Below are 144,179 nucleotides of genomic sequence, written 5' to 3' on the forward strand. Positions count from 1 at the left end.
ATCGCAAAAATAATGCCCGTATAATTTGGTGATCCATTCTAGTGAGTGACCCACCTCGAGTGCAATGCTGTAGTGACTGACACTGGGTACGCATTCAGTCGGCGACAAACACTGAGTAAACTTTTACAATGATAGTCTCGGTCAGTAATGCAGGGTAACTGATGAGATACATTGCAGTTAGCAACCATCAAACAGTTTAATATAAATGTGGCAGATTCACCATTTAAAACACTGCAAGTCTGTCACGTTTTCCATTCTAGTCAATTTGTGACCATCACTGAATTTCTATAATGGAAAGTCTCGAGTAATACCTTCCCAAAAGCTTCCCGCCATGATTTCTGGCGCAACAACATATCAAAGGCAAGAGTGTTATTGCCATAGCTTGCAGATGATTATGTTCGGTTGACTGCATGCAAAAATGCAGTATTGATTCCGATTACATAACATCTGAAATTGATGACTAATCGCAATTTCTGCAGCATCTTCATGAGAAGCGAAGCGGATCATAGAAACGTGGAATCAGAGAGCAAGAGAAATCTGATTCCTAAACTATTTAACGCTTTAATGAAGCTATGACTTCCATCCAAGGGAAATGTCCTCTCTACATCAAGCCTGTCGAGCCCTGTCTGAACTTTACCAGAAGCACTGAGATTTCTTCTCATTCCAGCCCGTCCGAGTGGACCGACGTTCTCCGATGATGGTCCGGTCATCCAAAGAGAACCTTTGTTTCACTTTCTTCTTTGTAACTATATCCTTTCCCTCGTATTGAGAAGACAACTGCACTCAAAATTACAGATATGGTCTCATCGATATATTATTTATTTGTAAATTTACAAATATGGTCTCATCGATATCTTATTTATTTGTAAATGCACCAAAACTTTGCAAAATTCACCTGATTATATCCTTCATTGCCTTCCGAGCTGTTTGGTGTACTTGTATGATTGCTTTCAATGCCTGTTGTGCTAGGTCAGACAATTTCCCAGCTCAATATTTCCTAATCTAGCAGCAGTGTTTAAATGGTAGCCGTCATTACTGCATTTCCTGCAGGACTGGATAATTTCTCAGTTTGCCACGTGATATTCCATGAGGCTTGGTTTGCCACCTCACACATCTTGTCGAAATCGCATGGGTCCCTCTTTACACCCTTCACAAACTCTCAAATCCACATTTTTTGTCGTCGACAGACTTAGATATATCACAATTGATTCCCTCATCCACAGATAAAGACTATGAATAGTGGGCGCACAACTACTGATTTCGGTTGTGCTATGCCAATCACCAACTTACATCTGTAAACGTCCCATTGTTCCTACTCTCAATTTCCTGTTCTGCTTGTCAACCATTTCAGTCCATGACAAGACATCTGCCCTGTGCAATGAGCTTTAATTTGCACGCTTACCTCTTTATGTTGGATTTTATTAAACACTTTTTGAAAATTCGAATTAATCAGTTTCAGTGGTTCACCTTTACATATTTCAGTAGTTGAAACATTGAAAAAAAACTCAGGTGGATTTGTCAAATATGTGTTCTATTTTGTAAGTCTACGTTGAATTTGTTCATACTTCCTTAATGTCTTGTTATCCAAATCCTGGGCAGTGGGCTGCACATTTTTTCTGCAGTGCTGACAATCGAGCAGTGGACATCTGTTGCTTCTGAGTCCCATACACGTAACCAACATAACTTGTTTATAATTTACACTAAGCTCTTTCAGCAACATCTTTTCTTAGGACGCTTAGCGAATCAGTAGTTTGAGGATGGCAATCTTCCTGGTTTTTTTTTTGCAGACTGGAATGAGCATTTGTTCAATTGCACTGCTGTTGTTTGTTTCACTGTATAAATTCACGCATCGATTCACACAACTATTTTTTTCTAAATACTGCTGTACTTTTCCAGCATTTGCTACGTTACCATTTGTGGTTTGTAACGTTTGAAAATGTGAATGGATGCGGTCCAAAACTTTTTGTACATTTTTATGTCACTAGCCGCGGGGATTGTGGAGTTTCAGCACGGATAAAAATAGCCATGTAATGAAAACAGTGAACAAACAGATGATGATACCCGAGTAAAACCCTGATGTGGAAATTTGCTCTTTGTTTCGAGATTGACTTGGGCAAACCTAAAGACTGGAAATGCTTATGAAACAATGAGTGAAAATCGGGAGCCGCATTCTTCTAGCAACAGGCAAATGGATTAAATCATCATCACATCTATCTGTTCATCTCATATTTATTGATAGATGCTCTTCAGTTTGTTGCATTTACCGATACAATTCCAAATGACAGGTGTCCTCACAGCTCTCGTAACTACCGTGTCTGGAGGTGGGCATTGCGGAGGTTGTGAATTAAATTAATTGATCACATTATACTGACACAAAATGCTGAACTGTAACTAAAACAAACGAATACACACTGCAATTCAGTTCGGCCCCTGAGACCACAATTCCCTTCCCACAATTCCAAATAACACAGTATTAAAGAGACGTAGTCGCTCAAGCGGATTCAGATGCTCAAAACAGTTCTCCTGTTTGGTCCGTTACCACTCACCTTTAAGGTCTGATTCGACTCCATTGAACAGGGCACTCACCACGATTGGCTGGTCCGACTCCTGTCTCTGGTGTGATCGCACTCCTCTGAGTTGTCCATTCCTTCTCCCCGGTTTTGCATGATCCGACTCTCCTGTTCCATGTGAACACATCCAGCTGCGTGCCTCGATCACACTCCCCTATCCCATCTGATCCCACTCTTTTCTGATGTCCGATCCCACTCGCCTGACGCATCGGATCCTACTCTCATAAGTGGTTCAATCGCACTCTCCTTTATGGTAAAATCTGACTCTTCTCGCAGGTGAGAGCATTTTCACGCCAGAGAATCTGATGCTGTTCCTGATCTGGAGACGTCTGATACGAGAGTGTCGGGATTTCACTGATTATATCCATAGTGGTGTTTTGTCTCGACACGCCTGCTTGTAATCTGCGGGGAAACATGTCTGTGTTGCCAAGTTGGCTGATGGAAATTTGTGAGAGTACGGTGTAGAAATAAATTCCTGCAGTCTGAACAAGTTTGGGGCATCGTCTGGAATTAATGGTAAGTTGCATGCACTATGGAGTAGAAGGCTGCAGAATCTTTCTATCGCTTTAGAGGAGTGATATCATGCTTTCTACTTCGGTTATTAACCCTTTGTGATATGTGCAATTGATCATTAGAAAGAAACACCGACGTGGTGATGATTAATGGTTCGTGAAGATTAATTAAACGTTGCCTGACGTTGTAGTCTGTCATGTGACAGAATGATTCGTTGTGTGGCAGGAAGGCGTTTAACTATATGTACATGAAGAAGGTTTTGGACTTCAAATCCGGACTGCGATTCTGATGTGTGTCGCGGGCCATACGCGGAGATGGTATGTTTATATTTATTATTGCCAGGAGTCACGAATATCAGAAGGGATGTGAGAACATGGTTGTGCTTGAGAACCGTTTAATGGTTCATTTGAGCAGTGTTCACTTTGAACCGCGGTTATGAGGGGTATGGAGGGCAATCTATAACTCTTACACTCGCTGCCAATAGAGGTCTCCACCGGCAGTAGGACTATGAGAGTAATGTTAAATTTAAAAGGGGAAACTACTGTTTCCTTGTTACTGATTCCAAATAAAACGATGTTCTCAAGCATATTGCTGAATGTGTGTAGTAACAAATGACGTAGTCGTCAGGATCGAACCAATGTGTGAAATTAAAATGAAAAGCTTTCCAAGGAAAACACTGAGAGAGAAGAGAGGGGGGCGGAGAGAGAGAGAGAGAGAGAGAGCACTACAGTATCCCATTAGCTGCAGTGAATTGAAAAAAATCTTGGTCGGCGAAGGAAGTAGACCGTAAATCCAGTGAGGGTTTGTTCCCAGAAGACTACGATCGAGAATGACAAGGATGAGAGTGACAGAAGACTACGATCGGATAGACGGAGATGGGCTTCCTCTTCTGAAGACGAGACAGCTTCCTCGGGAGGAGGAAGTAAAAGCCAGAACCTTAACAAAAAAGAAGGAACAGCAGTACAACAGCGAAACAACCTCCAGTAGTAAGTTATTGTTTACAATCAGAGACACAAGACATTGGGAAACAAAATAATCGACCACCATAGGAAACCTGAGGACGTGATTATCGGGACTCTGTGACCAAGGAATGACGATGTTGCTTATTTGTCAAGAGCTGTAGAGCTTTGGAGCTCCCTCCCTAGACCCAATCATATATCAGGTTTTGCGGACAGCCGCTGGGATATACCCGCAGTCCGTGTTTAACTGGATAGTAGCCGCTGTTATTGATAGGTATCCTGATATGATGTGTTAAGAGGAGAAATGTTCTGCTTGCCGTACAACGAAGGAAGCAGGGCAAATATTAATATATATCGCAACTGACATAGTGATCTTTGCAGCATCTCCAGAGTAAGGTAGTCATTTCCAATCGTATGAGAAGTTGTCTGATGAATGTGGTCTCGCTCATATGAACAGAAGTACCATTATCATGGGAAGGAGCCGGAAAGGGAAGCCCGGTGGACCATGTGTATTGCCGCTGGGCCAAGTCGGGGATGTTCAGGAATATCTCATGAAGACCCAACTGGTACAAGTGAAAGAAGGACAACGTAAGTAAATTACCAAAAGTTGAAAAAAATGAGAATTCGCCTCAAGAAATTACTAGAAATTACTTTGCCGATAGGAAAAGTGGCTAAAGAAGAACGACATTGCATTCCTACTGGAACAATGTAAAAGCATGGTTAATGGAATCCTACGCCATCAGCTTCCCATTGGGTGCGAAATTCAGGGAGAACGGTGCTGACAGAGAACGGACAGATATAAAATGAAGAAATCCTTTTTCCCTGAATAACGGAGGAAAGATTGTAGCCTGACTCACCCTCATCGGATTCTGAGGCGGGCTGGAGAATTAGTAACCACATCTGCAAATGTTGCGGCAAGCGTCCTGCTGGACGTTTATTCATTGCGTTGAGCTCGGAGATAAAAGACCGAGTCTACATTAACCAGACAAACTTTGATGGCTCTATTGCATACGGAAACAGGGGAACACTTATACGTGGAAATCCTGGGAAATATTCCAGATTAACTGTGATAGATAATAGATGTGGAGGAGTATAGACTACAACTAAGGGAGCAAATACTTTTAGATGTTAGAAGCAGAGCACCATTCACTGCTGCAATGCTAATTGCCGAACGACCCGAAAATATACTCCGGAGGAATCTACCACAGGGACAAAAAATTAAATTGCCAATTAGAAGATGCGCATTTGGAGTCAAAAACGTTAATATTATAGTGGGATTGGAAATATGGGAGCCGTCACTTTCACCAGGCCGGTGAAAAGTCTTCAACGTGAAACGGTTACAGTAGTCTGGAGCTCATAACGAAATCTCTAGTACTATTCAGAGGCTTGTAAGCTCTCAAATAATGCCAGCTAGTTCGCCAGTAGTAGTCCAGTTCAGCTAGTAAATAAATCTGATGGCAGCTAGAAATTGACTCAGTTTATCGTCGGTTGAATACTATGGCCTTCCACTATCTACCGCAGTGCCAGATATTGCGAATTTGAACGATAAGATTCCACAAGGAGACAGTCAACAGCTTATAGGTTTGGAATTTTCAAATGTATTTGTTTACACTCTGACTTGATCAAGATTCACAAAATGAATGTTGTTTTACTCGGGTAGAAGGAGAACTTTCAAAGATCACCTCACGGGTATTTACACAGCCCAAACTTATGTCATGGTTTCGTGTTCAGGGATTTGGCAGGGGCAATCTCTCACCTGGTGTCCTAGTTGTGAATTATATTGATGATATATTGTTGGGAGGACAAAGTAAACAAGTAGAAGGTGCATTTTGACGGTAGTTTGAAGACCGTATCAAGAAGAGGATGCGGCATGACCCAAAGTGAATTTAGGAAGCATGAGCTAACATGGTATGTTTGCGCATAAATAAAGTAAAGCAGAAAGAGTGATACTTGAGGTGAGGAATAAAATTCAGGGCACGACACAGCCCAGAACTGAGAAGGCAAGGACGAACATATCTTTCGAATGGGAATGTGAACAAAAAAAGGCTTTTGAAGATGATAAGGAAGCAATTCTGACCGGTTAATCATAAATCCAAAGATGCTTGTCCACCGTCTGGAGCTTCAGCTTTTCGTAGAACAGAAAGTAGCCACGTTGACTCCAGGTCAAAGTGTTCACGACAAACAGGTATCTTTGGGCTTTTACACTTGGACATTGTCAGCGCCAGTGAACAGCAAGACCTCTTTTACAAAACAGCTGCTCGGTTGCGATTGGGCATTTATGCTGACAGAAACAATGATGGAAGATGAGCCATCATTCCAGTTATTAATTGGATATTATCTGATGATATCAACAACAATATTTTCGTGATCAGCGTTGTGCCAGCGTGAAATGAAAATGGTACGAAAGTTCGAGACGAATTGAGGAGACTACATGAAGATTGGCATAGATGTCAGAAGGAAAAGCAATGAACGGGGTGTCAGTAGAATTACCGCAGTCTCCCGACAATAGGGATGTGTGATAGGAAAAGTAAGTGTGGAATAGGAGAAAGGTGTTTCTCTCACGTGTGAATCTGCCAAATATATTTTTTGGGAAACGAGTATTAACCGCTGCCGCCCCACTTTTAACCGTGTGTCACAGACTATTCTTCCTGAGACTGGAAACGGATACCACAGTCAATATGTTGAGTTGATGGAAGTGGAGTTGTCTGTACAGCAAGTTCTGAATCAGACATATTTTTCACAAGAACATTTAGCGATTCCTGAGCTGGGGGAAGAATATGTATGATATTAAGACCAGTAATTGGGAGATACGTGGACGCTATTATTGGGACAGCATTTATGGTAAGAGATGTACACACCATCACAACAATTATAATGACAACTTATTTATTGTAAATTACATGATTTAGAAATTCATTGTAAGGGACTTTGCTGTTGTGAAATATGGGGTAAATAACAATAGGTGGAATGTACCATGATAGTGGAGACAGCAAGACCTTTTAATAGGTATAATAATGTTTCACATGTGACAAGCTTTCCTTCTATATTTTTCCTATTTATATAGCTGCAAAAGTATATTGTAAATATCGTAATTATGTCGTATTTTACCATTTCCTCTGGCCGGCTTGTTCCAAATACTCATCGACTCTGTGTGCAAAAACTTAATCCGTTAAATAGCCTTTAAATCTTTCCTCTCTCACATTAGGCCTATGCTGTATGGCTTTAAACTCCCCTACGTAGGGAAAAGATTGTGACTATCTACCCTAATTATCCCCTCATGATTTAATAAACTTGTAAGGTCTCCCTTTATCATCCTTTGTTCTAGGGATAACAGTGCCAGCCTATCTGGTCCACTCTTCTAGCTCAAACCGGCCAGTGACAGCAATATCCTTGTTAATAATTTTTCTGCGTCGTTACTATCTTAATCACATTCTTCCTAAAGTGCGGTGGTCAGAACTGTACACGATACTTCTTTTGTGGCCTCACTAAATATGAATGAAGTTGCAACAAAACGTCACAACTCTTTTGCTCGATAATGCACCCACCGACGAAGGGAAGCATACTTATTTCTTTACAACCTTTTCTACATGTGCCACTAATTTAAAGGAATCATGCCCTTGCACTCCTGTGCCTCTCTGTTCATCAATATTGCCAGGGCCCGTCCATTCACTGCATATGTCTACCCTGGTTTCATTTCTCCAAACGCATCACTTCGCACTTATATGATTTAAATTCAATCTGCCACGCCCTTGCCCACTTACCCAGTTGATTGCGACCCGAGTGTAACTCCAGATAATGTTCTTCACCATTCACTACAGAACCAATTTGGGTGTCATTCTCAAACTACAATCAGAATAATTCTGTGTCCGATTCGTTTGTTCTTCCTGTATGCCATGTGAAGCAGGCAACCGTGCGGGGACTTCTCAAAGGTGTTGCTAAATTACACCTCGGTGACGTCTATAGCCTTGTCTTCGTCAATTGTCTTGGTCACCTGTTCAAAAATCAACTCAAACTCGTGAGACACCATTTCTACACACAAAGCCTTGCTGACTATTGCGAAACAGTCCTTGACTTTGGAAATGCCAGTAGGTGCTGTCCCTCAGTATCCCATCCGGTAACTTTCCCACCACCGACGTTAGACTCACCAATCTACAGGTCCTCCGTTTGTCCTTGCAACCCATCTGAAATTAAGGCACAGCAGCAGCCACCCTCCAGTGTTTGATACTTCACCTGCAGCTGACGATGATAGAAAACCTCTGCTAGGGCTCCATAAATGTCTCCCCTTGCTTCCCAGAACCTGCAAGGATAAACTTATTCAGGCCCCGGGCTGTATGAACTTAATGTGCTTCAGGACTTCCAACACCTCCTCCTTTGTAATTATAGCATGTTCCATGACGTCACTATACTCTTTCCTGAACCCGCTCCTCATACTTACATGGAATCCTTTGTTTATAATTAGGGCCTCAGCTTCAGATGGTATTACACCACCTTGTTGGAGAGCACTACCTTGTTGCAAATATGGAGAGGATCAGGCTAAAAGCTTCATACCTCTTCTGCCACATATAAAGTGAAAGACCAGCCCTGTACCTCAGCACCATTTCCTGCATTCTCCCAATATCCCTTCGCATCCATAATTCTTTGTTCTTTGAATGAACTCTATAACTGAGCACCCGTAGAACTCGGAGACAGAAAAAAGAAAGGTTCACTGGTCACTGTGTTAAGATATTGCTGCCCACCTCAGCGCAAAACGGCCAACAACTCGTTGGAAACCCTGGTTCCCGGCTCCTCCCCTGGTGGAAATATGCTCCTTTCCTCCAGTCTGACGAATATGAAAGGAGTCAATGAATCCTCTTCAATTCGACAGGATGCAGTCCACGTCTGCTCAATCTCTCCTCGTACAGCAAACCCGTGAAAATCTTGTGAAACAAATATCGCGAAAAGTCGCTGCAGGCTGTCAAGAAAATCTAATTTAGGTAAGGAAGCGAAACAATGCTAAAACCTCCACGTATAGTTTCTGCATGGTCCTGTACAATTGCACTGAATTCTTCGCAATTGCATTCACACTGAGTCGATATAAAGCCCGCTGTACAATTAACGTTCCTTATTTCGCACGAGCTGGTTTTCAGTGATTTATCTTTCAAGCAGTTCTGGGCTGCCTGAAAATCAATGCTACCCAATCTTTCGCTCTTTATAAAATATTCTGTTTGTGTGAGAAACTGCATGGGACCACTTTATTCAACTTTATATAACATCTGCAATATTCTTGACCACTTATTCAGCTTGTCTTTATTCCATTAGAGCCGCTGGTCCGTTATACTTATAGTGCCACCGCAAACCTGGAACATTATGATGAATTTTGCAAGAACAGAACAAAGGATATGGCTCTGGGCTTTAATATTTCTGGATTGGGGGAGGAATAAGCGACGGATGTATGCCAGATTAAAACTGTTGGGATTGAAATGGAACAGGGGAAGGCAGGCGGGTGGGTGATCTGAGTTGCGGACTGAAGCGTGTTTCCTATTGTGGAGCAGAGCACTGTAACACACACGCTGTTGTTAAATATTCGAGGGTAATAAAGATATTATTTTTAAACATCCTTATGGTTTCTAGTGGAATCAAATGGAGTATATTTCAGGCGATCAGTCTTTTCTTTCCTTAGTTCCGATTTGAAGAACGAAATATTGCCACAATAGAGGTACGGAGCGATTGGGAGAGTTTGTTTGTTGAGTGACTGCACATCATACCAATTACAATGATACCTGAAGACGACCCACAGAGATTTCCCTCTAGTTTAAATACGGAACTAAATGCGTTGTGCTACTTCGCACGGTCAACGTGTTGCATTCAGCGAACACCCACAGAAGTGAAGGCATGGAGTCGACCAAGATCACTGCGCACTGGCTGGAGGTGTTCCGAATCAAACAAACCTTCCAAGCGATTCAAAAGGTTTACTATCCCCTTCTCGCAGCTATTAGTGTTCCTGGTAAGTATCTATGGCCATTACAAATGTCTATTGTGGAGCCCGTTGCAATAATGTGCTGGTTCTACACGGCTTCCATTATCAAGTCTTCGATCGTGTTCTGTGCTTCACAATTTTGTGCCGTTGTTGGTGTGTCATGTTTTCCATAAACGTGCGGGTTCAAGCTTAGACGAGTCTATGGTTTATATTTTCCCTGGTTTATGTATTCTCTGGCTGCAGGTCTGTGCCTTGTGGTATTCCACAGGGATCCGTACTGGGACCTCTGCTGTTTGTGATAGATATAAATGGCCTGGATGAAAACGGAGATGTGTGGGTTGGTAAGGTTGCAGACGATACGGAGATTTGTAATGTTCTGGGTAGCGTAGACGACTACCAAAGGATACAGCGGGATATATATCAGTTACAGATAAGGGCGGGAAAATGGCAGATGGAGTTTAACCCGGCCAAATGTGAAGTGCTGCACTTTGGAAGATCAAATGCAAAGATCAAATCAAAATACTGTTAATGACAAGATTCTTAACGATGTTGATGTGCACAGAATCTTGGGATTCAGGTCCATAGCTCCATGAAAGTGGCAACACAAGTTGATAGGTGGTAAAGAAAGCGTTTGGCGTGCTTGCCTTTGTTTTCCGAGGAATTGTGTTCAAGAGTCAGGAAGTTATGTTGCAGATTTACAAAGCTCTAGTTCGGCCGTATCTAGCGTCTCGCACACATTTCTGGTCGCCCCATTCAAGGAAGGATGTGGATGCTTTGGAGATGGTGCAGAAGAGGTTTAATCATGATGCTGCCTGGATATGAAGGCATGTGCTATGAGGAGCGGTCTGTCAAACTTGGGTTGTTTTCTCTGGAGCAGCGGAAGCTGAGTGAAGACCTCGCAGAGGTTTATAAGATTATGAGAGACATATATGGAGTAGACAGCCGTTATATATTTCCCATTGTTGGAATGTCTAATACCAGAGGGCATGCATTTAAGGTGAGAAGCGTGAAGTTTAAACTAGATGCACAGGGAATGATTTTTACACAGTGATTGCAGGGTGTCTGAAATACGCTGCCAGAGTTGGTGGTGGGGGAAAATACGATAGAGGCGTTCAAGAGGCTCTTGGATGGACACATAAATGTGCGGAAAATGGAGGGACGGGATATGGACATTGGGTGAGTAGAAGGGATTCGTTTAGTTGGACATTTGACAACTAAATTAATTAGTTCGGCACATTATCGTGGGCGAAACGGCTTGTTCCTGTGCTGTACTGATCGATGTTCTATGTTCTACTTTAAATGCCCCCTTAGTAAACTAAAAACAGGTCGCAATGATCTCGATGCTTAAGCCTTTGTCCATTATTATTGAATTTTCAAATATATTTGTATCATCTTCTCTGAGATGATTTAATCTTCGCTCATTAAGCAAATCATGAGAAACCATCTAATTACAAATGCTTCTAAATCCTTTCTTCACCTTTGCATTTATTACCTGCAATTGCAGATTTCATTTGAACAGTAAATGCATTATTCTGCAATTACTACTTATCTATTTTTATCACTTTAGCTGTATTGTGATTTTTTTTTATTTTTAGTTCCAAAGATAACATAAATGCAAAATATTGCATGAGTTTAAATATGGAATTAAAACAGACGTTTTGGAAATATTGAGATTATATCACTGTCACGACAGAACGAAACAAAATCACTGGTCATCAAAGATCATTCATCGGAATTTATTTGGCATATGTATGAAAATGGATGATCATTAACTACTTAATGTGGTGGATTTGCACATGAGAGAAGCTTTCGATGATGTACCACGGATTTGTTTATTGACCTGATTCAAATGCGTTGTATTGGATGAAATTTTTTTTTGCGCATTGAGAATTGTTTAACAAGCAGAAAAGAAGAGCGGGAATGAACAAGCTATTTACGACATATAACAGATGGAGTGCCACAGGTATCGATGCTAGGACACAGATGTTCGTGTGCCAATGATGTGGGGAGGTAACGTTGTGTATCTATGACCGTTGATGATACACTGCAAAGCGACACTGTGGACAGAAATGAGTACAGCGAGTAATTGGTATTATATAGACAGATTATGTGAACGCCCAAGGACAGGACAGATCGAAAGTAATGCGGTACATATGAGATCATCCACTGGAGCCAAAAATAGAAAGATGCTTTATTTTCTAAACGGTGAAAAGTTGAAAGTTGTCCACATTAATTGGGTCTCGAGTGGTGTAGACATAGGTAAAGGGTACAACACGATCTTAGAAAGACTAACAGTGCGTTGGTGATTATTGTAAAATGAAATTACTACAATGCAGACGTGAATGGGATGTTAAGCAGATCAGGTAGCATCGATGAAAACGGATAGATAGCAGCAATTCACCGAAATGTCCTTCCTTGTGGACTGTTAAAATTGAGGGTAAAACGCACGCTGAAAGTTGAAGGCGAATGGGAGAGCAGAGGGGATCTCTGCTGGGATAGAGCCAGGAAAGAGCAGGAAACACGCATTGCTGTGCAGTCTGGGTCAGAAATGGTTGATTTTGATCGAAGTGGTAAAATGCACGGTTTGAGGGACCGCGTCTGTGAGGAGCGGAGGCTGCACTCGTCTGCGAGTGTATGTTTTGTGTGCGTGTGTGAGTGTGTGTGTGTGTGTGTGTGTGTGTGTGAGAGAGAGAGAGAGAGAGCGTTAGAGAGAGGGGTATTGAGAGAGCGCGTGTGTGTGACTGTGCGCACTCTGTTTTATTTCTGTTCCCAAATTGATACATCCTCCAGAAATATAAACAGTCCGTAACAACCTTTCACTCAGCTAAAGCAAACCTATGTAATCCATTCTCTCCTGGTCTCCTCGTTCTGTTTCTCCATATTTCCCAGCTCTGAGTAATTTCATATCCATATATCTTAAAGTTTTTTTGACTCGCTCTGTTCTTAAACGTTACCTCTGTTTTCCTCTGTACATTTACTGCTTCAGCTGTTGAGTTCCTCCTGCATTTTTTTAAACTCAGGTGTATCGCTTATGACGTCTGCTGTGTTTTTGTATTGAAGTTTGTTTTCGCAGCTCCGTGAGAGATGTCTAGATGTATTGATGTTGTGTTCTTCGAAGACCAGATCAGGAAGGATTGCATTATTCCTGGGTGAGCAGTGATCAAGCGATCTGGACCAGCACATTCTGAGGACTGGGTTAACGGGCAGAGGCTTACTCAGCTGAACAGGGTGGATGTAGGAATTACATTTTTTTACGCTGCGGTATCTAAAATCGGGTTATAATTATGATCGAGGTTCACAAGGGGGAGAGAAAATATTCACGGCGAAGGAAGAGAATAACTGATAATACTGGTCAGTGAGGGAGCGGACGCTACGACACTCCATATATTGAAGAAGAATATCGATAGATATTAAGAGTTCAGATATTATTGGAATCAAAGGATATTAGAGTGTGTCCCGACAGGAGTTGTTGGTCTAGTTAAATGATGGGAAGGCCAAGAGCGATCAAGTTGTTCCTCTTGTCGCGTTCTATTAAGTGAAAATATTACTTGCTTCTCTCTCCACATTGACCAACTGAGCAGGAACAGGAAAGCTTTCTGCTACCTCGTAACAAATCCTGTTCTATCCCGAGACAGATTTGGGCCAAATGCACTCCCTTACCCGATCCGTTCCATATTCTGAGGCAGCGGCATATATTCTGGGGTTACACAGAGAGCCTCTGCTAGTTCCTCGATCAAACGCGTTTTATTTCTTCTTAAAGTCTTCTTTAATTTCTTCTGAAAACTGTCTTCTATATTTCCGAACATATTGTTATTTGTTTTGTTGGGAATACAGTTGACAGCACTACAGGTTACACAGTTGCATGCTGACAACGCTGCAGACTTAATTTCAATCTCACTGAACGTGCTGCATTTGACCCTTGCGTTTATAACTTTGTGTTTAATTTCAAGTCCTTACAGTTAACGTGATAACAATTGTGATCATGTCTCGGGGAAAGTGCGGACTCTCCACATGTGTAACTCGCTACCTGGTGGCCATGGCAGCGGCGGATCCCCTGATTGTCATCCTGGACCTGATACTGAGGCATATTCCCCATTCTTTATTGGAAGGAGTTCAGTTTCGTACAGTCAATCCCGGTGTGTAATATTCACAGCCGTCCTTCTGTTCGCAGCTACAGACTGTTCCGTCTGGTTCACCGTGACCTTCACCTTCGATCGATTTGTAGCCATTTGTTGCCAGAAGTTAAAAACGCAATATTGCACCGAGAGAAACGGCGGCGCTAGTTTATAGGGACGGTGATTGTGCTGAGCTGTTTGAAGAACATTTTCTGGTATTTTATGTTGACGGGACGTTATTTGCTAACGAATCTCCCTTGGTTTTGTGCAGTCATTCACAGTGTTCGTTCTTCGCTGGTCTGGGCAGCAACCGAGATTCTTCACTACATTCTTACGCCGGGAGTCCCGTTCATACTGATCCTGCTGCTCAATAATTTAACAGTGAGAACACATGTAGCAGCGAGCAGAGTGCGCATGAGACTCCGGGTTCAGAGCAGTGGAGAGTGTAGGCAGAGTCCCAGAGACCCAGAGATGGAGAGTCCGGGGGGAATCCATTATTTGCTCCTAGTTACCTCTGGCAATTTTATTTCCTTGTGGTCATTGTTTATCGTGTATGCCATCTGTTATATAATATTGGCGTTAGGACATATGTCTGTGGATGTCAATATTTTTGTTGAACAAATCGGATTCATGTTGCAGCTCCTGAGCTGCTGCACGAACACTGGCATTTACGCCGTGACACAGACTAAGTTCAGAGAGGAGTTGAAGAAAGCCGTGAAATATACTTTCATTGTCATTCTCAAATTGATAAAATGAGGATAAGGGGTTTCCAGCATCACAATTCAATTTTGCCTGATATTCGCTCCAATATTTTGCCTGAGTGCTGGCCTTGTGTTATTTTTGTTGTTTTTTCCGGGGATTCTGTAGTGCTTTGGCCAACATTTGTTCTGTATTGTGCATGGAAACGACTTTGACACTTGTACCCTGTTGCAATTGAATCACAGATCATAGCACCGTACAGAGCAGAAAGGGTTCTTTCTGCCCACCTCGTTTATGTTCATTTTTGTTGACGGTGACACCTAGCAACGTAAATCTCATTTGCCCGCATTTGGCCATATCCCTCTGCACCTTTCGTTCCCAAGTACCTGCGCAAATGTCGTAATTGCATCTGCGAAATTCCACCTTATTCAACTGCAGCTGTGATTCACGCTTCACCACCTGAACAGCTGCCAAACATTTGCATCTCCGCCATGAACCAGACTAAGTTCATTGAGCAGCTGAATATTAACAGGGAACATTCTTTTGGTCCTATTCAGGGGGGGGGGAAGAAAAATAAGAGAATCTGCTCCAATCTCGCAAATTTATCCCCTTTCGTCTCCCATTCTCATTAAACGGGTTGGTTCCGGTCTTCATAATTTCCACCGAGCATCTAGAGTCTGATACCCAGCCCTGCGCTAATCTGAGCTCCCCACGCGTTTCTCTCGGAACTGTGCCACGGTTATGTCTCTCTCTCTCATAGGACCGTTCCAGTCACCGTTCGATCAATTTCAGGGTCGGTGTTCTGGTATCTTCAAACACTTGAAGAATTCGACCGGTTGCTGAATAACTGCAGTAAATTCAAGAAATCAGCTCTGTGGTGTGGGTTGTTTTATTACTATCAATCGAAAAAACACAGCATTACGAGAGCGGTATTTAACGAATGAAATCATGCCTTTATAACCCGAAACAATTCCATCCAGTCGAACACATTACCTCATGGAACATTATTCCTTGCTTTCCTTTGCCGAATGCCTCGCGCTCAATCCCATCCAGCTGCCATGCCCTCTATTTGATGCTCTTTAATGGACACATTCATTCTCCGCGAATCGGAGTTTTGGAACTTTTGGAGATAAAGGGCAAAACTCTCGATCGCCTGCTCGAGACCATTGCGTAGGGAGCTGAGCTTCTTGCTCTTTTAGTGCCGTCCCGCCGTTCCACTGATTGGATAGTTAAATGTTCAATTAGGGCGTACTGAGCATGGAGAGTTCGGTTTTGCGAATATCAGCCCTGTGCAACAGACGGAGACGTCCGACATTGGGACGGGGATTCTTCCTGGCCATTCAACTTGGTCACGGCTAATCTTCTATCTCAGCACCACGTTAATGCCCTGTCTTCAATTATCTCGATTCCACCAATATCCAGAAATCTGGCAGCTTGGAAACAGCATTTGTGGTCCCACTGTCTAACGAGAAATTTACAGCGCCAAGCATTGTTGGTATATGTGGTAGATGTGGTAGGTTGTGCACTCTGTAGCAGAAACACAGGAGCCGAGTTTCCATCCTGTGGCAGGTACTGCGGGCCCATAGCACAGGCGGCGGATGACCATAGGGTCCTAATGCCCATTATGGGACATGGAGCGGTTTGGCACACAGCACAGCCTGTGGCAGGGAATTAAACGCTCACAACGTAACAGGTGTGAGACGTGCGGCCCCTTGCAGTCACATATTTCCTAAATTCGGTTGTTTTGGCATCCTCATATTGCGACAGTGTTTATAAATCTGGTTGGATGGTTAAAGGATCCAAATTTCCACTCCATGACATGTACCAACTCCTTGTTTCAGATCCATGGTCCAAATATCCACACGGTGCTCATAGCCAAAGTACTTGGCACGGAAGATGACATGGGGAATTTGTAGAGACAGAGTGGCACAGTAGCATTGGGTAAAAGAAAGGGACCAGTAGGAGGTAGCAGCAGATAGAGGTGACACTGTGATGTTGGGGAACAAAGAACAGCAGTTTTAAGTGAGCGAAGATATGGGGCTGACAAGGGAGTGATTACATCTATTGGAGGTTAGAGAGAGGTTAAAGAGAAAGTATGAGAGTAGAGGGCAGAAGTGGAACGGGTGGGTGGCAGGTATTCTGTAGATTTTCCTGTATGCAGAGAACTCGCCTTCACAATACTGCCGGGAAGCACCGGTTCTGCAACACTATATGTTGTCTGAAGAAGCTTTGCAGCGGAACTGAGCCGCAGAAGTCGTTGCTGGCACAGGGCATCGAGTCTGGCTCAAGGGGAAGCAGCTTTCTGGAAGTTAAAATATTATTAAACCTTCTCACATTATAAGAATTTAGAACATTAAAATTTTAATGACGGGGGAACAGCTGAATGTTTGCCAGCGACGGCCAGGAGACGTAAGATCAAATGGCAATTTGCAAGATGCGCGGCAGTGGAGCTTCACATTTAACAGAGGATCCCAAACCCAATTCCTGTCGTCAGGAGAGATATTCTCCCCAAAGCACCAGAGGGACAGCGGCAGCAGATCGGAGTGAACGTTACTTCCCAAGACAATTCTGCACGAAGACAAATGAACATGAAGAGAGAAGACAAGGTGTCACCTTTGCTTCTACCACCGCCTCCCCTGATCACCATTCACACTTTTACAGTCACTTGTCTCACTCTCTGGCCCGCAGCCACACCGAAATCCAGTCACTCACTCCTCCGTTCCGGTCACACATTAGTCCAGTCACAAAATCCCCGTCCATGCCAACACCTCATTCCGATTGATTACTTCGCAGTCTAACGACATACTTTACCCTAATCTCTCATCTTCCAGTCTCAGCTTACGTAGGAATCCATTTTCCCTCTTTACAATATGGGTCTACAGCTTAAACCAGCTCCTCAGACATGGGCTGGATGGATGCCTTGCTGCTTCACTCTCTGGCCTTTCTGCGCGCACCCTCTACCTCTCATTCTGATCTTCTCCCTGTCCCTCACACCGCACAATCTCATTGACGCATTCACTAGATCTGCATCCCTATCTCTTTTTCCATTTTCCATGTTGTCTCTCTCTGCTCGCTGTGCCCTATCATCTCCTCGATTTCTCTTGGCAAATTCTCTGTGCTTCTCTCTCTATCTCTCTCTCTGTCCCTCTCTGTCTCTCTGTCTCCCGCTCTGTCTGTCTGTCTGTCTGTCTGTCTGTCTGTCTGTCTGTCTGTCTGTCTCTATCTATCTATCTATCTATCTATCTATCTATCTATCTATCTATCTATCTATCTATCTATCTATCTATCTATCTATCTATCTATCTATCTATCTATCTATCTATCTATCTATCTATCTATCTATCTATCTATCTATCTATCCGTCTATCCATCCATCCATCCATCCATCCATCCATCCATCCATCCATCCATCCATCTATCCATCCATCTATCTATCTATCTATCTATCTATCTATCTATCTATCTATCTATCTATCTATCTATCTATCTATCTATCTATCTATCTATCTATCTATCTATCTATCTATCCTATCTATCCTATCTATCTACGATTCTATCTATCTATCTATCTCACGCTGGTTTTCTCCTGCCAGTACTTCCTAGTCCTGTCCCTCTCTACTTACTTGTACACTTGGGCAGCAACCCACCACTGCTACAATCTGGGATGCAGTTCTGAAGGACGTTTGGCCAGCCGCATCATGGAGGAATGACAGTGGTGGACAGAGCAAAGAGTACTATCTCCCATAATTCCATTCCTCTGTCCCTAGACTTCCCTAAGTACTGCTTCTTTCTGACGCTTGTCTTGTTTAACCCAAGCACACAACAAAGAGATAATCCTGGGTGAGCCATGAGCCATTGAGCCATTTCTGAGTCTTGGTGTTTTGCGGGACTGCGTACAGTTGGACTTCGCAACGTCGTGGAGTCCAACTCCATTACTGAGATCGTGCCCCGGGATTGTTGAACATAGAAAGCTCCCATAGCCCTGACGTTTCATATTGTACAGACCACACGTTTGTTGAGGAGTTTCATCACAGATCTTCCACCATGCACAGGTTCCCGAGGCTTGGGAAGCTGTAAACACCAATCATACTGACAGTTTTTGCTGCAGGACCACGTCTGAGGGGGTGTAAATTTAGCTGCTGCTCAGCCTTACCGTGGGAAGTTTTGATCAACAGCACTTTTTTTTTTGCTTAGCTGCTAGTACGTGTGACATATGCTATTTTATTCTGATAAACTGCCGGAATAATGACAGTAATCCAGGCTGCAAGAACAATAAGGAAGCCGCAGTGAACGAGGGAAGGGAACGGTTACAGTGCAGTCCTCCTTTCTCCTTCTCAGGCCGATAATCGCTGAGGGAGAGGCGATATGGATAATTGGGAGGCGTGATAATCTGTTAGAGAACGTCTGGAAAGCGAAGGGGCGTATGGGCGTGGAGGGGCACAATGGATAGGTGTAAGATGAATAGGAACTGTATGGGAGAGGACGGGGTGGATGGATATAGAGGCAACGGGTGGGGAACAGTGGAATGGATGGGAAGTGGATAAAAAGGGGGATCAATGAGAGAGGTGGTGGTTGTCCTTGAAGGGGAGTGTGGATTGATATGAAGGTGCGAGTGTGGTAAGAAATACGGAAGTAAGAATTTATGGTCAGAGCCGAGACTTCCTCGTCTTCCGTCATTATGCAGATACTCGCAAGGCGTTAACATCTTCACTCGTGATTAGTGGAAAGCGCCTGATCTTGAAAATTGCAATGGGCAACATCAGCAAATGCACTTCTTTCTGCGCTGCTGCAAGCCGGTCTCTCCACATGCGCTACGATTTTCCGCCTCGCAGTACATCTTCTCCCCTCTCATTCCGTCACTCCCTTTCCACCAAATCACTCTCTCTCTCTCTCTTCTCTCACTGCACCCTTCTGTCCTGACAGCCCATGTTCCTAGTTTGCCCAACCTCCCATACGTTATCCTTTCTCGTACTGCCCCCCACCACCTCCTCCACTTCCCCACCATCACTATGGACGGCGTTTCGAAACATAGCTCATCCTCTGGGGAATGGAAGAGCCAGGTGCTGATACATCTTCGCTCTCGTTAGTCAATTCCAGTGTTGCAGAACTGGCGTCAGGAAGCAGAGTCCCAAAGAACTTTGTCGACGTGAGCTAGGATTTCAGGGTCCCAAATACTGACATCAGTTCTGAGGACATATTTGAGTTCCTGCCCATCACTTGCTTGTAAAACCGAGATTTCTCTTGCATAATCTGCGCTCTCAGCGAGTAGGCAGACGGCTTTCGTTTACTTTTATATAAATGCATTTTCATGGAGAAAAATATCTGGAGGATACATTGTGGTGCGATGAATGACATGGAGTGTCTGTACGTAAAACAGGCTTTTCGCGGCCGACCAATATTCCTATCTAAGGATATTCCAGTTGTCTGCATTTAGTTAATATCCCTCCAAATCGTTCATATGCATGCACCTTTTAAAATGTGCCTTTTAAATGTTATTAATATATCTGCTTAAATCACTTACTCCGGCAGTCATTCCACGTACATACGTATGTGTGGAAAAGCTGCCCCACAAACTTCTATTAAGTCCCTCCCCTCTCACCTGTGCCCTCTAGTTCTTGATTCCCGAACGCTGGGAGAAAAACTGTGCGCTCTGAACACATCTGTGCCTCTCATGATTTTACATATCTCTGTAAGATATCCCCTCATTGTCCTACAGTTCAATAAAAACATTTCCACCCTGCTCAACCTCTCTCCATATCTCAGTCCCTGAAGTCCAGGCAGCATCTTCGTAAATCTCCTTTGCAACCTTTCCAGCTTGATTGCATCTTTTCAAAAGCAGGGTGATCCAAAATACAACACAATATTTCAATGCGGCCTCGCCAACGTCTTATATAACTGCAACATAGCATCGCAACCTCAATACTCAATGCCCTGAGTATTGCAGGCCAGCACGCCAAAGACCTTCTTAACCTTCCTGTCTACCTGAGACGCTATGATCAGGGAACCATGTACATGATCTCTGAAGAACGCTGTTCTACAGTACGCCCCAGGGCCCTATCCTTCACCGTGAAAGTCCTACCCTCATTTGTCTTCAGAAAATGCAACACCTCGCATTTATCCGAATTAATCTCCATTTGCCATTCCTCAGCCAGCTTACCCAACTGTACAAGATCCCTCTGTAAATTCTGAAAACTATCTTCACTGTCAACGACACCACCTACTTTAGTCTTCTCTGCAAAACTTACGAACCATATCTTGTACATTCTCATCTAAATCATTGATATAGATGAGAAATAGTTATGGTCCTAGCACCGAGCCCTGGGGAACGCAACTAGTCACGGAACTCCAGGTCGAAAAACAAGCTTCCACTATGACACTGCTTCCTACCATCAAGGTAATTCTGCTTCCAATTAGCTTGCTCGCCCTGCATCCCAAGCAATATAACTCTCCATGGCAGCCTACCATGCGGAGACTACCAAAGGCCTTACCAAAGGCCTCTATATAAACGACGTCTGTAGCCCTGCCACCATCGGCCTTCTTGGTTATTTTTCAAACATCTCAGTCAAATTCGTGATACATGATCTCCCACTCACAAAGCCGTGCTGACTATCCCGAATCAACCCTGTTTCAAAATGATTGAACATCGTATCCCTCAGAATCCTCTCGAGTCGCTTACCTACCACAGATGTTGGGCTTACTGGTCTATAGTTCCCCGATTGTTCTTAGCTGCCCCTTTTTAAATAAAAGCACAACATTACATTAGCCATCTTCAAGCTTGGCACTTCTCCCATCACTATGTTGATGCATATATCTCAGCCAGGGCTCAGGCAATTTCTTCTCTGAGTTTCCACAGTGTTCTTCGATGTACCTGGTCAGGCCCTGGCTATTTAAATACCTTCATACGTTTAGGTCATGTAATACAGTACCTCCTCTGCTTTAATGCAGACTATCACCAAGACCTCCCAATTAACTATCTCGATGTCCGAGGTCTTGATGACGTTTTCACCATAAAAGAGGATAAGTTTTCATTGAGTATCTCGCTCATCTCCTACGGCTCCACAAAAGGATGACCACTTTTGTCTTTAGGGGGTCCTATTCGCTCCCTAGTTACTCCTTTTTCCTCTGATACACATAAACTATCTTTAGATCCTCCTTAATCTCCCCTGCCAAAGCCATTTCATGACCCCTTTCGTTCTTCTGATTTACTTCTGAACCATACCTCTGCAACATCCATTTTCTTCCTGGCATTGATTTGATCCAAGCTGCCTATACCTGATCGATACCTCTTTTCTTCCTGACCAGAGCATCAATATCCTTCGTCACGCGGGCTTCCCTAGTCCTGCCAGCATTGTCCTTCACTTTAGCAGGGAAATGCAGACCTTGAACTCTCGATATCTCAATTTTAAAAGCCTCTCACTTGCCATATGTCTCTTTGCCTGCAAACAAGCTACTCCAGTCAACTTCTGCAAGTTCCTGTCTCATACCGTCAAAGTTTGCCTTGCTCCAATTTGGAACTTTAACTTGGGTACCAGATCTGTTCCTTTCCATAGCTAACTGAAAACTAATAGGAGTATGGTTACTAGTCCCAAAGGGCTACCCACTGACACCTCAGTCACTTGTCCTTCCCCGTTTCCCAAGAGCAGGTCAAGTTTAGCCCTCTATCTGGTAGGGCCGTCAAAATATTGCATGAGGAAACTTTCCTGAATATATAACAAATTCCACCCCATCTCAGCCCTTAGCAATATGGCAGCCAACTCTATATTATGAAAGTTTCGATCCCCTGCTATGACAGGCCTGTTATTCTCGCACCTTACTGCGATCTGCCTGCGTAACTGTTCCACTAATTAGCGGGCCTACAGTACAATCCCGGGAAGGTAATCAGCCACTTATTTTTCAGCTCCACCCCTAAAGCCTCAATGGACTGAAATGTGTTTCCCACAAAGTGCTAAGCATCGCTTCGAAATGTCAAGAGGGAATGCATAGAAAGGTGAAATACCATTGGACGTGCATTCAAAGTAAGAGGAGAAAAGTTTAAAGGAGGTGGGCGGGGCATGTTTATGATATAGAGAGTGGTAGGTGCCTGTTACGGGCTGCAGGTGTAGTGGTGGAAGCAAATACTATAGTGGCGTTTTAGAGGTGTGTTGATTGACACATGAATATGCAGTGAACAGCGGGGTATGGATCGTGTGCAGGCAGAAGAGATTTGGTTTAATTTGGCATCGCGTTCTGTACAGACATTGTGGACTGAAGGGCCAGTTCCTGTGCTGTACTGTTCTGTGTTTTATGTCGCAGATAAAACAGTGATATTCGCAATGAGGCAGTGTCGCATGTAAAAGGCAGTGATGTTCTCAGTGAGGTAGCAAAAACTGAAGCTGGCGGGAGGACACAGAAACCTGGCGTTCCGGTATAGCGCTCTCTATATATATAATTTACAATTAAAGCAGACAAATAGAACACTACCAAGTTCAGCCAGTTACCACAATCTGAATTCCACACTCGGTGGAATCAATGCTCGGTGGGATTCACCAGCGCGACTTATGCATGAGTATATCATTACTTATTTCTGAGCGTTCGACTCACAGTGGGAATAATCAGCAACTCCAACTATCGTATGATATTGTTTATTTCGGTTGGGATTTCTGAGAAGACCACTGCAAAATATATAAAGTGTGACGATTCTTGAAAAGCAGACAATGACTTTCATTGGTCATCGTGGAAAGGTAGGGGCGAGAACATAATTGTTTTAAATTGAATTTCCGTGGTAAAATAAGGGATCACTTACCAGGCGCGACGGAGGGTCACTTGAAGGTGTCAACTGCAAATCAGTTTGATTAAGGGTGGCTGTGGAAAGGGGGAAATTGGAAGAAGAGAAAAATTTTAAGCTGCATTAGCAGAGGTTTTGCATTTCTAAGATATGATATTGCAACTGTGAAATGTAACAGCGTGTTGAAAGAAATTCCGTAATGAGGCAATGGAAAGATCTAGAGTGGGAGATGGTGAAATTACACACATAACGTATTTTGGACAAAAGAACAAATCACCTACATGCACGACGGAGGATCACTTGAAGCCATGCTCGAAGCAGGTGTTAACATTTTGATATCTCTTCTCTGATCTGCGATGAGATTCCTCATACCTGCCCCCAGTCCTGACCTTGCCTGCTACATAGGCTCACTAAAACCGCATGACTGCCTGTACTCATGAGTCGCTTGCACACCTGAGACATAGTCTTCAAAGTGTACTTGACACCTTTATTCCAATGAAATCGAACTCTCTTGAATTTATCTCCAATCAACGTCACGTAACAAGCACCGACGTATTAACCCCTATCCAACTAACTGAGGTTAGGCAAATAACTACACGAACCTTAGATAATTCAAACTTTCACTTGGACCGGTACTCACAAGTTTGTTATCTCTGAACAACAATGTGTAACACCGAAATAGGTCATCTCCCGTGGCCAATCGATTAATGCATCTTCCCTGTCCCAGGTAGGCGTCTTCTTTACGATAGTCTCCGGAATTCCCGCTGCTTTACATCCGAAATTGTTCATTTTACTCACTTAGCTCTGGCTTATCTGGCTAACCTGTGTCAGCAACCGATATGATCTGGTCGGAGACTACAGGCCCCATTACCTTTCTACTCTTCTCCCAAATAAGGACTCGTGCCTCATCTCATTTCATTCTCCCTGAGTCGTATCTGTTCAAACCAATTACAGCCACGTCAAACCAAACACGGGGCTCAGGTTACTTCAGTTCACAGACAGGTTCTGATCTTCCAGAAGCCTACCGTTTCTACCTTGCCATTGAACAGTCCATAAACGCTTCCTTGTTTGGAAATGCTCTCTAGTTGAGCAGATTATCAGTAGGGGCCGCGTGTCCACTTCCAATTGCTTTGATCCAGCATTTCCTGAACAAAAAGGTTGACAAAAAAGAAACACAAAATGGTGGTCGCAAGAACCGTCTCACAAAATTGCAGCGCACATCCCTTCCACCGGATGACAAGAGCAAAGACATTTAGTTTGTCAATTTCCACTGTGCTTATTTCATTCCAGTTAGCTGTTTTCAGAACTTAATTCCTTCACGACCAATAAAAGATGGTGTATTTTGACTTTTAATGGGGCTACACAGATGCTTAGGACAGAGATAAGAGTAGGTATTGAGTGCAATTTCAATATTTACACCTGCTCAATTTACTTCAGTGTTTTGAATGCAGACAAATACTTCAATGGAATTACATATTTACAATGGGAGCACCTGGAAACTTATAAGACACCTCTAAACTTGCAAAAATCTTTGATGAATCAAAGTAATTCACATAGATGGACTAGAAGCTGCCGAGGACATAAAGCCTCTGTCTGTATTTCTGTGAGACACACAAAAATAATTTTTTGAGGATTCACTCTCCGGGTATACAATTATCCTCATTCTTGATGAAGAGAACAAATATGTCTCTGACCATGTGTGTTGTGTTAAGTGACAAAAATATTCTAGTTTGGAATCTTGCTGATCTATGTTACAATGTTGATGAATAACAGCTGAAGAAGTCTGATCCCTGGGTTGATGTAGGTCTGTTAACATTTCCTATTATTTTTCGAGGATGCAGACAAGAACGACTTGATTGTCATGCCCGTTTACAAAAGTCATCTCTTCAGCGGCCTCCTGCTGTGTGCAAACAGCCTGTGCTCTGTAGACAGTGCTGTTTGTTTACATAGCTGGCCTATTAATTTCAAAACTGATTACTTCACGTAGTTTACATTTAATCAGAATTTTTTATAAGATTGAATCTCGTTTATATTGACGCCTGCCGTCCCTATCCCACAACTTCTGAAAGAAATCCTATATCAAACAATCCTTAACAGAGGAAATGAATCGGTCTGGAGTTTGCATCAGGTTCTGGTACTTCATGACTCCCATGTGCTTTATTTATTTCAAAAGATTTGAGAGATTGAGCCTGTGTAACGTTGTCATGATAAATCGCCCCGTTATTTCCCTGAGCTGTTGAATTGTTTTGATTAGCTATTATCTGGGTCAGCCCCGTTGTATTATTTTATGGCTCGTTTCTAAGCCGGGCCTCTTGTTAGTCATTTGATGTTTTTTATGATATTAGCGGTATTTCATGAGTCCGTGTTACTGAACCAGTTCTGCGGCGCCCAGTTCCTTTCAGGTGTTCGATGGGACTCTTTCTCCACTGTCGACGACTGCATTGGTGTCACCTCTTATTACCCGTGGGAACACGACAGTTTCATATATTACGCCACAAATTTGCATTCTGATCTTCAATTCACTTGGACTAACTCTGACACCTCTCTTTCCTTCCTTGATCTTTCCATCTCCATCTCAGGAGATTCCTTATCCACCAATATCTTCTACAAACCCAGTGACGCCCACAGCTACCTCGATCATAGGTTCTCCCACCATGGCTTTTGCAAGGACGCGATCTTTTTTTTCCAATTTCTCCGCTTAAGCCGCATTTGCTCCCATGATAAGGCTTTCCACTCCAGGACAACCGAGAATTCCAGCTTCTTTTCCAACGCGGCATTCCCCCGAATGTAGAAGAAAGCGCCCACAACCGGATCTCTGCCATTTCCCGCACAGCTGCTCTCACCCCCACCACTCCCAGATCCATCAGAAATGGGTTAGTCCTTGTCCTCACAGTTCATCCTACCCACCTACGTGTTCAACACATCATTCTCCGCCACTTTCTCTATCTCCAACGCAACCCCACTACCAAGCATATCTTCCCGCCCCACCCTTTTCTGCATTTGCAGGGACCACTCTCTCCTCGACTCTCTTCACTCCTCCCACCCACCCTACCCATCGCACTCCCACCTCGGGTAATTTCCACTGGCCCCGCCATAGGTGCAACAGCTGCTCCTACATCACATTTATCACCTCCATCCAGGGACCTGAACAGTCCTTTCAGGTGAGACAGAGATTCACTTGTTGCACCTCCTTTAATATCATCGACTGTATTCGGTACTCCAAGTGTGGCTTCCACTGCATTGGCGAAACCAAACGCAGCTTAGATGACCGTTTCGCAGAACACCTTCTGTTCATAACCGTGATCTGCATTTCCCCGTTGCCAAACACTTCAACTCCCCCTCGCATACTATCGCATGCATGTCAGTCCTCAGTCTCCTCCACTGCCAGAAGTCCAAGCGCAAACAACACCTCATTTTCCGTCTTGGGACCTTGCAGCCTAACGGCAGGAACATTGAATTCTCCCATTTTCAATAATCATAATCCCCACACGTCTTCCCCGCACCCCAACCTTCTTTTCTTCCCTTTCCTAGCATATCTCTCTTTATTCTACCCGTTTTTCTCCTTTCTCTACTTACCTTTGAACCATCCCCCAGACTACCTCTTCTCCACATCTCCCCCGCATCTGCCTATCACTATCTTTTAACTGCATCGACCTGTCACCACCTTGTTCCCACCGCGCCTCCCCTCTTTTGTCCACCTTTTCACTGCTCTGCTTTTCTCTCCAAAATATTGGTCTTCCCCTCTTCCTATCTTTAGTCATGAAGAAGGGTCCTGACCCGAAACGATGACTGCCTGCTTTTTTCCACGGATGCTGCCTGGCCCGCTGAGTTCCTCTGGCACCACATTATTTGCATTTATATTCAAGCATTTTGTTCTTTATTGGTTCTGAACCATGATTGTAATTTGTGGCGATTTCTTCGTCAAAGATCATAGATCCTTACAGCACAGGAAAGGGGTCCATCGGCACACGAAGTCTGTGCCGTCTTTGATACCAATTTAATCTACATATATGCATGGTAAATGCAACCAAAATCTTACCAAAATGCCAACAAATGCGTTAAACATTCGCTTTGCCCCAATTTGGGACTTTAACTTGTGGGCCAGTCGAACATTTTTCCATCATTATGTTAAAACTAATATAATTACCTTCACTGGTCAAAAATATCTCCCCCGCTAATACATAAACTATGTGACCAACCTCATTCCCGAGAGCAGATGCACTTTCTCTAGTAATTTATTTCGGTAGTAGAATTAACCAATATACGAATTGGTATTAAAGACTGGTCTTATTATTAAACATTAAATAAAGCAGACAGGTTTACACATTACTGTGTAATTAATTAAACAGTTAAAGAACTATTTACATGCTTAAAAACACATATCAATCACAGATTATATTTTCTGATTGCTTCACGACACATATTTAATAAATCTCTGGTGTGAATAAATGATGGAACACAATCTGTGAATGATTTGTATTCATCTCACTTCTGAGTGACAGTACAATTTTCCTCATCGTTAATCGTTTCAGTTCATGGAATTAATACGGATTTTTGGTTTAGGCATTGATGTTTATCCATTTCGCTTCAAGAATGACGTTATTCAAGGAACATTTCGCGCCGTTTCACTCTGACATATCTTTCCATTTGGCACCCTACGCAGAGTGATCAGTAAGTCTGCGGATAACACAAATATTTGTGGTGGTGTGAATAGCGAGAAGGTTGTCTGATTATACGCAGGTCACAGATCAGTTGGAAACTTGAACGGAGCGTGTGCAGATGAAATTTAGTCAGGACATATACGATATAAGGCAAGGGCACAAAATTACCACCGATGATCAGAGATCCAGTGGTCCTAGTCCATAGATCCCTGAAAGTGGCAACACATGTTGATAGGGATGTGCTAGAGGCTTGTGACATGATAGCCTTCATAGATCGGACCATGGATCAGAAGAGTGGGGACGTTGTGGTTCAACTTAATGAACATGGTTTGGGCCACATTAGGAGCATATTGTGTAACTCTGAGCACCGCAGGACATCAAGGATGCGATTCCTTTGGAGAAAGTGCAGAGAACGTTTGCTGTGATGTTCCCTGCATTACAGCACTTCGGATATGGCGAGAGATTGGATAGACTGGGCTTGTTTTCTCCCCGATGATCTACTCTGGGGACGGGGGGGATCCTGAAAGAACTATATAAGATTATGAGAGGCATAGACAGGAATGATCATCATGTTTTCCCATCGCAGGGGTATCAAAACAATATGGCAGAGGCTTAAAGTAAGAGAAGAAGTTTTAAAAAGAATTTGATGTGTAGTATTATTTTTAGAGAGTGGTTGATTTGGTTCCAAATCGATTTCGTAAACAAAACAAATTAACTCCGTTCAAGCACATAATTTCCAGAGTGTCCATCACCACCCTCTTAATCATCCATTCCAGCAATCGCCCTCACAGTGACGTCAGATTAAATGATTCAAAGTTCCCGAATTTCTATCTCCATCCACTCGTTCATAGACAGAATTTATCTGAATCTTCCACTTTGAGAAAACTGCTCAAAATGAACAGAATTCCGAATGACACGTCCGGACTCCAGCAACGCTAGAGACAGCTCCCTGACACTAATGGTCCATCCCACTGGATAAAAATCCTGGTCATCATTACCGCTGCTGACTGGTTCCCTGTTGTTTCATACGTTGGGATACAAAGGGGTTAAGCGCAGATGTTTGTTCGGTGTGTGTCATTAATGTCAGCCTTTCGGGAGCCCGCTATACCACCGGGGTGATCCCACTTCTATTAACAAAAGTGTTGCTTTCGATTAAGTATCTCAAAGTCAGTGAGAGCAGCCTCTCAGTCACCGACAGAGAGCAGCAGTTCCACAAAGAAAGAAGAAAATTGTGGATCTGTGAAAAATAAGGTGGAATGTTCCATGAATGTTTGAGAATCTGAGAGTGAAGTTAAAAGAGTATCCGATTGGAATCCCAGTATAGTGAGGTGAGGTGTTACAGGAATGGCTCAGAATCGAGAATCAGCAGACTGGGATGTTGCAGCGATGGAAATTTTGTTTGGAATGATCCTCGAATAACATGGCATGTTCGGATCCGTTCACTGATCCTGACCATTCAGCCCGTCTATTATCCCATCCTCGCTCTTGTTTCTGTTCCAGATAATTCCCTGTGCAGCTACTTAGTGTTTTCGGACTCCGGTAAAGATGTCTAATGAGTGAACAATTCATAAAACTGAAGTTCTCACGAACTGAGCTTCGTTTGAGGAACAGGTAATACGTGGAACTGTACGGTGCTGGGATCAGCGTCTTGAATGGCCTTTTTTGCCGTGTTTTTATCCTTTGATGTATTGATGCTATCTTTTTATATTCCTTACACACCCCAAACAACTGTCTTTATTTCGGTAAACTGTTGCTAACTGCATTGTGGTCGCTGTAATTCACAGTGCACTCGCTGCCACCCTGTGTCTGGTCACCTGCATCCAAATTTATAATTTGTAACTTTTATTACAGAATATAGCTGTGACCATAAAAGTGAGGTTCAGAGTTGAATCTGGCACGAAGATCGAGATTGTTTTCGCAAATGTGGGAACTACATGAGTCGCCACTGATATATTTCTTCTTGTTGATATTCATCATTTGACTTCAGTGTTTAATGTGTTATCCATCGTGCAAATTATCTTTCAAATGCATTGCAGTTGGAGAATTGGTGCGAAAAATTAAATCCCGCCTGCATGTTGTTTACCTCAGGTTGTTTACCTTATGCTTTTGAATATGTTGTTTCTGCAAACGTTTCTTTGTTGTATTTTAATAGGTAGAAAATGTTAGATGGATCAGTATGACATTAATAGAAAAACTGAACTTCACGACAGTTCCTTTGATGTTCGGACAATGCTACGAATTACGTAATAATCTCCCACTGCCGTTTCGTGATTTCCAGATGATAATAATTGCCGACCTTAAGCTTGAATGGAGTTTTTGGGGACACAAAGAGGAATTGATATAATTTGAAAATTGGTGGGAAATAAAAGAGAAAAGATCACAGGAATATAAAACATGAATGCATTGAATCCAATATGTTTCCGGACTCTTTTGCTTTGGCAATAGCTCGCGCACAGAGTGAGTGGAAAGCAACTAAATTACTGTTCAACCGAAATATATTGGAATGTTGCGAAGGTTGGATTGCCCGTTGTAGCCGCCTGAAGAATTAAGGGGTTTTAATCCACAGGTTAGTGTCAAATGTCGGTAACTAGCAGCTGTCATTGTCAATTACTTTCAGGTCTGCAATCATTTGTTTCATTTTGATACACATGGTTTGTTTTGAATCAATGGCAGTTCATAAAGTAGAAATCAATTCTTCTGATTCATAAACTACAAATCAAAATAAGTACTGCCGCTGACCGGGAATTAGAAAAGAGACAGAAGAGACTGCAGGTGATGGAATCTGAAATAAGAAGTAAACTGCCGGACCGCTGAGTTCTTCCAGAAATTCGTTATTATCAATTGGAATATTTTATTCAACGGACCGACACGAAGCTGACAATTTATGTTAATTCACTTCCGATAAGAAAAATAACAGCTGTAATCGAAACAAAACGAAGCACATTTTACCAGAGCGTGCCTGCGTATGCTTGTGTTTCAACATAAGTGTGGGTGCCAGATATGCACATTAGAGCCTTGGTTCAAATCGCCGTTGACCCTCCTTGCCAATGAACCAAGGTCTCGCTCTGCCAAGACCGCGTGTTAGTTGACTTCAAATGACCAACCTTCGTTAAAGTAATTGACACACAGGAATTATGCACTTCACAGTGGCGAGTCGTTCCCTATCCACCTACCATTCACCAGCTTCCAACTTCCAACTTCACCCTTCCCAGCTGGCTCCATCTGCCCATCATCCTCCACCTCACCTGGTTAATCATCACCGACCAGTTCCTGCCTCTCCCCTCCTTCTCACTTATTTCTACCGGCCATCTTGCCTCTACCCTCCAAGTCCTGATATATGCCTCGAACCGAAACGTCGGCTGTCCCTTTGACTCCACAAATGCTCAACAGATTTCCTATAGCTATTTGAATAGGGGAATCTGCAGCATTGTTACAGAAGTCATAGGCATGTGCGTAGGTCTCAATCAAAACCAGAGGTTTCGTGGGTTTCGCTTCAGCAGACGTCGGGACTTCGGGGCAGATAAGTTTTTTTTCTTTTTTTCATAAGGTTTTTATTATAAGGCTTAGTTTTATAAGGTTCTTTTTTAGAAGTGTTTATATGTTTTAATCGGGAATAGTGGGGACTGGACTGCGCAGGCGTGTGACGTCAGCAGGTAAGCCGCGGGCAGTTTAAAAAGCAAACCGTCATATCCAGCGGGCAGCGTCGGAGTGGGCAGCGGAGTGAGAGGTAGCACAGTGTTTTGGGCTTTAGCTCAAGGGGCTTCGACGTAAAGGGGTGAGGAAAGGTAGGTGACTTGAGTTAAGGAAGGGGTATGAGTGCAATTTCCTGTACTCGGTGTCAGATGTGGGAGTTCCCGGAGTCTCCCTGCCTCCAGAAAGGCTACATTTGCACCAGGTGTGTCGAGCTGCAGCTCCTGAGGGACCGTGTTAGGGAACTGGAGATGCAGGTCGATGACCTTCGTCTGGTCAGGGAGAATGAGGAGGTGATAGAAAGGAGTTATAGGCAGGTGGTCACACCGGGAGCAAGGGAATCAGGCAAGTGGGTCACAGTGAGGAAGGGGAAGGGGAAGAGTCACGTACCAGAGAGTACCCCTGTGGCTGTACCCCTTGACAAGAAGTATTCCTGCTTGAGTACTGTTGGGGGAAACAGCCGACCTGTGAGAAGCAACAGTGGCAGTGTCTCTGGCACAAGAGTCCGGCCCTGTGGCTCCGAAGGGTAGGGAAGGAAAGGGGAGTACAGTACTGATAGGGTAGACAGGCTATTCTGTGGAGGCAGGAAAGAAACTCGGAAGGTAATTTGCCTCCCAGGTGCCAGGGTCCGGGATATTTCAAATCGCGTCCAAGATATCCTGAATGGGGAGGGAGAACAGCCAGAGGTCGTGGTACATATTGGTACCAACGACATAGGTAGGGAAAGGAATGAGCTCCTGAAAAAAAGACTATAGAGGATTAGGAAGGAAGTTGAGAAGCGGGACCTCAAAGGTAGTAATTTTCTGGATTACTGCCTATGCTAAGTGACAGTGGGTATATGAACAGAATGAGGAGGAGGTTAAATGCGTGGTTGAGGGATTGGAGTAAGGAGCAGGGATTCAGTTTTCTGGATCATTGGGGCCTCTTTTGGGGCAGGTATGACCTGTTAAAATAGGATGGGTTGCACTTGAATCCCAGGCGGACCAATATCCTGGCGGGGAGGTTTGCTAAGGCTACTGGGGAGAGTTTAAACTAGAATTGTGGGGGGGGGGGGGGGGGAGGTGGGATCCGAACTGTAGAGAATGGGGAAGAGGTGTTTTACCTCTCAAGGGACGTGTACAGACAGGTTTGAGATGTGTCTATTTTAACACAAGGAGTATTGTGGACAACGCGGATGAGCTTAGAGCTTGGATAAATACTTGGAGCTATGACGTGGTGGCCATTACGGAGACTTCGATGGCTCAGGGACTGGAATGGTTGCTTCAAGTGCCGGGTTTTAGATGTTTCAGAAAGGACAGGTAGGGAGGCAAAAGAGGTGGGGGAGTGGCACTGTTGATCAGAGATAGTGTCATGGCTGCATAAAAGGTGGACGTCATGGAGGCACTGTCTATGGAGTCTCTGTGGGTGGAGGTTAGGAACAGGAAGGGGTCAATAACTTTACCGGATGTTTTTTATAGGCCGCCCAATAATAACAGGGATATTGAGGAGCAGATAGGGAAGCAGATCCTACAAAGGTGGGAGAATGACAGAGTTGTTGTGATGGGGGATCTTAATTTCCCGAACATCGATTGGCATCTCCAGACAGTGAGGGGTTTAGATGCGGTGGAGTTTGTTAAATGTGTTCATGAGGGATTCTTGACACAATACGTAGATAGGCCGACAAGAGGGGAAGCTGTGCTTGATTTGGTATTGGGAAATGAACCTGGTCAGGTGTCAGATCTTTCAATGGGTGAACATTTTGGTGATAATCCTATCTGCTTTACATTAGCATTGGAGAGAGATAGGAACAAACAGACTAGGAAGGCGTTTACTTGGAGTAAAGGGAATTATGAGGCTCTCAGGCAGGAAATTGGAAGCTTAAATAGGGAACAGATGTTCTCAGGGAAAAGTATGGAAGAAATGTGGCAAACATTCAGGGGATATTTGTGTAGAGTTCTGCAGAGGCATCTTCCAATGAAACAGGGGAGTCACGAGAGGATACAGGAACCGTAATGTACAAACGCTATAATAAATCTATTCAAAAAGAAAAAAAGAGCTTACAAAAGGTACAGAGAGCTAAGTAATGTTAGAGATCTGGAAGAGTATAAGGCTAATAGGAAGAAGCTTAAGAACAAGATTAGGAGAGCCAGAAGGGCGCATGAGAAGGCCTTGGTGGGCAGGATTAAGGAAAACCCCAAGGCATTCTACAAGTATATGAAGAGTGAGAGGATAAGATGCTAAAGAATAGGGCCTGTCAAGTACAGCAGTGGGAAAGTGTGTATGGATCCGCAAGAAATAGCAGAGGTACTTAATAAATACTTTACATCAGTATTCACTACGGAAAAAGATCTGGGGGATTGTAGTGAGGACTTGCAGTGGGCTGAAAAGCTTGAGCATGTAGATATTAGGAAAGAGGAGGTGCTGAAAATTTTGTAAAGCATCAAGTTGGATAAGTCACCAGGACCAGATGAGATGTACCCCAGGCTGCTGCAGGAGGTGAGGGAAGAAATTGCGGAGCCTCTGATGATGATCTTTGCATTGCCGATGGAGACGGGAGAGGTTCCAGAAGATTGGAGGGTTGCAGATGTTGTTCCCTTATTGAAGAAAGAGAGTAGGGATAGCCCAGGGAATTATAGACCAGCGAGTCTCACCTCAGTGGTTGGTAAGCTAATAGAGAAGATCCTGAGAGGCAGGATTTATGAACATTTGGAAAGGTATAATATGATTAGGAATAGTCAGAATGGCTTTGTCAAGGGAAGGTCCTGCCTTACGAGCCTGATTGAATTTTTTGAGGATGTGACTAAACACATTGATGAAGGGAGAGTAGTAGATGTTGTGTATATGGATTTCAGCAAGGCGTTTGATAAGGTACCCCATACAAGGCTTATTGAGAAAGTAAGGAGGCATGGGATCCAAGGGGACATTGCAGTGTGGATCCAGAACTGGCTGGCCCACAGAAGGCAAATAGTGGTTGTTGAAGGATCGTGTACTGCGTGGAGGTCGGTGACTAGTGGTTTACCTCGGGGATCTGTACTGGGACCCTTGCTCTTTGTGATTTTTATAAACGACCTGGATGAGGGAGTGGAGGGGTGGATTAGTAAGTTTGCGGCTGACACAAAGGTTGGAGGTGTTGTGGATAGTTTAGAGGGCTGTCAGAGATTACAGAGGGACGTAGATAGGATGCAAAGTTGGGCTGAGAAGTGGCAGATGCAGTTCAACCCAGATAAGTGTGAAGTGGTTCATTTTGGTAGGTTAAATATGATGGCAGAATATAGTATTAAGGGTAGTACTCTTTGCAATGTGGAGGATCAGAGAGATCTTGGTTAAGTAGTCACTTGGTGTATTGTCCTTCATCAGTCGGGGAATTGAATTTAGGAACCGAGAGGTATTGTTGCAGCTATATAGGACCCTGGTCAGACCCACTTGGAGTACTGTGCTCAGTTCTGGTCGCCTCATTACAGGAAGGATGTGGAAGCGATAGAAACGTTGCAGAGGAGATTTACAAGGATGCTGCCTGGAATGTGGAGCATGCCCTTTGAAAGTAGGTTGAGGGAACTCGGCCTCTTCTCCTTGGAGCGACAGAGGATGAGGGGGGACCTGATAGAGGTATATAAGATGATGAGAAGTATTGATCGGGTAGATAGTCAGAGGCTTTTCCCCGGTGCTGAAATGGTGGCCACAAGAGAACATAGGTTTAAGGTGCTTGGGAGTCGGAATAGAGGAGATGTCAGAGGAAAGAGAGTGGTGAGTGCGTGGAATGGGCTGCCAGCAACGGTGGTGGAGGCGGATCCGACAGGGTCTTTTAAGAGACTGTAGGATACGTATATGTAGCTGAGTAAAATAGAGGGCTATGGATAAGCCTAGTAATTTCTAGGGTAGGGACATGTTCGCACAGCTTTGTGGGCTGAAGGGCCTGAATTGTGCTGTAGGTTTTCTATGTTTCTATGACTTCCACTGGAAAATGAATAATGTACAATAAACGATGAGGTAAACGGTTCTAATGAGCATGTCAATCAATTTTATAGGAAGAGATTTATTGCCTTGTATTGAGATAACGATTGATATTGTAAAGCATTACAAATAGAATTAGTAAAATATTGTCCATATCAAGAGAAGCTTATCTTTATACAAAGTAACCGACAATGCACAAACGGTGTGTTCAGCAGGTTCGCACTATCACGTGGAGTCCTGTTCCCTGCAGCAGAAGCGGCTGTTCTAGCCCGTTAAGTCTAAGCAGATTCTGTCCCAGACTGCAAAATAACATGAGATTAGAAAATAAAACCACGGTTTCAAATAACGAAGAGTAACACTCATATATTATGTATTCTAGGGAATGATGGGTAAAACATGAAAACGCAATCAATAAGAATAGGAGTCTTCCGTGCGAACCTGCTCGGCCATTAAGTAACGTCATGGTCAATCGGAATTGGCCGTAGCTCCATGTCACAATTTCACATATCCCCATAACTCTTTTACAAAACATAAATCTATTTTGGCCCTGAATTAATTCCAAAGCATCTGAGATAGGTCATCCCGACGTTTGAGGACATAAAAAGGATGACTCTCTATTTTGAATCTCTGTCCCTGTTTCCAGATTTCCCCTGGTCGAGCAAACGGCCAATAAGCAGCTATCTTGAACAAAATGATAGTGTTATTTCAAAGTGTTCTCGTTTCATTCTTCTAAACTTAAATGAGCACAGGTCCAACCTCCTCAGCCTTCCAGTGATCCATCGAGGTGTGTTCCATCAGTGAACATATGTCCCTCCTTGAATAAGTGAACCAAAACTACACGCACTACTCCAGATATGATTCATTAATGTATTGTACGGATGGAGCAGAATTTTCTTGCTTCTATACTCCTTTGCAATGAAGGCCTACATTCCATTTGCCTCACTTTTTACTTGCTGTGCCATAAAAACCAATAGCTGTAGAGGCCGAAAATCTGATATTGAAATAGAAAATGCTCGTCATATTCACCAAGCCACAAAGCATCTACAGAGGGTGAAAATTGGTAGCTGCTTCAATTTTCCAGTTGGTAGATATAAGTAAGACATTGTGTGGGATTCTATGCATTATAATAAACATTAAAAGATACACTTACTGAATCTGCTCCAGACTCCTGCTGATTAGTAGTGGAGAAAGGGGAACTAGGTTGGTCTGATGATAAGCTAGATCCCAGGTTGACATGCTTCATTTTTTGAACTGTACTGAGACTGGAGATGAGATCCTCGGAACAGGAATTAGAGATCCCAATTCTGGCAAGTCTAATAGAGGGGTGAGAGTGGGTGAGTGAGTGAGTGAGTAAGTGAGTGATTGAGAGAGAGACAGAGAGCGAAAGGGGCTGATAGAGGGAGAGTGAAAGAGGGAAGGGGCGGAGAGAGAAAAAGAGGCAAAAAGAAAGAGAGGGAGAGAGAAATTAAAACAAGAGACGGCTTCCGTTTCTACGTAATGACGTAATGCTTCGGAAACAGTACACCAGTAATAATCGTGAAAGGCCAGGGCAACCTAAGTGTCTGAGTGTCCATCACAGGCAGGTACTCACCCCAGTTTCTCTATCTTACATTCTGGATCCATCAGAGCTTCGTTCAGCACTTTCATTCCTGTGTCTCCCAGTTTATTGTCGTTCAGGTACAATCCCGTCAACGAGTCATTTTTCACGAGCGCAGATGCAAGATCCTCTGCACAAGACGGCGTGAGGCCGTTATTGTTCAATCTGTCAGAGAATCAAATCTCAGAACCTTATAAAAATAAAGACAGGAATGTGACAAAAGTTGCCGCGAATAACTGTATTTCCCATTTACGAATTAGAGCATAGTTATGGGCTGATATTGAGGCTTCAATCAACCATAAGTTATAACAAGCTTTCGGAATATCCCATACGTTCACGCCATCAGGTGCTCACCGCAATTCCTGTATCTTGCATTCTGTGTCCTTCAGAGCTTCAGACAGCAGTTTCACTCCCGAATCTCCCAAATTATTATCACCCAGTGAGAGTTCCGTCAATGAGGGATTAGTGATGAGAGCGGAGGCAAGATCCCGGGCACAAGAAGCTGTCAGACCGTTATTATTTAGACTGGGAATGAGAGAAGGTTAAAAAAAACTAAGATGAGCTTTGGATGGGAAGGAACGAATCCTACCAAATGTCTTACATTTAGTTGTAGTCTCGCATTTACAGAACAGAGCAGGGAATTCTGTGCTGCCTTTCTCGGCTTTAATCTTTCCTCCACGTTATTAATGTATTTAGAAATTTCTTTCATCTCATTCAATCTGACACTTGCCTCAGCTCCTGTATGTTACAGTCTGGGTCCCTGAGAGCCGCAGACAACACTTTCACTCCAGAATCTCCCAATTCGTTTTCACCCAGATGTAGTTCAGTCAGCGTTGGCGTTGTATTGACAGTGGAGGCGAGATCTTGGGCACAAGAGGCGGTAAGACCGTTTTTATTCAGGCTAAAGATCGAGGAAAAAAATTAAAGATTATAAACATAAGAAGATCAGTAAATGTATTGCAAATAAGTCTAAACATCAGTCTATCACATGGTAATATGTACTGTTGGAGGTTTAATTCATGTACATTATTGCTCCGTTGAGAATCGTCCACAGTCGCAGTCAATCAAGTACTTACCAAAGTTTCTGTATTTTACAGTCTGGGTCCCTCAGAGCTGTAGATAGCACCTTCACACCTGAATCTCCCAGATTGTTATCGCCCACTTCCAGCTTCGTCAGCGAAGGTGTTGTGCAGAGCGCGGAGGCAAGATCCTCGGCACAAAAGGCAGTTAGACCGTTGTTATTCACCCTGGGCATGAGAGAAGAAAGGATATAATTGAAAGATTAAAAGAAAGACAGGAATATTGGTGACTTTGGTGCGAATGACAGATGCCCAACGTTTACACAACAGAGTACGGGAATATGAGCTGCCGTGAAGGCCTCTTCACCCTGAACTGTACTGGGATTTTCAGAATCTCTCAAAGACTCCCTCAGGCAGACACTTACCCCAGTTCCTCTATTGGACAGTTTGAGTCCCTTAGAGCAACGGTCAGTCGCTTCATTCCTGAATCTCCCAGTTTATTGTGACCCAGGTCCAGCTCCTTCAGAGAACGGTTTGTACTGAGAGCAGGAGCGAAAATTTCGGCACAAGAAGCCGTGAGTCCGTTATTGTTCAGACTAGAATCAAACAAGATAAAACAAAACACATAGTAAAAGAACGACAGGAAGATTACTGAATTATTTCAAGTAGTTGCCGACTTGCATTAATAGATTAGAGCTTGCGAATCAGTGCGTTTATAAAAAAATATATTCATCCATACACGTCATTCCGTCCTTGATGGTCTCGTAACCGCTCACGGAATCTTACCGCAATGTCTGTATTTTACAGTCCAGTTTCCTCAGAGCTGCAGATATCAGTTCCACTCCAGAATCTTCCAGTTCATTATCACCCAGGTCAACCTGCGTCAGTGACCGGTTTGTGCAGAGAGCCGAGGCCAGATCCTCAGCACAAGAGGCTGTAAGATTGTTGTTATTCAGGCTGAGGGTCAGAAAATGGAGGCAAATAAAGAGATGAAAGGAAAGCAGGTGTTACGAACCAGCACAAAGGAAACACAGTGAATCATGATTCAATGTTAAAAACTATTTTATTAATCACTACTTATGGTAACAAGAAAAATAAAAGTAAAAATGTTAGTGTGTTAGAAGTAAAAATGTTAAACCTTGAACATTAACCCCAAAAACTAAACTCTTCATGTGTATGTGTGGCAAAGTCCCAAACTCCAAGTCCAGGAATGGTTCTTGAAGTTCAGTTCAGCAAGCCATAAGGTGAAACATGAAACAGCAAACGCCGTTGTCTGAAGATAAGACGTAGATGTAGAGAACATGGAGAGCGTAATCACGAAATCCAAATGTTCTACGATGGAACCCAAACGACACCTCAGTGTTTACTCGGTAGTGACTTCCTCACCCGGAAAAGCATGCGACTCGTGGTCACAAATACCTGTTTCCTTCTACAGGTTAGCAACAAAGTGAACTCCACCGGATTACTTCCAATTTCCATACGTGGATTGCAGTGACAGACACAGTTATTGTTTCTCATCCATCGATAGAGAAACTATCAGGCTTGTGTCTCTCTCCCTTTTCTCTCTCTCTCTCTTTGACTTCGACTGCCTTCTTCAACAACGTCATTACGTCCTTTATCTTCTGTTGATGTAAGCACGCTACACACACACACACTCACACACACACACACACACACACACACACACACACACACACCCAACCAACTCTATCTTAAAGGGACATTCACCGAGTCCGTAACACAGGGGAATTTCTCAATGTGTTTTGAGTAATTATAGTGAAGTACTTACGAATAAGCGTTTTGGATGTCTTACTGGTATTGAACCACTTTTCATCCTTAAACGTTATAAGAGCTATTTTCACATGATCGTGTCCTTACCGTAGTTTCTGTATTTTACACTCAGGGTTCCTCAGAGCTGCACATAATCGTTTCACTCCGGAATCTCCGAGTTTGTTATTACCCAGCCCCAGCTCTGTCAACGACGAGTTTGCAGTAACAGAGGAGACTAGATCTTCGACACAGGAATGCGTTAGATTGTTATTATCCAGTCTGTGGTACAACAGAAACAGTATGTGAGAGAGAGAGAGAGAAAGAAAAATGATGAAAATGAACATATGAAAGAGAAACGAGATAACAAAGAATGCAGCAGGAAAGCGAGATGGAAGGAAAGAAGATAGAAAGGGCAAGAGAAAGTGTGAAGGAGACGAAACGAATCTGAAATGGAAAGAGAGAGAGAAAATAAAGAGGGAGAGAAAATACCAAAGGTGAGCAATATGGAATATGAGATGGGGGGCGGAATAAAGAGAGAAGAGGCAAACAGAGGAGAGAGAGAGAAATAGGGAACGAAATCGGGGAAAGCAGTCATGGGAAATGAGGGAGAGAGACAGTGCAGGGAAAGGATGTGAGAAGAGAGAGAGGGGAGAGGAGGGGAAACAGAAAAGGAGTAGGCATGAGAGAAAAAAGTAATAGAAAGAAGATGGAAAGGCGAGAGGGAGGAGTGAGACTAATAGCTGGAGAAGAGCAAAACAAAGTAGAAGAGCCGTGAGTTAGGAGAGTAAGTCAGAGACTGAGAGTGAAAAGAAAGAGAGAGGTGCATGGGAGATCGGGAAATGGAGAGAGAAAAGCAAAATAAGAATAGGAAATAGGATAGGGAAAGAAGGTGGGAGGAAGTGAACATGAAAGTGGGATGGAGGGAGCGAGAGAGGGAGAAAGTCGGAGTACGAAAAGAAAGAGGAGAAAATAGGGGATCAAGAGTGGAAAAGAATGGAAGGGAGAGGGAGGCAGGTGGTAGAGGGGTACAAAGGGGAGAGCGAAGAAACAAGGCATGAACGGAGAGAGAGAGGAAAAAAAGTGAAGAGAAGAAAGAGGAGAGAGAGAAAGAGTAAAAAGAGTGGAATAGTAGACGACGTAAGAGAGAAACGGGGAGAGAGTAACCGGTGGAGGGGAGAAACAGAGAAAGAACGATAAAAAGTAATGTAGAAGGAGGGCACTACAGGGGAAATATGAAGACAATTAAAAGAGAAAGATGATAGAGAAAGAGAAATAATGAAAACAGGGAAATGACAAGAAAAAGGTAATATCATGGCAGTTTTAAAATACGTGTCAATTATAAGTCTGCCTATACCAATAATAAAATGTAGATTTGAAATATCTAGATATTCTGTTTACAATTTCACACAGTTCGTGTCTTACCCCAATGCTTGTATTTCTGACTTAGGTTCAGTCAAAATCTTGGACAGTATTTTTATTCCGGAATCTCCCAGGTTATTTCCTTCCAACCTGAACGTAAATGGACAGATGATGCCAAATAATTATGGATGTCTGATAGATTTGGTGCTTTCACTGAGCATTGTGAAAACATATAGTGAAATCTATAGAAAAGCATCTGCTGTAAATTAAAGTCAATGAACGTTATACCTATTGAAGGAACAATGCGTTTCTGAAAACCTTTAAATGCTCCTCGCCATTTTCCCATTCACTGGCCATCAGAAATATCCTCCTGAACTTTTGTCAGGACTAAAGGAACTCGTTTTATGTTTGTTGCTTCGTCATTATCGTTTCGTTTTCTGAATAGGCTAGCTCTGCTTCCAACCAAAATAATTTCTGACTGATATTTTGCTTTATTTTCACAATCGCTTGCTATTCCTGAAAGTACAACCCGGATTTCTTTCCATATGGAAGGCAGTAATGTTTTCTAAATTCTGTCGAAATGTTGAATTTCGATCAAATAAGAATGCAATGACTGATTAATGCTACGTTTTTAACTGACGTCACGAAATCCGTATTGGCGGCAGTGTCGATCTTGTAGATATGAAGAATAGTGGGAGTATTGGTGTGATACTTCTACACATCAGTGATAAGTTTTGGGCCTTCTTCATACAATTATACCGATCATAATTCTGAGCTACTACTACCAAGACAATTGTTTTCTTTTCCTTTCTCATACTATGGCTGTTTGATGCTAAATTGCCACTGAACTGGGTAAAAACAACCGCCTTGTGTAAAATGAGTGAGTATTAGTTCTCAATCCCATTGACTAATTCATTCACGGGAACGGAAAATCGGATGCTACTGTATGCTTAACAGTGATTATATTTTTATTAATCAGTATTTGTTTAGTTGTATATATTTGCTTGCTGTGGGACCAATATTTGATTTCTTTATGAAGAATTGCATTACAAATTGTTCTAAATCAGTTAGTAATTTGTAGACTATTGAGGAAGTTGGTACTCTATTGGTATTGCAAAAGAATAAAAATCACGTTAAAGACATATTTTGTTGCAAATTCAGTTGATGGTAAGTGAAAGCAATAAAGAATCACCTCAACACTTGGCATTTATGCAGGACCGGTTCAAGGCGCAGGAGCCCTTCACACTGAAGAAAACAGTTCCGAAGATCAAGCTGGCTTATTTTACGACAGAGTTTAATAGCATGCGACAGCACTGCACAGTCAATTGGTGTGAGTGATAATGCCTTCTCAGAGTCCGAGTCTCCAAATCTAAGGCTTGGTACAGAGCCCAGCGTAGTTTCAGCAAGTCCAGGATTCTGAGACTCAAACAGAAAGTGCAATGTGTTCAACAGGTTCCTTTTACCGGTTTCACTCCACGTGCTTCCAATCTGGTTTTTCACCTTCTCCTTCACCCAGTCAATAACTCGGCATGTTGTTTCGTGAGGAAATGGTCCCAGAAACTCTTGCAGTGGTCGAGCTGACCCAGGGGAGGAGAGACCAGCAACAAACCGCAGAAATACCTCAAATCGCCCATCTTTCTCGCTGTGAGTTTCAGTGAGGAGTTTCCAGATATCCCCAGGATCTGGAGTCAGGAATTGTGCGAGTGCGGCTACAAACTCTTGGATGGTAAGGTGTGGGAATGTGTACACCACCCTCTGGGTACAACCTTCTCTCTCCAAAAGTTCCACCAGGAAACTGGACATGAACTGGGAAGGCTGCAGATTGTGTTCGATCAAATCTTCGTTTCTAAACACAATTTTCTTCTCGGTCACTCCTTTGAAGGCCATCTTACCAACTCTCAGCAACATATCTTGACAATTTTCAGTCCCCGTGACATGTTTCTTAAGGATGTCGTAAATAAAAAAAGAATATAATTGGGTGATGGTCTTGGGAATTAGCTGCAGCTCCCTGTCTCTTTGTGTGAAGAAGGGTCCCAGTGTCTGGCCTAGAATGCAGCAGTAGGAGGGGTTGTAGCTCATGGTGTACAGGATCTCGTTCTCCCTAACGTGTTCGAAAACAGCTGCTGCCACCGCCTGATCTTCAAAAAACCTGTTGAAATATTCTTTCCGTTCCTTACCAACAAATCCCATGATTTCAACCCAGGGATTGATCTGCGCTTTTTCCAGCAAATGTAACGCAGTGGGACGGGTGGTCAGTAGCACTGAACATCCTGGGAGCAGCTTGCGCTGTATCAGACTGTACACAATGTCAGATACTTCACAAAGACATTCGGGATCTGTGCAGATATGCTGAGGTTTTGTGTCTTTCCCACTGTCATTAAAATCGACATGGCACTTGAATTCATCAAAACCGTCAAATATAAACATCAAAACAGTTGGATTCCTCCAGATCTCTTCTATAACATTCTTCAGATCAGGAGATGAATCTAAAATCAGCTGTTTCAAAGTCACTTTGCCGTTAATGCCGTTCAGATCACGGAATTTAAAACTGAAAACAAATTGAAACTCTGGGTATAGGGTCCCCGTGGCCCAATCGTGAACTATTTTCTGCACCAAGGTTGTTTTTCCAATCCCCGGGACTCCACAGGCAGCCGCTGAACACCCTGAATTAAATTCCTCAGCATGCCCGTTCGATCTCTTCACCAAACGGACTTCCCGGGAAAAGCTACTTCGAAATAACTGATCAATGCGGATTTTTTCCAGATTTTTCTTTAGATACCATTCTCTGCAGTCTTCATGATCTTTGCCACGTGCCAATAGCTCATGCTCCACCAGCTTCCATTGTCGAATCGGAGAAATGATCGTCAATTCGGTGTATCGGTCACCCAGCTGGGAAATCTTAACCTTTTCCTTCATCGGGCCTGTCTTCATTTCAAATGTCTCATTCAGCTTTCGGAGCATTTCTTTGTGTTTCTTGTGAGCACCTTTGATCGGAGCAAACAGAGTTTTACCACTTCTCTGCGTTATGAATTGCAAAATTAAGTTACGGCTGTGTATGCTTTCGAGTTGAATGTAATATTGTTGCCAGATATTTGTACGGAACTAGACGTTAAATGTAACATTCCCAACGTGGAGCTGAGTGTCTATAATGAGCTTGCTCTCCCCTCGATTCATCGCCTTTCCCAAGATGTGCATCTCTGTCCCTTACCTCTCCCACTCAATTTCTCCCTCCCTTCCCCGAACCTCGCACTCCCTCCTCCCAACCTCCCACGTTATCCACCCTCCCGCCATGCCCACTCGACTCGTCTCACTGTCTCCGTTCCCGCACAGCTGCTTCTACCCAACCCATTCTCTCCTGCGACCCAACTCCTCTCCCTACCTTTCCTCTCCACCATGCTTCGCTCCTTATCTCCAAGACACCCTTTTACTCTCTGCTCACGCCATCCTCCCCCAAATGTCTACCCCTTTGCCAACCCCTTCCTATTCATTGCCTCCGCCTCACTCTTTCTCCACCATTTCCCTCCCCTTTCCATCCATACACCATATTTCTCTTCAACACTAAATGAAATTTATTTATTTTGCCTGGATATGTAGTGTTTGTCATTTTCAAAAGGAGCTTGAATTGTTACGCAAAGGGAAGTAGAGCAGTGCTGTGGACAAAGGGGAAGGCAGGACTAATTAGACAGTTCTGTCGCACAACCGACAATCAATTAATTGAGCCAAAACCTTTTTCTTGCACCCTCTATGTCGATATCAAGTGCAACTATTCTGTTGTTCTTTTCTTAATTATCCTTGTCAAAGATGCAAATGGTGACATGTCCCCCAGCCGTGTATTGCTAAAGTTGCATAAGTAAAAACATCTCAATGATCATTAGAGGCACAGATTAGGGGACTGGTAACAGCTTCTATCCCAGTTTACAGAGTATCAAATTGAAGGGCATAGGCTTAAGATGTGAGGGGAAAGATTTAAATGGGACAAGAGGGGCAAGGTTTCCACACAGACGGTAACGGTTTTGTTGAACGAGCTGACAGAGGAAGTGCTAGAGGTGGGTACAATTATAACTTTTAACAACCATTATGCAGGTCCATTTATAGGAACAATTTGGAGTGATATGGGCCAAACGCAAGGAAATGGGACTAGCTCAGCTCGACAACGGTTGGCATGGACGAGTTGGGCGGAGGGTCTGTTCCCGTGCAATATAACTCTCCAACTTTAAACAGCTGAATGCCTAGTAACCTACAAATTATTTCCATTTGGATATCATTTTTTATCAGTCCTTACTCTTCAACAATTGGAAAAGTTTGCCGTCATTGCAAGAACATTTTAATACAAGGTGTATTTCTGCTGTTATAAACAATCTTGATGAGACCACATCTGGGATAGACTTGCAAGGAAAGAGAGAGAGAGAGAGTAACGAAGAGAGAGACCGTCAACAATGAATTACGAGATTCATTCCTGAAAAGGGGAGGGGCGGTGATCCAATGAAGAGGTTAATGAGAATGGACCGATACTCCAAAACTTAGAATGAGCTGTGATCTAATTTAAAGCAACAAACTTCGCAAAGAAACTTGACGTGCTAAATTCAGGGATGGAACGAATTGCGGATGCGGCCACCAGAATTGGGTGTCATGGCCTCAAAGGAAGGGTTGGCCATTCGAGACTGGGATGAAGAGAAATCTTTGGAATTCTCCATCAAAGCCGTCATGCTGTCTCTGTCGCTGTGTATTAATGGATATTAAGGGAATCCCGAAACATGGGGTGAGTGCTTGAGAGCGGTTCTGAGGTAAAAGATCAGTCAATAGCTGATTAAATAGCAGTTCAATCAAGAAGGGCCGAGTCGCCTGTCGTTGCTTCCATTCATGGGCTCTTACTGAGCTTCTAAGAATGGACAACTGACTGAGGACATAATTGAATTCTCCCAGACGTGAATCTGGATATGCGAAAACAAGTGAAACAGGAAGAACCCCAATTTGTTTGCAAGTAGATAGAATTCAATGTCTGTTGAAGTATATGACTAAAGAGTAGGCATTGCCTCCAGCTTGGAATCCCTGTCCATTTCCATGGCTCGTTCATACTTCCGGACCTGAGCACTGCCAGCAAAGCCAGCCTTTATGGCTAACCATTTATTGCCATGGAAAGGCAGTGGTGAGCCGTCTTCTTGAACCTCTTCAGCCTTTCTTATCAACGAAGATGCTGAGCGGAGTTGAAGGAGTGGGACATTGGTGATGAAGGAACCGTGATATATTTCCAAGCCTGGATGCTGTGAGACATGGAGTGAAAGCGCGGATGGTGGTGGTGTTCTTATGTTTTCTGAGTGCTTGCGGCATGGAAGGGATTGGAGTTGACGAGGCGCGTAACGGCATTGCATTTTGTAGATGCTATGTACTTCAGCCACTGTGCGCTATTGGTGTAGGGAATGAATATTTCGTGTAGTGGAGTACAAATCAAGCAGACTGCTTTGCTTTGGCCAACGTCAAGCTTCATGGGTATTGCTGAAACTGCGCTCATCTTGGCAAGTGCCCTCCTAACGTGCATTGTTGAGTGAAAAACTTTGCGGTGCCAGGAGATGACTCAATCACCTCAGGATACCCAGTGTATAGACGTCGGCAGCACAGGATCTATATGGCTTACGGATTCAGCTGTGCTACTAGGAAGCGCTGAGCCCTAGAATGTTGATACTGAGGGTGTCCGTGGGGGATTGGGGGCGGGTGCATTCAATGGCAGGAGTTAGAGGATGAACTCCACTGTTGAAGATGATCATTGTCTGGCAAGTCTCTATTAGTTACCGTGGATTACCTTGAATCAAAGTTGTCCGGTCCCTGCTGTATATTGCGAGATTGCGAGGGGGAAGGGAAGCGGAGGAGTAGGTCAGTGGAAGACGTGGATGAGAAAAGGCAGATCTGAGAGGTAGAGAGGCTTTGAGAGAGGAGAAGCAGAGTACAGGCTACAAAAGTAGTAAGGTGGATGGGCTAAAGTGCATTTACTTGAATGCGAGAAGTATCAGGAATAAGGGAGAGGAATTGAGAGCTTGGATAAGTACATGGGACTATGATATTGTGACTATTACAGAGACATGGCTGACATCGGGGCAGGAATGGATATTGAATATTCCTGGTTTTCAGTGTTTTAAAAGGGATGGGGGGAGAAGAGGAGGAGGGGTGGCGATAGCGGTAAGGGACACGGTTACAGATGCAGAAAGGGTAGATAACGTAGAAGGATCCTTTCTAGAATCAATATGGGTGGAAGTTAGGAACAAGAAAGGGGCAGTTACCCTCTTGGGAGTATTCTATAGGACGCCTGGTAGCAGTAGGGATACTGAGGAGTAGATCGGGAGGCAGTATTTGGAGAGATGCGAAAATAACAGTGTTATTATAATGGGAGACTTCAACTATCCAAATATTGATTGGCACCTACTTAGTGCCAAAGGCTTATACGGGGCACAGTTTGTTAAGTGTATCCAGGACGGATTACTGACACAGTATGTTGACATGCTGACTAGAGGTAATATCATATTAGATCTAGTTTTAGGTAATGAACTGGGTCAGGTGACAGATCTATCAGTGGGTGAGCATTTGGGGGACAGTGACCAATGCTCCATAACCTTTAGAATTGTCATGGACAGGGATAGGGGCAAAGAGGACGGGAAGATACTTAATTAGGGAAAGGCTAATTATGAGGCTATAAGGCGAGAACTTGGGAGTGTAAATTGGGACCACATTTTTGAAGGGAAATATACGATGGAGATGTGGTCGATGTTCAGGCATCTTTTTCAGAATGTTAGAGATAAATTTGTCCCGGTGAGGCAGAGAAGGAATGGTAGGGTGAAGCAACCGTGGGTGACGAGAGAGGTGGAACAACTAGTTAGGAAGAAGAGGGCAACATACATAAGGTGTAAGCAGCGAGGATCAGACAGGGCTCGTGAGGAATATAGAGTAGCAAGAAAGGAACTTAAGAAGGGGGCTGAGGAGAGCAAGAAGGGGACATGAAAAGGCTTTGGCGAGTAGGGTTAAGGAGAATCCCAAGGCATTTTTCTCGTACGTAAAGAGCAGAAGGATGGCTATGGTAAAGGTAGGTCCGATTAAAGACAAAGGTGGGAAGATGTACCTGGAAGCTGTGGAAGTGGGTGAGGTTCTCAATGAATACTTTTCTTCAGTATTCACCAAGGAGACGGATCTTGATGGTGCTGCGAACAGTGTAGGTAAGGGTAATGTTCTAGAGTATGTAGATATTAAGAGACAGGATGTGTTAGAGTTGTTAGAAAATATTAGGACAGATAAGTCCCCGGAGCCTGATAAAATATTCCCCAGGCTGCTTCGTGAGGCGAGGGAGGAGATTAATGAAACGTTGGTTAGGATCTTTGAGTCCTCGTTGTCAGCGGGGATGGTACCGGAGGATTGGAGGGTGGGGAATGTTGTCCCCTTATTCATAAAAGTTAGTAGGGATAGTCCAGGGAATTACAGACTAGTGAGCCTTACGTCTGTGGTGTGTAAGCTGTTGGAGAGGATTCTAAGAGATAGGATCTATGAGCATTTAGAGAAACGTGGACTGATTAGGGACAGTCAACATGGCTTTGTGAAGGGAAGATCTTTCCTCACAAGCCTGATAAGGTTCTTTGAGGAGGATACCAGGAAGATTGATGAAGGTAGTGCAGTGGATGTGGTTTACATGGATTTTAGTAAGGCGTTTGACAAGGTTCCACATGGTAGGCTTCTTCAGAAGGTCAGAGGCTAAGGGATCCAGGGAAGCTTGACCGTGTGGAATCAAAATTCGCTTGCCTATAGAAAGCAGAGGGTTGTGGTTAAGGGAGTGCATTTGGATTGGAGGGCTGTGACTAATGGTGTCCCGCAGGGATCAGTTCTGGGCCCTCTACTTTTTGTGATATTTATTAAAGACTTAGGTGAGGGGGTGTAAGGCTGGGTTGGCAAGTTTGCAGATGACACAAAGATTGGTGGTGTTGTGGATAGTGTGGAGGGCTGTAGAAGCTTGAAGAGGGATATTGATAAGGTGCAGAGCTGGGCTGACAAGTGGCAGATGGAGCTGAATCCAGAGAAGTGTAAGGTAGTACACTTTGGAAGGACAAACTCCAAGGTGGAGTACAAGGTAAATGGCAGGATTCTAGGTAGTGTGGAGGAGCAGAGGGATCTGGGGGTTCATATCCACAGATCACTGAAAGTTGCCTCGCAGGTACATAGGGTAGTTAAGAAAGCTTATGGGATGCTAGCTTTCATAAGTCGGGGGATCGAGTTTAAGAGCCGCGAAGTGATGATGCAGCTTTACAAAACTGGTGAGGCCACACTTAGAGTATTGTGTCCATTTCTGGTGGCCTCATTATAGGAAGGGCGTGGAGGCGTTGGAAAGGGTGCAGAGGAGATTTACCAGGATGCTGCCTGGATTAGAGTGTATGGATTATGAGGAGAGACTAAAGGAGCTAGGGCTGTTCTCATTGGAGCGAAGGAGGATGAGGGGAGACATGACAGAGGTGTAAATATTGGAATGAATAAATTGAGTGGACAGCCAGCGCCTCTTTCCCAGGTTGCCATTGCTCAAAACAAGAGGACATGGCTATAAGGTATTGGGTGGGAAGTTCAAGGGAGATGTCAGAGGGAGTTTTTCACCCAGAGAGTGGTTTGTGCATGGAATGCGCTGCCTGGGCTGGTGGTGGAGGCTGATACATTGGACAAGTTCAAGAGATTGTTAGATAAGCATATGGAGTAATTTACGTTAGAGGGATATGTGGGAGGAAGGGGTTATATAGTCTTAGGTGTGGTTTGAAGGGTGGCACAACATGGTGGGCCGAAGGGCCTGTATTGTGCTGGATTGTCCTATGGTTCTATGGTTCCATACAGACACGAATCCTGTTAACTGTGAAGGAGTTGCGCATCGAATTGAAGCTTGTTCAATCATTAGCCACGAAGCCACTTCTGACCTTATGATGTAAGGAAGACCACTGATGCAGCAACTGAAGATGACGGGGTAAAGGGAGCTGCCACAAGGTACACCCGCAGGAACGTCGTGGGACTGGTCTCCTTTATCTTTAACAAGTACAATTCTTTTCCTTTGAGCGTGATGTGACTTCAACCATTTGGTGCATTTTCCTGGATGCTCTCTTGACTTCAGTTTTATTAGGACAAGTTAACAAATTATACTGTTAAATCCTGCCTTAGTGTCACTTTCACCTCATCTCTTATCAAACTACACCACCTACCTTTCAGGTGACTGGGTACTTCCGGTATTCTTTCTGGGATGGCTGCATAGCTTGGAAGAGTGGTACCTGTTTGAACCAAACACATCCGATGAGCTCATAGATGCGTTATATCAGTACGATAGGCTGCTTTAACGTTGACATTAAGGTGAGAATGTGATGGAACTATACCGTGTTCCTCCACTTCTTTCAAAATGCTGTCCAGTTTAGGTACTCCATGACGCATATTTGCAAAGGATTCCCACATAACTCTTTGGGCTAAGGGACCTTTCGTCATCGCCATATCCAGGAGAAGTGCGGAGCTTTCTGCTTCACGCCCCTTGTCTGCAAGTTCGGTGACCATCTGGAAGGAAACAATAAATAATATGATCAGAAGTACAGCAAATCGATCGGACGCGCAAAGGTAGTGGTCAGTGGGACGAAGAGCAGTTATGTTAGTATATTAAGCAAAATCAAGATAGGTTACTTCCGATACGGGAGACCTTGAAACTTGCCGAGGACGTGATATTGTAAAAATGTGACATCTTGTCACAGTTTTAAAATCATCTGATTGTGTACACGGCATCAACTTCCGTAGTTTTTCATACTTTGCGTCCCATTGTGTCTCCAACAGCCCACTGCATTAAATTGCCTCTGTGTGAGTAACTATGTCATCAAGCGCTGATGGGTCCGAGCAGTATCCCCATAATATGCATTGCTAAATAACCACGGGTTAATTACAGACCCATTATGTGTCGCTTACAACAAAGGTATACTACATCAAATGTGACGTGATAGATCTGGTAAATATCTGGATATTCCAGCTTCTTTCATGCATCCGAATGTTGGTTGATTGAACTGCACCATTTTAAAGGGCAGCGTAGTGGCTGTTCAGGACTTGTGAGTGCTAGTTGCCTGGAACGCGTTGTCAGGGCAAGGATTGGAAGCAAGTACGAAAGCTCATGAACAGGCAGGCAATGTATGGATACAGTAGGCGATTGGGATGAGTTGAAATTGGTAATATGGTCGGCCCGTATATCATTGGCCGAATGGCCTGTTCCTGTGCTGTTCTCTTCTGTGTTCCATGTTAAGTTCCAAATGAGCCACCCATAATTTCCAGTAGGAACACTGCTCACTTCGAACTCAGCAAGTGTGTTAAACACTCAGCAGGTCGGCAGTAGCTGTGGAATGAGAATATTTCAGCTCGGAGACTTTGCTGAAACTGAGAACGTGAGGTTAAATTGCACAGAACGTACAGAGTGTGGCGAGGAGAAGCGAAATATCAATAATGAGTTGAAACTATGGTTGCTGCAGGGATGAACAGCTAACGGAGCAGTTAGAGGTATCTAAGAAGTGTGATGTGTTGTAAATAGCAGGATTCGCTGTCTAACTAAAGAGGGAAAAATGCGCCAATGTTGGAAATGGGTAGCCTACGGTGTTAAAGGCCAGATAGCGAGTTCAACAACAACTCAAAATGATGCAAACACGCTGTATGTCAGGCAGAATCTCTGGATCGAGAAATGGAGTTGGCGACAGTTCTTCAGAACTCAGACTGCAAGACTGTGATTCTCAGTTCTCACTGGGTAATGCTTCCTGTGAATTGTCCCGTTGAGTTCTAGCTGAGCAGTCCTTCGTGTTACGGCCATGACGCCAGTTCGATCCGATCAGCTGGGCTCCAGTTTCTACTAATCCGAACTATTATCATCAGAGGGTGACCCTAAGTTCTATCCGATCTTGGTTCTACTTCCCAGACACTGACCCTCCAATTCTAACTGCATCAAACCTAATCCACAGATTGTAACACCCCGTTGTCTAAAACTGACCACTCCTTCTCAAACTGGCTTACAGTTCGAACAGCATGTCTCCTATTCTTCATCCCAGATCCCAAGAAACGGACTGATATCTCATCACTATACAGTGACGCCAAGTCCAAACTGACCTAATTCCATAAAAACTGTGACCCTCATTTGCAAATGAACGACAACCAATTCCGAGACGGCGATTACCTGTTCTAAATGTGCGGGATTAAACTGCAAGTGGTGACTCACAGTTCTGTCTAATTCCCAGACTGTGTACTCAAATTCCAATACATTTACCAACATCTAAGCGCTGTTCCTCACACTTCTGCGAAACAGACCGGTGATCCCAAAACTGACCCTGAGTTAGAACTCTCCGTCTTCCAATAACGGATGTCCAGTAACAATCATCCACTCTAATCCCCAGAAACTAATCCTCAGATCTGACAAATTGTCCTCTAATCTCGTGACTGGCTCTGAGTTCCTGCTGACAGACTCCTAAAATTGGAACAGACACTTGCAACTGACCAACCGCCAATTCAGTTCAAACTGACAGACATCTCCTTCCCAGACTGTGGTACGTCCGAAGCCTAGTTTCCACCGCCCCCCCCCCCCGCCCCATCACCGCCTCCCCTCCCCCCCAGTTAACTGACCAACTCTTAAACCCCAAACAGTGAACTGCGGCTCTATCTGACAGACCACTCATCCAGCAACAGACCTTCCATTAACTCGAAAACATATAATCCCGACATTGCGATTCCTTTCTAACTGGGAAATCACGAATTGGAAAACGAAACCCTCATTTCTAGATCAATTTTACCAATCGTATTTATTCCACTTCGCCGATCTTTGACCCTTCAGTAACTGGGACGGCTATTCCATTAACTCCTTCCTTACTTTTTCAGATTTTAGGTCATGTAACCTTCTCTGTTCCGCGGAGCGCAAACCAAACTCCACCAATTTATCCAAATACCTGAAGTCCCTCTTCCTTGATCAACCTTTTTAGCATCTCCCTAAAGACCTCCCGTCGTACTTAAGTGTGCCCCCAGATCTGGGCGCAATAATCCACTTTTTTTCGTGATAGAGTTTTCTAAACTCTAATACCAGTTTCTGGCTCTTGCACTCTCTGGATGTGTTTACGCTGCTCAGGGCTCCGTACGATTATAAAACCCTATTTCACACTAACCCTTCTCCTTTCATCCAACAATACATGTAAACCTGCACTCTCTCCTTACTTGTACTCTTTTGAAAATTACAGCCTCTCCTATATGTTGACTTTTCACTCTCTTCCTCCCAAAACGTATACAATTCTTATTAATAAATGTGAACTCCAACGACCCTCCGAATCCACTGGCCTGTTGCTCTCGCCTTGAAATATACTATCCTCCTCATATTTCACTGCACCTCTACGTTTCGTTTTGCCCTGTACATCCAGATCCAATTCAGAAAATCAGCAGGTCTCTGGCTGACCCTAGCGGAACTCCGTCCGAGCACTGGTCAAATCAGTACTCCCACTACTCTCTCTGACCCTGTTACTGAGCCATTATCTTTCCTTGCTGTTTCAGCCTATTATTCCACGCCATTCAAATCTGATGAAAAGTCTAATATTTAGAATCACATCAAGTGCCTTTGTAAAGCTATAGAACCTACATCAACAGGATTCTAGATTTAGTTCATTGAAAATCTTCAATAAGTTAATTAAACGTGATCTCTCATCAATAAATCGTTGATGAGTTTCTTTTCTATATCCACTTTTAACCAAGTGATAGCAACTTCCCTCTTTGTTTCTAACTGTGAGTTCTTGTTTCTGGACCTCCTGGTGAAAACATGTTCGCGTTTAAACCTCCATCCAAATACCCGAATCTAGGGCTCCTGTTCTTTGCTTCACCACGCTAACCTCGCCCTTTGACCCGGCGAAGATGAAAGATGCGTCCTTGCAATGTACTTTGTTTTGGCGCCTAATGCATTTGTGTTCTGTCAAACACACTATTTTTCCTCTTCTGCAAAGATGAGAGTCTTACTTTATCCAATCTTCACTTGCATCTGCAAGTTCAAAGCCGTTGCGGCATCCTCTGGACTGCACTATTTCTGCTGCAATCACGACATTCCTTTCATGTGATGACCAGAAATACACTCAGCATGCAATTATAGCAAAGTTTCACGGTTCGTATATTCTGTGACTTGAGTAATAAACAACTTATTTTCACATGTTCAAACCTCTCTCCTTCTCTACCATAAGAGAATCTCTGCACAAAGGGTCCAATAAACGTCTTTTTTCAAAGCAGTCAACCTCTTTCTTTATTGCGTATTCCGTTTAAAATTTCCAACTACCAATTCATTACGTTATATTACTCCCGGATTAAATTCAATTTGCTATGTCTCTGCCAAGCTGATCGGTCTAGATATGTCTTCCTGACATCTAAAGCTTCACACAGCACTGTCATTAGCACTTGAATCATTTTATCATCTGCAAATATTGTTATTTCCAACAATGCGGCATTTCTTCAGCACTGCGCTCAAATGTTCGCTAGTCGTTATTTCTCGAATTCTGGAGCAGGATTTCAAATCAGAATTGGTTAAACTGCCATAGTACTGCCTTCTATCTGAAGAGATTTATTTTGTCTGAACACAAGATCTCATTTCAATGTCACTTTCTTGTAAATCCATTAACCCACTCTCCTTCAATTATTGTCGCCTCCACGTAGGCTTTCAGACACAACTCACGGTACAAACTCCAGAATACTGAGTATTTAACGGGTAGAATTTCCCCACCTTCCTTATCCAATGTGGCTTACCCACTCACCTGATGTTCTTCCGCATTAAATTGTTCTTTGAATGTCAATGTTAGGCTGACCCCTTTCACTCCTTGTTCCATCGCCTGTACCAATCTGGGTTGGTAGAATTTCGTCACATTGAACATGTCACAGTCGCTAAAACGCTGAAGAATTAGAGAAACTATATCTGTAGTAGTAAATCACACAAATATATTGATAATAATGCAAGAAATAACGACTGCATTTGTATAAGTCATTTTTCCTTGTTAAAGATACTCCAAAGTACTTAAAAGAGGATGAAACATTTCACTACTGTAACACAACAAAGGTTACTTCGTGCACAGTAAAATCTCTCTCCTTGCCTCTCTTCTTGTCTCTTTAACGGCCTTTAGAGGTTAATTTTCATTCTCACACAGGTTCTACGGGTACTGCCTGGACGATGGGACCACTAGGGGCGGGGCACAGATGAGGAGGACGACTGACCTGCTTATTATGTGCCGCATTCATTCCTCTATTTACGCTGATGTTCTATCTGCTCCTCGTGCATTGACACGAGGTTCGTGGAACTTTCCGAATGTACCTTTCCCACTTTCAGCAGTTATAGGCCAAAAGATTCCCATCATTTATGGGGATATTGTGTTTTTTTTCAAGGATGCTGTGAAAATATCTCTGAAACTTTGTTTTTCACCTCTTCTTTGTGATCACTTTCACTTGCAGAGCTGGGAGTTGATAATCTGCTCGGAGAGTCTCGTGATATCCATGTGACCGATGTGGCCTACCCAACGGAATAAAACGACGATTGCCTTCATAAAGAAGGCACAAAAAGCTGACAAAATGCCAGAGAGTCAAATGTCCACCGAGAATGAGGAACAGGAGGAAAGAACTTGTAAGAAAAGTAGTTGTGGAGAAGGTGGTGAGACTGAAATTGGATAATCTATATCACAGGTTATCTACATCACATATTTTTTTTTAGAAAAAGTAGCTTTGGCAATAGTGAACCTACTTATTAGCATATTTCGCAATTCTATAAAACCTAGAAATGATTCTGTAGATTGGAGGGTGGCAAACATTACCCTCGTATTTAAGAAAGCATGTAAAGATAACACGGGGAAACTCAAGCCTCAGATATACAGAAGGTGAGTGTGTGTAAAATAATACCAATGGAATTTATTTATTTTGTGAGCGGAGAAAGGTTATTTTGGACCTGATTGAGAAATACAGAACCCTGAGTGGCACAAATAAGGTACAGAGTTGGAAAGTTCACCCACCAGCAGCGATATCTGAACTCAGCAGCTAAAGATTTAAGGTTAGAAGTAAGATGTTTAGAGGGGATCCGAGAAAGAATACTTTTCACTTAGAGGTAGTCGGTGCAGATAGGCAGCCAGGTATTTTCACTATATTTAAGAAGTGTCCGGATGAGCATTTGAATCGTCGGTGATGGAAAGTTACGGACCAAGTGCTGGGAAATTAGATGATTGTAGCCAGGGTGCGTGATAGTCCGTACGAAAACGATGGGGAGAAGGGTTGTTAACGTGTCCCATCGTTCTCTGAAATGAAGTTATCAACTTTGAGCAATGAACAGAAAAAAATGCACATTTTGTTTATATTAGGAGATTAGTTCATGTCGATATTCTGAGATAGGGCCCCGGTGAGACCGCTCGTGATATACAGTACAGAATTTGATACCCTCGCCCCGCGCCCCAAAATATTTATAAGCTTGCTGGGGAGGGAGTGCAGCGCTGATTCACTAGACTGGATCTAGACATGGCGACAAATTGAGTAGACTTGGCCTATGATCTCTAAAGTATAAAATAATTTTTAAAATGGTACTGGAGAAGGTGATGAGACTTGTAAGATTCCACAGGAATCGAAGATAATAAAATAAAAATCACAAATTCTGCAAATCTGAAATACAGCAGAAAATGTTGGAAACAGTCAGCAGGTCAGACTGCATATGCGGAAAGAGAAATGAAGTAAACTTTTCAGTCCCAGACTCAATGTCAGGACTGGGAAAGGGAGAAAACAAATTAGTTTTCAGCTGCAGGGAAGCTGGAGTGGGATGAAAGAGTTAAAGGGAATGACTTTGGAAGGGTGAAACTCAATGAATTAATGTGACTTTTGGGAGCAGATTATGTCTCATTTCCCATGTTATTTGTTGAAATAGCGAGACATTGGGAGATGACCATGAAGTCAGGCTACGCTAATGAGCAAAAATGAGCGTAACCCATTGATGATTGACTGGCAGATATGGCCAGATCGTCCTCTGATATGAAGAAATGTTGTTTTATCTGATGTTGTTATAGACACGTAGCTGTTAAAATCTGTATGTCCTTGGAGCTTTAGTGGCAATGCCAGTGGGCTTATTCTCCACACAAGTCAACGCGCACCGATGGGTGACGATGTGTTGTTCAAAACCGATACTACTTACTAAATTGTCCTCAGACTCTCTCCTCTGTTGACCTTCACGAGTAACCTACTGCGCATATCGCTGGATTGGAATACCGGCATGAGAATTTCGGAGAAAATTTACGTGCAGATTCTCCTGGGTGTGAACCGACGTCCGAGCCTTTCCGTCAATCAAACTGCTTCAGGTGCTTGAGCTGACAATTTCGTGAAGCACAAAATCTGGGCCAAAGGAATTTCGGTGGACTGGGCAAATATTACTTTGGTGTCTGGGCATTGGGAGCAGTATCGGATCCGTCGTATTTCGCTCCAAATGCCAGCAGACTTGCTCTTACCTCCAGGCTCGCCGGATTTTCAGACAAGTCACGTGTTTCAACTGACCGAGCACCTAAACTCCGAATGGCTAATCTCCACTCCTGAAATGCCTACGAACGAAGTTGATCTCTTCCCGGAGGCCACGGATGGGAATGCTTGCACAAACTTCAATTCCATCCAACAACTCCTCAGCGAATGAAGCGAGCAGCAAGACCAAGAAAGCCTTCAGGCACAGGCTAATGTTGCAAATAACACCGCGCCACAAGTTCAACAAAAGAGAGTCCAAACACCCACTTTTGATATTCAATGGCATTACCATCGCCAATTCTCCCAAGGTCAATATTCTGGGGCGTTGCCATTTGGCAGAATGTTCACAGAATGAGCCACATAATTACTGTGACCACGAACAGTTCGGGCCGAGAGATCCTGCGGCGAGGATCTCATCTCCAAATACCCCAAATACTCTTCATCAATTTCAAGGCTCATATCAGGACTGTGATGCCTAAATAAGAAACAGTTTAAGACATTTGGGAACTCGGACTATTCGGATTCATTGGTACCGTAATCAGTGTCCTGAAGATTCATTTCTTCAACCATCGGGACACAGTAACTGCAGAATGTACTGTCTATAAAGCGCGCTGCAGTTAGTTTCTCAGTTCATTCCGAGAGGCCCACCAAAACCCATGACACATGCCACTCAGAAAAATACGGGCAGCCTGTGCTTGAGAACAGCTTCAGCCTTACTCGCAATCCCACACCGTCCTGACTTGGAATATATTGTTTTTCCTTCAAAACCTCCGGATCGAAATGCTGCAACTTCCTGCTCCAGAACACGTGGAAATATCTTCATCAGAGAGATTGCAACTGTTCAAGGAAGTGGATCACCATCATTTTAGCAATAGAAATCAGAGGTGGAAATAACTACTAGCAATGCCAGTGGTGCAAGCAATAGAAGAATACACCAATAAAGAAAGCTAGTGTTAGAGTCATCACCCCGCCCATCCTTCCCCACCTGCGGGAAGAGTGTGCAGGTGAGTTGGACTCACAAACAGCTGGCCAAAGACCAAGGCGATCTATCGCCTGTGATTTAAAATATGGCACTTCTGAGAGTTTTTGTTGTCTATCTTGATCTGACTTTACTAATTTCCAGAGCTGATACCAATGTCAGAGAATTAAGTTGTCCGAAACCTGGTCCAGCAGACAACTTTAGTTTGGGCAATTGCTCACATCAGAGTTCTAATGCTATTGATTACGAGAAGAAAAGATGGTCATGGAATCGTACACCATGGAAAAACATCTCACGCCGAACGCCAGGTACTCATTAACGAATAAGCTTCGTTCTCTCTACATCCCAACCAACTTAACCGACATTCTGCCATACACTTACATTATAGCCCAAATTCACAGTGGCCAATTAACCCAATTAACGTAGCGACCGGCAAATCCCGTTGTCGTTAAATCTGTGTGGAAATAGATTGACGAGCTGGGCCACTGTGGCCAACTGAAGTCACAGTCCATTTCAAACCTTATCGAGGAACTGATATTACCGACAGTGATCGCACTACTTCCACCACTGCGGGACCAACTACTAAAATTGAACCTGATTTCCCGTAATTTATTTTGCACTTGCCCGGGTTTACTTGCGTTCCATGTAGCTCCTCATTCCCATCCGAATTTGCAGCCATGTTGATCGCAGAATCGGTGGCCGTTTCTGTGAAGACATGCAAGGAGAAACGGTGGCATTAGTTTCAGTGTCATCGGGAGTTTAATTTGAATTCAGAATCAGAATAAGAGTCAGAATTATTATCATTGTCTTCTGTGATAACCTGCTTCTTCAGTTTGTATCAGAACTTGTCAATTCAGATAAAAGTCCATCTATCTGTAACGGTATCTTTGTCCTTAGATGGCGTCTGGCTGGCGATCATTCATCGCGTTAATATACGATTGCCGATTTCCTGTGCTTTTTTATCGCGGTCCCAGCATTCGTTTTGTCTGCTCCCGCTTACACTCTTACGCAGGAGACGCAAGAGATTGTGGATACTGGAATATGAAGCCATAAGCAGTTTGTACCAGGAACTCGGCCAGTCGAGCAGCATCTGTGGGGAAAGGAATTGCCAACGTTTCGCGTCGGTGTTCTGCATCATGTGGGAGAGTGGGGAGGGAAGATCGCCAGAGGTTCTGCCAACTCCACCATTCCACCCGGGTTCTTTTTGACCATCATCCCCCCAGCCCTCCTTAGTTCACATCACCTGCCGGCCCCTGCCTCATCACTCCACTCTCCTCTTTAAACCGCCGAGCTTCCCTCTCAGTCCAAATGAAGCGTCTCGACCCGAAACGTCGACAACTCCTTTCCGCCACAGAAGTTGCATTACCCACTGAGTCCCTCCAGCAGTTTTCTTTCTGCTGTATTCTTACACGTCTCCGCGTGGTAGCCCATCAGTATTTCACAAATCTTCAATACCTTCAGAGTCTGCACAAATACCACCACTTACTCCAGTTAATCTCTGTTGGTGACAGACATCTTCTTTGATTTCTACACCCACAACCGCCCCAGCGAATTAAACAATAATCTCAGCATTTCACCGCTCTGATGAAGAGCTGTTAACCTGAAAATTAATTTCTTCAATAATGCGGGACTAACTGAGTAATTCCACCGTTTCTTTGCAGATCATTCTCGTTAATTATGGTGACTGGAATTGGAAGACTGAGCAGAAGCTTTCCGAGATTCGGAAATTGCGCTGTTGAAAGAACCTTGCGTTAATGACCACACAGTGAGTGTGGATGAATCTTCCAAATATGTTCTCATGAAATTACACCTTCAGGTCTAACCATGGAATCGATAACTGTTAAACGCAAACCACAAGGAACGGGGTGGAAATGGCGTTACTTTATGTGGCCGGGACATCAAGCGGAGAGCGTGAGGACATAACACGCAGAACATCCACATATCCATACCCTTGACCAAATTAATGTTGCTCCTTTCCTAGGACAACTAATCTGGGACAATAAATGTTGTCTTGCAAAAGCGCCCTTCACCTCACGAAGTTCAACACAACCCAGAACAAATCAATTTGCTTGATTGTGAGCGGAAACGTGCAGGGACAGGAAAAGATGGCCGCAAGAGGAAACTGAGGTATTATTACGCAGACCATCGTCAGATAGACGGTTCTGACATAATGTGCACATTTTCAGAATGCAGCAAATTGTGGGGTGAGGACGCTTCCTAGCGCAGGAGATCTAATTGCATGACGGAGAACGGAGTGCAACGATGGCTGAGTGCGGAGTTGTAGCCATAGTGAAGGGGAGAGACTTTAATGATCCAACCCGCCCGTTTTAACGTTCTGCGGCTCTAATGGGGGCAAGCTGAAGTGATGTAGCAATAAATTGCAAGATGCACAAAGCGGTCAATAGAATGTGAAATTAGATGGGAGATGAAGCTTGACACAGAGTAATGACACACCTTGACAAGAAGAATAAGGGAAGATAAGAGAAGCTGTGTGATACAATTCTGAAGGGTGTATATGCATATTGCATTTCTTATCCCGTTATTTAGAAGTAGAAGCGATGAACCCGGAAGCGGCACCCTTGCGTTCATGCAATGCTGGTTAGGTCACAACTGTACTAACACTTATCCAGGGTGTGGAGGCCAGAGAAAGGGAATCAAAGTAAATTCATTCCAGTGTTTCCAGGGACAATGGATCTCAACTTCGGGCTAGACAGAAGCTGTACTTCTTTTCCTTGCTGTAAAGAAGGGATTGAGAGAGGCAGACGAATTCCTGGCGAATTTAGACAGGGTGAATGGAGGGAATGTGATCCATTAGTACATTGTTTGAGACACGGTGTATATGTTTAAAATGTTGGGTAAGACATGCAAGGAAGATGAGAGGAAAAACAGGTTTAAAACGCAGAGAGTAAGAGTAATCTGGAATTCACCGTATGTAAGATTGGCGGAAGAACCAATCACTGCCCTCAAATGGGATTTCGACTGGCACTTAAACAATTTGCAAGATTAAAGGACACCACGGGAGGAGTGAGGTGGTAGGTTGGTCTTCCAGGATATATATACTTGATGGGTTGAGTGATCCTCTTGTGTGTCAAGGGATCTCTTCACTGTATTAAACCACTTGATAAAGCTTCTATGACAACACCTCACCAATTTGCGTTACCTAACTGCTGGCTGCACCGACAGTAGAAGATTGAGAACGCCCTCGCCTCGAATTTCGTCTGAAAATCACAAACAGTGACACATGGCATATATATATATATATATATACCCACTCATCCTTCGTTGAGATGTTAAAATCTATGTGCAGGAAAAATAAAATCCTGACACTGAAAGCCTCTTGACGCAAATGCAGAAATCAGAGCGATACTCTGGTGACGTCTGGCTAGTGATAAACAATGGATATTGCAGCCACTTAGCCAGCGCCTGAGAGAGATCTATGGCAAAAAGAGGAAGCTGGGTTGTGATTCTCCCACCGCTACACAAACCACCGTCCGATATTGACCATATTTTGTGAGGGACAAGTCCCACGTGGGCAATGAGGGGAAGAACCCGATTGACGGTGAGGAAGAAGAGAGAAAGAGGGAGAGCTAGAGTGAGAGCGAGGGAGAGAAAGAGAGAGAGAGCCTATGAGGAGAGATTGAGTCGCCTGGGGATAGACTCGCTGGAATTCAGAGTTTTGTAGACCTACATCATTACCTCGCGGCTCTTAAACTCGATCCCACGACTTATGAAACCTAACATCCCATAAGCTTTCTTAACTAACCTATCCACCAGTGAGGCAGATTTCAGTGATCTGTGGATATGAACCCCCAGATCCCTCTGCTCCTCCACACTACCCAGAATCCTGCCATTAACCTTGTACTCCGCCTTGGAGTTTGTCCTTCCAAAGTGTAACACCTCACACTTCTCCAGATTGAACTCCATCTGCCACCTCAGCCCAGCTCTGCATCCTATCAATATCCCTCTGTAAGATTCGACAGTCCTGCGCACTATCCACAACAACGCCGACCTTTGTCTCGTCTGCAAACTTGCTAACAAACCTTTCCACCCCCTCATCCAAGTCATTAATAAATATCACGAAAAGTAGAGATCTCAGACACCACTGTGAAACACAACTAGTCACAGCCCTCCAATCTGAATGCACTCCCTCCACCACAACCCTCTGCTTTCTACAGGCAAGCCAATTCTGAATCCACACTGCCAAGCCTCCGGCGATCCCTTTTCCTCTGACCTTCTGAAGAAGTCTCGCATGTGGAACTTTGTCAAACACCTTACTAAAATCCATGTAGACCACATCTACTGCACGACCTCCTCAATCGTCCTGGTCACCTTCTCAAAGACCCTATCAGGCTTGTGAGGCAAGGTCTTCGCTTCACAAAGCCATGCTGGCTGTCCCTAATTAGTCCATGATTCTCTAAATACTCATAGATCCTATCTCTTAGAATCCGTTCTAACAGCTTGCCCACCACAGACGTAAGGCTCACTGGTCTGTAATTTCCTGGGCTATCCCTACCACCTTTTTTAATAAGGGGACAACATTTGCCACCCTCCAATCCTCCGGTACCATTCCCGTGGACAATGAGGATTCAAACATCCTAGCCAACGATTCAGAAATCTCCAAGCAGCCTGGGGAATATTCCGTCAGGCCCCGGGGACTTATCTGTCCTAATATTTTCTAACAGCTCCAACACATCCTCCCTCTTGATATCTACATGCTCTAGAGCATTAAGCTTGCCAACACTGTCCTCAGCGTCATCAAGGTCCCTCTCCTTGGTGAATACTGAGGAGAAGTATTCATTGAGAACCACACCTACTTCCACAGCTTCCAGGTACATCTTCGCACCTTTGTCTTTAATCGGACCTACCTTTACCCTCGTCATCCTTCTGCTCTTCACATATGAGAAAAAAGCCTTGGGATTCTCCTTAACCCTACTCGCCAAAGCCTTTTCATGTCCCCTTCTTGCTCTCCTCAGCCCCTTATTAAGTTCCTTCCTTGCTACTCTATATTCCTCACGAGCCCTGTCTGATCCTTGATGCTTACACCTTATGTATGCTGCCTTCTTCTTCCTAACTAGTAGTTCCGCCTCTCTTGACACCCACGGTTCCTTCACCCTACCATTCCTTCTCTGCCTCACCGGGACAAATGTATCCTTAAAATCCTGCAAAAGATGCCTGAACATTGACCACATCTCCATAGTATATTTCCCTTCAAAAATGTCAGCCATTTTTACACTTTCAAGGCCTTATAGCCTCATAATTTGCATTTCCACAATTAAATATCTTCCCATATTCTTTGCTCCTATCCTGGTCCATGACCATGCTAAAGGTTATGGAGTAGTGGTCGCTGTCGCCCAAATGCTCACCCACCGAGAGATCTGTCACCAGGCTCGTTTCATTACCTAATACTAGATCTAATATGGCATTCCCTCCAGTCGGTCTGTCAACATTCTGTGACAGGAATCCGTCCTGGACACACTCAACAAACTCTGCCCCATCTAAGCCTTTGGCACTAAGCAGGTACCACTTAATATTTGGGAAGTTGAAGTCTCCCACGATAACAACCCTGTTGTTTCTGCATCTTTCCAAAATCTGCCTCCCAATCTGCTCTTCAGTATTCCTGCTGCTACTGGGGGGGGGGGGGGGGGGGGGAGGGGGGAGGGGCTATAGAATTCTCCCAGTAGAGTAACTGATCCTTTCTTGTTCCTAACTTCCACCCATACCGACTCTACAGACGATCCTTCTACATTATCCACCCTTTCTTCAGCTGTAATAGTATCCCTGATCAGTATCGCCACCCCTCCTCCTCTTCTCCCCCCTCCCTATCCCTTTTAAAACACAGGAAACCAGGAATATTCAATATCCATTCCTGCCCTGGTGACAGCCAAGTCTCTGCAAGAGCCACAATATCGGTGTCCCATGTATTTATCCAAGCTCTCAGTTCATCACCCTTATTCCTGATACTTCTTGCATTTAAGCAAATACACTTTAGCCCATCCACCTTTCTGTTTTATACCCTGTATTCTGCTTCTCCTTCCTCAAAGCCTCTCTGCTTGTTAGATCTGACTTTTCCTCATCCCTTTCTTCCTCTGACCTACTCCTCTGGTTCTCACCCCCCTCAAAAACTAGTTTAAACCCTCCCGAACCACCCTAGCAAACCTGACTGCAAGTATATTGGGCCCCTCGGGTTCAAGTGTAACCCGTCCTCTCTGTACAAGTCCTACCTTCCCCATAAGAGATCCCAATGATTCAAAAATCTAAAACCTTCCCTCCTGCACCAACTCCTCAGCCACGCATTCATTTGCCATCTCCTTCTATTCCTACCTTCTCTATCATGTGGCACTGGCAGCAATCCCGAGATTGCTACCATTGAGTTCCTGTTCTTCAGCCTTCTGCCTAGCTTCTTAAACTCACTTTTGAGGACTTCATCCCTCTTCCTACTTATGTCGTTAGTACCAACATGAACCACGACTTCTGGCTGTTGTCCCTCCCGCTCAAGAATCCTGTGGATTCGATCAGAGACATCCCGGACCCTGGCACCTGGGAGGCAGCATACCATCCGGGATTCATGCTCACTTCCACAGAATCTCCTATCTGTTTCTCTGACTATCGAGTCCCCTACCTCTACTGCCTTCCTCTTCTCCTGCCTTCCCTTCTGAGCAGCAGGACCGTCCCAGTGCCAGAGACCTGGCTACAGCTGCTTGTTCCCTGCAGGTCATCCTCCTCAACAGCTTCCAAAATCCCACAACCTTCCAAGAGCAAATAAATTACCCAACCAGCACCCTAGTCACTCTGCTACTAGTTTCTCTGCCTCCATCCAGGCAAGGTCCCACAGGATCTTTCAGTTTCAATTAAATCGGCTTACATTCTTCCACACTCCATGGATAAAATTCCAGCTCATCAACTTTTTTTTGCGGAGAATTACCTCATTTCAGATACTTTCAATCCAGTAAAATACATTTCCTCAATTGCATGCTCACCAATTGTGATTAATAACCACCCCTGCAGCGACTTTTCAAGTCTCCTGAAAATCCAATGCATCATATCTGCAGGCTCTCGTTGTCCATTCTGCTGATACTTGAACAGATTTTCAGCAATGTTTTTCATTCATAAATCAATGTTAATTTTGCCCAATCACTTGTTCTGTTCTGCACCCAATTGTTAATCATCTTTCATCTTATATTCTAAAAATTGACTTTCTATCGCTGTCCGGATAAATGGTCCCAGTTTGCTATTTTCTCTCTCCCTGCCTCCTTAATAGTGCGGTTGCGTTCGTTACCGTCGAATCTATAGGAAACGGTCGTGAATCTATAGAAGTTTGGAAAATTATAATAAGTGCATCAATTGTTTCTATAGCCACGTTGTTCAAAACTTACCTTGTTCGTCATTCTGGTTATTGGATTTTATTAGTTTTCAGTCCCATTCGTTTCATTATTAATTTATCAATGTATTTTTTTTACTTATTAACTTTATTTGTTAGTTATTTCCGAGAGTCTACTACGCAAAAAGATGCATTTCACTGTTTCGATGTACATGTGACTAATAAAGATATCTCTCATCTGTCTGCTGTCTTTAAGATAATGGAAATTTGTTTAATTTCTCATCACATTCCTTGTTCCAAATATGTCCTCGTCTCATACTACAAGGGAACCACAACAACTTTTTCTTTCCCTTTTACACTTCGATAAATAATTTTAATATCTCTTTACTTTTTTTCCTTGCTTCGTTTCTCTTACGTAACAATTTCTTGGTCCCTTTTTGTCAAACTCTGTGATTTTTTTCAATTCCTGGTGTTATTTCTCTTTTTGCAACATTAGAAGACGTTTTCCACGCTAACATATTTATTTTCTCTCAGCCGAAGCTGTAAAACTATACGAGGTAATCGAATCGCGAGTCATCTGCGTTCATAATCCTAAAACGCTCGCATGCAGAAACAACGACAAAGTGGCAAATCTAATAACGGTATTGCTGATTTTAATGGAACAGGACGCAAAAGTCGGGTAGTTGTAGCTCGAATTTCTAAGCCCTCCCACATCCGGAGAACTGTGTACATTACTGGTCTTACTTGGGGAAATTATTAATGAACAAAAGAGAGCTTTGGAAACAAAAGCTAGAAAGAAATTATCTGAATTGAGATAATTCTCCGCAAAAAAAAAGCTGATGAGCTGAAATTTTATCCATGGAGTGTAGAAGAATGAAAGGCGATTTAATTGAAACTGAAAGATCCTGTGGGACCTTGCCTGGATGGAGACAGCGAAACTAGTAGCAGAGCTGACTATTTAAAGCGTTGGTTGGGTAATTTATTTTCTCTTGGAAGGTTGTGAGATTTTGGAACTGTCTTCTCAAAGGATGTTGGAAACTGTCTTTGAATATTTTAAAGCAGATATCTATAGTATTTAATTGATAGGCAGTTAAAAATTACCGGACTAGGCGCGAATGATTATTTGCAGTCAGATCAGTCATGACCTTATTGAACGGCAGAGGAGGTTGACCGGACAAATAGCAAAATCCAACACCTAAAGTATTACATTGTATCAAATCACATAAGCTATTTGTCAGAGTATTCCAGTACCCTATGCTCTGATGCCATCAATTGGTATCACCCACACTTTTAGGAACAACTGCAATTTTGTATTGTTTATGGACCAATAAATTCCTTCTTGTTTTTCTACTTGCCCGCATGTCTCCATATTAAAACATGCCCTGTAATGTTTAACTTATTGTGTCATACAGATTTGGGAGTAATGCTGATGCTATACTCGTAGCTTTTTTGTCGACTGTACAGAGGAAACACTTCGTCTTGGTACAATTTTAAGAGATAAATATGTGAATTATTAGTGCGCTTTACGTAAGGCGACGACGAACTTGAGTACTTGGTCCGAATCGATGTTGGCACTCAATGTTATAACTGATACGACAAAGTTAGCACTTATGATGTGCTGCTGTTGGGGGTCAAGGAGCTTGTGGTCCGTAAAGAATAGAACTTTTCGTGTCATGGGTTCTGGGAAAGGATGCCAGTTTTAGGAATTTATACCCAATCCCTTGAGGGGTTTTCTTTGTAGTAAAGACGCTATTATCAAGAATATAGAGTCATAGAACAATACAGCACGGATACAGGCCCTTTGGCCCAAGGAATTCATGGCGACCACGGTTCCCACCCAGCTGGTCCCAATTTCCTGCATTCGGTCCATAGCCCCGTCGGCCCCACCCCTCCATGCACCTAACCAAGTGCTTCTTAAATGATACTTCTCTACCTGTCTCAATCACTTCCTCTGACATCACCCTCTGCGTGCAAGATTTGCCCCGAAGGTCCCTTTGAAATCTATGCCCCTTAGTTTTGGAAACCCTTACCCGGGGGAAAAGACTGCTACCGTCCACCTTATCTATGCGTCTCATAATTTTAAATATTTCTTTAAGGTCGCCCCGCATTCTCCGAGGTTCCAAGGAAAAAATATCTAGCCTGGCCATCCTTTCTCTTTCACTCAAGTCTCTAGTCCTGGCAACATACTTGTAAATATGTTATGCATTATTTCCAGTTTAACCACATTGTTCACGCAACGGAGTGACCAAGACTGGAGACTTTACTCCAAGTTCGGCCTCACCAACGACTTATACGACTGCAACATCATGTCCCAAATCCGATACTCAGTGCACTGACTAATGAAGGCCAGCGTGCTAGATGCCTTTTTCAACACTCTGTCTACCCGTGACGCCGCTTTCAAAGAACTATGCACGTAATCCAAGGACCCTCTGTTCCATTACACTCCCTAGTACGCTACCATTCATAGTGTAAGTCCTACGCTAGTTTGATTTCCCAAAATGCATTAACTCACACTTATCTGTATTGAAATCCATTTGCTATTCCTCGGATAACTTCCTTGGGAGACCTTAAACAGGAGTTAGAACAGACAGGGACCTGATGTCTAAGCCGCAGAAGAAGTATCATTCCACACAACGGGCAGAGACTTGCTTGATAAATGCACTGTCTTCTCTGATGACGGAGGGGGAGTCCAGGATAGCTGCCCACCCATGGAAAATCGCCTACGTAGTGCAGTGAAGGCAGTATGTGCACGTCAAATGCTAAGTTTAGGAACCTAGACAATGTCCTGTGGTCTCCCAGGGAGAGTGAAGCATCTTTTCCTAAACACCCCGACTAATACTAACACACTCATGTTGGGAATATCTGGATGATTCTGGTTTGTTACTGTGAGGAAAGAGCTTCAACACAAGTCTGTTTTAAATTTTAAGGAAGAGACGAGGGGCTGATGAGAGACTCAAATGGAATTTATCTTCCAGGAATGGGAGAACATGTCTGAGGTAGGGAATGAATATTTTACATCAGTGGGCATCAAGGAATTTCGAGTCGCTTGAGTCTAAGCAATGGAGGATGTAATCGGGATTCATGATGGGGAAAATATTAATTGAGCCGAGGCATTGGAAAGAATATGCACAGTTAAAGTGCATGTATTAGTTGACCAATGGATGCACCCTGGGTTGCTGGATGGATAAGACAGAATATTGCTGCGATACTGCCCGTAAAATTATGGAAAAAAGAAATCCATAGGTTCAGGGGTGCTGCCTAAGGAAGGCAAAATTGAAAATATTACATCCTTGCTCAAAAATATAAAGCAATTAACTACAATCCAGTTCGTGTAATGGAATTCTTACTTTAAGCGCGCAAAAAAAGACATGTCCGTTCTATTCAAGCCGTTCCCTTGTTTCATCTTGCCAAACAAAGATATTTGATTGATTTGATTTGCATCGGTTCTTGATGCTCAGAGTGTCTGTGTGAATGCAGCTACTGTACCTGTGCACAGGATGAATTTCGACAGGCACATTCCTCAGAACAAGGAGCGGCCTTTCTGCTGAAAAGTAATGGAACTGGTTTCACAATCTTCTGTCATTTGATCTCTGAACAAAGCTTGTTTATAATTTCATTTACTGAATTGTTTTCCTGTTACAGCCAATGGTAGTATCAGGGAAACAAAATTATAAATCATGTCCTGCATTTCCATCCATGATAAATGATGGGCAGTTCCCTGACCGAGGTTAATCCTGAGTTAACAGGACTTTCCCATCCGTAAGTCAATTTAGATGTCATTTACTTTCGCACTAACCTCTCGGATTTCCTTTCTTGTGTGAAACGTGATTTCTGTACGAGAACAGACAGGACATCCGGACAGGACATTTTGGATTGAATGCAGAAGCTGTTTTTAACTTTAGTTTTCCAATAAAAATCTCACTATCAACAGCAGCTCCAGACTCCCACCGAATTCGCTTTCCATATCGAACAATACTGACTGCCGCCGTAATTATGAACTACTTACACTAAATTACAGACGTCATCTATCTCTGCAAGGGCTCCACTGTTGGAAGTGGATAATTTTCCATCCGGGCAGAGAGCGATAATCGATCTGTGCCTGTGTCATCACCCTATACTAAAGTAAAACCCGAGCCTGGTCGATGATATGAATAAAACATTGAGGGTACCAAACCGCGCAGTATGCAAGGAAAATAGAAAAATAGCAAAATGGGTCGGCAGAAGCCAAGTCACAAGCAAAACCAGCTTGAATTTCAGATACCACTCTGAGCAGAAAATGCCTCTGAATTAGAATACAAGAAATACCGCTAATTCTAGACCTTCTTTGTGTCCCTGAGCTGATATCAAGATATGCTGACGGAAGGTGGGAGATGGGTGGGGGGAGGGGGTGGTGGTGGGAGACCAGGAAAGGGCTGATCACTGAAGTTCCCGGCCCAGCGTACAGGTGGACTGCTGCAGTCCCGTTTCCACCCACCGTCACAGGACAGCAGGATGCCCGGCCCGGGCCAGGTCAGACAGCGGGAGGAGGGGCAGTGGGGCAATTTGAGGAAACAAGGCAGGAATATCAGAGGCTGCATTAATCTTACCTCACGGTCGCAAGTAGTTTCTGTCTCGATTGACATGTGGGCTTTGCAAGTTAGATCTCTGACAACCTATCGCCTCAATTTTCCTTGTTTAACTTTAGCCAGTGACAACCTGTGAATCTGATCCGGTCCTTGTTCTTTAAGGTTCTGAGCTCCGTCCCCTGTATGAGCTGTGCTGACTTGCGCAGGACGAGTTTCAGCTCAAACATACCACACCTTCTTTGGGACAAGGAGCGGCCTTTCTCGTGAAATGAAATCAAACCGGTATGGCAACTTAATCCCACATCAACTGTCAGGAAACATGGTTATTAACTTTGCTGACTACTTCTAACTACAAGGGGCGTTCGCAATGCTGAAACACAAATAATTTTATGTTTCTATCTGGAGCGTTTGTTGTCCTAAACTTCCATAGTCTTTCTCTCCGATGTTCATTTGAGCGTTTTTTTTACGAAAAGAAACTTGGCTTTGGGACCCTCATAAGGGCTAGCGATTGGATCAGGAATTGTTTTAATATTCCTCTTACTCCTTCAAGAAGCGTCCATGTGAAACATTTCTGGAATCTGTTCCCCTCGAAAGGAAGACCTCCTGCTCCTTCTGGAAATATTTCACGAATAAAGTTAAATATTTTTTTCTCTGAAACACTTCCTCAAATATAATTCCCTGTTAGTGCACAGCCGATTGACATAAACTGATATTGTAAAGCGAAGCACCAATCCCTTATTGGACGCAGCAAAACCTTATTATAAGCAGCAAAAGCTTTTAGAAAGGTTTTAACTCGGCCGGAATGTACTTTGGAGACGGGATGGCGTTTATTCCTGTCTCTGGGCACCTGATGGTGGTTTCACGGTGCTCGGCATAATGATAATGTAAACCACTTACTTACCAGACGGCATATTCAATCTGAACCACTGTTCCAACTTTCTTCTTTTAACCCACGTGACTACGTAGTAATTTTGCGGCGTGTTACCGAACACAGTGAGAAACATATGGAGTGAGCTGACTGTCGTTTATCATCCCAGCTGCTGGTCTGCAAACCACAGTGTGTATCTAAGATGTCGACCCTTCAGGTTGGAATAACTACCAGGTGCTCCTTGCCCCAATTTCTTTGTCAAAGTTATTTTTCATGTGTGCCTGTGGATGGCGAGCAGAGTCAAGTAAGCCCGTGTGTAAAGTACCTTGCATCCAGTCACATTAGGGGACCACACAGAGCTATAGAGCAAAATGTTATTTCCTTAATTTTTGAGGCAGAATATTTGTACTTTTCATGTACTTCATGATACAACGCAGCGAATTCTCGGTTCCGCAGTTAATCTGCAGGTCACTGTGTGCAGGTCCCAAGCTTTCTCCTGCACCATCCTTCATAACTATGATTCAATTCTGGAGGACAAATAAGACGAGGACATAATGAATGATAGGGCCCCAGGAAATATTTTGGAACAAAGACACCTTGATGTCCAGAGATCCCTAAATGCGGGAGCACACCTAGTTGAGGTTGACAGCATCGGGGATATTTGCCGTCATTTAACTCGGCGTGGAAGATAAGGGCAGGGAGGTTATGGTGCAACTTTATAAAACATTGCGTAGGCTACGGCTGGAGCACTGTGTACAGTTGATTGCACTTCAGAGGTGATTGACCAGGAAGTTGCGCGAGTTGGTAACTTTTCTGTTGTGAAGATAAACTGTAAGCACTGAATTTGCTTTCCTTGGAGCGGATAAGACCGAGGACGGAACCTCATAAATAGTGCAATAGCATGGAACCTTTCAAACATAACAAATAGAGGGCGCTGGTTTAAGTCAGTAGTTGGACTGAGAGCATCTCCTCCAGCACTACAAAGTGGAGTGGAGTGTAAAGGGCTCTCACATGAGTTAATTGGTAGCTCGTAATTGGTTTATTATTGTCACGTGTAAAAAGCTTTTGCATGCCAGCCAGATAGATTATTCCAAACATAAATACATTGAGGCTGTACAAAAGGAATGACAATTGTTACGTACCAGCAACAATAGAAATACAAAGAGCCATGTATAAATTTTAGAATCGAATCTGTTCATTAATAACTCCTTGTAATAATAAGAGAAATAAAAACGTTAGATATTAAACATTAACCCCAAAACTAAATTTGAATTGTATGCGTGGCAAATTCCCAAACGCCAAGTCTAGGAATAGTTCTCAAAGTTCAGTTCAGCAAGTCATAAGGTAGAACGACGAGCAAAGACTTTTGCAAAACCACAGTAGACTGGAGAGAAAATATAGAGAGAATGTAGGGAGTATTTATGAAATCCGCATGTTCCACGATGGAAGCCATAGGACACCTCAATCACCGATGATCTCCATTGCTTTGTTCCGAAGTATCTGCCACACCGAGGGCATTCGATACGTGGCCGCCCACAGAAATACCTGCTTTCCAGTAGAGGTTAACGACAAAAATCCAAAAATCCATACATGGATTGTATAGTGACAGTCACAGCTATTGATCTTCCTCCATAGATATAGAGACTGGCAGTCAGTCTCCTTCTCTCTCCCTCCCTCCCTCTCTCTCTCTCTCTCTCTCTCTCTCTCTCTCTCTCTCAAATTGTGCAATAGCCAGTACGCTCCAGTTCTAGTCTTGCAGTCCTCCGATAACACCACGCACACACTACTGCACTACTGTCCAGGTGCCTTAAAGGGATATTCACCAAGTAGCAACCTGGCTCGTAACACAATAACAAAATACAGAAAATTATCCTACATTTACAGGGAAAGTACAGTGCAGATCGACAAATAAGGTGCAAGGGCCATGACGAGGTAGGTCGAGAGATCAAGCCTTCCTCTTTGTCGTAGAAAATAGATGTTCACGAGTCTGATTCAGCGGGAGTGAAGCTTTCCTTGATCATGATGTACGTGTTTTCAATCTTTGTATCTTCTGCCAGATCAAAGGGGGGGGGGGGGCAGAGAACAGAGAGTGACCGGGTGGGAGAGGTCTTTGATTCTGTTAAATAATTTCCCAAGGCAGCGGGAAGTGTAGACAGTGTCAATGGAAGGGAGGTTTTTTGTGATGTTCTGTGACTGGCACTTACATCTCCAAGGCATAGAAGGCTACTGTTAAATTGCAGGTCAAAGGCATTATTATAGACAGGTAGTCTGTCGGTATTGACAGGCTGGGCGAAAGAGGCTTTTCTCTGCAGTATGACTCTCTGACAAAGAATAATAAACCGCAGTAAAGTGAAGGTGATTCCGACGAAGAACCGGAGAGGATTGCCGTATGGAGGAAGGGTGGGTGCCTGTACTGCAAAATGAGAGCTTTGCACCTGCCTTCACTCCAGGAGGGGCACCATAAAAAACAAAGGTGCAACTTGTAAACTCCACATGAAATGGACAGGGCAGACTTCTTCTGCCAACTTTTGGACTTCCTCATGAAAGTTAATTGACTATTTTCAGGTATGCCCTCAGATGACACGATGCAGCGAATCCGTGTATGGGCTCAGACCGTGACTTAATGCACTCCATCTCACACAGGGGATCCTTGGTCTTCACCCCTTACCCACAGGCAGAAGGAAGGGAACATGAATACTGGGAATGTTCTACATCTCGGCCCTTTGACTCAAAGGAACGGGGCTTCTCTCAGTAAGCGTTTGTTTCTGCTTGTAGCATACCGCTTTCTTACTGTTTGTCCTCAATAACAGTTTGTTTTAACCGCTGGAAAAAGAATTCTGGCAGGTAAATGGTTAACCGATTCAGCATCTGGTTCCCCGAGATCGGACTGAACCTGATCCGATGGGAGGTGCGGGTTCCCGGCGGGGATAGTAACCTTTCTCAGATTAGTTATATTGAGAAATTACTGTTTAATGTAAGAATGTCAACGTATCTCACATGGATTAGATCCACTGTTTATGTGACTTTCATTGGAAAACTCCTTGTAAACGGATGGAATATGGACAATTTTTTGCACATATACTGTATGTACTGGAATTGGAATTGTTGCAACTGGTATTGTTGGATAAAGTGTTTTGGCCAAATGTGTTCACACTTGAAGTGGAAGTAAATTGTCGAAAGGGTTTAGTTTGATTCCAGCAGAAAGGCGGCTCCCTGTCCGGGGACAGGTGAGGAATGTTTGAGCGGAAACACATCCTGCGTCGGATCGCATCGTTCACGCACAGGGCGGAGCTCAGAACTTCCTAAAACAAGGAGCAGATCAAATTCACAGCTTGGGTCTCGCTGAATGAATTGGTTGGGATGGAATAATAAGGAAAGAACTTGCGAGATCTGCACGGAAATCCGGACAGAAACTACTTGCCACCGTGAGGTAAGGTTAATGCAGCCTCTGATATTCCTGTGTGTGTTTCCTTAATTTGACCCCCTCCCCCTCCTCTCGCTGTCTGAGATATGCCGGGCCCGGAGATTCGGCCGACTGTGAGGTTGGGTGGATCCAGGACTGTGGCAGTCCACCTTTACCCCTGGCCGGGTACTTCAGTGCTCAGTCCACTCCGTTTCTTCCAGAGGCACATAGTACGCCGGTTGTAGGACATAATGTACGACGTGGAACTCAAAGGATTTAACGCATTCTAGATCAGAAAAAAATGTCCGGCAAACTGGAATGAGAATCCTCAGATGACTGCGTTTGTGACCTGGTTCCCGCCGATGTCAAGGGACCTTTTACATTAGTAGTGCGCACTTTATATCTAGTTCAGCAACCGCAGGACCAGAAGCTCTTCGTGCATGGTGGGCACGCTGGTACAGGTCGATTATCGGTCTCCTGGGAATTCCGACTGTATTTATCCAGGACTGCACTGAATGTCGTCCGGCTACAACATCACAGCACCGGCAAAGTTTAAGTTTGTCCCTGAACAACTTTGATCAGTTATCGTTTGCAGTGACAGCCAACTTTGATGGTATCGGAAGGGAATTTAATGGGAGAAGGGAGCCCTGACAGTTCCAAATTAATGAAGCGATTTTCGTTGAACCAGATAATGAAAAAGCGTCCCTCCCATCAACCAGAAAAACGTTCCAGGCTGATTGATATTGAGTCCTTTCTGACAGCAACACTCACACCAGTATGGCCATCTGAAACGTCGGAGACGTCCCACGGCGGAGGGTGTGTATATTTTGAAAAGTAACTATCAGATCAACAGTAAAGGGAAGACAGCAGGGTTAGAGCAAGGAATATATCAGTTGTAAATACCACGGATTAGTTTTCTGAGATGAATTGTGAGAATTAATGAAAGAACTGCAGATGTGGATATCTGAAGTAAAAATACTGTAGGAAGCTCTCAGCAAGTAATGCAGCATCTGTACACGTAACGTTTCAGCTTTGGGACCCTGGGTCAGAATATATTTTTTCTGTCAGTTTGGGTGTTATTGCATTTTCCTGTGGTAGAAAGGGTTAAGAATAATTTTAAAGCAACTGTGTTCACAGTTGAACAGGCAGGTAATTGTTGAAATGTTTGGATTTACTTTCAGGAGCGAGGCCACTCCCTGTTCTAAGGAATGTGTTTGTTGGAATCCGTCCTGTGGACAGGCAGCTGCTTGCACACAGACACTGAGTCTCACAGAACAATATCCTTGAAAATAAATCAAACATCCTTCTTTTAACTGCCTGCAGTGAAGTTACCAGGAAACTACATGGAAATATATCCACACCGAGACAAAACATTCCCGCGGAACTAAGGCGTGAATAAGGCGGCGTCAGATAGTTATTTCTGATATTTACTTAATCAAGTGGCTGGGCTTTTTGATCAGTGAACCAGGAGTCATTAGTTCTGTTTTAAGCCTCTTCTGGTGCTGGCGATGTTTATGTCCCTGCTGTTTCCTGATGCTACGCTTGGGATTTTCCACAATTCGAGCTGAGGCGAAGAATGTGTCCAGGGAAGACTGGTGGCGTGTGCACGTGAGACAGTGCACAGAATGTGATCTATGAATGAATGCGGGAAAACTGGAAATATTTCTGTGAATCAGGATCCAAATTAAGTTGCATATCCCATCGGTTAATAATATCGTAACCAAAGGAGTTGCAAATGTCTCCTCGTTTTCCCAGTTAAGACACCATTCAGCAAAACAATGATTTTGCATTTTCTCTTTGTAACTGCCGGCTCCAATCTTAAACCCCAGCGTTCTCTAACATTCTGCGAAAGGGAAAGACGGATATGTGGGGGTATTCCATATCTGTCATCACAAAATAACTTCCAGAAAGACGAGAGAACCAAAGGAATAAGCAAAGACGGAGAATTAAAGAAATTATTTATCAATGAAGAAAAATACTAAAGAAGTCGGTGAGCCTTGGAGCTGATGAATCCCAAGGACCCAATAATCAACAGAGCAAAGTTTTGAAGAGGTCGTGAACACGCTGTTATCATCAGCCATAATTCAAGACACTAGAATTGTTACTGTATATTGGAGGGAGGCAATTGTGACCCCACTATTTCAGAAAGGAGGGATAGAGAGAGAAAATGTTGAACTGGTAGCTTATTAGCCAATGTCAGTCATCGAAAAATGCCAGAATCTGCAGTGGGGGAGCAATAACAGAAGAATAATAGGACGGAGCGGTGTGAACATGGGTTCATGAATGGAAAATAATGTTTGACTAATCTGTTACAATCATTTAAGGGTGTAACTGTTAAGCTTCATGGGAGCAGTTACATATGCGATAAATTTGGATATTCAGAAGGTATTGGATAAGGTATCACATGAGGTCGTGGTGGGAGGTAATTGTCTACAACATTAGCACACACAGCAAGTTGGAACGATTTACATATAGACCAGAAATAATAATTTGCTCTTTGACAGAAAACAAAGAACATAGAACATTACAGAACAGTCAGACCCTTCAGCCCAAGATATTGTGCCGACATTTTATCCTGCACTAAAATCTATCTATCCCTTCCCTCCCACATAGCCCTCCATTTATCAATCTGTCATGTGCCTATCTAAGAGTCTCTTATATGTCCCCAATGTATCTGCCTCCACCACCTCTGCCGGCAGTGCGGAGTGGGAATAAATTAATTATTATACAAATGTTGCGCTGTGGCTAGTGTGGTACAAGAGGGATCAGCTCCTGGACCGCAACTATTAATAATCTTTAGCAACAAATTGTTTGAAGTGACCAAATGTCACAATGATACAAAATTAGTTGATTGTGTGTGTGTGTGTGTGTGTGTGTGTGTGTGTGTGTGTGTGTGTGTGTGTGTGTGTGTGTGTGTGTGTGTGTGTGTGTGTGTGTGTTCCTGTCTGTTTCTGTGTGTTTGGTGGAGTTCTCGCATTTGCTGTGGAGGTAAAGAGACTTCAAACTGATGTGGATAATTTGAATGGATTCACAAGAACAAAGTGGTGGATTATAACACAGACAAATTTGAGCTTGTCCTCATTGGTGCACAGAACCGAAACGCAGGGTACGTTCTTAGAAGTGAGTGATTGGGTATTTTCGATATTCAGACAGGCCTCAGTGTAATTGTATAGGTCATGGAAAGTCAATATGCAGGTCATACAAGTGATTGGGAAGACAAATTGTGCATTCGCCTTTATGGAAGTATTTGAGTACAGAAATTTATTACTGCACTTATATAAAGCCTCAGGGAGACTGCATCTGGGAGTATTGTCAGACAGACCTACTGAAGACTGAGTAAATGTTCACTGAACAATTTCCAGTGTTGGTGAATTTGCCGAACGTTGAGTGGAAAAGTCCTGCATTCTCCAAAGCACATAGGGAGCCAAGATCTAATTAAAAGATAAAATTTGTATTGCAATTGACAGCTTTGATGCAACGAGAAAGTTTCCTCAAGATGAGAAGTCTATAACCAAGTGTATCCGTCTCAGAATGAAGACTTGTCATTGACCACTGAGATATGTGGAAATGTTTTCACTCAGATCTGAGTGAATCTTTGGAATTCTCTACCTCAGACAATTGGAGAGACTGATTCAATGAAATCATTCAGATCATAGACTGACAGATTTCTAGATCTTTAAAAGATTTAAGGAAAGGGAGGAAAGTACGGGAACACAGCGTGGTGGTAAAAGACCAGCCATGATCTAGAAGGGCAAAATGGCCTTGTCTCTTTTTTCTTCCGGATGTCCGGAACTCTCGAATGCTTTGGCTAAATAATAATATACAGGAACAGGGTTAGGGCAGTCGGCCGGTAATTGTTGGTCTGCCATTCACCAACGTCACGTTCCTCATTCCACTATGAAACACCACATACTGCTGACAAACTGTGAAACGTATTATCTTCGCAGAGCCCTGGCACACTGAAAACCTATACATTCCAGGCAGGATCCCGATATACTGCGATACGCCATAGAATACTGGCAAGTTTGTGATGCACTGTAAAACCCCATACTCTCCTGACAGTGTCCTGGCAGGGTCCTGATTCACTGGGAACACCACGCACTCCTGGCAGGGTCCTGACACACTGTGAAACCCCACACACTCCGAACAGAGTCCTGGTTCACTGCCAAAATCCCAGATGTTCAGCCGGAGTGCGTATCGGAGGAAGGATGTTCTGGTATGAAGAGAGGGCAGAAAAGGCTTACAAAACAGATACTAGGGGATCGTAGGGTCAGAGTCAAACAGGTGTACAAGGAATATCCCTCAGAACCCCTATCAGCCTTCTGCTTCTCATTTTACAACTATGCCCTCTAGTTTTAGTCAACCTTACCACGGTAAAGAGACACCGGTTATCTGGCCTATCTATGCCTTCCATTATCTTATTTTCCTCCATCGTGTCATCTCTCGGTGATCTTAGCTCCAGGGAAACGGACGAAGCGTCTCCAATTTCTCCTTCTAACGTAAACCTCCAAACATGTTAACACACTGGTAACAATTTTCTGCTCCTTCTCTGGCTTAATTGCATCCTTCCGAATGTGTGGAGAGAGTGCTGCACACAGTACTTTAAATGCAGCATAAAAAATATTTTGTACAAATGCAGCATGACGTCCCACTCTTTTTGTCACGGCCGATGATGGCAAGTACCAGGTATGTCTTCTTCTCCAGACTGTCTGCTTTTGTTCCTTTTGTAGAAAACTATCTACTTATCCCCCTTTGTCTTTTGCAACACTACTCAGGGTACTTTATTCACTATGTACATCCTGCCCTGATTTAGTTTAGAAACGGCATCACTTCGCACTTGTCCGAGTTAAATTCCATCTGACATTCGATTGCCCAATTTCAGACGATCTATATACCCTGAGAAGGGCTCCTTCACTGTCCACTATAACACCAAATCTGGTGTCATCTCATACGTACCAATCATGCCATCTGCATTCTCACGGAAATCATTCATATATATGATAACAATGAAGCAGCCAACACCAATCTCTGTGGCACATTGCCTGACACATGCCACCAATCTGTAAAAATGTTTCCTGCACGACCACCCTCTCACTTTTAACACCAAGTCCGTTTAGTATCCATCTGAATAGCTCACCATGGATCCCAGTTGATATCACCAATCTACCATGCAGGACTTTGACAAAAGCCTTGCCAAAGTCCAAGTAGACGACGTCTACCTCCTTTCCTCGTCAATCTTCTTCGTCACCACTTCAAAATTCCTCAGTTAAATTCGGGATACGTGATTTCCCACGCTCAATTCCAAGCTGACTATCCCTAATCAGCCCTTGCGATTTCAATCTAAGTAAATCCTGTCCCTCGGAATCCTTTCAAATAAATTTTCAACCATTCTTGTAAGACTGACCAGCCTGAATATCACTAGCTTTTCCTTGCCGTCCTTCCGAAATAAATACAGAACAAGGATAGCTGAACTGACGCATAAAAGGAAATTAGATGAACTGAGCTTTATTCACTCTCGTTTAGACGAATGAGAGAGGAACTCGTTGAACCCATTGGCGAGGATAGATTCCCTGGAGAGTCTGGGAAAGAAACATAATTGCTGGATTGGGCATTGTACGACTCCGGATGGATGGGCCCTTGGTGACCAGCCCGTGTATGATTCCGTGTATGTGAATTAGGCAGTTATTTCCTTTTCATCTTAAACATTGTCTGATCCCCGTTATTTTTGTTTTGGTTTATTACAGAGGTCCATAATTTGACAACAGCTGTCGTGAACATGGCAGAAGGTGCAGACAAGGGAGGAAATCCAGTGATCTCATCAAGCGGAAAGGGTACGTGTGTGTTACATAATTCCTTCAAATTATAAACATTGTCTTGACTGTGGGTCTGAGATTAATGTAGGAAATGCAGTTCACAAAAAGACGGAATGACACGGGGGGGGGGGTGGGGGGGTGGTGATAGTGGGGAAGAGATTGTTAACATCTACGGCGGTAGCATAGTCATGTAAAAGAGGTACACGGACTGTGTGGTAGATTCCCCTTAACTGGGATTCTGGTGAACATTAAAGCAGTGAATGACTCCCGAGTTTTCATGAGGAACAAGCAGCAGGTCGCCCAAAGCAGAACGGTGTTGGACACAAGTCACGGGCAGTGATAATTATGGTGTTTCTATTGTCACGCAAATAAGCAGTCTTCTCCAGAGAGCAGGTTGCAAAAGGAGATGCTGCCTCACCCGATTCAGGGGGAAAAGGAAACTTCAACAGGTGGAGCCATATCTGGGAAGGGAAATAGGGTGGAAATTAGTCGTGGTTGGAAGCAGTAACAGGTGTGAAGGGCGGTATGTCTGCCTCATCTGCCTACCCTTCGATCTGCAACAAACGTCTCTCCATGCATGTTTGGTATGTTGAAAGCAGAAGGGATGTGATCCTGTGTCCAGAGGGCGGAGTTGGCTCTGCATCAGACTTGCAGCGAGATGGAGAATTTGGCAAATAGCGAATGACGCTCTTGTCAGTGAAGGTCACAACTTACGAACATTTTTTTCTAATGTGGGAAATGTTTCAGGACCTGCAGTCATACAACATCCATCTGTAATAAAACAAGAAAGGCTGGAAACACTCAGCTAGTCAAACAGCATCCGTGGATAGAGAGCCGCACAGGGGCCCCTGAAATATCTTATTTCTTCCCGAACTGTGGCTTCCCGTTTGCCAGAGCGAGCAGAGCCCTTGAACGCATCTCATCCGTTTCCCACACCTCTACACACACCCCGTGTCCTGGACAAAGCAAGAGTACACCTCGTTCTCATCTCCCACTCCACCCACCTCCACCTTAAAGGATCATCCTTCACAATCTCTGCCAACTCAAGCATGATTTCACCACTAGACAGACAATCACCATTCCGTTTCCTTTCAGCAGTTAAAAGGAATCTTTGACTCCCTGGTGTGGTCTTCTGTCCCTGTGTATGGCAAAGCCCAATGTTAGCAAAGGAGAGACAACATTTGACTTTTCAACTTTTCTTGCCAGCCAGAGAGGCAAACTGTCTTTCCAAGTGAAACAGCGATTCATTTGCACTTTTTTATCCAGTGTACTGCATTTGGTGTTCATTGAGGTGATCTCCATTTTGGAGAATCCAGTGCAGATTAGGTAACCGCATTGCAGAGCCTTTGAATTCAGTTCGCAGGGGCAACTGAGCTTCCAGTTGGCTGTCAGTTTAATTCACCGCCCCTTTCCCCCTCTGCTCCAACTATCTGTGGTCTCCAACACTTTCCAATGAGGACCAACACTGGCTGAGAAACAACATCCCCTCATCCACATGGTCACAGACAGCCTTCTGGACTCAATGGAGAATTCTACAAATTTAGGCAGTTCCCGCTTTCTGTCTGTATCAAAACTTGCACTTCTGCCTGTCCTCCCTCAATAATTTTGTCTCAGTTTTACACCCTTTCCCAGTACATCCTGCCCTACTGAGCGTGTCCAACTGTCCTGCTATGAGCGAAAGATAACACAGACAAAGCGGTATAACCTATCTTTAACTGCTACATTCAGACATTGTGTTCTTTTGTTCTACCCATCCCTCCCCCACCTTCTCTGCCACTGAAACGAACTTGTTCTTCTCTTTCCCCTGCTGGAGAATAGTTTTGGACCCGAAACATTAAATCGGTTTCCTTGTCTACAGAGGTCAGCTGACCTGAGCATTTTCTGTTTTAATTTTAGTTTTCCAGTATGAATATTTTAAAAAACTGTTCCCAATCCAAGTGTAAGTTGACCAGCAATATGACTAACAATAGCACAGTTCTGTTCGTGGGAAAATAATCTCTGGAGTTATCTGTCTGGATGACACGCAAACGAAAACTTTTTACTGTATCTCGGTATATGTGACAAAAATAAACTAACTGCCAATTACTGGCAAATCCTGCATTTATCACCCATTCACTGTGGGTCATTGGATGCAGTGGCATTTTGGGTCATTTCGCAGGGCAATCAGGAGTCACATTGAAGTCAGACTATGAGGACAGGAGAATTCCTTGCGTTCAGGCGACCCAGGTGTGCACTGTGCCTGTTGTGTAGCTTCGTGCTCACCTTCACTGTTTTTAGCTTTTAACTCATTTAATTACATTAACAGATTCCCTGACGTCATGGTGGAATCTCTTGGGGATGAGCAGCGACCAGCAGTTTCAGTCCATTACAGACGAATTGTCGAATTGAGTAACCAGAAACCTAGGAAATAGGAGCAGGAGTTCGTCATTCAATGCTTTGAGACTGCTCCGCCATTCGCTCTCGTCATGGCTGATCATCCAGATTCAGTGCCATGTTCAAACGTTCTCCCCTTATCACTTGTTTCCCGCCGAACCGAAAAGTAATATCTAACCCTCCCGAAATATCTAATGATTTGGCTTCAATTGATTTCTGTGGTAGAGAATTCTGTAGTTTCATCTCGTCTTAGTTCTAAATGGCTTACGCTTATCCAGATCCTTGGCCTTGGACTACCCCGCAATAGGTATCATCCTTCTGCAGTTATTATGTCCAGTTTTAAAATCGTCTTGTAGGTTTCTGTGAGCTACCCTCTCATTCTTTTCAACTCCAGTACCTTTAAGCCTAATTGACCTAACTTCTCTTCATACATCAGTCCCGCCAATCAGACTGATGCACGTTTTATGAATATCCTCGATAGCAAGATCATCCTCTCTCGGGTAAGGAGACCGAAAATGCTGACAAAACTATAACTGCAGTCTTAGCAGGACCCTCTATAATTTCAGCAAGACATCTCTGCACCTGTACTCGAATTTTCTCCGTACGGTGGCCAGCACGATTTATCTCCTTCTGCTCCTGCATGCGTACCTTTAGGAACCGGTGAACAGACGCTTCCAGTCTTGCTGCACCTCCCTTTTCCTAATCTGTCACCATTCTGATAATCTGCCTTTCTGATATTGCCACCGAAGCGGATTAACTCACTTTTTTATCCACGATGTGTCTGGTAAGTACTTGTTCACTTCCTCAACAAGTCCTAATGAACCCGCGGCTTCTTTGCATCCTTTTCAAGGCTCACTGTCCCATACTTCCTTGGTTCTTCGACAAACTTGGTAATGTTACATCTCATCCCCCCCTACAAACCATTAATATGTGTTATGAATAGCTGGGGTCCTGGCACTAATTCATGCGGTACCCCACTAGTCACTGCCTTCCACTTGGAAAAAGGATCATTTATTGCCATTCTCTTTCCTGTCGACCAATCACTTTTGTATCCGTATAAGCATTTTGGACCCAATGCCAATTGCTTTAATTTTCATGTGAGGGTCTAACCTGGGGCCTTACTGAAAGCTTCAAGCAAGTCGATCCCCTGGTCCCGGGTCTTCTATTCTGCAAGGTACATCCTCAAAATATTCCAGTTGATTAATCATGCACGACTCCCCCTTCACAAATCATTGCTGAATTCGTCCTATCCTATCTTTTTTTCTCCTCTTACGTCTTCTACATTGGTCTAGAAATATCCTCATCGTTTTTGTAGGAGGAACCAGTCTAAAATTCGTTATTTTCTCTCCACCTTTCTGTTACTTTTGTGTTAGCTAGCATCCAATCCACTGAAACTATTTCCGAGTCTAAAGAATGTTAGAAAACGATTGTCAACGCCTCCACTATTTCTAGGGCTGCTTTCTGAGGTACTCTACGCCAGTTGAAATGACATTGCTGAACTAGTTAATTGCACGAGCTATTGGTGAGCACTAAGTGACGACGAATTTGATCCAGGGGCCCCATAGGACGTTAATTTCAGTCCAGTCACGTTGTATTCATTTGAAATACCTTTGTTAAGATCAGGCAATGTGGAGCAGCGGCTACAGCAGGTGTTTCGAATTTTGTTTGGTGATGTGGCGCACAGCAGCTGCGTCTTTTGGTTCCAGAGAGTATGTTGTTGTTGTCCAATAGGATGTGATAATTTATTTAGCTTTCTGTATTTGTCTTCAGTGTTCACCGAGCTCTTGGCAAATTGGGACGAATTCAAGCTCTTCCAGTTGACAGACTTCTACCGGGACCGTCTAGAACAGGCGATGGAAGGATGAGTGCACGGAGTCAGTCTGGCGTTAACGTACGAGAAGCAGTTCAGTGGATTGGAACATCGGGTGAGTGGGTAGGAAAATGATCGCGTTTGGGTTATTCACACATCACGGACTGTCGAAATGTCAGAGCTCAGAATTGTCGGGCGTTAACGTGGAAACGCAAAAGAAAAATCGGGAAATCAATTTATGAAACTGAAAATATTGTGGACCTGAAGCAATGACAGAACATTGGGTCTGCTTAATGTTCAGAGTGAGATGGAACGGTAACGTTAGTGTAGACATAGAATAAAGGAACTTAAGTGGAGATGTGACGGGAATCTACAGTTATCTCGAGGAATGTTGCAAAATGTGACAGGGGGAAATCAGCGCATCATCTGTCAGACAGTAAACCCGCTGTTATGTTGGACACCAGAGGACTGAGGACATTAATCACATCACTAATTCTGCAGCTTCCCAAAAACTCATCACTCTCCTAGAAATATCGTCCAATTTTCTAAATTCATCTCTGACCATTATTTTCTGCTTATGTTCGACACAGCAATTGGGGCAAATAGTTTCCAGCTTTTAAGGATTTGGAACCAAATCAGAGGAGTGGAGTTTAGTCACAGATCAGCCAGGATCTCATTGACTGGTGGAACAGGCTCGAGGGTGAAGGTTCCTCCCTGTGCTCTTCTCCCGGAATGTACAACCGTTTTCAGGCAGGATCAGCACCCGTCCTTGCGACTGCTCACGTTGTCCAGTATAACAGAGGGTTCCCGTCACAGAGCAGGTTATTTAATTTTCATTCTCTGTGTGAATCTGTCAGTCCGCTCCTCAATATATTCACTGTTACTCTTCACAGAAGGTCACTGATCTCGCTGATGAGGGCAAGCGGGCGGATAGTTCCAAACTCCTCATGAACCTGGCGATGGAGAAGGGCTCCGGAGCCCGGAGGGTAATGTGGGGAACCTTTGTGAAAATGCGGAATGGCGTTCCAAAGTTTGACAACATACTGAAAGAAATACAGGAACACGGTGAGACAGTATCAAAGAGGAATTCAACCTTGGATTCAACCATTGCACTGTTTACAACTTTATACATTTGATTTCCTCAAATTGTTTAAATTCAAGCAGGTTTTGATCCAAACGATCGAGCAAAAATCGCCCAAGGTTTACACGAGGTTCCCAGTGAGCTGAGAGGTAAGGGATGAAACGACTGTTTCCAATAGCACCTTTTATTGGACTGTTCCACGGCAAACCACAGGGACATATGTTGACACTGTAACGCAACAAACGGTAGGACAAATGAAGACATCTGTTTAATGGAGAGGTTTCAAGGGCCATTGTTATGAGGGACAAGGCAGAGAGTTGGGCAGCTTCGGGAAAGGGATCATACCGCTCTGGGGCTTGTAGCTGCAGATCCCTCCACCCGAGTCAGAGCGATTTAAGTCAGGGACGGACAAGAGGGAGAATCTGGAGAAGGGAGAAACTGAACGATTTCTTCACGTCCCCCCAAAAACGTCAAACCCCTCCCCACCTCCATCCTAAACAATCCTCACCTTGAATCATCTTTCTCACCTTGAATCATCTCTGAGTAGAATTTCCTATGGTCGGGTGTCTGCATCATTTCTGGTCAGGGACTAACAGTAACAGCTTCCCCTTACTTAGAAGAGCATAAAATACCGCAGGTAATCTGTTCAATTCCAAACAAGCAATGAACTCCACTCTGACAAACTGCATTCCCTCGGTGCAAACAATGCCACAGATAACCAGTTGAATTTCAACGACAATAATCCTATGATGTCCACCAAGCGACAGTTAGCGAGGCTGAGGTGGGGGACAAAGTCCTGAGCTCAGCCTACAGTGGCTGGTGCATGTGAGCTAATGGTGTGTGATTGATATTGGAGAACTCGAAGAAACGTGAATTAATACTGACAAACTGAGAATTGTGGAGTAGGGCGAGGAAGGTGGAAAGGCTTGCAGAATTCTGCAAACAGTGCGATTGATTAAATCGCGATAGTGTCGGGTGGGAAGATGATGTGCATCAGTAAGCAGAAGGATGCAGCGCAAACGGAGCTTGCTGCAAGTCAGTGCATGGATCAAGAATTGCGAAGGCTTCGTATTTTCAGAATGTGATGGTACAGTCAACTCTACGAGTAACAAAAGAGAGAGCAAGGTTCAAGGTGCAGACAAGGTGCGATAGGGAAAGGAGGACAGAAACTGCAAAACTTAATCTTGCAACAGGCCATGCTTCACCTAACTTACCTGAAGATTTTGAACGTGAGTACAAATAATCCCTGCCAGAACCCGTGTTCAACGAAGTCCAGTTCCTTATTGAACCAGAAACATACTGATCACAAGGTGACAAACGCCACCCCCTCTATATCGCTTCTGTTATTTCCGTCTCAGTCTTTATTTGGAAATAGAAGCCGCTCAATTTCATTGCATCGTGGATTTACTACATCTCTACAATTTGCCTGCATATTTCTTCTCCATTCTTCTTCCTGTTGGTGGGCTCAGGAACAATCTCAGCAGTCTAACCCTCTCTCACATTGTTTCTAAATGTGAAACAAAAATATTTCTCCTTGATCATTGAAGAACCCCCTCTGCCAAGCGCTGCCGTATTCTCCTGAGTAAATATTACTCCCGTCGCTCGTTTCTTACTCTCGCTATCTTGCTTGAATGCAGTGAATGGATGAATATTGAAAAAAACAGTCCCTCCTTTTTTTTAGCCAGGTCACTGTTGCCGCTATGCCTCTGTCATCAACTTTGAGATTTTATATAAACATAAACACTTTTGGCACGGTCATGATCCACTTTGCTGGCCGACACGCTCCTGACAAGGTCTTGACACTGTGATATATCTACATACTTGGCAGGGTACTGATATACAGAGAACCCCCACCCCCAAACTCCTAGGAGGGTCCTGGCACACTGCGAAACCCCCTACACTCCTGACAGGGTCCTGATACGCTGTGAAACGCCATAAATTCCTTGAATATTCCTGAAGTTATGAACTCACTTCCTGAACGGCTTCCTGCATGATCTTCCTCTCATAGTAGACAGAATCTTTGGCCGTATCTGATCTGCTTCCCACACCTCTGCTCTCACACCTCTGTAGCCGGACGGACAAGAACAGCATTTCCACCCCAGGTAACTCTGCATTCAATTGATCATCCTGCACACTTTCTTCCAGTTCCAACAAGGTCTAAGCATCAGATACCCAATCCCCACCACACCTTCTAGCATTTCCAATGGATTGCTTCCTTCATAACTCCAGGGTCCGCTCTTCCATCTCCACCAACCACACCCTATCTCATGGCAATCCCCTGCCTTAACACGGAACTTTGCGATATTGCAAGCTGTTTTGACAAATTAACCTCATCAACCTCTTTAGCCAGCCACGGATAGTGCATGACACGCATACAACAAATAAAGGAAATTTATTTTAAATGTGCACGGTGGGAAATTAATCCATGGATGCAATTATTGCCAATACATTTCAGTCGTGGGTGTGGCTGATTTTTCTAATTAGAATCTGTGACTACATCAGGACTGATATTCAAGAACAAAATCCATCCAATCGCGAATTGCTGAAATTGTATTCGCAGTAAAGAATATAGAAGGATAACCATTGTTCGTTGGAAAAGATCACGATCCAAAATGAATCAGTCCCTGTGGGAAGTGCTTCCACCGGACACTCACTCCCACCTTTCCTTCCCACGGTCAACAAAACGATGTCTACCTACCCTTTGATCCCATTTATTACCTCCCCGAAACATCTGTAATCCATTCTAGTTCAATCATCCTTAAGAATGAACGAAGCACTTATTTCGTGTCGTGTTTCACGGTCGAAACGTCTCCTGATTGTTTTGGAAATTGTGGGCTTGCTTTGTCCTCTAACGTTGGGACTTTCATATATGACATTACAATGACCAGTCTCTCGTTCAAAAACAATATACTGAACCCTTTCAGGCTTCCCTCAACCCAAAATCCCAAAACCTTGCAGAACCCTTCCGATTCCCCTCTGCAGCTTCTAGTTAACAGGAACCTTTTCTCATGATCCAATGACTGCAGAGTTAAAGGAAATATTCCACAGAAATTCTCTCAATGCTGAAATCTGGAATTTATCCTGTCTTTTGACAATCTGTCTCTCCCTGGCCTGCAGCATCGCAGGTGGCCAGACTGTGTTCCGGCTGCGGTAATAAAGTGGAGTCTGAGAAGAGATGGCAGGTTTATGGAGGATATGTCCAAGGTTAGATCCCTGGAAGCTGAAAGACACGGCTGTCAGTGGATGTCTGGAAACCTGGGAGGTGGAGGATGGCTGAATTGGGGGAGTGCAGGGACCATGAGCTGTGTCAGGCCGGAGCAGATTACAGAGACAGAGAGGCTGTTGAGGGTTCTAGTGGTTTATGAACGGATATTAGGATTTTAAACCAGGACATTACTAGAGTAGTGGAAAAACCCACAGAAAGGTTTGAGGTTGCTGGCTAAATAGAACACGTTGAGAATGAGGGGACGGGCACCAATGTTGAAGTACCACCAGGCACGTGATTCCAGCACCATACACATTTCCCCCTTCCCTTCCCATTCACCAGACTGTAGGGACCGTTTCCCCTGTAATCCCCTTGTTCTCACTTCCATTAATATTGACTCATCTTCTCACATTATCTTACCTGTTCTCACATCATCTTACCTTCCCATCATTCAGGAAATAAACATCTTCCCAGAGAGGCACTTGCACTTCCTACAGTTCAGTGTAAGGTGCTCACAATGTAGCCTCCTCTACACTGGGGAAATCAGACTGGGTGACCACTTTGTAGAACGACTTCCCGTTTCTGTTCCCCGTACAGTTGGCGAGGGTGACTCTGAGATTTCGATTTCCTTCCACACTAATCCTTCAACACGCCCTGTCCTGACTTTGGCCTCGCACACGTTCCACACATCTACTGTGGAGAAAACGATGGAGGCGAAGGAAATGAGTGGTGATGTATTGGACCACAAGAATTAGCAGAGTGGAGGTATTAGAAACCTTAAGTGTATTAAGGTGGGTAAGTTACCAGGGACTGCCCTGCTGCATTCTGTGATCCTGTGGGAAGCTAGGGAAGAAATTGCTGTGGCTCTTGCAGAGATTTTTGCTTCATCTCGGGCTGCACATGAGATGAAGAGTGTCTAATGTGGTAGGATTATTTTAAAAAGGATAGCAAAACCAAGCCAGAAAACTACAGGCCGGTGAGCCTGACATCGGTGGTGGGTAGATTTCTGGATGGGATTCTGAGGGACAAGAGCTAATAACATTTAGAGAGACAGTCCGCACGACTTTGTCTGAGGCAATTCGTGTTTGGGAAAATTCTTGTAGTTCTTCGAGGAGTTAACCAAGAGGTACATAAGGGTAGGGCAGAGGATGTTATCTATATCGACTTTAGCAAGGCCTCTGACAAGCTTCCTCAAGGCAGTCTAGTCTGGAAGGCGAGGTCGCATGCGATCCAGGGAGATTTAGCTGATTGAATTCAAGATTGTCTCAGTGCTAGGAAGCAGAGAGTGATGGCCGAGGTTGTATCTCGGACTGGAGGTCTGTGTCTAGTGGTGTGCGGGGACTTTTGCTGTTTGTAATTTTATATAAATTTGGATGTAAATGTACAAGGCACAGCTAGTAAATTTGGGGATGATATTAAAATAGCTGGTGCAGAAGGTCATAAAAGTTACGGAGAGGTCTTGATCAGCTAGCGATTGGCAAATCGCTTTCAATCCAGATAAATGTGAGGTATTGCATTTTGGGAGATCAAACCATGGTAGGACCAATCCAGTGAATGGTAGGGTCCTATGGAGTTTTAAAGAAGAGAGGGACCTAGGAGCGCGACTACATTGTTCGCTGAAAGTGGTGTCTCAGGTAGATAGGGCGGTTAAGAAGGCGTTTGGCACGCTGGCCTTCATCACCCGGGGCATTGAGTATAGCAGTAAGGAAGTTACGTGGCTGTTATGAGGCCTCACTTGGAGCATTGTTCACAGTTTCGGTCACCCTGTTATAGGATAGATATTAGTAAACCAGAAAGAGTGCAGAAAAGATGTTGCCTGGTCCTGGGGTCCTGAGATACAAGGAAAGGTAGCACAGACGAGGACTTTATTCGCTGGCACCTAGCAGATTGAGGCGTGACAGGCTGGTTTTCCAACTTCCAGTTCAAATGAAACTCGTATCCCAGTAACATTAACTCTCTGTCTCTCTCTGCCTCTCTCTGTATCTCTCTGTCTCTCTGTCTCTCAGCGTTTCCCGGAGTAAATCCAAATCTGGGAATACAGCAGTAGTGTCCGGAGTCCCGGGGATCGGAAAATCAACAATGGTGCAGAAGATTGTTTATGACTGGGCCACGGGGAAAATATTTCAACATTTCCAATTTGTCTTCAGTTTCAAATTCCGGGATTTAAACACGATTAACTGTACCATAAACCTGTCGAACCTGATCCTCTTTTTCTATCCTTACCTGAGGAATGTTCTGGAAAAGCTGTGGAAGAATGCAGAAAAAATGCTGTTTATATTTGACGGTTTGGATGAATTCAAGGACAAAATCGATTTTGCTGACAGTCGGAGAGACACAGGACCTCAGCACATGTGCACAGATCCAGAATTCCGGTGTAAAGTGTTGGATATTGTGCACAACTTAATCTAGCACAAGTTGCTCCTGGGGTGTTCAGTGCTAGTGACTACCCGCCCCACTGCGCTACATTTATTAGAAAAGGCGGAGATCAGTGTCTGGGCTGAAATCCTGGGATTTGTTGGTGAGGAACGCAAGGAATATTTCAGCAGGTTTTTTCAAGATCATAAGGTGGCAGCAGCTGTGTTCAAACACGTGCAGGAGAATGAGATCCTCTCCACCATGAGCTACAACCCCTCCTACTGCTGGATCCTCGGTCTGGCACTTGGCCCCTTCTTCACACAAAGAGGCAGGTATCCGCAGGGAGTTCCCAAAACCATCACCCAGCTATATTCCTACTATATTTACAACATCCTGAAAAACCACGGCCGTGAGATTCAAAGCCCTCGTGATGTGTTACTGAAGGTTGGTCAGATGGCCTTCAGAGGAGTGTCCGAGAAGAAGATTGTGTTTACTGATGGAGATTTGATCAAGTCCAATCTGCAGCCTTCCCAGTTCCTGTCTGGGTTCCTAATGGAACTTTTGGAGAGGGAGGACTCCTCCCGGAATGTGGTGTACACATTCCCACACCTCACCATCCAAGAGTTTTTAGCCGCACTCGCACAATTCCTGACTCCAGATCCCGGCGATATCGTGAAACTCCTCACTGAAGCTCACAGCATGACAGATGGAAGATTTGAGGTATTTCTCCGTTTTGTTGCTGGTCTCTCCTCCCCAGGGCCAGCTCGGCGCCTGGAGGAGTTTCTGGGTTCATTTCCTCATCAAACAACCTGCCGAGTGATTGACTGGGTGAAGGAGAACGTTAAACGTCAGATTGCAAACACAGGGAGTGAAGCTGGTAAAAGGAACCTCCTGAACACAATGCGCTACCTGTTTCAGTCTCAGAATCGTGCACTAGCTGAGACCGCACTGGGATCTGTGGATACACTTTCCTTCCGTGGATTGCGACTGACCCCGATTGACTGCGCGGTCCTGTCTCATGCCATTGGGCTCTGTGATTCAATAATGCACCTCGATCTTGATCGCTGCTACATTGAGCGTGCAGGACTCCAGCGGCTGGGACCCGGGCTGCACAAATGCCGGGAGTTGGGGTGATTTAATTTGTTTCTAATTTTAAATTGTAAATTTTTCGCATTTTTTGCTTCTGTGTGACTGTCTCCCACTTCTGTGTGAGTCCCTCCCTCTATGTGACTCACACCTACTCTGAGTCACTCACTTCCTATCTGTGTGACTACTCCCCCTCTGTATGTCTCTCTCTGTTGACTCTCTCCCCAGTTGTGTAACTCTCACCTCCATGAGACCCGCCCCCTCTGTGTGACTCTTGCCCACCACTTACCCTCCCGCTGTGTGACTCTCGTCTTCGTTCTCCCAGGCACCCTAGCTCGATGTGACTCGCTCACCCCAACTCTGCTTGACTCACGCTCTGGCCATTGCGTGATTCTCCCAGACACACCGTTCGATGAAACTCTCTCTGTCCCCTCCCTGCTTGGTGTCACTCCCACTACCAACAACCCATCTCTGTGAGTCTCTCTCCTACCCCACCCCCGCTATGTGTCTCACTCGCCCAGCTCACCTCTGTATGACTCTTCCCCTTCTGTCATTCTCCCCTCCCGCTGTGTAACTCTTCGACTATCTGTGACTCTCTGACACCGCTATGTGACTTTCTCCCCATCTGTGTGACCCCCCCCCCCCCCGTGAGACTCTCACTCCTCAGTTGTGGCGCTAAATTGCAATTTTCCCCATTTTGTTTTGCTTCTGTCGGACTCTCTATGTGTGACTCACTCCTCAATCTGTGTAACACTCCATCCCCGCTGTGTCCCCAATCCGCTGTGGACTCTTCTCACCCGCTGTGTGATTCTCCCTTTGTGTGACTCTCCCACACCCACGCACGATGTGACTCTCTCCCCTCTCCCGCCTCCCCCGCTGTGACGTTCCCCCAACTGTGTGATGCTTCTGCGCTCTGTAACTCCACTCCAAACGCAACGTCCCCTTTTGTATGATTCCCAGTCTGGCTGCTTGAAGCTTATCCCCTCGCCGTGTGACACTCTCCACCGCTGTGACATTCTCAGCCCCGTTGTGTGACGCTCTCCCCCCACTGTGTTAAACTTCTCATTGTGCCGGTGGCCTTGGACACTCTGGCAGCAGGTTAGATTGAGTCAGGCCTCAATCATCATACTCACTCTCTGTACGCAAGGGATCACTTCACATATCTTGCCACTGTTTGGCATCACTGTGCATACTAATGTGTATGTCCATGTCATGTGTATGTCCATGTCATGTGTATGCCCATGTGCTGTGCATGCCCATGTCATGTGTATGGAGACCAGATCCAGAGGTGAAAATAACTTGAGTTTCTAACCAGTGTGGTCCTGACGTTAACATGGCCAATTTAATCCATTGTTCTGATTGTGTCGCTCACTTTCTTGCTGGCACACAGACATGCTTACTTCCATCCCTGTCTGGATCACATACCCAGAAAAGTGCTGTCAGTGTGCCTACACTAAGTCCCATATAGAAATTAGGCTTTGATCAAATTCCTTTCTGTAGTTCAAAGGAAAAAAAAACACTTCTTTTAGAGAGAGTTTCTAGGCCCATGAGTTATATTATGAAGGTTTACCACAGACAATGCAACACCAGCTGGTAACAATAACTTTGAATCCAAAAGGATATTCCACAAAATCCTTCTTTTCTCACACCAGGGAAGAGGGATAATAGGATAGCATATTGGAAAGAAGATACGCAGTCACAATGCTGTCAGCTGCCTTCTCCTGTACTCCACGGCGTTATGGTAAATTCTCCCCCAGGGCTTTTTAGGTAAAAATACAAATCAGTTTTGCAATGATATTTCTCCTTCTGTAGCCTTTTGTGTTAAAGGATACACAGAAGCACATAACATAACCCAAGCTGGATATGAGATATCAAATGAAAACAACACATCAAGTGTGACAACAAATCTTCAGGGTTTGTTGAAGAACACCAGTAATCAAAATTTGTTTCAACAATTTGGAAGTGGGATCTTTTGATGAAACACCAACAATTTGAGAAGTTATGCTTCATTCAACAAAGGGGATTTCTACTCAAATGAACCAAGACATGATTGAAAGGAGTAATGGAAGAGGCACAGCAGGTCAGGCAACATCTGTCAAAGGTGAACAAAGCTTTTCCAGTATTAAGACTTCACGCAGAAGCTGAAGATGTTATAAATTTGATACCAAACTTGGGGAATAAAGAAATTTTTTTTAAATCACACCTTTCATAGCCTCAGTATGTACCAAAGTGCTTTTGTCTGTCCCTGTTGCAGGAGGTGTGGCAGCCAGTGTACACAACAAGATCCCACAGTGTGGAATGTACAAATGATTTTTTTAGTGATGTTAGTGAAGAGATAAATGTTGGACAGGACATTTAATATAACATCATGTCCTTCAAATGGTACTATTGGGTTTTTATCCTTTTATTTAAGCAGGTAAATTGTTTCTATAGTCACCCACAAGATGGATACTCCAATAGCATAACATTCTCTTTGTACTGCCTTGGAGTGTAAACCTGGTTTTTATATTCTTCAACCCGTGATATTTAAGAGCCCAGAGTGCTACCAACTAAATGAAGCAACCTTGCACGTATATCCTCCTCTTAGGCAGTCCCTTGGGATTGAGGATTACTTACTTTATTCCAGTTCATTGGATTTTGAGGGGGATGGAGAGGCCAGTGAAGGAATTGCAGACTTATCCAAAGGAGGTACAGCAGGTATCTAATACAGTTGGAGATTGAGAAGTGGTGTACTCCTTCCACTACTTACACAGGGATTCTCTGAGCTCCTGATGCACACATACAGTTACATGCACACTTGGGGGATGACTACACAACATTTGCACGAAGACATAAAATAATTATTAAATTGCAAAGATGGCGAGAAGCAGACTAAACGGCAAAAAATAACCATTGTTGGATATAAACGGAGCCTAAAAAATTACTTTACACAGTTCCAACAAAAGACTGCAGTTGAGAACTTGCTTAACAGAAGATAAAGCAATTTCACATGCGTTCTGGGAGTCCAACACCAGTTAGAAAATTCAGCTCCTGTCGCTTCTATGGGATTTTTGTTTTTTGTGGCACCTTTGTTCCAACATAAATCTCCCCCTAACAATACAAACAGCAATGCGACACACGGAAGTTTCAACCTCACCAGTTTGAAAGTTCTTTGAACGCGAAACAGAGAAAATAGAAACAGGAATAGACCATATAGTCCCTTGTGTTTGCTCTGCCTTTCAACGAGATCAGGGCTGTTCTCTTACTGCAGCATTGCTTCTCTGCACTAACCTCAATATCCAAAAATCTATCAATCTTCACTCAGAGACTGAGCCTCCACGATCCTCCTGGGTGGAGAATTCCAAGGATTTACTTCCTCTCGGTGAAGAAATTTCTTCTCACCTCTATCCTGAACAGTCAGTCTCTTATTTTGAGACTGCCGCCTCTGTTCTAGACACACCAGCAGGGGAAACATCATCCCTGCATCTACCCTGTCGAGCCTCTTACGGATATCAGCTTCCATTTTTCTGAACTCAAGAGAGTATAGGTCAAGCCGACTGCGTCTTTTCTGATAGGATATGCCCCCCCTTTCCAAAAGTCAATCTTCTGAACCATTGTTTCATTCCATGTATCGCAAGTGTACCCTATCTTGGGTAGGAAGTCCAAATCTATACACAATATTCCAAGTACGGTCTCACCAAGGCCACATATAATTCCAGTGAGACATCTCTGCACTCAAATCCTCTTGTAACAAAGGGCAACATACAATTTGCCTTCTTAATTGGTTGCTTGATATTAATTTTCAGTGATCCTTGTGCAAGGATACCCAGGTCCCTGTGAACCCCAACACCTTTCAAGCTCCTCGCATTTAAAAAAACCTCCGCTCTTCTACGTTTTCTCCTGAAGTGGGAATTCACGTTAGATTCCATCTGCCATGATTTCTTCCATTCAGAGCCCATCTGTATTTATTCACAGGGCAGCTGGTGATTTTCTAACCCCATTTCTTCTGAAATTAGGTTAATTAAAAGGCATTGCCGATGGAGTTCAGGATCACATTCATTCCCAATTTCCTAGGCTCGGGACTATCTGGGCTGCTGCTGATCTCTGCCACATCTCACAGCTTGCTGCTCACTGCTGCGCTAGGGAGGTCACCCAACCTCCGTGCTGAAGGAGACGGGACTTCATCTACTTTTCCTTCAGCCCACGGGAGCAGGCAGAGGGGGCACCGGGATTGATCTGCATTCCAGCCTCCCCCAAGGTGCAGGCATTCAGGGACTGCATTCAAGCCCTTGTGGAGACACTCCTGCTGTGATCCGGAGAGTCTCAAATTCTTCTCTGTTCCATCTTTCCTTACGACATAGAAGGAGGCCATTACGGCCCATTGAATCCATGCCAGCCCACAGAGCAATCCCATTCCTCAGCTAATATTTCCTGTATTCTACCCATACTTCCACTAATTCTACCAGACACACTACATTTGGGGCAATTTACAGTGGGGAATTAATCTACCAACCTGCTTGATTTTGGGATGTCAGAAACCAGAACATCTGAGGAAATATCTCAGGGAGATCGTGCAGATTCTCATAAGATGAGGATTGAACCCAGGTCACTGAAGTTGTGAGGCAGCAAGGAATCCGAGTGCCCACAGTAAGAAGACTTTCCAGGAAGTGTAATTCCTTGGATACGTCGTGTTTCTTTCCAAATAATGCATTGAACAGTAATGATCACCTGATGAGACTGAATGTCCACATGTATACTCTGTTTACTGTCTTTCCGAGCTTCCTTCAGAGTGCGGTTGTATGTGTAAGGCGCTCACGCGGCTTTCATGCTGAAGCACCAAATCTTCCAATTAAACCAAACATGAATTACTTTGCAGAACTTTGAACAAAACAGAGACTTAAGCACAAGAAAAAAAGACAAACCTCATTTCTTCTTCTGAGAAGCTTGTGTGTGTGACTGCTACATGGTGCTCTCACTGTGGCTGCAGCCAGTCCAGAGAAGGCTCATCTGTTTCCATGTACCAGAGATCAGATTGCAGTGTTCAACACCCAAGTACAGAGTTGTGAACGCAAGCCAGTCCATTACTCAGATCAGTCTGCCCTCCATTTACTCCATCTCCACTTCCTGCTGCCACAGAGAGGCAGCCAACGTAATCAAGGACTCCTCCCACAAACGGGGTCATTCTCTCTTCTCCCCTCTCCTGTCGAGCAGAAGATAAAATGTAAGATACCTTTATTAGTCACATGTATATCAAAACGCACAGTGAAATGCATCCTTTTGTGTAGAGTGTTCTGGGGGCCGCCTGCAAGTGTCACCACGCTTCCCGCATCAACATAGCATGCCCACAACTTCCTGATCCGTACGTCTTTGGAATGTGGGAGGAAACCAGAGCACCCAGAGGAAACCCACGCAGACACGGGGAGAATGCACAAACTCTTTACAGACAGCGGCCACGATTGAATCCGGGTCGCTGGCGCTGTAATAGCGCTAACCGCTACACTTACCGTGCCTGCCCAAAGATACAAAAGCTTTCAAGCACGTACCACCGGGCCAAGGAATGGCTTCTATCCTGCTGTTATCAGACTCTTGAGCAGACCGCATACACTATAGGTGATCTCCAGGTCTACCTCATTGTGGCCCTTGCACTTTATTCGTCTACCTGCACTGCACTTTCTCTGTAGCAGCTGCTCTATATTCTGAATTCTGTGTATTGAGGCAGAAAAGCCTCAATGCACTGACATGCACAATGCACAGACAATGCACTACAGCATGATCTGCCTGGATGGCACACAAACACTCTATCTCGGTACATTTGACAATAATTAACCAACTAAAGCAACTCCTTTGATCCAAGGGTCGGTTTCAGAATGTTCTGTGCCACCCAGACGAGGTGCAGTTTGGAGATGCATCCAGCGGCACAGTGTGGGAGCTGGTGTTTCCAGGAGAAATGCTCCGCTATTTTACTGAAACCCTCAGGATTACTGAAACCCTCAGGAGACCCGGCATAGACCATGCTGGACGACTTCTGCGAGGCGGAGGAGGGAAGCTCCTGAACTCTGCCAAGGAATCCCCTCACGGACTGCTGCTGTCGGCTCGTGAGTGGCACCTCTGTCCTCCACAGAGCACTGCTCTCCTCATGGGTGGCGTCGCTCCCCTCTGCAAAGCAGAAGTCTGCTCATCAGTGTCACCTCCCTGCAGAGTAGTAGTCTGATCATGTCTGGCACCTCTCCCCTTTGCAGGGAAATGCTCTCCTTATGGACGGCATCTCTTCCCTCTGCAGAGAAAAAGGCTGCTCATGGGTGGCATCCATCTTCTCTGCAGGGCAGTGGGACCCAGCAGAACCCATAAGGGATGCAGCTTGAGCCTCCTGAACCAGATTTACTTGTTGAACCAACTCAGTACATGTACACAGTCAGTGAGAAAACCCATAGACATATGATAAGAGGCATAGATTGAGTGGACAGTCAGAGACTTTTTCCCAGGGTGACAATCGCTAACACAAGGGGACATAATTTTATGGTGATTGGAGTAAGGTATTAGGGGGATGTCAGAGGTAAGTTTTTTACACAAAGAATGGTGGGTGCATGGAATGCCCTGCCGACAGAGGTGGTGGAGGCAGATACATTAGGGACATTTAAATGACTCTTAGATAGACACATGAATGATAGAGAAATGGGGGGCTATGTGGGAGGGAAGGGTTAGATAGATCTTAGAGCAGGATAAAATGTCGGCACAACATTGTGGGCCAAAGGGCCTGTACTGTACTGTAATGTTCTATGCCCTATATAATAACAGGGTGGCTATGGTAGAGGGGTGGAGCACTAGCTCGAGTTGATACTCCCCAGGTTTGGAGTAATAAGATGCCAGAGGGCAGACATGGACTCCTGCATGGTCCCTTCAAGCTACAGCAGACTGGAAACCAGCCATAGAGTAACACAGCATGGAAACAGGCCCTTCGGCCCAACTGGTCCATGCAATCACAGCAACCTCCCTGCTAGTCCTAGTTGCCCGCATTCGGCCCATAACCCTCCAAGTCCCTCCCCTCCATGTATCTAAGTGCCTCTTAAATGTTGCAATTGTACCCACCTCGACCACTTCCTCTGGCAGCTCATTCCAGGTACTCACTACCCTCTGTGTAAAGAAGTTACCTCTCAGGCCTCTTTTAAATCTCGCCCCTTTTATCTTGTATCTGTTCCCTCTTGTTTTACCCTATGGCGTCTCATTTGGCATGACCTCTCACTAGCTCTTTCCCTGTCATTGTGCTCATCTATCTCTTGGCAAGGACTACTTGCCTGCTGTGCCCTTGGCCAGTCCTTAGGGTTTCTTCCCTTTCCCGTGTGACCTGACTGCAGCCTACTAGTCCCAGCATCTCACCTGGTGAAACACCACCCGCCGCTCTAGACTCTGGCCCCTCCTCCCTCACGCTGCTCCTGTCTGAGCTGGCATAGGTGCAGACAGATACGATGATGCAGTGGAGGGTCACTGTGAACTCAGCAGGTTAAAGGTTACTGGGGTTCGCAGAGGTCACTGGCACTCCTTGAGTGAGTGGTCCACGAGTGCCCTCGCACCTCCACCTCCTCCTGTGAGGGAGCTGCATCCCTCCTGTCTCTTTCCACAAAGAAACAGGAGGGACAAGTGTCTTGCTGAAGGAAGAACAAGGAATGGCCCAACGTCGTCCAAGTACATCATTGACCTTGTGTGTGCACTCTTGGCAACTCCAAAAGCCAATGACTGCCTGCAATTATGCCCTAAATAGGAATGCAATCAATCTTTCAAAGAGTCAGCTTTCGTGTTGTGGACACTCCCTCACCATGCTGGAGCAAAGACTTGTCATTCCTGGTGGCTTAATCCTTCCCAAAGAAGAGTCAGTGTGACAGTGTGTGTTTATTGTAACAGTGGCTGTTTGTGTCAGTGAGATGTGTTATCTGTAAAAGTACTGTTAAGATCACTTTGGCACAGTGCAGTGGGAAATTGGACAGCCTGTGGGTGTACCTTTGAGAGGTACTTTTCAGACTTCAGTTGAAGCTTCATAATCTGCAAACAAGGGCTTTATCATAAGGAACAGAAATTGACACCAGTAAAAGCAATGTTTTGGATCTGTTCTGGGACCCCTGCTCTTTGTGATTTTTATAAATGACTTGGATGAGGATGTGGAAGGTTAGGTTAGTAAGTTTGCTGATGATACAAAGGTTGGTGGTGTTGTGGATAGCATAGTATGTTGCTGCAGATTACAACAGGATATTGATAGGCAGAGCTGGGCTGAGAAGTGGCAGATGGAGTTCAACCCGGATAAGTGCAACGTGATACACTTTGGGAGATCAAATTCAAAGGTAAAATACAAGGTTAATGGCAGGACTCTTAGCAGTGTGGAGGAACAGAGGGATCTTGGGGTCCACATCCATAGATCCCTCAAGGTTGCCACGCAGGTCGATAGGGTTCTTAAGAAGGCGTATGGAGTGTTGGCCTTCATTTTTCGGGGTATTGAGTTCAAGAGCTGCGAGGTGATATTGCAGCTCTATAGAACTCTAGTCAGACCACACTTGGAGTATTGTGTTCAGTTCTGGTTGCCTTATTATAGAAAGGATGTGGAAGCTCTGGAGACGGTGCAGAGGAGATTTACCAGGACGTTTCCTGGATTGGAGAGCATGTCTTATGAGGATAGGTTGAGCGACCTAGGGCTTTTCTCTTTGGAGAGAAGGAGAATGAGAAGTGACCTGATAGAGGTGTACAAGATGATAAGAGGCATAGATCGAGTGGACAGTCAGAGACTTTTTCCCAGGGCGACAATGGCTAACATGAGGGGACATAATTTTGATTGGAGGAAGGTATAAGGGGGATGTCAGGGGTAAGTTCTTTACACAGAGAGTGGTGGGTGCATGGAACTCACTGCCGGCAGAGGTTGTGGGGGCAGATACATTAAGGACATTTAAGAGACTCTTAGAAAGACACATGAATGACAGAAAAATAGGGAGCTATGTAGGAGGGAAGGGTTAGATAGATCTTAGAGCAGGATAAAGTGTCAGCACAACATTGTGGGCCGAAGGGCCTATACTGTGCTGTAGTGTTCTATGTTCTATGTTCTATCTCTAAAGTAAAAGTGTTGCTTACGCTGCAAGATATAACAGAAGACTCAAGAGATTCTGCAGATGCTGGAATCTGAAGCAACACATACACACAAAATACTGGAGAAACTCGGCAACTCAGCAACTCAGTCAGGCAGCATCTATGGAGGGAAATAGACAATGAGTCCTGATGAAGAGTCTCAACCCAAAATGTCGATGAGTCCTATGAAGGGTCTTGACCCAAAATGTCGACTGTTTATTTCCCTCCATAGGTGCTGCCTGACCTGCTGAGTTCCTCCAGCATTTTGCATGTGTTGAAAACAGAAATGAGGATAGGTTGAAATGGTTGAAAGAAGAACGAAATGAGGCAGATACGAATCTTCAGTTCTGAAAAGGTGAATGTATAATGTTCACAATGACTAAGAAGAACATTGCGAACCGCCTTTGATACATTTCCCTGAACCGGAACATTACTGGATTGTGGCAAAAGCTGTTGCAAGGACAGATTCAACAATGGAGGTAAAATAATCCTAATTCTACTTGAAGAAAAATACATTAGGTGCAAAATTATTCACTGGAAGGAAATATTCACTTTCATCATTTTACCAGCAAACAGAGAAGATAAGGATAAAGGAACAAGATCACTTAATCCAGCACTTCAGACATGGGATGAAAATAACAAGGGCTCAGCGGAGTTGATCTGTGACTGGTCTTCACAAAAAAGTATATTAAATTAGCAACAACAAGAAATACAGAAAGCTGTTTTTACCACCTCAATGAAATGTCTCAAGCCAATGGATTACTGTTGAATAACAGACACTTTTATTTACATGGGGTATGTGTGGTGACCAATTTTTATACACCAAAATCCCAAAGCAAGAATGAGGAAAGTGAATCAAAAAGTTTGAATGAATCAACTTTCACTGTTTATTTCATTGAAAGAAATGAGTTAATTATGTCATTGTAAGAATTGGGTTAGACCCCAACTGTAAAGAAGCTAAACTCATCCAGAGATGTGAATGGAATATGTACAGATCAGGAAAGATGTAGTACTTAAATGATGGTCCAGAGGTCATGACTATCAGTCTCATCATGAAAATATCTATGCAAGGATACATCCATTATAAACTTCAGAGAAGGGAATCTCATAACCCTACCTGGTCAGAATAACTCCAATCCCATATATAATTTAATAGCCAAAGGCATTCATCATAAAATCATCATAAAATATTTTGTCATGATCCAAGAATAAATGTAAAATAGTGTTATTTTCACTTCTCTCTTGAATTAATTTTAACTCTCTCTTTCCAAAATCTGCTCCTGCACCTCCTGCCTGCTTGTGGATAAACTTTGCCCAATTCAATTACAACTACCAGTTTATACCCCACTATTCAAAAGCTGTCTGTCCCTTTGGCCCTCCATTCACCGCTGAATTTCTTACAGCCACCATGGTATCTGCTTAATCACTCCTTGTTCTAATTAAACACATTACTCTTCCAGCTCTGGTTTAGATCATAACACATAGGAGCAGAATTAGGCCCCATTGAGTCTGCTCCACCATTCAATCATGGCTGATTTATTTTCGCCCCTCAACCCCATTCTCCTGCCTTCTCCCCATAACTTTTGACCCCCTTATGAATTAAGAACCTATCAACCTCCACTTTAAATATACCCAATGACTTGGCCTCCACAGCGTCTGTGGTAATGAATTTCACAGATACGCCACCCTCTGGTTAAAGAAATTCCTCCTCATCTCTATTCTAAAGGTATGTCCTTTTATTCTGAGGCTGTGTTCTCTGGTCCTAGACTGTCCAAGATAGCCAGAAAAGGATCACTTAAAGTCAAAGTCTTCACCCCATCAGATTACAACTCTTTGACTGCAACTCTATTCTTGCTGTTGAGGAGGACAGGGTGTGAGAGCAGCTTGGAAATTGGCAGCAAAAGTATTGAAATTTACAGTGTGAGTGCAGGATATAACATCAATACAATCATTGTCAATGTACCCAAAGAACAGTTGAGGGAGTGGGCCTGTAGGACTGTTCCACGTATCCCACACGAAGACAGGTGAAGCTTGGACCCAGGTGAGTTCCCATATCTACACATTTGATCTTGAGAAAGTGAGTGGAGTGGAAGGAGAAGTTGTTCAATGTGACAATGAGTTTAGGTGAATGAGTGTGTTGGTGGAGGAAACTGGTTGGCCTCTGTTTGAGGCAGAAATGGAAGGCCTCTCAGACCCTCCTGATATGGGATGGAGGTGTAGGGGGATTGTATGTCCAAGGTAAAGAGGAGCTGGATGGGGCCAGGAAATTGGAAACTGCCAAAGTGCTGGAGGGTATCAGAGCTGTCATGGGTGTAAGTGGGAAGGGACTAGACCAGACGAGAAAGAATGGAGGCAAGGTAAGAAAAAAACTGTTTGATGGGGCAAAAGCAGGCTGAAACAATAGGCCAATTTGTGGACCTTGGGCAAGAGGTAGAAGCAGATTAGGTGAGGTGGAGGACCACAAGGCTGGGAACTCTGGAGGGAAGATCTCCCAAGGAAATGTGCTTCTTGACAATGGCCTGATGGGGTCAAGTTCCAGACAGAGATGTGAGGAGATATCTAGGAGCTTGATGTTTGCCCTGTGCGTGATGGAGGTCAGTTCACCAGACCACAGTGGCACCACCCTTGTTGCTGAGTTTGATGATGACTGACATTATTTACGATGTATATTTGGGATCTTTGACTGAAGATGAATGGAAGTTATAGTCGCAGGAACTGGCAGGCAAAAGGGTCTCAGGAACAGCTAAATGTAAAAGTTCCCAATTGTGGAAATAAAATCACCCTGTGACATTGGAATGTGTGCTTCTGTCTTGGGTGATCCCCACCCTTGGTGCACCATCAAATGGCTGACTGGAAGAAGTGTTTGATGGAATTGCAGGTTTGCAAGCAAATCACCTCCTGAGAAGTGATGATAAATTTTGTAAAGACAAAATACTTCATCAAAGAATTGAACAAAGAACTTCCCAAAAATACATCATTCCTCTGACTTGAGGTGCCTTTGGTAAGTACTTGGCAGGCATTTAATTCTCACATCAGCCTACAGAGTTATACTTTTGTCTAAACCTAATAATTTTGGCCTTTTTTGACACGAAGACAACAGAAGGTGGCAATCTAAAAATCCCATGGAGCACTTAGCAGATCAAGCAGCTTCAGTAGGAAAAGAAACAGAGTTGACCTTCTGCCGCACAAGTTGATAGGGTGGTATAGCTTGCTTTATAAAACTCCGGTTAGGCCGCATCTGGAGTATTGCATTCAGTTCTGGTCACCCCTTTACAAGAAGGATGTAGAGGCTTTGGAAAGGGTGCAGAAGAGGTTTACCAGGATCCTCCCTGGATTGGAGGGCATGTGCCATAAGGAGAGGTTGGACAAACTTGGCTTGTTTTGTCTGGAGCAGCGGAGGCTGAGGGGTGACCTGATAGAAGTTCAAAAAATTATAAGAAGCATAGATAGAGTAGGCAGCCAGCATCTTTCTTCCAGGGTCAAAATGTCTAATGATAGAAAGCATGCATTTAAGGCAAGAGGGGGAGGTTCAAAGGAGATGTCCAGGGCAAGTTTTTTTTACACAGAGAGTGGTGGTGTCTGGAATGTGCTGCTGGGGTTAGTGGTGGAGGCAGGTATGACAAAAGTGTTTAAGAGGCTCTTTGCATAAGAGAATGGAGGGATATGGACCATGTGAAAGCAGAAGAGATGAGTTTAATTAGGTGCCATTAGCTTAATTAGCTAAGCACAACATTGTGGGCCAAAGGGCCTGTTTCTATGTTGTACTGTTCTATATCTTCTATGTTTAGGGTTAAGGACTCTTTATTAAAAATGGGAAAGTGAGAAGCGAGCAGGTTTTATGTTACAGAGAGAGGAAGGGCTGGAGAGGGCCGTGGGAATGTGACAGGGTTCAGACCAAACTTGTCAAGAGTTCTTCTTCCCCCATTCCCCATTTCTCATTTCTATTTCCCTTTCCTTGGAGCAGACCCGATGAGCCGAATGGCCTGCTTCTGCTCCCTTGTCTTGTGATCTTCTGAACAATTACTTTTAAAACAGGCAGTGAGAGATGAAGGAAGAGTGAAACAATGGGCTCTCAGCCCATGTCATCTCTAGTTCTCTCATGTCTGCTCTCACTCTGTTCTCCCAGCCCGAATACAAATAGGAATCCTCTTGTCTTCACCTTCCATCCCACAAGCCTCCACGTTCAATGTATTTTAATTTCTGCTACCTTCAATGGGATTTCACCACCAGACACACCTTCCCCTCCCTTCCCTTTCAGCATTTCAACAGGACCATTCCCTCTGAGACTCCCTGCTCCACTTTTCTATCTCTCCAACAACTCCCCTTCTCACAACACTCTCCCATGGAGCAATGGGAAATGCAACAGTGCCCTTTTACCTCTTCACTTCCCACCATTCAGGGACCCAAACAAACCAGTAATTTTCTTAAATGCTTCCAGTTCAGTACAGGTGCTGATGAAGTGGTCTCCTCTTCACTGGGCGAGCACTTTGCAAAATACCTCTCTTCAGTCCACAAGGGCTTTTAATCTTCCGTCACTTTAATGTCCATCCCATTCCCACTCTGACCTCTCTGCCTTCAACCTCCTACATTAGTCCAAAGATGCCCAGTGTAAGCTCAAGGAGTCGCACGTCATATTCTGTCTGGTATACAGGCATTGGGACAGTATTGAATTCATCAATTTCAAGTAACCCCCTCTTTCCTCTCTCTTTCTCCAGCAATGTGGCTGCACTTTCTTATTTCAATTTGTTTCATTTGTCCGTGTCACTAACTGCCATCTGTTAAGCTAATTGTTATTTCCAGAACTTTAGTCTGCACTCTGTCCCTTTGTTCTCTCCACCTGTCCCACTCTCTGTATCTGAAAACACATTGGTTCACCTTGACCCGAAGCATCAACTCTCTTTCTCTCTCTGCGCATGCTCCCTGGCCTGTTGAGTGCCTCCAGTACCTTCTGTCTTGGTTTGGATTTCCAGCACCTGCAATTTTTTTGCTCCTAAGTCTATAATTCCTGTCAGTTCTTCTTTTTTGTGAAGGACCTCTCCTCAAAAAGAGCAAATTTCTTAATAATCGTATGATTGACTGCTTCAGGCTGCTAACCATCCTATCTATTATTTTGCAACATAAATCAAAACGTTTGTAAAGGTACCAGATAGATAGTTGAACCTTTACAAGCCAGTCATTTGTGTGTGAGGCAGCGCTGTGGACAGGTTGATTTCAATTAGTCATTAGTCATCTTGCTGGCTGGATTTAACCCTAGACTGGGATTACATATCGGCCAAAAGCATTCCTCGAAATTGAGCCCATTTGTTACTTTTTAATGCACAAATAACCCATCAAGGCCATTTTTAATACATTGATTTGTGCTGGTAATCGCTAATGACCACAGAACCATAGGATGGTTATAGCAGAAAATGAGGCCATTTGGACCATCGAGTCAGTACTGGTGCTAATAAGAGCAATACCTTTCCCTCATCCTCTCCCTATATTCCTGCATATTTTCTCCATCCAGATATTTATCTAGCTGTTCTTTGAATACTCCACTTGAATTTACCTCCTCGACTGCCCCTGCCCCGGTACATTTCCACTGTGTGAAAATATCTTTCACTGTGTGAAAATATCTTTCCTCATGTCACTTTTGCTCTGTTGCCAATCACCAATATTCCTTGTCACCTGGACATTGACCCCTCCACAAGTGGAAGCATTTTGTCTCTACCTACTTTGTCTATATCTTTCATGGTGTTAGTCAATCAGATCTCCTCACAACTTCCTCTTTTCTGGGGAGCAGTCCCTCAGCTTCTCCAGTCTATCCACATTAATGTCCCTTATCCATGGGATTATTTTGGTTAATCTCTTCTCCACCCTAACATGTTCCTCAGTCACATTTGGTTCAAATTCTGGTTCATTTCAAGCAGGTATCTTTCCTTCTTAGCTTCAACAGGCCTACAAATGATTGGTAAAAGTGTGTACCTCTCTTGAACAGTTCATTTAACAGACCACTTGGCTTGGCAACACCTTTATCCACCATTTTGTCCAGGAAAAAGAAATACACCCATTCCTATCTCTTTTACTGGTTACACTGACGATCTGCTGCCATACTGAAGACTGGTATTGGTATTGATTTATTATTGTCACGTGTACCAAGATACAGTGAAAAGCTTTTGTTTTGTCTGCCAACCAGACAGATCATTCCATGCATAGCTACATTGAGGTAGTAAAAGGAAATATAGTGTTGCAGTTACAGAGAAAGTACAGTGCAGGTAGCTAACATAATCTAGGACCCCTCCCACCTGGACATTCTCTCTTCTCCCCCCTCCCAGTAGGCAGAAGATACAGAAGCTTGAGAACACAAACCACCAGGCTCAAGGGAAGCTTCTATCCCACTGTAATCAGACTCTTGAACGGACCACTCATACGCTAAAAAATCAACTCTTGAACTCTTCACTTCCCAATCTACCTTGCCATGGCCCTTGCACTTTATTTGTCCATACTTATGTCCCAGAGGTTGTCACTACCACTGAGAGGCATAAGAGACTGCAGATGCTGGAATCTGAGCAACAAAACAAGCTGCCAGAGGAATTCAATGGGTTGACCTCCCGAGTTCTTCCAGTAGTTTGTGCTTTGCACCTTCATGACTCAGTCAGTTAAATGTGGAGAGTGAGCCAGCCTTTTTAGAGCTAAAGATTCTGCACTTGACCCCTGGGCTGGAATGACTCTGCTATGGCACATTGGCATCAATACATCTGTCAGCTCTCCCACTCCAGGGATGAGGACAAGACTGTAGATTGACATGCTGAACTGCTGCTGTTTGGAGAAGCTCTTAAACCAAAGCTCTGTCTGACTTTTCAGTTGAATGAAGGTTACCCCATTACACGTATCCGGAGAAAGAGCCATCGGTATTTCCCTTATGTTCAGTCCAAATCTACAAACATTACAAAGGCAGATTAAGTCTGCTTCTGGGACTTTCCTCTGGTGTTCCATGTAAATTGTTACTGGTGTTTTTATTCCCTCTATTAGGTGTTAATAAACGTCAAAAAATTGCAGAGCAACCCCAGGTGGCTGTTGATTTCCTGGATAGTTGGCATATGAGCCGTGAAGGTGTGGAGCGCCATTCTAGACAAGCTGGATAGTCTTTGCATTGCACACTATGTGCAGTTTTAGTCGTAGGTTCACCACTCCGAACTTCCGTCACATCTGCAGCTGCGACTGAATCAATGTTACACTTCTTTCAAGAGCTTCAAGGGAAAGCACATTGTCCAGGGTTGGGGCTGGGTCTGTGCTTGGGGAGGAGAGAAGGCAAGCATGGGGCCAGGGTGAGCTCATTCATCAGAGCATTGGGAAAGACTTACTTATTACAACCATTCGGCCTGTCAACTCCATGCCTGTTGCAACAAATCAATCCCCATTTCCCCCATTCCTATTTCTCTCTGGCCCTGCAACTTATTCTGTCTCATATGCCCATCATCTCCTGATTGGTTCTTCTTCCACTCACCGACACTCAGGAGTAATTTACAGTGGAAGTTGAACTGACCAACCCTCATGACATTGAGAGTTGTGAGGTAACCAGAGCGCCCTGCAGAATCCAACATGGTCACAGGGAGAACATGCAGACTCTGCACAGACAGCACCCAAGATTTCCGGAGCTTCCAGGCAGCAGCACTAACTGCTGACTCAGGAGACTGCAGATGCTGGAATCTGGAGCAGAAGAAAAGCAAACTGCTGGAGGAGCTCAGTAGGTCAGGCAGCATCAGTGGAGTAAAGTGGACAGTTCCAGTCAGGACCTCTCATCTGGACAGGGCCTCAATCCTCAATGCCAACTGTCCATTTCCCTCCACAGATGCTGCCTGACCCACTGAGTTCCTCCAGCAGTTTGTGTTTTGCACTAACTGCTGCACTACTCCAACTTTCACTTTCAATGTTACGGTACTGAGATAAAGAGCACCACCCAATCAATTAGTTTGCTGCTCAAAAACTCAGGATTCTCATTGAAAAGATGAATATAAATGTTTCTCTGAATTGTTCTGTTGTACTACCTGCCTGTTACACAAGAGGGGGCTAAAAGGAACAACTCTGACTCTTGAAGCCTATCATGCAAGCAAGATCATCTTTAGTTTTTAAAAGCAAAGGGGAATTTGAAATAAAAACACAAAATGCTGGAAATGCTTCGTAGGTCAGGCTGAATCTGTAGAGAAAGTAATGGAGTTAATGTTTCATTGAAACTGGAAAAGTATGAAAGCAGTGCAAAATTATAAGGGACATAGATAGGGTCAATGCACACAGTCCTTCTCCCAGTGTGGAGGAATAAAGAACTTGAGGGCATAGGTTTAAGGTGAGAGGGGAGAGACTTAATAGGAACCCGATGGGTAGCTTTTTCACCCAGAGGGTGGTCAGTGTATGGAATGAGCCGCCAGAGGAAGTGGTTGAGGCAGGTACGTTAACAACATTTAAAAGGTACTTGGACAGGTACATGGATAGGAAAGGTTTAGAGGGATATGGGCCAAACATGGGCAAATGGGATGAGCTTAGATGGAATCTTGGTCGACATGGACCACTTGAGCCATAGGGTCTTTTACCATGATGTATGTCTCTATGACTCTACGTCAATCTCCCGCAGAACCTCATACATTTCAAAGAGATCACCCCTCCTTCTTCTGTACTTCAATGATTATAGGCCCAACCTGCTCAATCCTTTCTATGCTTCCTCTAGCATATGCACATCCTTCCCTTTAATATGGAGACCAAGACTCAAGTACAGTGTCACCAGTACCCACAAAAGTTCCAAAAATACATCCCTGATTTTATACTCCATACCCCTTGCAATAAAGGCCAAAGATTCCATTAACCTTTCAATTACATGCTGCAGCTACTTGATAAACCTTTGTGTTTCATGCCCTGGGACTCACAGATCCTTTCGTACTGCAATATTTTACAGTCTCGGTCCATTTAAATAATAGTTTGCTTTTTCATTCCTTTCTCCCCGAAGTGGATAACCTCACATTTTCCCACATTTATTCCCTCTACCAAACTTTTGCCCACCCATTAACCGATCCATATCCCCCAGCTGTGTTCAGTGCCTGAATAGGAAGTGGACAAAGATAGCATTGTGAATTTGGCTCAGTCGGGATGCTGTCCGTGTTAGAATCATCTGCTGGTTCTTGTCGATGGAGCTGATACAAAGCCATCTCCATTCAGGTAATTTAAAAGGCCACTTCATGTGTCAGATGTTATATTCACAAGAGCAAAATGGTGAAACATCATTGAGGAGGAAGAGACAAAACTAAAGCACAGATACTTACTCAGCAGGTCAGGCAGCATGTGCGGAGAGAGAAGTGGAAAAAAGACAGTTGATAGAATAATTAACCTTGTCAGGAAAGATGAGGAAATTTCCCAGTATTCTGGACATTGTTCTTTTTTCAACCAGTGAGAAGACAGGCAGGTTAACAGGTCACTTCTCCAACAGATATTTTCCGTAATTTTCAATGCATGAAATGGCTGTGACATTTCTGAGCCCAGAAATTGCATTTCATCCTTATCTGGTGTTCTGAACAGCTGTTGCACTTCACAATAACTCTGGACCTGAAGTACTGTGTGTAGTTTTTTTGTTAAATGAGACAAATCGTGAAATAGGCTAAAAAGGCATTTGAAACAGTGGGAGGATTGTTTGCACCCAGAAACAACTGCTCATTTCTGTGCAATTGCCGATGCTTTATTGCACACCAGTGGTACAATAGCATCAGTCCCTAAAAGTACGCTCCCCATGAAGCTAAACCCCAGCAGCACAAATATTTCTGCACATGGAGGGAACAAAGGAAGATGGCACCTCATTCATTCAAAGGGACATGCAAGTCTAGGTCAAGATACACGCCAGGAGTGAGGTCTTGTGTGTCTGGGGGATGAGACCGTGTGTCCCCCAGACACACAAGTACACAAGAATGTGAATACTTGGATTTCTTATGAAGGCTTGGATAGGGTGTGATGTATTTGAAAACTCTGAGGTGGACTCTTTGCTGATGGGTCTTTCTGCCTTCTGTCCCAACAAACCCAACCCACCTTGAGTAGCCACTGATTGCCGTAGCAACCCCTCCAGTATTGGGAATGCTGCAATGCTGCTACCACTGAGGCATCCATGGAATTCAATGTTGTTGCAAACACTCCCTGTTAAGTATGACAGACTTTGTGGACTTTGGAAGAGATCTGAGCAGCCTGCAGCCAGTTCTGAAGCTGCCCAGTCAGGTGTCCCAGCATCAGTAGTACAGTATGAAGTTCCACCAGGGCACTGGGACTGTCCAAGATGGTCATAGGCTGCATCAGAATCTCCAGTAAAAACCAATAAGGGAGGAAATGGGCATCATGCAAATGTGGCATCATTAGGTCCGACACTGGGAAAACATTAGGCATGCTCACTTGAATAGTTCACTGAAGTGGGGCAGGCAGTTAATGTAACGCTTTACAGCGCCAGCGACCCGGGTTCAATTCCAGCCACTGTCTGTAAGGGGTTTGTATGTTCTCCCCGTGACTGCGTGGGTTTCCTCCGGGTGCTCAGGTTTCCTCCCACATTCCAAAGACATATGGGTTAGGAAGTTGTGGGCATGCTATGTTGGCTCCAGAAGCATGGCAACACTTGCGGGCTGCCCCACAATATTCCACGCAAAAGATGCCTTTCACTGTGTGTTTTGATGTCCATGTGACTAATAATCTTATTTCTTATAAGTGCCAGGTCCATTTTCACAATGTGTGCGATTTCACTCAGAAACAGTTTTGAGTGCAGTCTACTCTGGGTTCACGATGATTAATGGGAGATTTGCGTGCAAAAAGCTGCTGGTAATTGGTTCAGTTTCTGGGTTTGGGCTTTTCACACCAGCTTGATGCTGTCTGGTTTCTTGCCTACTTAATCCTGACATTGCCAGCTCCAACATCACTCTGGCGAATCTATGCTAACAGCCTTCCACGGTAAAAGAAAACCTAAATATCGAACTTTAACACATTTGCACTTTTTTTAAAATCCCATAGCAAGCTAGCGAGAAGGTGTGAATTAATGGGTCCTCACTGCAGCATCAATGTTTAACCAAGCATCTGCCTCCTAAGTTTTTAATTGTGCAAATCACATATAAAGGCTGTTTTACACAAATTTCAATGTGTTAGCCACCATTTCCTGTGGACTAGGATGAATCAAGCACAAGTCCCCTATGCACGAGCGATATTTTCAGACATAATTGATGCACACATAATAGCAGAGATGGTGCTCATCTCTGCCTTACCAACAGAAACGGATGCAATAATGTGCAACCTATGACCTTTGCTTATAACTGCAAGTGAAACAAGGGTGAAGCTCCATAGCAAGCTGGCTAGGAGGTGTGAATTAAAGAATCCTCACTGTGGCATCAATGTTTAACCAAGCATCTGCCTCCTGAGTTCTTAATGTTCTGCATATTTCACATATTATTGCTAGGTTGCTCAGTGGTTATTGCTACTATGCAGAGCAGAAATACCTTCAGCGATCTCAGCAGAATGATGGGCCTGTGCCTCACATGGCTGGGGTCCATCTGTAAGACTGGACTTGGATGTGCTGATGTGTGCGAGTGGGGATGGGTTGTGGCCACATACACTGAAGATGCGTGTTCACCCAACCCCTTACATTTGCCCACACCTTCATTATGTGCTGCTGTACTGTGACTGCCAAATAGAAAGGTCTTTGAGGGAATGACCCCTTCTTGCCATTCCTAACAGGAAAGATATAGTTGGTGCTATTGAGCATCCTACCATTTAGACATAAACACTATTATCTGAATCTGGGACAAGTGACGGTGAAGGAACCTTATGTGAAGGAGGAAGGAACATAGAACATTACAGCTCAGTACATGCCCTTCAGCCTCATAAGACATGCTCTCCAATCCAGGCAGCATCCTGGTAATCTCCTCCGCACCCCCTCAAGAGCTTCCACATCTTTCCTATAATGAAGCGACCAGAACGGAACACAATACTCCAAGAAAGGGATTCCATTATGGGAGATAGAGAATTTCTCAAGTAGTGAAGCTAGGGCTTTTACCAAAGAGAAAACTTAAATTACAATGCCATATAAAATCAAACCATTCCTCTCCTCTCCTGAAATGTTGGAAACCCAGCCTTGTGAAATCACTTGAAGAAATAGTTTGAGACAGATGTGGGAATATTGTATAAATGTTTGAAAGCCTTTAAGTGCCTCTAATATCATGAAATAACTTGGGCCTAGTAAAAACATTGTACACTCTGTTTTGTACATCCCCACAAATTCAAGTCCTTTCGTGCAATAACTTGAACAAATATCTAGAAGTGGTGAAGGAACCTTTCATCAAAACATGAAACAAATAAGTTATTTTCCAGGAAACTATGAAGTTGTAATACCTGAGGACTGAACCTTCACCTTTCAGTGTTTCTAAGTATAGTTCATCAAATGTAACATTTTTAAGCCCTGGAAGAGAACACAAACTGTACTTGATCACATAGAACATCCATTAGCAGAATCTGTTCCGTCATAATGCAGGTGGGAATTCTGAGCCGTGAAACTGTACTGATGTCTAGAAGATTGCAGAAAGATATCACAAGATAAATATACCTGATATTTCCCTAGTTTTGGTTTCAGGCACATAGTTCACTGCAAATTGTTCCAATGTGGAGTTTTAATTTATGTGGATACTTGGAACCAAGGGACATTTTCTTCCGTGAATTGGGAGAACTTTTAGTCTATTCGACTACTTTGTCCAAGAAAATGTTGCACCATTTTCCTTGATGGTTTGCTTAAGCTTTTAAGGAAAGTCAATTTTCATCAGAATGATGCACCTTATTTATGGATTGGCTCATATAAGGGGTCAAGACAGAAGTAATAACATTTAGATCTTTTCAGTATAAACTGTCAGACTGAGTAAAGTAATGTATTTTGTTTCAATGTGTTCTCTTTGCTGTCCACTGAGCCTCCACGGTAAGTGACTCAATAACTCAATGCAACCTCCCCCTCTGAAGATCATCACCTCTGGAGTATTTCCAACCTCCAGATTGGTAGTGCGTGACAAGGGTACAGTGACTGAATGAAGTTTCATTTTTTTCTATATGGGTTGTTAAAGAGAGGGGGATAGAAAATGAAAAGGAGATGACAAATTGAGGAAGATTGGAGGGCTTTTAGCTACACAGTCAGGAAAATCAATCATGGTTTTCAATCAATCAATCAATCTCAATGGAGTGAAAATAAAAAAAATTGCACATTCCAGAAATCTGAAACAGAAAGTGCTGGAAATACTCAACAGGCCAGTCCGGACCTGTGATAAGAGAAACATGTTTCAGATCAAATACTCTTCATCAGAAAAACATTCACTCTGTTTCTTTTCCCACAGATACATCCTGACTTGCTGAGTGTTTCCATCATTTTCTGTTTTTATCTCATTAAGGTGAACTTACATAAAATTTACTTTTAATTCAGAGATGCTTCATTCAAAATACTTTTTTAGCACAAACTTCAACTTGTGTCATCAATGGTTGGATATTTTGAGCGTAAAAGAAATCAGGAGAATGTGGATTATGAAATTTTTTTGCCCCTCAGGTTGTAACTATGTGCCATCAAGAGCTCGAAGTGAGCAGCTCAATGAGCAGCACGACTGAAAGATATGGCTTTTCAACAACCTTGTGCTGGTGGTTTACATAAGAAATAGAAACTGGGTAAGCTATCTGTCCCCTCATACCTGCTCTGCCATTCAACATGATCTTTCAGTACCACTTTTTCCACATCAGTGTATCCCCTCCATATCCATAAATCTATCAGTCTTTGCCCTGGGTATACTCAGCAACTGAGTCTGTAAGAGATTTAGAGATTTCCTTTCCTTAGGGTGAAGATGTTTCTTCTCATTTCTGTTTTAATGTCTAACCCCTTATTTTAAAGCCGTAATCCAAGTTCTTGATATCCAAGCCAGGGGAAACATCATCCCTGCACTCCTTAAGAATTTTGCATGTTCCAGTGAGATTGCCTCTCATTCTTCAAAACTCAGAATGCAAAGGCCAGGTCTGCTTGAGCTCTCCTTATCAACAAACCTGATATCCCAGAAATCAATGTGGAGAACCTTTGTGAGGTGGCAGGGTCAGATGTAATCACTGTGTTTGAAAGGCATTTATACAGGCACCTAAATAGGCAAGGCATGGGAAGATGCAGTCCTAATGCAAGCAAATGGGATTAGTGTAGATAGGCAAAGAAGTCGGGACCCATTTCTATGCTGGGCAACTCTGTCACTCTGTGACAATTTTGAAACTTTCCCTGTCTACGGATATCAGATAGTCTCCTATTGGTTCCTAAATTCCCTATTTACATCCATCAAACTTTGTGAATAGGAAGGATGAAGAAGCAGCCTTACCAGCACTTATCTTCTGGTGTACATTAGCCAATGAAGCATTCCTTCCATTGTCATAATGCTGCAGCTCCTCCAAGAGCACTAAACCAAGGAAGTTTGAAGATCTAAGGCCAAATTATTTGTAAGTGGCTTCAAACTAATGCAAATGGATCTTCAAATAGCACACAAATCTTAATGTATCGTTTCACTCTGTACAACTCCAGATATCAGGTGATGCCTTTTGCCTTGATTATGTATCTTAATCAGAAAGGTTTTATTGATGCTGTAGCCTTTTCTCTTCAATGTTTCTGACCTTCTTGCTTCCTGTGTGGACAGTAAATGTGCTCTTTCCATCAATGGACATAGACATCGCCCTATATCTATTGATTATATGGATGTTTTACTTCATGTATAATGCTGTGCAGTGATCAATTTGTATTTTACTCAGACAGGCGTTGGCTGGTGTGGATTGTGGGTTTGTTAACTTGTTCCTGTGTAAGCTTTAAGATGAAGTTCTAGTGATGCATACCTCTGAAATGACAGAAAAATAGCCTGGAATGGCTCTAAGTTGTGTAGTGTTAATGTTATTGGAATAATGCTCCCAGAAATATGAACCAGTAATTTAGAGTATGTGAATTCTCATCTCAATCTTGGCAGTCTGAAAATTCCTCATGTTATTCCTCATATCTTCATAGGAGGAGGCCATTTGGCCCATTGAAGTCCTGTCAGCTTTCAAGTCGATCCCATTCCCCCACTTACTTCCCTTTTAGCTATTATCTCTCACGTGCCCATCATTTGACTGCTGATTCACCCATCATCTGCACGAAAGGTAATTTACAGAGCCAATTAACCAGCCAAGCAGCACATCTTTGGGATGTGGGAGGAAACCCGAGCACTTGGAGGAAACCCACACAGTCGCAGGGAGAGTGTGCAAACTCCACAGAGGAGGCCAGGATCAAATCTGGAACCCTGAAACTGTGAAATCTAGAAATAAGTGGCTAGAATGAGTAAAATCCAATGCTGATTTGTTGTAAAAATCTAATTAATTCACTTATGTCCTTTTAGTCTTTTGTTTATAGCTACTCTGACATTGATGTAGTGACTTTCAACTACCCTCTAAAATGCCCTAGGCAGCCTCTCAGCTACAACATGTAAAGTGCAATAAATTCAGAGATTTTTTATTTAACATTTGGATATCAGTAGCATGAAATGATATGACAGGAAAATTACATTCAGTCAAATTTAGAGGGTTGGGGATCATTTCAGCAGATTATCTTAACAGGGAAAACATATATTAAGGGAGACTTTCAGCAGACTTAAAAGGCAATTGAAAACAATAGCATACTTAGCTCGAGGTAGCAGATGAAATGGTTCTTTTCAACAGGTGCAGACAAGTGATGGAGCAAACCAGCACCTGACCCACTACTGATGGATAAAGAAGAGGTGACCACTGAGAGGCTTAGTTAGGGGTCATAGTCAGGGACAAACAGCACGGAGACAGACCCTTCGGCCCACCGAGTACATACCAACCATCTACCGCCCATTGACACTAATCCTACATTAAGCCCATCTTTTAAAATTCTCTTCACAGTAAATTATGTGCATTATATCAGAATGATTAAAGAAATGCCCTAAAATACTTATAACCAGTGAAGATGCAAAGACTTCTTTATCTATTTCATGCTTATTTATGACAAAGCAGTATTAATTCCATTCTATTCACTGTGCACCAACAGGATTTTGGCATCTTTTTCTTGGAGGATATCTTGCAAAACTAGAGATAAAAACAGGCTCCTTTCCTGTGCTTTATCCTTCTAGTGAGGTTGCCGGGACCATCCCCCTGTCTTAATCAGTCATGACTGTGAAATTCATGAATGTATGTGTACCTATTAAGATAGGTGGTTGTACCAGTCACTGCTCTTTGATGCCACACTTCCTTGATGTCAAAGGCATTCACTCTCACCCCTTCTCTGGAATTCAGCACTTTGGTTCACATTGGACCAAGGTTGTGATGAAGTTTGTGTGCATTTCTCGTCGCCCCATTACAGGAAGGATGTGGAGGCTTTGGAAAGGGTGCAGAAGAAGTTTACCAGAACGCTGCCTGGATTAGAGGGGGTGAGCTATAAGGAGAGGTTGAACAAACTTGGGTTGTTTTCTCTGGAGAGTCGGAGGCTGAGGGAAGAGCTAATGGAAGTTTATTAAATTATGAGAGGCAGAGGTAGGGTAGAAAGTCAGAATCTTTTTCCCAGGGTAGAAATGTCAAATACTAGAGGACATGCATTTAAGGTGAGAAGGGGAAAGTTTAAAGGAGATGTGAGGGGCGAGTTTTTTTGCACAGAGAGTAGAAGGTGCCTGGGATGGGCTGTCAGGGATAGTGGTGGAAGCAAATACAACAGTGGTGTTTAAGGGGCTGTTAGACACATGAACATGGGAATGGAGGGATGTGGATCATTTACAGGCAGAAGCGATTTAGTTTAATTTGGCAATATGTTTGGGGCAGATGTTATGGGCCGAAGGGCCAGTTCCTATGCTATACTATTCTAAGTTCTACGTTCAGTGTATGTCCAGAGGTGAGTGGTCCTGGCAAAACCCAAACTTGGCTGCTTGATAGCACTGTTGATGACATCTTCCATCATTCTGCTGGTCGAGAGCAGACCGATGATTCCTGAATTACATACATGGAGACACACGAGAGAGACTGCAGATGCTGGAAATCTGGAGCAACATCTGAAGCAAAATAAAGAGTTACAGCTCCAGAGAAAGTGCAATGCAGGCACACAATAGGGTGCGACGTCATGGTGAGGTAGATTGTAAGGTCAAGATGCCATCTTAGCATACAAGAAGTCCATTCCATAGTCTTATAATAGCGAGATACAAAGCTGTCCTTGAGTCTGGTGGTACGTGCTTTCAGGATTTTGTATCTTCTGCCCAATGGGAGGGGAGAGAAGAGAGGATGGCTAGGGTGGGTGGGGTCTTCGACTACGTTGGCCGCTTTACTGAGGCAGCGAGAAGTGTAGACAGAGTCCATGGAGGCTGGTTTCTGTGATATGCTGAGCTGTGTCCACAACTCTCTGCAGTTTCTTGTAGTCTCAGGCAGAGCAGTTGCCATACCAAGCCATGATGCATCCAGACAGGATGCTTTCTATGGTGCATCAATAAAAATTGGTGAGCATCAAAGGGGACATGTTAAATTTCTTTAGCCTCCTGAGGAAGAAGAGGTACTGGTGAGATTTCTTGGCCATGGCATCTCTGTGGTTGGACCAGGACAAGCTATTGGTGATGTTCAGTCCTAGGACCTTGAAGCTCTCAACCCTCGCAATCTCAGCACCGTATTTAGTTTCACACTCAACTGTGGCAGTAGTTAACATATAATTAGCCTGCATTGGGTTTGGGGTTACAGTTAATGTTCAGGAAATGTTATAAAATGTGTAGGTTTCCTCCAGATGCACAGTTTCCTCCCATATCCCAAAAATGTGTTGGTTGGTAAGTTAATTGTCCCCAGTAAGTAAAATAAGTAAGTTGCCCCCAGTGTGTTGGTAAGTGGTATCTGGTGTTGATAGAAATGAGGGGAGAAAAAAATAGGATTAGTGTAGGATTAGTGTAAATGGGTGTTTGATTATTGGCAAGGACTTGACAATTTCCACACTGTATGCTCTATGACTCTAGATATGAAGTCTAATTGGAGAAATCATTTATGGGATTATCTGCACTGGAGTATTGTTAAGTTTATCTAATAGGGTAGAGTTTGTCATTGAGAGGACGAAACAAATGAGGGAGTTTACATTTAGTAAATTTAAGGCTCTACAACTAATTAGTTGCTTGCATAATTTTACATATTTTAACAGTTAACTGCTCCTATACTTTAATCATTTTATACAGTTGGTGTTTTGTATGGATTTGTTACTTTATGGAAAAGCTGTGAACTGTTAATGAATGTGAGTGTGCCTTTAAGAATTGAGTGCACCATAATGGTATGTCCTTTGATACATTGTTGTACCGGCCACTGCTGTGAGGCAAGTCAAAGTGGAGTTTATTGTCATATGCGCAAGTATACATACGTATGCACGGGTGCAATGATAAACCTACTTGCAGCAGCATCACAGGCACATAGCATCAGATAAGCAGCATTCACAAGAAAAACATAAATTATACACAATTTTTACAGGGAAGAAAACAGAATTAAAATGAAGTCCATTGTATTGCAAAGTGATCAAAGTTGTCATGTTATTGCTATACTAGGGTAGTGATTAGGGTTGTGCAATTTGGCTCAAGAACCAAATGTAGCTGTTCTTGAAGCTGGTGGTGTGGGACTTTAGGCTTCTGTACCTCCTGCCCGATGGTAGCTGCTACCATTGGGCAGGAGGTAGAGAAGCCTGAAGATGATATGGTCTGGAGGGTGGGGATCTTTGATGGATGTTGCCTTCTTGAGGCAGCACCTCATGTAGGTGTTTTCGATAGTGGGGAGGGATGTGCCTGTCATGTATTGGGCTGTCCACTGCTCTCTGCAGCTTCTTACATTCCTGCACATTCAAATTGCCTTCATTCAGTGAAGGATGTGTTGTTGGTAACTCTGGCTTTGCAACCTTCCTTCCTTAATGAACTGCAGCATGAAGGAGCCAATTGACGCTGAAATGATTGCCCCTTCACACACCACATTCTCAAGCGGGGGGCACAACTGAAAACCTGCCTGTCTGCTGAACACAATCCAGAGTAGATTGGCTCCCTTTACTGCCACGAAGATTCACCAGTGCTTAATGAAATAATTTGGCATTTGGATTAGCGCAGTCAGTCGGACTGCATTGGCTCCTGATCACTTAGACCTGCCTTCATTTATGGGACACCATATATTATATAGCGCACTGTGCTTCTGGAGAATGATCCAATGTCCATACTAGTCAACTATTTGTGCCACCATGGTGCTTCAGCTTCCTTTGGGATGATAAGACTTTACTAGACCATTCTCCTGGTAAAGTGAAATAGTGCCACCTCTTCGTAGCTGCAAGTGCATGGATGTTAACTGGAGGACTACAGGGGACGTCTCAGATAGCTTGTCTTTGGCAACCACTTCTTTTGGACCAGGTTAACTCTGTGGCAAACCTACCATTGCAAATAAGAGGATAACTTAATATTAACCGTCCAAATGGCACCAAAGCTCAGACTGAACCAGCAGGGAAAAAATAAAATCAATGACCCACGAGTGGTCAAAAATCACTTTCCTCATCGCTTTTTAGTTCAAACGCTAATTCAATTTGTCATCCAGCTGAAGTGCTGACCAGAAAATGAGTCAGTGAACTCCCTCTCTTCATCCTCATCTGCTCTGAATACAAGCTTCAATACAAGCCCCAGATCCAAGGAGAAATAGGACGTGTGTTCAAAACTAGATGGATATCTGGGGAAAATGATCCTAAATTTTTCATTCTGTCATGTTTCTGGAGACATATTGGCTGTAGACATCAAGCCCACTGGGAATGATGAAAACACTTCACACTTGGAGTGCTTCTCTGACAGACATCCAAGGGCTGAAGTTGCAAGTTTGCCCTCCCATTCGAGAGTCTTTCTGGGCACAGCTTAGAAATTGGGATGGAATGCAGTAGACCCAATTGTTCAGGCTGTGCACACTGGGAGTGGACCCTCCTAGCTCCTTTGCATTCATTCTGGAGGTGTTCTTGTATTCAATGTAAATGTTACCCCAATATGGGGAAAACAATCTGCACCGCACTTTATTTTGTGATATTCTAATTGTTATTCAAAAAGGTAAGTCTAAGGCTCAATACTTTCCCCCTTATAGAGCCAGCCTTGTCTTAAACATCAAGTCCAAGGTGCACTTCAGACGCTCCTCATGCCAGTACTGATGGAAAGTTGTACAGTTGCATGTGCCTGTTTTGGTGCTTTATGATTCTGACTGAATGACCTCAGCACTTTTCCTGCCTATATTACTTGATTCTTGCACAAACCACAGCTTCCAGCTGTGTTGCAGAATGTCTTGCACCCTTTTTAGTGATATCAATTGCCCTAGCACAGGAGAAGTCAGGGCATCAACCCATTCAAGACTGCACTTTCTATCTGCCCTACTATGAGTATCCTGTAATAACTGCATTTCGATACCGCCTCATGGCCTTCACTCCATCGCCAGGCCATGCATCTGGCCTTTCTCAATTGCCCCTGGTGTGTTTATGAGTGGTAGAAAACTGACATGTCCATCCATGGCCTCCTCTACTGCCACATTGAGGCCAGACGCAGGCTGGAGGAACAAAACCTCATATTCTGCCTTGGGAGTCTCCAACCTGATGGCTTCAACATTGAGTTCTCTAACTTCCGGTAACCCCATCCCTTCTTTTACTTCCCTTCCACTCCTTTGTCTTCCCTTATTCCTGTGGCTCCCTTCCCCTGTCTTGATGACCTGCCCAACTCCTCTCCTCCCCTCCTCCATCCTTTAGAGTATGGTCCACTGCCCTCTCCTACTGGATTCCTTCTTCAGCCCTTTGCCTATTCTACCTATCACCTCTCAGCTTATTACATCTTCTCCACCCACCTGCCATCCCCCTCTTACCTGGACTCGCCTGTCACCTGAACTCCCCATCCCCTGCCTGCTTGGGCTCCTCCCCCTCCCCTTCCCCGCACCTTCTTATTCTGGCTTCTGCTCTCTTCCTTTCCAGTCCTGATGAAGGGTCTCGGCCCGAAATGTTGACTACTCATTTCCCTCCATGGGTGCTGCCTGACTTGCCAAGTTCCTCCAGCACATTTTGTGTATTGTTCCAGATTACAGCATCTGCAGAATTTTCTGTGTCTCAAAATAAAATAAGATCAGTGTTTGATGGTCACTGTGGATTTGGGCCTGTTGCTGCCCAGTATGATTTTATAAAGGAGTTTACTGATAGTAAGTCAGGGGTTGAGCCTGAGTTGCTCTTTATGTGAAACTCTTTGATCGGAGAAGTAATAGATTATTGCCCAGAAAGTCATTCCTTTTTCTTCACACTATACGTGCTATAATAGTGGCATTTGTACATTGTGCTCTGCCTGCGAAACCTATTACCACAGACTTGGGTGGTGTACACCATAGGTTGTGTTGTTGATAGTGTAAAAGGTTATGAAAAGTTACAGAGGGATCTTGATCATTTAGGTACATGGGCTGAGGATTGGCAAAAGGCTTTCAATCCAGGTAAATGTGAGGTATTGCATTTTGGGAGATCAAACCAGGGTAGGACTTGTACAGTGAATGGCAGGGCCCTGGGGAGTGTTATTAGGAACAATATAGGGACCCTGGAGTGCAAGTGCATAGTTTGCTGAAAGTGGCATCACAGGTAGATAGGGTGGTGAAGAAGGTGTTTGGCACGCTGGCCATCATCAGTCAGGGCACTGAGTATAGAAGTTGGGAAGTTATGATGCAGTTATATAAGATATCGGTGAGGCTGCACTTGGAGTGTTGTGTACAGTTTTGGTCACCCTGTTATAGGAAAGATGTTATTGAACTAGAAAGAGTGCAGAAAAGATTTACCAGGATGTTGTCTGGACTTGAGGGTCTGAGTTACAAGGAGAGGTTGCATAGACTAGGACTTTATTCCCTGGAATGTAGGAGATTGAGGGGTGACCTGACAGAGGTATATAAGATCATGAGGGGTGTAGACATGGCAAAAGGGAGGGGATGCTAAAAACAAGAGGGCATAGCTTTAAGATCAAAGGAGAGATGAAAAAGGGGCAGCTTCTTCATGCAAAGGGCGGTGCGTATTTGGGATGAGCTGCCAGAAATAATGGTTGAGGCAGGCACATCAGCAACATTTAAAAGCCATCTAGATAAGTACATGGGTAGGAGAGGTTTAGGGAGCTATGGGCCAAACATGAGCAGATGGGACTAACTCACCGGGCATACAGTTGGTATGAACGAGTTGGGCCGAAGGGCCTGTTTCCATGCTGTGTACTCTATGAGACTTCAAAGGAACTGAATTTCAGAGGGTGGATAAAATGTGCAATGCACTTTACTAATTTGCAGGTTTAGTGTCACCAATCAAGTGTGAATTTCTGGGCAGATGTGATGCTAAAGGCCCCAGCTGTCCACAACCGTACACTTTTGGAAGCTTTTCAGTATAAGAACAAAACTATAGCTGGCTTTTATTGATAAAGACACTTACTTAGCAGGTGAACAGGTCTCTGGAAATTGGGCAAGTAATGTTACTGAAGATGGATTATTGGAACTTTCATCATGTGACCACACTCTGCAAGCTGTCTTTTCCACAGGATCCAACCATTGATCCTCCCGCACACCAGTTGAAAACCATATCAATTCTGCCAAGATTGACTTGTCCAAACTGGTTATCCCAATCCAATGGTTCTTTGATTTTTGCCTCACTGGTTGGAGAAACTTGAGTTGTTTACTCTGAACCTTCAGAGGCTGAGGGGATATCTGATAGAAGTTTATACAATTATGAGAAGTGTAGATAGGGTAGAGAGTCAGAATTTTTTTCCCAGGGTAGAAATGTCAAATGCAAGAGGACATGCATTTAAGGTGAAAGTGGGAAAGTTCAGAAGAGATGTGCAGAGCAAATGTTTTTTACACAGAGAGTGATAGGTGCCTGGAATGTGCTGCCAGGGGTGGTGGTGGAAGCAGATATGAAAGTGGTGTTTAAGAGACTGTTAGTGGGACACACAGATATGCAGGGAATGGAGCGATAAGGATCATGTGCAGCCTGAAGAGATTTGATTTAATTCAACATTGTGTTCAGTGTAGACATCATGGGCTGAATTAGACTAAATCGCTTCTGTTTGCACATGATTCATATCCCTCCATTCCCTGCATATTCGTGTGTCTATTTAACAGTACATTCTGTGCTGTACTGTTCTATGCTCTACTGCATCTTCAATGCCTTGGAACTCCAGAAGTACATTAGAATGATTGTGTCAGCATGGTGGTGGAATTTAAAGCTCAGGAGAGACTTCTGTGTTCTTTATTCAGTTGGAACTTGTTAAGAGGGTCAGATTTTTGGTCTTGACTTTAACATCCAAAGGACGTTGCATGCATGCTTAATACTGGGCTCTTACTATCCCTATCAGACAGTTTATTCAGCACACTTTGAACAAAAGGCTTGATTTGTTTTTCAAGATGTTTTGTTTTGTGGCAGGAGAAGCATTAGGTTTCATTGCTAGTCTCAAAACAGGTTAATAGTGCAAGATGACATTGTACTTACTGGGCTCCTGCTTAAGAACATCGCAATTGACACAATTCAGAGCTTTTACTGATGCAGCACAGTTATTGTTTGATTCAACGGTCCAGATTAACTGGCTTTGAAGTCAATACAGTTGCGAGTCAGCAGTTCAGCCACAATGGATTATTTTTGAACTAATTTCAAACAAGACCTTATGTGTATCCCCAAAACTGGTGGATAAGTGAAAATTAGTTTTGAATTTATTAAAAGTATTGCAGAAATTGGGAGCACTGAAATGGAAGGATAAAGAATTAGACGATTGGTGTGGGTGGGGTGCTTGATAGAGAACCTGATGAGTCTGATTCTTTCGGGTACCAGGAAGGGTACACACACATGCCACAACCCAGTTGCGTTAGGTTGAGTGGCAAGAATGCTGAGTTTGAAAGTCTCAAAACTCCATGCCACAAAACATCTGGGGAGGAAATATTTCAGGAAAACTAGTTCCCAGAGGAGAAGGAACAAATAGGGGAAACCCTGAGAGGAGAGGTTGGGTGTGTCCAGCAGATGTACATTCTCAACACTTGTCAAAAAGACTAGGATAGAGGCACAGGAAGGGAAACTCTGGTGAGATTACAACAATAACTTTCATTTGTGTAGCATCTTTTAAGATGGCAATTCATCAACTAAATTTGGCAATGAGTCACAAGAGGAAACATTAGGGCAAAGCTCAAAACAAAGAACTATGTTCTTTTGAAGTCTTTTAGAGAAGGCAGAGATATTTAGAAAGAGAGAAAAATGGTACTATGGTGAATGTTGAGCATGTGCAAATGCCCAGAGCTGGTGGAGTGCAGAGGCTGGAGGAGGTGAGGTGAAATGAATTGAAACAGGCATGTCCCTGTTTGAACAACCAGATTTTGAAATCAAGAGCTGACCAGACCAGGTACCAGATAAGACAACAGAAGGGAGATAAGTGAACAGCATGTGGGGCAAACAGGGAATGGAAAGCAGAATTTTGGACAAGCCAAAGCTTACGGAGAACTCAAAAGCTGGAGGCTGGCCAGGAAAGGCTGGTGGTGATGAAGGTTTCAATATGGGTAACTTGGCACAAGGCTGGAGATGGCAAAGTAATATAGGTGTTCTTGGTGATGGGGAGGAACAAGATGGAGAAGGTCAGTGTCTACCAGTTATACCTTGGCACAATGAAATGAAGTATTGGTATTGGTTTATTATTGTCACTTGTACTGAGGTACAGTGAAAAACTGGTCTTGCATACCGATTGTACAGATCAATTCATTCCTAGTGCATTGAGGTAGTACAGGGTAAAAACAGTAACAGAATACAGAGTAAAGTAGAACTACAGGGAAGTGCATTGCAGGTAGTCAATAAAGTGCAAGGTCATAACAAGGTAGATTGTGAGGTCAAGAGTCCACCTCATCGTATAAGGGAACCGTTCATAGTCTTATCACCGTTGGATAGAAGTTGTCCTTGAGCCTGGGGTATGTGCCCTCAGGATCCTGTATCTTCTGCCTGATCAGAGAGGAGAGAAGAGATAATGACCTGGGTGGGTGGGGTCTTTGATTATGCTGGCTGCTTCACCAAGGTAGCGAGAGGTATAGAGTCCATAGAGGGGAGGCTGTTTTCCGTGATGCGCTGAGCTGTGTACACAACTCTCTGCAGTTCCTTGCAGTCCCGGGCAGAGCAGTTGCCATACCAAGCCGTGATGCATCCAGATAGGATGCTTTCTGTGGTGTTAACCATGTTGCGAGAGTGATACCAAAATATTCAAGTTACAGGTGCTGGGATGTGTAACCGGATGATAGATTCCTTGTCTTTCACTTGATTCTGCATTTTGACAAGTGTCTCATCTTCCAGGTTGCAGGGAAAGGAAATAACAGAATAGGTGAAAGAGTTTGTGTAAATTTCACACTGAGTCTTAATTCACAGAGAGTAAACAAATAGAAAGGAAGACCTGCATTTCTATAGCACCTTTTTTGACCTCAGCCAAAGAATCAGCATGCATTTATGAAAGGAAAATCATGTTTGACAAATCTGTTAGTCTTTGAGATTGTATCTAGCAGAATAGGTAAGGCTGAATCAGTTGGTGTGGTATATTTGACTTTCAGAAGGCTTTGAATAAGGTGTCACACAAGATTAATAACAAAATTAGAGCACATGGGATTGGGGTCATGTACTGGTGTGGACTGAGCTTTCGTTAATAGGTAAAAAACAGAGAGGAGGAGGAACAGGTCCTTCTCAGACTGGAAGGCTGTGACCAGCGAGGTGCTGCAGGGATAGGTGCTGAAGAAGGGAATTTCAGAGAGTTGAAAACACAGCAAAGAAAGTGAGGACTGAGCAAGAGGGCAGAAATTTAAATACCGACTTCACAGAGATTTGCCAGAATGAAAGAGATCAGGGTTAATGACGGGAGAGATCATGGAAGGACTTGAACACAAGGGTGATCATTTTAAAGCTTGAGGCCTTGAGAAGTCTGCGAGCTGGTGTTGGTCAGCAGAGGGTGATGTTGAGTAGAACTTCATATGAACCAAGAGGAGACACAAGAGACTACAGATACTGAGAACTGGAGGAACAAACTGCTGAGGAACTCAGCAGGTCAAGCAGCATCTGTGGGGGGGCAGGGAGGGGAGGAATTGAGGAATAGTCAATGTTTCGGACTGAAACCCTGCATCAGGACTAAGGATAGAGAGGGAAGATAGCCGGTTAAAAGAGAAAGGAGGAAGTGGTGACTGAGGGACTGAGGAAGGGTGTAGGATGACGGGCAGAATGAGCCAGGTTGGGGAGGAGTGGACTTGGGACACAGAGGTGGGTGGATGATAGACTGTGGCAGACAACAAAAAGAAGGGGCAGATGGAGCCGAGTGTGGGGAGGGGAGGGGAGGGTGAAGGTGGACACAGGGAAGGGGGTAATAAGTAGGAACACAAGGGCTATTAATGCTGGAATCTGATAAGGTGATAATGGGAACCATTAGGGGAGAGGAAAAGGGCAGATAGAACTAGAACCAGATGGGGGAGAGGGGCAGGATCTGGTGGGTGAAATGTGTGGGTAGTAGGTGGATGGAACCAGGAGGGGGAAGGGGATGAAAATGGGTAATGGGGGACTGTAGGGGAACTAAAATGGGAGGACCAGAGTAGGATTGGAAGGAGAGAGAGAGAGAGGTGGGAAACACACCAGAGGTGAAGGTTACCTGAAATTGGAGAATTCACTGTTCATGCCACTGGTTGTAGATTACCCAGGCAGAATATAAGGTATTGTTTTTCTAGTTTGTGTTGTGCAGTGAGGAAGGCTAAGGACGGACAGATTGGTGTGGAAATGGGAGGGGAAATGAAATGGCATGTGGCTAGGAGCTCAGGATGGCCATTGTGGACAAAGTGAAGGTGCTCTGCGAATTAGAGGCGGCACGGTAGCGTGGCGGTTAATGTAAAGCTATTACAACGCCAGTGATCCCGGTTCAATTCCGGCCGCTGTCTGTAAGGAGTTTGTACTTTCTCCCCGTGTCTGCGTGGGTTTCCTCCGGGTGCTCCGGTTTCCTTCCACATTCCAAAGACGTACGGGTTAGAAAGTTATGGGCATGCTATGTTGGCGCTGGAAGCGTGATGACACTTGCAGGCTGCCCCCAGCACATTCTCAGTAACGCAAAAAAATGCATTTCACTGTGTGCTTCAATGCACGTGATGAAAAAATAAATATCTTATCTTATCAATCTCGTCTGCTCTTGGTCTCGCCATTATCAAGGAGGCCACATCGGGAACACAGAATGCAGTAGATGAGGTTTGGAGAAGGTGCATGTGAATCGTTGCCTCACCTGAAAGGACTGTTTAGGTGCTTGGATGGTGGTGAGGGAGGAGGTGTGAGAACAAACGTTGCAACTCCTGCAATTGCAGGGGAATGTGCCAGTGTCAGGTAGTGTTGGGTAGGTGGGGAGGGATGAGTGGACCCTGTGGAAGCTGGAAGGGTATAGGGAGGAGAAGATGCGGCAGGTGGTGGGATCTCATTGCAGCTAGTGGAAATGACAAAGGATGATATGCTGGATGTAGAGGCTAATGGGATGAAAAGAGGAACTCTTCTGTTTGGAGGGAGACGGGATGAGAGCAGAAGTCTGAGAAATGGAGGAAATGTGAGAGAGGGCTCCATCAACCACAGTGGAAGGGGAGCCACGTTCCCTGAAAAGGAAGAACATTTCAGATGTCCTGCAATGGGATGCCTCATCTTGAAAGCAGATGCAACACAGATGGAGAAACTGGGAGAAAGGGATGGTGTCTTTACAAGAGACAGGGTGTGAAAAGGCATAATTAAGATAGCTGTGTGAGTAGTGGGTTTATATTAAATATCAGTGGTTAGGTTGTCTCCTGAGATGGAGACAGAGAGATCGAGAAAAGGGAAAGATGGCAGAGATGGTCCACATGAATTTGAGAGTGGGGTGGAAGTTAATCGCGAAGATGATAAAATGGACGAGTTCCACACAGGTGTAGGAAGCAGCACCAATGCGTTCTTCAATGTAACAGAGAAAGAGTTGGGGAGTGGGACCAGAGAAGGTTTGGAACAGGGACTGTTCCATGTAGCCAATGAAAAGACAGACGTAGCTAGAGCTCATGCAAGTGCCCATGGCTACATCTCTGATTTTTAGGAAGTGAGGAGTTAAAAGAGAAATTGTTCAAGGACAAGTTCAGTCAGGTGGATGAGAGTGTTGGTGGAGGGCAACTGGTTGGATCTCTGAATGAATTAAGTTGAGCCAGTGGACTTTGAATGTGCTGACACCAGGGAGGTGGATTTAAACGGTCTTTGTGATGGAAAGAATGTACAGTCAATAACTCAGCTTTGATTTTCAACCCTTTATCTCAATGTTAAGGGCACTGGATAGAAAGCTGAAGCTATTGCTCATCAAAGAGTTTTTACATTTCCTCTAATTGGCACGAAGCTAATCTTACCAGAAAATCTCAGATTTTCAGTCACTATGACAACTATTGCACAGCATTAAGAATGACGTCACATAGCAAAATGGTGTCATTGCTAAAATACAATTTTGCAATAATCTTTAATTTCCTCCTGTTTCCTTGTTTATATCTGTCTGATCTATCGTCTGATGCTGACTTTCTCTGTTTTATTCTCGTTTGTAGGCACCAACCTAATAGGGTATTAAATCAGTTCAATATGCCCAAAAGAGCCCCATAACTCTTTGACAATCCTCACAGCCAATTCCTTATTTTTCTCACTGCTCTGAGCGTAATTAAGGAGATGGGACTTCCAATGGGAATCATCTCTTCTTTGTGTTGATGGGAGAAGAAGGGACGAGGATGAAAGGAAGTAAGGAGGTATACAAGGTGGGATTAATCACAACAGAGGTGAAATAACTATAACATCTCTAACCCACTGCCATGTCTTAAAGCCTAACTCACTTGTGGAAGGACAACAAGTTGGCACAGCAGCTGCAGCTACACTGACATCTCCAGTGACCCAGGTTCAATCCTGACCTCAGGAGCTGTGTGGAGATTCCCGTGGGTGCTCCAGTTTCCTCCCACATTCCAATGATGTGTTGGTAGGTTAATTGGCTACTCTAAATTGCCCCTCCTGTAGGTGGGTGGTAGGAGAATCAGTGGGGAATTGGTAGGCCTGTGAGAGAGAATGGGTTGCAGGAAAATATGGGGGAATGCTCTGAGAGCCAGCAGAGACATGATGGGCCAAAAGATCTTCATCCCTTGTTGTAAGAAAATATGAAAAATAGGCAATCAGTTCCCACTTCCTTGTCTTTTGTTCAGAGAGAAAGCAGTGAAGAGGTGAGGGCCAATGATCGTGAACTCACTGTATGAAAGGAAGCAGAAATGTTCATGGCTTTCAAAAAGGAATTGGGAAAGCATGGGGAATATGATTTTCTGGTGTATAAGGAAAGAATGAGACTGACCAGATTCCTCCACAAAGGGTCAGTACAAAGTCAAGTTTATTGTTATATGCACAAGGGCATGTATGCACAAATGCAATGAAAAACTCACTTGCAGCAGCATCACAGGCCCATAGCATCAGATACACAACGTTCACAAGAAAAACTTAAATTAAACATAAATTCAACATAATTTTTACAAGAAAGAACAAAGTCGATAGGTTAAATAACCTACATCCAAGTTTAACAATGCTATGAATTTATTCTATTTATACTTGAATCTGGCTTGGTAGGGGAAGCCATATTTATAATAAACCTATCCTTCTACATGTCAGCTGTGGCTCAGTGGCAGCATCTTCCCCATAAGTCAGACAGTTGTGAGTTCAAGTCTTACTGTAGAAATGGAATCACATAATCTGGCATGATGCTCCACCTCAGGACAGAGGTAGCGCTGCACACAATGTTGGATGAGATCTTCAACTTAGATCCCATCCATTCACATGGCTGGACACGAGAGATTCCACAGTTCTATTGCAAGCAAGATCCAGGGAATTCTTCCTTGAATTTTGTCCATTTTAATCCCCAACATCAAAAAAGCACACGTCATCTGTTCAGTTTCACATTCCTGTTTTCAGGATCTTCCTGGGCACAAATTAGCAGCCGAATTTCGTAATTACAGACACTGTCCATCAGATATGCTTCATGTTGTTTCGTGAAACACTGAGGTTGCAGATTGCACTGTGTAAAAGGAAGTTTAGGTCTTGTTTATTCCAAGCTAGTACAGGGGACAGCTTTAGCATCGGTCATTTTGCAGTGTGCGGATGTATCAAGCAGTCGCTCTGATCTATGGTGTACCAAGGCAATCGGCTTCATGTTTCTCAATGAAAGAGTGAGGACACTGTGTAGTTTTCTTTCACAACTCTGCATTCTCCAAGTGTTATTGATGTCTGTGAGGGCATAAGTCTACAAGTCCAAAACAGTGTAGACAAGTTCACAATTAAAATGCTTAACAAATGTAATTCCCCAAATCTGGTGGTTGTACGTGTTTTTCAGCTGATGTTCCTCCAAGTGATGGTATTTGATTTACATGCTCTGAGATTCAATCCTGCTCCTGCTAGAGGATTCCCTGTGGTAGGTTTTAGTGAAAAGCCTTCAGTGTGAACCTTTGTCATTGCAGTAGCACGGTACGTATTTGCTCTTTAAGATGATATTAAAAGCTGAAGAATGATAAACCCTCTCTGGCTATTGAGTGTATTAGGCACATCATTTAAGAGTGTCATTTCTTTGATCAAACTTTGTTAGTAATGTCATGTCACTGTAACATAGTTCAAGCCAGGTGACAGCCATGGCTCAGTGTCACACCCATGATATGACATTTAACCTTGAAGTGAGAACCTTGGCTTGAGATCCAATGTAACATCTGAAAGTAGAGCAATGGAGTTCGTTGGACATGTCAGGGCATTGAGTATAGGAGTTGGGACGTTATGTCGCCATTGTATAAGTCAGTGGTGAGACTACACTTGGAGTACTGTGCAGAGTTTTGGGCACCCTGTTATAGGAAAGATGTGGTTAAACTGGAAAGAGTGCAGAGAAGATTTATGAGGATGTTGCCAGGACTAGAGGGCCTGAGTTATAGGAAGAGGTTGGGCAGGCTAGGTCTTTATTCCTTGGAATGTAGGAGATTGAGGGGCAACCGTATAGAAGTGTTTAAAATTATGAGAGGAGGTCGATCCTCTCATGATTACAATGGACATCGATCATGTCTGATCAATATTTATCTCTCAACCAACATCACCATATGCAAAATGGAAAACAAATAAAATTGCAGATGTGCAACTCTGAAATAAAAGTAGAAATGCTGGAAGAACTCAACCAGTCAAGCAGTATCTGTGGAAGGAGGAACCAATTAACTGGAGTTCTGATGAAGGGTCTTTGACCTGAAATTAATTCCTGTACACAATTTCTTACATTGCAACAGGTCTAAACTTCCAAAGTTTCTCATTGGTTGTGGGATGCATTGAAGTGCAAATGAAAGATCTTTCTTTCTAAACTCCTGCACACAAAAATAATATCAATACCACCATGTAAATAAAGTTGCAATGGAACTTTGAATATGTAAATTATATTGGTGGTATCATATGAACCACATTAATATGCACAGCCCAAATTGATGGCAAAATTCTGCCAAAAAAATTATATTAAGTTGCCTAAGATAACTGGGTGAGGATTATCCCACTACTTGTGTCCAAAACAGTTTGAATTTTACCAAAGTCTGTGCACAGCAGGGCTCAGTACAAAGCCAAATGGAGTTGCTTCCCAGAGGCATTAAATTGAAGTTGCGAGGGACAGAAATAGCATTCTTCATTTCACAGTGTTGCTACTCACCTGGTCAATACCATCAAAGGGTTAAAGTATTAATGTAGCACTCAAGCTAACTTAATGTTTCAAAATCAAAACTATCTCCATCACCTTAAGCACAGACATTTTAAGAATATAAGAATCTCTCCGAGGTTATTGGATTTTGATTTTCCTTACAACACTGTATCAAAGTTCAATTCAGTACAATCTTCAGAAGGTTAAGGTTGCTGTCTGCATTGAAAACCTTAGTGATAAGTTTCTCATGATAAAGGTCTTCTTTTGCAATGGATGCATTAAATTACAATCCTCCATTTACCAGCAGGTTGGTTGCTATGGTGTCACAAGTTCTGCTTCCTCTGGGATACTTGACCTGCAGAAGGTAGCGTACAGTGGCAGTGGTGTGTTGCTTTCCCTTCCTAACTTTAGCTAATCTTGCACATGTTATCCCACCTTTGGATTTTGCAGTTGACTTCCTTGGGTTCAGGCTTTGAGATTAACGAATAGAATCATTGAAACCCTCAGCACACAGAAGGAAACTATTTACCTCTCCATGGCTGAGCAGTGAACTTGTGAAAGGGGCTGCTGGTAGTTTCCCTCTTGAAAAGCAAGTTATTACATAGAACACTGAAGCATCCTATTTAGTTCAACAGGTTTACACTCTACATTAACCTCCTCCCACATTACTCCTTCATTGTCATCCAACATTTTCTTCACTGCAATTGTACCATGAGTCATGATTCCCCATTCTAACCAACTAAGATTAAGAATAAAAGTAAAGAAAACTGCAGATGCTGGAAATAATAAAATAAACATAAAATGCTGGGAACACTCAGCAGATCAAGCAGCATCTGTGGAGAGAGAAATAGTTAATGTTTCAATTCCAAGACTGAGAATACTTACATTGACCCCTCTACATCTAAATTGCTCATAGGGTGGGCAAAAATTCCTTCAGCAGAACATTGGGAAGACTGAAGCCATTTTCCACCAGCTCCATCCCTCCCATTGTTGACTCCCTGAAGCCAAACCAGATAGTTTGCAACCTTGATGTCAGATTCAATCTTTGGGCTGGATGGTCACATCACCAAGGGCAAGGTGGACTTCAGAGAGTTTTACCTGGGCAGCTGAAGGCATGGCCAGTAGTACTGAAGATAAGATAATTCAGGACACGTAGGAGGCCAGAACTGAAGGACTGCAGAGAGGTTGCAGAGACAGCAAGGGGCTGGGAACACAGGGAGGTGTGACTTTTAAAATTAGGACTAAGCTACACATGGAAGAAGCATTTCTTTACCTGGTTGCATATTGACATTGAGAGCTCAGAGATACAGATCAGATATGTTCTAATAGATTACCAGAACAGGCGAGGGGTGAACAGCCTTGTCATGTTCCTATCTTCGTAAAGATGCAGAGAGAAGTAAGCATATTGAACATGCAACTGGAGTGGAAGCAACTACCTCCAGGATAGTCTTAAATAATGACAAGGTTTGAATTGGAATCAACCCTCCACCTGTGCTGGAGGGTCGATTCCAATTACACCAACTGTGACTCCATAGGTCCGAGTCCATAGGACGCTCAAAGCGGCTGTGCAGGTTGACTCTGTGGTTAAAAAGGCATATGGTGTATTGTCCTTCATCAGTCGGGGAATTGAATTTAGGAACCGAGAGGTATTGTTGCAGCTATATAGGTCCCTGGTCAGACCCCACTTGGAGTACTGTTATCAGTTCTGGTCGCCTCACTACAGGAAGGATGTGGAAGCCATAGAAAGGCTGCAGAGGAGATTTACTAGGATGCTGCCTGGAATGCGGAGCATGCCTTATGAAAGCAGGTTGAGGGAACTTGGCCTTATCTCCTGGAGTGACGGAGGATGATGGGGGGACCCGATAGAGGTATATAAGATGATCAGAGGTATTGATCAGGTAGATAGTCAGAGGCTTTTCCCCAAGGCTGAAAGTGGTGGCCACAAGAGGACATAGGTTTAGGGTGCTGGGGAGTAGGTATAGAGGAGATGTAAGGGGTAAGTTTTTTACTCAGAGACTGGTGAGTGCGTGGAATGGGCTGCCAGCAACAGTGGTGGAGGCGGATACGATAGGGTCTTTTAAGAGACTGTTGGATAGGTACATGGAGCTGAGAAAAATAGAGGGCTATGGGTAAGCCTAGTAATTTCTAGGGTAGGGACATGTTCGGCACAGCTTTGTGGGCCGAAGGGCCTGAATTGTGCTGTAGGTTTTCTATGTTTCTATGTTCCTATTTCCAAATCTCAGAAACTGATGCCTCTGCGTAGCTGCAATTGATGTTTGCTTATAACTGTGCAGTCAAGCATTTCCGGAGGATAATGTAGTTACAGTATGTGAAGAACTGAACAACATTTAAAATCACTAAATGAAATAAAAAGGATGTTCATAGACTTTTAATTTTAAGCTGTCCATGATTAATTTTTTGATGTTGCTATTCAGTCTGTCTGCAAACTTGCTGGCAGCTGTGTGCAAATGATATTGAAAGTTACTACTCTCTACGATAGCTCAATGGGTGATTGGAAAAGTGGGGTTGAAAATTTTGGGTGAAGTTTCTTTGACTTTCGTTTTTCAGTTTAGGCTTGTAGCAGGCACGGTAGTGTAGTGGTTAGCATTACGCTATTACAGCACCAGTGACCCGAGTTCAATTCTGGCCGCTGTCTGTAAGGAGCTGTCTGTATGGTCTCCACGTGTCTGCGTGGGTTTCCTCTGGGTGCTCTGGTTTCCTCCCACATTCCAAAGTTGTACAGGTTAGGAAGTTGTGATCATGGTATTTTGGCACTGGAAGCATGGTGACACTTGCGGGCTGTCCCCAGAACACTCTCTGTATTTCACTGTGTTTCGATGTACATGTGACTAATAAAGATATCGTATCTTATGTTATCTTGTAAACCCCAAGCTTTCAGTATCTGCACACATCAAGAGAGATCTTGTTTTATGTAGTTACAAATTTTATGCAGTATTTCCATATTGCCTTTCATCTGTTTTGTCAATTTAATCTTTAATTGTTCAGGTTGTTATGATATTTACAGACTTACAGTTATTGAACTTTGCCAGTTATTCTTTGATTAATAATACATGGCTCATTGCTTTGGTGCCAAACTGAAATATATACTTGTTCATTTTATGTTATCACCAGCCAAAGAGCTCCTTAGTTAGCTAGCATTTTTCAGGTCGTTTAGCCACATTCACTTTGAAGTTTACAGAAAGCTTGAAAACTCAATTTAGATTTGAAACAAAGCAGGCTGATTAAAATGCTACAAAATGGATTCAAAAGACCTGTCAAATAGATATCTTTCTTTGGACTGCAAAGTAGCTGTCAATCAGCTGAACAAATGATAGAACTGGGTTGAGTTAGGCTCCGAAACAATGTCTGCTTCTTGTCTCCATCTGGAGACAAATTTCATCAAATTCTTTAGGATGTACGTAACAATAGTTGTTCCCCCTTCATACAGACCACAATAACATGTATTTATATGGGAGCTTTCATCCAGTAGAATGTCACAAGGAACTCCACAAGATCTTTACCAAATGCAATTTGACACCAAACCACATAAGGAGAAACTCAGCATAGAGTCAAGGATTTATATATCCTTTGACCCAATGAGTCTGCACCAACCAAAAACCACCCTTTTACACTAATCCAATACTAATCCCAATTTTTATGCTTTCCATCTGGACAGATGGCTGAAGAGGTTGTTTATAAGGGGCTTAAAGGAAGACTGAGAGATTTAGTCAGGAAATTCCATCACTTTGGATCTACAGGTGAAGGCACTGCCATTAAGGGTGTGACTTTGGGTGTGACCAGAGGTGGGAATTTTGTGGAAAGCAATATGTATAATGACCAGAAGTGCATTGGAACAGGTGTGGGTGTGGGATTCAGCAGCAAATAAGCCGAGGTTGGGAACAGAGCAATGCTGCTGCGCTGGAAAGAGGCAATAGTAATGATGGCAGAGATTTGTAGTGCAAAGCTCACCTCTTGGATGAATATGATCCAAGGCTGTAAGCAGTCTGTTTCCACTCTAGACAGAGGGATTATGTTGGTGACTGAGTTCAGTCACCGTCTTCGTCTTCCGTCTCCCCAATTTTATTTGGAGGAAATTTCTGCTCACCTGGTGCTGGATGAAGGACAAAGGGTCTGGTGACTTAGACACTTTTGGGGCATGAGGGACAGGCAGAGAAAGGCGAGTTAAGCAAGGTGGTGGTGTGGTAAAACCGGATCCAGTCAACGAGCAGCTGGGAAATAACACCCTGTTTTCTGGAGATATTGCTGAAGTGTAGCATGCAGATGAGAAGAGGGGCTATGACATGGGGTGGGGATTATTTGAGATATTGGCTGCTATTTCCAGCAGGCAGGTCCAGAATGGACATTCTCAATACAGGACGTCTCTGGGTAACAAACGGGTTCTGTTTTTATAGACGTCCATAAGCTGATATTGCCCATCAGTTGGAAAATACACAAAGATCACAACCGTACCTTTACAGTTATTGTAATGAATGGCATAAAAAGCACATAAGACTGATGAAAGAATAATTACTAAATCTGGAGAGAGAGAGAGGAAACTAGTTCTGCTGTTTGTTGGACTTTTGAACTTAATGATGTTATGGGACCTCCTTTGTACGTACGGGTGTCCATAAGTCAGACATTCGTAACCCGGGGATGGCCTGTATTTGTTTTCAGCCCTTTCTAGCCAAAGAGTACAGAGCATCCCTTCCACACCTCTTAAGGAACCTAAAGGTTTCCCCTGACTTGAGCTTTAGAATAGCCTACCCCTGAAGGAATTATCTACCCAGAGTATTTGCAGTGCTGGGAACCATTCTTACTGGTCGTCTGTGTTCAGCAGCCTCCTGAACCGAATTCTGCATATTTGAGCAGGACCCAGACAATCTGGGGTTTAAACAGATGGATAAAAGCAGAAGAAGAGTGGATTCCCTTCTGCCTCAGGTCCCTAGTCCCTACTGGCTTCCCTTAATCTCCAGCTTTCCCACCTTGGACCTCAAGTTAAAGTGCAGCCCATTGTCTCTATTAGAGACACTGGTTGTGAGGTTCAGAGTTGACGATCCCAGGTTCGATTCTGGGTTTGGGCTAGATCAACCTGTCAGAGTCAGGGCAGCTGCTTGAGCAGTGCAAGCAGCCAAGGCCAAAGAGACAAGGAGACCATAACCAAGTGTGGCTCATTGCCCGTCCTCCTCCAACGATCCCTCGTGGAGGATGCCGAGTGAAAGGAAGCTTAACTGCCACATTCTCAAGTGTTGAAACAGGCCACTGACCTCAACAGACATCTGTCAACCAGCTATCTGGATGAAATGTCAAAGAGACAACTGATCGACCAACCATCATTTGTATTTTCAGAAGAGAAAAGGGTAGAATAATTGAAAAGTTTGGAAGAACGGATGCGTCCATCTAAGAGAGTATCTGAATTTCTTGGTGTGGGGACTTCTGCTGGACATTTCCCTTAACGCCAGAGGGCATCAATGCATCATACCAAGGGCTCAGTTGTGCCTTTTCCCATCACTTCCGGGACGTGCTGGTCAGCCTTGTTAGGTGTAGAACTTCTACCACCAGAAATGGAGATGACATCCAGCAGCTCCAACTATTCTTGATCTTAATGTGTTATTCCACGAAAGATAATGTGTCCCAGATTCCAGACCGATGAGGTAGTGGGAGGATGAGATTCCACTTCAATAAGATTCTGTGATCCCCCTATGACAGCAGTGTAAAGAATAAATGAGTCTTCCTCTTCTCCTCCTTAAGCAGAGCCTTGGGATCAAGGATGACTTACTTCCACTCCGGTCTTGTGGGTTCTGAGTTGGCTGATGAGGCCAATGTTTGACCAGCAGACTCATCTGCTTGGTGGCCAACAGAACAGGGCAGGTGGTTATTTAGTGAGTTGGTGTGATCAATACACGGGGCTTCTGTGTGCTCCTGATGCATGGCCTTCAGACTCCCAATACCATCTCCAATACTCCTGATTTATTTTGAGCAGCCATGGGCCAGAAACTCCCAGGAGTTGTGGGGAAGGTTGCATTTCTTCAAGGGGGCACTGAACTCATCCTTGAATCTCTTCCTCTCTCCAGCTGGTAATCTCCTCCAATGACAGAGTTCGAAATCCAGTGTCTGATTTAGGAATCTGGTGTCAGGCATGCAAACCAACATGGTCTACCCAACCAAGGCTACTGAGTGTACTGGCTCCTACCAGATGTTGCCAGTGGGACAACCAGATAGGATTGGAGATGGGGACCTAAGGTGTTTCAAGGATGGGCAATGGCATACTTTCTAACTTTGTGAAGCAGGGATGAACCTTGTGTTTTACAGACCCTGCCACTGGAAATTTGGTGTCTGAAAGTGCCTTCCAACATCCCTCCAAGTGGGATCATTCCCAGCCTAACAATAGGAGTCTCAATCCCCTAATTTTTTTTTAGTGTGTGCTGCATTGGGTTGGTTAAATGACATATTGTTCCTGGTGAAGCATAGTTAAAGATAACTATTGAAAAAGACAAGTGTTTTTTTACTTTAAACATTAAAAAAAAGGTCAGGAAGAAATGTTCTTTTCTCAACATCATAAATAATTAATGTTTGCAAGGAAAATTACATAAGCATGACATTTGTTAACAAAACAGTGGAAATGACTGTACAACATTTAACTGTCAAAGTGCCTCTTTTACCGGGATTGAGCATAATGTTGGCATTTATTCTAACCTTCTCCACATGTTTTTTTTTCTTCCTGAGAGGTGCCTGCTGCTGTAATGGAGCTTCTTTCACTTAGGGGATGAGGCTTGTGGCTATTATTGGCACTGATCTGCAGTTACTTGCATCTATAAGTCAAGAGAATCAGTCAAACAGACATGGGTTACATGTCTTCTCTCCAAGTCAACATGAGGCACTAGTTGTTGTTCAACCTTTGTGACCAACAAGGGAAGGATACCTGAAGTATAAGACTGCCAGGTGTTTCTGAGAAGAACTCATTTACTGACTAATCCTGAGACTACAGTCAAAAAATTTGTGGGAAATGTTCAGCAAGTCAGACAGCATCAGTGGAGGAAGAAACAAAACAAATGTTTCCAGCTGCTGACCTTTGAGCTGTAAACCAGTGAGTTGTTTTCTAAACTGACAGTCAGTAGTTTTCACTTTCTTGTTAATTCTGCCTACTTTTTGTTGCAGGGAGTTTGTCCTTTAATCATTGTACAGTGCTTGTTAATAAAAGATTAACCTGCCCTGCTATTAAAAGGTTAACTTGTCCGATTTTCCCTTATTTGATGGATTTATATTCTGGAAATGTTCAACGGTTTGATCTGACCCATCACTCTGTAAATACAGTCATAGAATTGCACAGCACAGAAACAGGCCCTTCAGCCCACTAAGTCTATGCCAGCTATCATGCCTATCTATACTAATCCCACTTGCCTGCATTAATTCCACATCCCTCCTTGCCTTGCTCAGTCAAGCACCTATCAAGATGCCTCTTAATACTTCAACAACCAACCAATGAAGTTGGATAATGTTATTCAGCATCTGTTTTCTGCAAAAGTTTATTTTGTATATCGGGTGTTATTCTAACTATAACATCACCACTACTGGAAACAGAAAACTTTAACGAACAATTAACATTTCACCGCAGAATATTATTAATAATGGTTATCTCCTTATCTCTTTTACTTTAATGAGGGTAACCCTCCTTGGATGAGGGAGGCACTTTCTCCAGAAATACATTCAATGTAGAAGACTCTTATCTTAAGAGTCATAGAGTCTAAGGGAAAAACAGGCCCTTCAATCCAACAAGTCCATCTCTCATCTACACTACTCCCATTTTATTCTCCCCACATTCCCATAAACTACCCCCAGATTCTACCACTCACCGACACACTCGAGGCAATTTACAGTGGCCAATTAGCCTTCCAAACCACACGTCTTTGGGAAGTGGGAAAAAACCAAAGCATTCGGAGGGAACACGTGCAGTCACAGAGAGAGCATGCAAACTCCACACAGAGAAGCACCGGAGCTCAGGATGAACTTGTGTTGCATGTCCTTGATTCAGGTCTGTCTGTTAGTTATCATGGTTTTGTTCCCCAGGGACTTGCACTTTATCACATCTCTCCTGTCAAAAATGGGTTTGTAGTGCTGAAAATTAAAATGACTTACTTTTCCATTCTTGCCATTGTTGCGGAATATTTCTCTGACTGGGAGGAGCAGCATCCTGAGAAAGGAAGAGAGCCGTGGGTGTTGGAATGTGGGGTGGCTGGTGGAGATTGGCATGTTTCTAGGGTGAAGGAAGAGGGTGTGGGAGATAATTTGGGGAGTTTGACAGAAAATGATAGAAAGGGTAATCTCTTTGGTCTATAACTACCCAAGCATGCATCAGTTGGAACAGTGAAGAAAGATATCTCAGTACCACTTAAGAATTGAAATGAAACCTTATTTCTGACTGTAGATCAAAGCTCTATATAATTAAACCAGCAAATAGATTGAAGCATCTAACCACTACAGTTGGGAAAATGAAAAATGGATTAGTGGGTTTTGTAGAGGTTGCGGGTTGGCGATGGGAGAAAGGCCCAAGGCTCAGGATTAAGTTGAGATGGGGAAGAGATGTGCGCAGGGGAAGGGTCAGAAGAAACACTATGGGGAGAGGGGTGAAAGAGGGTTGGGTTCATCTGTCAGAATAGAATCATAGACAGCAAGATTCTGTTGGTTGAAATTATCCTTCAATCACAAAATGTTTTTGACTTTTAATCTTTTTATTTGCATCCACACTTCAAATAGGTTAAGGGTTATTCTACCTGGATTATAAGGAAACATAATAAGTGAAGGAATTTCTCCTCCTGTTTGATGCAAATGGCTGTGCCTTTTTTTTCACTGAGTGTGACCTCTAGATTTATGGCAGAGCACTAAATTTGCAGTTAGCGGGACTATATTTTAGAGGTATGCAGATATCTCAGAGGGATATAGGGCGAGAGGCTTCTCCTTAATCCTGCTTGCCAAAGTCATTTCGTGGCCATTTCTACCCTCCTAATTTCTTTCCTGTTTTCTCCTATATCTCCAATAAACCTTGTGACTTGTTTGATGCAACGCTTCCTTCCTTTCCCTGATCAAACCTTAAGTATCCTTCATTAACTCGGGTTCCCTAAATATACCATATTTGCCTCTTACCCTTACAGGGATATACTCTGAACTAGTAGTCTCCTGCTTTGAAATGCCTCCCACTTATTAGATGTTGTTTTCCCAATCCACCTTTCCCAGGTCATGTCCTACACTGCTGAAATCCACCATTCCCCAATTGAGGGCCCTAACTCGAGGACCAGATTTACCTTTTGCCATGACTGCCTTGAGACTTAACAAACTGTGGTCGCTGTTCCCAAAGGTTTCTTCCACAGACACTTCAATAACTTTCCTGTCTTCATTCCCAAAGATAAGCAGTAGCAAACCTCCTGGTAAGGATATTGGTCCCCTTCCAGTTCTGCTGCAACCTGTCCTTCTTGTACAGGTCACCCCTGCCACAGAAGAGATCCCAGTGACCCAAGTACCTGAAGCACTCCCTCCTATCTTCTTTCTGCACTCATTAGAACATGGCACAGGGAGTAATCCTGAGATTACAACCCTAGAGTTCCTGCTTTTCAACCTAACACCCTAAATTCCCTTTGCAGGACCATATTCTTCTTCTTAGCTTCATAATTAGTACCAAAATGGACTATGGTTGCTCACCCTTCTCTTTCATAATGTTCTGTACATCTTTGATCCTGGCACCAGGGAGGCAACACACCACCCTGGAGTCTTGCTTGTGGCGACAGAAAGAACTGCCTGTCTTTCTGACTATTGAGTACCCAATCACTACTGCTCATCTGTTCTTTCTCCTTCTCTGCTGTACAACAGAACCAGTCCTGGGGTCACACACTGTTTCAATGGGACTAATCCCCAGGAAATTCTCAGCCATCAGTATTTGGCCTTTACTTTTACCCTCAATTAAGATCTTTTTTTAAAGTGGAAAAATTTAAGCTCCAAATTAACATTTTGGCACAACTGTTCTCTGACTTTTACAGTAAGGTTTTGCACATTAGTGCTTTACTGATATGAAATACTGATGACACCTGCTCAAGTACTGGCTCTTAAAGTGGTGTGTTTAGACAACAAGCAGGGTGGTAGGACTGAGTATGAATGTCTGAACAAAGAACTAGCATAAGCAAAGAGCACATACCAGTTAATATTTCAGTGATTTAGGACTCTTCTGCCTTATGACTCTTATAATCCAGGGGGAAAATCTTTAACCTATTTAAAGAGTGAATGAAAATTGACAGCAGTAAGATCCAGAACATATTGTGATAAAAGAATATTTGTAACTGACATCTCCTTTAAAACTGAAGGTGTGGGTCCTTCAACGGAAAATTACTTTGCAATGAAATGTTACCTGGCACATGC

General features: G+C 43.7%; 1 protein-coding gene and 1 long non-coding RNA gene across 4 annotated transcripts; one reads left to right on the forward strand and one right to left on the reverse strand.

Moving 5' to 3' along the window:
• Nucleotides 1-35,923: 35,923 nt before the first annotated feature.
• Nucleotides 35,924-71,132, reverse strand: LOC127578172 (NACHT, LRR and PYD domains-containing protein 3-like). Of its 2 annotated transcripts, XM_052029814.1 has the most exons (16): nucleotides 70,983-71,132; nucleotides 59,703-59,783; nucleotides 55,384-55,541; nucleotides 50,977-51,148; nucleotides 50,809-50,874; nucleotides 42,795-44,586; nucleotides 41,666-41,752; nucleotides 40,352-40,522; nucleotides 39,260-39,430; nucleotides 38,899-39,069; nucleotides 38,531-38,701; nucleotides 38,185-38,355; nucleotides 37,809-37,979; nucleotides 37,449-37,619; nucleotides 37,008-37,170; nucleotides 35,924-36,156 (listed from the first exon to the last, which is right to left on the reverse strand). In XM_052029814.1, exons 2-16 carry the CDS (start codon nucleotides 59,755-59,757, stop codon nucleotides 36,136-36,138), a joined length of 3,711 nt encoding a protein of 1,236 aa, XP_051885774.1. In that variant the 5' UTR covers nucleotides 59,758-59,783; nucleotides 70,983-71,132; the 3' UTR covers nucleotides 35,924-36,135. The 2 variants fall into 2 exon arrangements, with proteins under 2 accessions (XP_051885774.1, XP_051885775.1); XM_052029815.1 differs by lacking the exons at nucleotides 59,703-59,783; nucleotides 70,983-71,132 and adding an exon at nucleotides 59,460-59,690.
• Nucleotides 71,133-75,123: 3,991 nt separating this feature from the next.
• LOC127578175 (uncharacterized) lies at nucleotides 75,124-91,687 on the forward strand. Of its 2 annotated transcripts, none has more exons than XR_007957487.1 (4): nucleotides 75,124-75,259; nucleotides 80,977-81,063; nucleotides 85,189-85,343; nucleotides 86,122-91,687. It is a non-coding gene; the product is annotated as an uncharacterized LOC127578175 (long non-coding RNA). The 2 variants fall into 2 exon arrangements; XR_007957488.1 differs by lacking the exon at nucleotides 75,124-75,259 and adding an exon at nucleotides 75,535-76,048.
• The last annotated feature ends 52,492 nt before the right edge of the window (nucleotides 91,688-144,179 follow it).

This window comes from Pristis pectinata, chromosome 15, assembly GCF_009764475.1.
Source record: "Pristis pectinata isolate sPriPec2 chromosome 15, sPriPec2.1.pri, whole genome shotgun sequence".
Classification (NCBI taxonomy): Eukaryota; Metazoa; Chordata; class Chondrichthyes; order Rhinopristiformes; family Pristidae; genus Pristis; species Pristis pectinata.

What these genes read in the sequence shown, in the direction of transcription:
- LOC127578172 (XM_052029814.1), bottom strand. Translation starts at nt 59,757, where the DNA reads ATGGCTGCAAATTCGGATGGGAATGAGGAGCTACATGGAACGCAAGTA. An exon ending in TTAATGCGGAAGAACATCAG is followed by an intron (nt 51,149 to 55,383) that starts GTGAGTGGGTAA and finishes GTTTCCTTCCAG; the next exon opens with ATGGTCACCGAACTTGCAGA. An exon ending in GAAAGAAGTGGAGGAACACG is followed by an intron (nt 50,875 to 50,976) that starts GTATAGTTCCAT and finishes TGGTTCAAACAG; the next exon opens with GTACCACTCTTCCAAGCTAT.